General features: G+C 38.1%; 1 protein-coding gene across 1 annotated transcript; it reads left to right on the top strand.

Moving 5' to 3' along the window:
* The first annotated feature begins 49,082 nt into the window (after window positions 1-49,082).
* On the top strand, window positions 49,083-89,987 carry ZNF326 (zinc finger protein 326). Its single transcript, XM_081054999.1, has 12 exons — window positions 49,083-49,220; window positions 51,521-51,565; window positions 59,187-59,222; window positions 59,318-59,429; window positions 61,567-61,972; window positions 64,313-64,511; window positions 73,016-73,127; window positions 77,804-77,951; window positions 79,588-79,687; window positions 81,488-81,618; window positions 83,194-83,289; window positions 87,668-89,987. The coding sequence occupies exons 1-12, from the start codon at window positions 49,205-49,207 to the stop codon at window positions 88,031-88,033; spliced, it is 1,767 nt and encodes a 588-aa protein (XP_080911125.1). The 5' UTR covers window positions 49,083-49,204; the 3' UTR covers window positions 88,034-89,987.
* Window positions 89,988-144,179: the final 54,192 nt, after the last annotated feature.

The following is a 144,179-nucleotide window of genomic DNA, read 5'->3' as shown; positions in this document are numbered from 1 at the left end:
ACTAATGGGAGGTAAGGGCGAGTTTTAGCAAAGTTTGTTTTGTAGATTCTTCTGGTACTATCTCTGAGCTGGTAAGGGTCTAGTGTTGTCTCCAGTGATTAATTTCTGTCCTTCCTGGTACAGAGGATAGCCAGGACACCTTTGCCAATTTGCATCCTGCTTTTAAGCAAATAGGGATGGGCAGAGAACATTTTGTATATCTGCTTCTTCTCAGTTGCCTTCAGTTCAAAATAATCCTTATATCAAAAGGGCATATTTTGGGATCTCATATTCTGCTTCACTTGCCTGATCAGTATTTTGTATTTCCTTTTGGTTAACTTGAAACTTGTACTGAGACTGGTCATTGGGGCTGAAAGTATTCAACCTTTTCTAATCTATTCAAGAAGATGAAAAATCATCTCTATGATCGCAAATAGTTGGTCATTGCTTCCTTTAAAGAATTTGTTTCAAATATGTGCGCCCTATTTTTAAAATACCTGATTCATAAAATGCCAAGGTTATGGAACAAATGACTAAAGGGACGATCATTTGCAAAACAAAAAGAATCTTTCCTTCTGTTCATCAGGGTTAGCTACTCTTGGACTCTGAAAAAAAGTGGGTTATACACAATGTTTAAGAAATGCACTGTTGATTATAGCAAAACACATTTACACTTAAAACAGAGTGCGTATTTTAAAAGTACTCTCCACTCAGGCTTGCATGGAACATCTTTGTCTATTCACTGATCCCTTTGCAAAGCAGAAAGAAAATGTGAAGAGATTTTTTTACAAGATAACACAACTCATACAAACTTTCCATTGCACTTCTAACTCTGCCAGTCCCAAACCACGCTCAGATATACACGTAGACGATCAGATGTAAAGGGCTATCTGAGAACTTGTGAGATCTCAGCTTTACTTGAAGGTTCAGCTCAATGTATTACATTTTTTCAAATTAGAAACAGACCATGAGATATGCAGAGCTTAAATACAGCAGACTTTTACTGTTTTCTTCTGTGAAAGATCAACCCTCCACTACCCTCACTCTTTGTTTTAAAGATCCCCTTTAGAATTCAGTTATACCAACAAAGAAGGAGGGTAAGAATGGGGAGAGGGGTGCAGAATAATTTAGGGAGAATGGTCAGGGCAGTTCACTCATTTCTTCAACCAACAATCTTGTGCCTACCTTATATAAACTGGGTAATGTGCTAAGTGCTGGGGTAAATCAGATGTACTTGATTCCTATCAAGGAAGAATTCAATCCATGCTTTGTTTTCTGTTCTTGCTGCACCCTCTGCTCCCTGCCCCCATCTCTGGCCAGGCACCACTCCACAGAGGTGCAATTACCAGTGGGAGAACAGTCAAAGAACACAAGGCCTCAGAATCCAAGGGGAGTGGCATGGGGAGACCTGCACCTCTAAACAGATGCAACCTCTCCCCCCACCCTTTGTTCCTCTCTCCCTCTCCCCTCTTTCCTCTGTACCCACATGTTGGCATTAGTGGACACAGCTAGTACTTGTTGGCTTATTCTTATGTAGTCTTTTAAGTGTTCTGATGTCTTTTTTTGTTCTGATTACAGAAGTAACACGTGTTCATCGTTACAAAAAAGTCAACTATTACAGAAATGCATGTCCTTTGAAACCATGTCATTCCACCCTGCAAAACCCTTCAGAGACTTTCCTTTGAATTTAGAGTAAAACACAAGGTCTTTAAAGGGCCCCTCTGACCCCATGTCCTCCAGCTCTGCTCTCACTTACTGGAGTTTAGCATCGCTGCCTTCCAGCTAGCCTGAACTCCGGGGCCTTTGCCCAGCTGTTCCTTCTACTGGAATGCTCTCCCCAGATATCTGCATGGCTTCTGTCTTAGGCAGCTTGGGCTGCCATAACAAAATACCATAGATTGGGTGACTGAAACAGCAGAAATTTATTTTCTCATAGTTGTGGAGGACAGAAGTGCAAGTCAAGGTTCTAGCTGATTTGGTTTCTGGTGAGAGTTCTCTTCCTGGCTTGCCGACAACCGCCTTCTTGCTATGTCCTCACGTGACCTTTCCTCGGGCCAACCTCATGACCTCATGTAACCTTAGTTCCTTCTTTAAAGGCTCCATCTTCTCATACAGCCACGCTGGGGTTAAGGCTTCGACATAGGCATTTGGAGAGAACATAAACATTCACTCCATAGCAGCTTCCTTCTTCTATTCTTGTTGACATATCACCATTTCTGAGTGGCTTTCTCTGGCCTCCTCTTAAAAACACTGAGTTATTGTATCTCACAATTCTGTGGGTCAGCTGGGTTCACTGGGGGTCCATGAGCTGCAACCATCTGGTAGTTTGACTGGGACCAGAGGGCGTAAGATTGCCTCCCCCATAAGGCTTGGCCTCAGTGCTGCTGTTGGCAGGGTCTCTCTCCATGGAATATTGAATTCTTTTGCCGTCTAGTCTGGCTTCCTCACACAACAGCATGGATGTTTCAAAAAGGCCAGAGTGGATGCTTCAAGGCCTTCCCAGTCCTGGGCTACTGATGAGCATGTCAGGAACAGCAGCACCCATTGCAAGGGGGTGTGCACACAGGACCGTCTGATTTATCAGAGGCCACGATTGTCACAATCTGCCACATCATCCTATTGAAAATTGCAGCTCCACTTCTACTTGTTTCACGGTTGGTATCTTGGCTAGCAAACTACAAATTCTACACAAATAGAGATAGTTGTCTGTCTTTGCTCACTGATCCATCACTATTGCCTAGAATAGAACCTGCCTATGGAAGGTGCTTAATAAATATGTATGCAGTGGCTGAAGACATTAATTTAAAAATGTGGTCCAGAACCCTTCATCTTGAATAAGTTTATACCTTTGGGTTAAAAGGCACTTTCCCATAAAATTATCCCATGTTACTTTTCACAAGAGCCTCATGAGGCAGGCAGGATAAGTCTCGTTAGTCCCACTTTATAGACGAGGAAACTGATGCAGAGAGAGGCTGAGTGACTTACACAAGGTCACACAACTGACACGAAGAGAGCTCTGATTTTATGTTCCAGGTTTTCTACTAACCATCGTGCAAATTTCCAGGTGAAATGCACCTTCTGCCTCTTATATTTCTTCTCCCAGGGCTTTGTGCTTGGGAAGCTCTGTAAAGAGTTTTGGTTACACAGCTGGCTACCGGCCACGGGGACAAGAGGACAAGCATTATCTCTGAAATCTGCCCATGGAGGCCAAAACCGGAAGGGCACGATGATCCAGAGCTAGCAAGACACTGAAAGGTAAGGTTGTCAGGTTGTTTCTGGACTTTGCCCTGGACTGCACTGTTCTGCTTGTGTCAAGTTAAACTTTAAAGCCGCGTGTCTAACCAGTGGTGGCTTGTTCTGGTCTGGATTAAACCTTGGTTTGAGCCTGTAGGGAGCAGAAAAGAATCTCCTCTCAAGCTTTGAGCAGCGGCTCCAATCAGAGAAGATTTGGTTAATGAGCAAATCTGAATATTAAAGGGAAATGATACCAGATGGAGAAAGTACTCAACTCTGTATATTAAAATATGTTTTGAGGCTTTTAGGGGTGGAGCAGAAGTCTTGTTCCTGTAAGAGAAGCTTCTTGAGAGACAGCTTGCAGAATATAGCAAGTATAGAAGTTACTTTTAAAATAGAAAGTTTTATCCTTTCTGTTTCATTCTCTCTCTCAAATTGTCAGTGATGTTTTTAGTTTGCTATTTAATGTCATTCTAAGTAAAGGAAAATTAAAATTTTAGATTACTATAAATTTTACCATCTATCGTCATATTGTGCAACGTCCATTCTAAATGCAAATATAAGAGCATAAAATTGATCTGCAAGATTAGGGAAATTGCGCAATTTGTATTTTGTAGCTCAAACATTGATACAGATTTTGTTCTTACCAGAATAGTGGAAACGCTGCACAAAACTAACTCAACTGTTTTTATTTCACCTATTGATAGGCATACATTCTACCAAAACTCTACATTTGGTTTACTGATGAGTAAGGAGACTCGAAAGGAAGAGGAACTCTGGGTTGCCCATCTTTCCCTTTCTTGCTATCATTATTTTCAGCATAAGCGATTGACTGATACAGGGAAGTAACACAAGTAGGAAAAGATATGACAGGGTTCTTCAGTCATTTGTTAAATAGCTAACATTTGCATTTAGAGCACCATTCCATTCTGCATTCAAATCAAGTTCTGGTTCAAACAGATATCAAGGTCTCTCAGGGCTGTGAGTAACGCCACCCCCCCACCTCCATTATAGATGGAACTCACTCACCTTGTGTTTGCCGGGAGTCTTACTGAACTCCCAGGCAACACTGGGGGTCCATGGGAATTCTGTGCTCATGGGCCATCAAGAATTCTGCATATAAGTGGAGTGGCAAGAAAGATAGAGACTCATATTGTACTTAATCTCATCAACTCACACACATCATAGCAGCATGACTGGTTAAATCCAAGTTCAAAGACAAAATTATTAAAAACCTCAGGATGGCAACCACAGAGCACTAATCCAAATGTGGTGTGACTGTACAGGTCTCACGGTCTTAAAGTGGGCCTTCCTTCTCTCTATAGACACCAAGGGTAAGGACGCCTTGCTTCAGGAGCTGTGACACACATCCTTCCAACTGTACTCTCCCTTGTTCTCATCACGCAGTCTCCATCTTTGGCCAGGAGGGTGTTAATGTTTGTTTATAAAGTTATGTATATTGAAAGGGATCAGGAAAGAGAATTAATCTTTTCTTAATTCATTCAATACACAGGTATTGATTGCCTACTGTGTGCCAAGAACAAACTCCCACTCTTTAATTATCCAATTTGACTCTCAATAGAACCTTAGGTTTTATGGTTCAGGTCTCATAAAAATGGAAGCAACCTGTCCCTGGTATGCATATTGAACATTCAGATTTTCGTACAAATACATGTTCTTTGAATGCATCCTGTCTCCCTTCAAGATATGCCAGGTAGAGCTTGGCTTGAGCATAATCAATAAATTTTAATGAACATTTTTGTCTTTAACAGTTGTCATACTTCAGCAATATTTCTTTTTTGATTAACTGCTTTTATATATTAATTTGTTTTGTGTGTGTTTGTTAACTTTTTATTATGGAAAATTTCAAGAATGTACCAAAGTAGAAAGAATCTTACAATAAACCCTCATCCAACTTAAGTAAATCAACTTATGACCAATGTTTTTTAATCTGTGATATCTTCTACATATTTTCACAGATTATATTTTTAATTTTTCCAACTTTTTATTTGGAAAAATTTCAAATCTTTAGAAAAGTTGTACAAATACTATAAGAACACCTGTGTATTCTTCACCTAGGTTGCCCAATTTTTAACCTTTGCCTCACTTGCGCTCTCTCTCTCTCTCTCTCCCCACACTCTCTCTCTCTCTCTCTCTCACACACACACACACACACACACACACACACACACACACACACACAGTGTGAAATTAAATTCGCGATCTTATTGCAAAAATGTTGCTAACTTTTTTTGATATCAGAAGGATTATTCATTATGAATTTGTACCAACTGAAAAAACAGTTAACCAAGTTTACTATTTGGAAGTGCTGAAAAGGCTGCGTGAAAAGGACGAAAATGACCTGAACTTTTCACCAACAATTCATGGCTCTTGCATCACGACAATGCACCAGCTCACACAGCACTGTCTGTGAGGGAGTTTTTAGTCAGTAAACAAATAACTGTATTGGAACACCCTCCCTGCTCACCTGATCTGGCCCCAATGTCTTCTTTCTTTACCTGAGGATAGGAAAGGAGATATTGAAAGGAAGACATTTTGATGACATTCAGGACATCAAGGGTAATACGACGACAGCTCTGATGGCCATTCCAGAAAAAGAGTTCCAAAATTGCTTGGAAGAGTGAACTAGACACTGGCATTGGTGCATAGCTTCCCAACGGGAGTACTTCAAAGGTGACTGTAGTGATATTCAGCAATGAGGTATGTAGCACTTCTTCTAGGATGAGTTCACAAACTTAATTGTCCAACCTCACATATATGTATATATCCGAAAAATGTATACACATTTTAAAAAAGGAAAACTGTATTAAAATTGTAATACTCAATATATACCGATAACAAAAGATGAATACAAGTCACGTTTGACTCCTGCAGTTATAAGAAGTGCTCAAAGTGGTTACCATCAGGGTTATTTTAATAGTTTTTTCCTTTCTTAAAATGTGTATACATTTTTTGGCTATATATATATATGTATATACATATATACATATATATCTCATAAATGTGTGGGGGGGAGGTGTATACATGCACATACAGTGATATGCTGATAAAATTTTAACAACTAGTTCTTGGCCCCAGGTAGTGAGGAAGAGTCCTAGTTTTGTAGTGTTTTCTATCTTCTGTGGTATGCAAATACCTCCACCATGGCTGAGTTCAAGCTACCAACAGTTTAATCACATATGTAATAATTATATATGCATGTGTAACGATGTAAAATATACATGGTGTTTGTTTTGGTTTTGGTTATTTTTGCTCAACCATTTGAGAGTGAATTGCAGACATTGCGACATTTCACAAGAAAGTTGCTTGATGTGGAAAAAATTCCTACACATCTGGTGTCAGAAGTATTGTGGTGTGGTAGTAGTGTGAGAGTAAGTGAGAAACCCAGGAATGAGGTTTTTCATTATGCAGATGTTACCATATTTTTTCCTTCTTAATGGTTACTAATTGGTGATGAGTTCCAGGCAGTACAATAGGAAATATAAAGCTTCAATCTTCAGTATTTTTAAGCTCTAGAAGGTGAGAAACTAGCATAATTCACACCAAGTTGGGGAGCCCGATGTGATCTTCTTTTACTTGCCTCTGCAGTCATGTATTATGTAGTCTTTTGCAATGTCATTTCATGTATTACCATCTCACCTTCAAAGGCCAGCCTTCTCCTTCCTTCCTTCCTTCCTTTCTTCCTTCCTTCCTTCCTTCCTTCCTTCCTTCCTTCCTTCCTTCCTTCCTTCCTTCCTTCCTTCCTTCTTTCCTTCTTCCTTCCTTCCTCCCTTCTTTCCTTCCTTCCTCCCTTCTTTTCTTCCTTCCTCCCTTCTTTTCTTCCTTCCTTTCTTCCTTCCTTCCTTCCTCCCTCCCTCCTTCCTTCCCTCCCTCCCTCCTGTCCTTCCTTATTTTCAACTAGGATACTGCAAGTAATTTGTGCCCAAACTGATTTGACTCATAATTTTTCTGGCTGGTAATTAGGTCACAAAAAGCTAGATAAACAAAGCTTGAGAACTTGTTCTATCCTGCCATCACTTTGATCATTAAGATGTTTTTGAATTACATCTGTATTTGAATATTCATTCATCTATCAACTATCTATTGATGAGATAGTCTAGGTAATAAAAAGTGGACAATATAAATATGGCCCCTGCTTTCATAGAGCTTCCACTCTAGCGGGGGAAAAACAACGATAAAGATATTAGTTAACAATTAAAGTATTTTCATCTAAAGTTGATTGCCATGAGAAAAAATCAAATACGAGGTGTAATAGAGAGTGATTTGGGAAGCTAATTTAGATTGAGGGTCAGCTAAGCCTGAGGAAGTGACAATTGAGTTGAGACCTATAATTTGCATGTGAATCACCTGGGGACCTGTTGAAATGCAGATTATAATTTAGTAGGTGAGGGGTTGTTCCTGAGGCTGCATATTTTATAGGGTCCCAGGTGCCACCTATGCTGCTAGTATAGGGAGCACTTGTTGGGTAAAAAGAATAATGAAAACAATCTAGAGAAGAGAGTTCCAGGAAGAGGAAACAGCAATTATGTGGGTGCTGAGGTGAGAAAAAGCTTGATATTTAGTTTACAGAAGCACCATTTTATAGAGGCTGGAAGTAGTGAGTGAGGGAGGAGGGGTACCAAATTATATGGGACCTTACTGGCCTGAAGTTTTCATTTTATTTCAGTGAGATGAAAGACATGGGAAGATTTCAAGGGAGCAAGGAGTAACATGACAAAATTTTAGCTCTTGAAGATCAGTCTGGCATCTATGGAAAGAATGAATTTTGGGGGAGCAAGAGTGAAAGGAGAAGAGATGGTAGGAGCCCAGACTAGTTAGTCCTCCTCGTGGGAGACGTTGGTGGTTTGGGCCAGGACAGTAGCAATGGAGACAGAGAGAAGATTATGATTTACTGGCAGAGCCTACGGGACAAATGGATAAATGGGATATAGAGGAGGTAGGAAAGAAGTCAAGAATGTTAACTAGATTTACGTTTTGAACAATAAGATGTAAACTAAAAAAAATTGTATTTTTGGTAAATGGAAAATGGAAAATCCTCAAGAATGACTTACTTCTAAAACACCTGTTTGTGTGTGCGCTGATGCAAATTTTACGTAGAATCTGGCATTAGAACGAAGGTTGAAGGGCAAATGCATCGTGGAATTTAGAATCCTTTGGGAATGTATCATTTAAAAAAAAAAAACTACCCTGATAAATGGTGGTGGTTTTCTGGCAAAAGATGTTTTGCATTATAATGCAAGTTAAATAGAGTAATTTGCTTAAGCTTGGAATTTTCCAATAGCAGTAGGTGATTTCTTAGAACAGGGATGGATGGAAAGTTAGGGTATTTCTGAAGACCCATTAGAAAAATAGTAGTGTTTTGCTCTCAAAGATTGCTCCCTTTTGGATTCCCATGAATGATTTCTGTCATTTGAAAGAGTTTAAGAAAAAGTTACATTTTTCTTTTTTATCCAGCTGAGCCTCAACACATTTTTCTTGTATCCGTAATATGCTCATATTTCCAGTTGAAAGAATAGTTAAGATTGAATTATTGTTCAATCTTTTTTTTCCTTTTGAAGTAGTTTTTTTCCTTGAAGAACTTTCTTTGTCACTGTCAAAGTGAAGTGAAGTAACTATTGAAGGAAGGAACAGAAGGAATTTGGAACACTTTTCCGTAAACTCTGAACCTCAATGACCGATCCCATGAGAATCCCTGGTATGGCTCAGGGTGTTTAGGATAAATCATTTTGGGAAATGTTTTCTTCCTTTGCTGTTAGGTTGATGTGGCAAAATAAATAATACTCTTTGTGTCAACCTTTGTTCTAGCATGATTTCTTAAAGCAAGGTTGTAGAAACCATGGGAATTTCTCTCTGAATGATAGAAAATTGCATTTTCACTACCCGGTACTACACATAGCAGATACTCAGTAGATGTTAATTGAATTACGTTCAATTCCAGGAATCTTCTAGAAATATTAGATTGGTTCCTTTCATCTTGCAGTTAGTGAGCTGGAAGTGTAGGGGGAAGAATTGAGAGTCTAGCTCCCAGGCAAAAAGACACATGATGAGAAATCTCATTATTTCCTTTGAAATGGAAGACCTCAGTTTCTTAAGGACAGTTTATAGATCAAGACCTTGTATCCATAAACATTCCCCTTGCAATTATTTTGCTAATTCTACATGCGAAGTTCTAAGTTTCTATTTATTGCTGTGACAGGATAAGCAGAGTTCCTTCCCACCCCCCACTCCATCTGGGGAGAAATTTGGGGATCAACCAATTCTATCATAGGAAGTAAATGAACGCTCTCAACTTAGGAGGTACCTTTGCAATGAAATAGATCCAGGAAGGACACAAAAACTACTTTACCCCAGTAATGCCAGAGTATTAATAATAGGATCAGGCAAGAATACGTTATGTTAATAGGCTGAAACATACTTTGCTTCTGTGTTACTGCCTTGCATTGTTTTGGGAAAAAGAAGAATACTGGCCATGGGGAGACATTTGTCCTCAGGTAATTCAAGAGGAAGCTTGCCCCCACCAGCAGCCTTCATTGCATTGAAGGTACACCATGTGTTCCACTAAAGGATCAACCCACGTTGTCACTTCAGAGCTAGCTGAAGGCTGGGCAGAGGACATCTGCCATTAACATCCAGCTGAAGCTCAAGGCATTAATTTTCACTGTTTTCATAGTTTTGCATTTTACAAAATGTCACATGGTTGGAATCATACAGTGGGTATGGAGGTACCACAGTTGATTTATCCATTCACCTATTGAAGGTGAGAGAACAAATATGTGCACAGTTAGCTTGTTGTTTGTATAACAATCTTAGTTGCTTCCAAGTTTTGGTAATTATGAATAAAGCTGCTATAAACATGCATGTGCAGGTTTTTCTGTGGACATAAATGAGTCTTCAGCTCATTTGGGAAAAATCAAGGAGCGTGATTACTGGATCATATGGTAAGAATATGTTTAGACTGCCAAACTGACTTCCAAATGACTGGATCATTTTGCATTTCCACCAGCAATGAATGAGAATTCTTGTTGTTTCACATCCTTGCCAGTATTTCATGTTGCCAGTGTTTTGGATTTTAGCAGTTCTAGTAGATATGTAATGGTATCTCATTATTGTTTTAATTTGCAGTCCCATTACGGCCTATGGTGTTGGGCATATTTGCACATGCTTATTTTCCATCTATGCCCCTATAAGTTCTAAGGGACAAACTCTCTAAGTGCTTTCCAGAAACTTCCTCTTATATAGAGACTCCCTTTAAAGTACCTCTTTTAGAGAAACCCTTACTCTCCAGTCTCACTTTTCCTCATTCTTCAGGCTTCTTCGATGCACACTATCAGACCAATTTTTGTGTGTGTGACACTTGGAAGAAAATATTTTCTAAAGTATCTTATTAGAGCATATGTTTAAAAAAATGAAATTTTAGACCACTTATAAAGGACTGAGAGATAAAATTTCACCTACCCCATGAGACCTTTAATGTGACCATATCAAATACCCTATAACGATGACTCACATTATAAATTTTTTTCTTAGTGTTTCCACTTCTTCAAATACTTTCTATCAGTTCTTCAAAGCCATCATCCTCCTTCTGATTTTATTCCCTCCCCACCTTTTAAACTATGACTTGGCATTTTAATGCACACTTTTATAAAACATTAGAGCCCTCCATTGTAATTCCCCAACTTTCTCTGGATTCACTGCATTGATTCATCTCAACTGTTTTTCTGGCCAGAAATCATTGGAAGAATTTGTGAACTTAGGTTCACTACAAATTCATGCCTCCTAAGTTAAACCAGGTCTCATCGCTGTGTTTTGTAAGCTCTTTATCAGACTTCTTATAGCAGTTTCAAATCTTTGTCATATATATCAAGTCTCAGTTTTACTTCCAGCCCCCTCATTTTTTTCAAGATGACTGGCTCTTACTTAATGGAGGAAAAAGGGGCCATATCTTCATTTTATCTCCTCTCAACCTTAGAAATAATTTTTGTTACATTTCCTACTTCAACCTTCGTTACTTTCCCTATCTCAATCTCTTACTTCCTGTCTCAAAAGAAAAAAAAAGTCACTTTTGTTCTTTAGTCCAAAAATCTCCTTTCTCTTCAGAATATATTTCCATTCTTACTAAACCATCCTACAAAACTTTTCCAAATCAGTCTTTTTGAAAGATGACTTTTCACGTGTCCTTCCAGGTTAAAAAACTCAAAGAAGAAGCTCTCCATTGTCTATACTAAAGGACAGACATCAGGGTTTTATCCCTGACTTTCAAGGCTATCTACCACCTGGCCCCACTAATCGTCCATATAGTTTCTCTCTCTCTCTCTCTCTCTCTCTCTCTCTCTCTCTCTCTCTCTCTCTCTCTCTCTCTCTCTTTCTCTCCCTCCCTCCCTCCCATCCTCCCTTCCTCTTTCTTTTATATTTCTTTGCTAGACTGTTCATTTGATATTAGGTAGATGTTTCTTTCTATTATTACTCATCTTTTTATGTCTAGATTCTTTTCACCAGGTAGATTGCAAACTCTTATGGCAGAGAATATTTCTTTCATACTTCCTTGAAGACAAGGAGCCTACATATTACACATAATTTTTTCTAAGACAGATTTAAAATTGCTCTTGGTAGTTCTTCCCTGCTAGCCTGTTTCCTATTAGTTGTCATTGAAATTATTTTTTAAAATTTTATTTTGCTGAGTGGCAATGGAAGTGGTTCAGGTTCTAGTTTTGCCTTAGATGCCTAATACAATTTGTTGAAACAGCAAATGATGTCTAAGCATACATTTCTACCAATCATGATCCAAAAATGCAGAAAAGACCAAAAGTAAGAGACATAAGAAAATATCTATTCAGCAGGCTTAAAATAATATCTTTTCTTAGAACAGTTTCTGTTCCTGTTCAGTTCACTCAGCATTTCTATTAACATTTAAGAATACCTGTTGATTATAGATTTCTTTGGAATAGAGATATAGCTTTAAATTAAAAAGAAACTATCTCCTACAGAATGAATAAGTTGTTTAAGAGTGCAAAACTAATCTGAAAGAAAATGCCTCTTTCATACTTTTTGTACATAAAATTTAGAAGAAACAGTAACTCTTTTATTTATATAGGTATATTCTTTCTCCTGATGGACCTACCAATATGTCTACAATAGGAACTTCATTTTATTGAATAAAAATCTGTATAGTATTCAAAAGGCATGCTACATTACTAGGTGCTTGTGATGTACTGAGATAAGCAGACATGATCTGGACCTTAAAAAAAATTATGTTCTAGTTGGATAGATAAGGCATGTATGCATATAATTATAATATAAAATTTAAAGTGTGACTATAAGATTAAAAGTGTTAAATGTCATTAGAAGGTGCAGAGAAGCTATTGTGGGAATTGAGAGACTAGGAAAATTACTTTCAGCTACAAGAATCAAAAAGAGATTGTGGATAACAGGTCATTTGAATGGGATTATGAAAACTAGGTAGGTCTTGATAGGAATATAAATCAGGATAGGCTACATTATGGAGCGCACACACACACACACACACACACACACACACACACAAATCCCGACATTTTAGTGGATTAACACAAATTGATTTCTCATGCAAGTAACATGTCAATACAGGTTGTCAGAGCAACTCTGCACTTCATAGTCACTGGGGAACCAAACTGATGGTGGCTTTATTTCAACATATGTAGTCCAAAGCACTGTAGCTGGAAATATGGCAAATTGCAGAATGGCTTTTAAAGTCATATCTGGAAATTGACATATATCACTCCAATTTACATTCCACAAATTATATAGTTAAACCCAACTTTAAGAAACCAGGGCGTATAAAGCATCCATGTGTTACCATACTTCAAAGGCCTTTCTTGTATTTAAAGCAGCATAGAAAACTCCTTGGAGAGACAGAGTATGTGTATAACTTACATGGGGGAAATTGCATAAATAATTTGAAAATTAGTAATTATACTAATAGTTACTAATATGTTTTAAAATGTTTTTCCTTTTGCTTTTTAAATAGACTTTTTGGGGGAGCAGTTTTAGGTTTACAGAAAAAATTGAGTGGTAAGTACAGTTTCCATATTTGTCCTCATTCCTGCCCCCATCTATACCAATTTCCCCTATTATTAGTATCTTGAATTCTTGTGGTACATTTGTTAAATTGATGAGCCAATATTGATACATTATTATGAACTAAAGTCCAAAGTTTACATTAGGATTCACCCTTGTTTTATATGTTTCCATGGGTTTTAAAAAATGTACGATGACATCTATCCATGATTACAGTATCATACAGAATAGTTTCACTGCCCTAAAAATCTAATACACTCCACTTATTCACCTCTCTCTCCCTTCCCCCCAAACCTCTGGCAACTGTAGCTCTTGTATGAATTTAACAAGAAGAGACAGCAACACCGTGGGTCTACTTCCTCTTGTGGAGAATCGGGCAGAATAGGGCAGTTTTCTCTGGTAAAGTGATGGAAACATTACCTAGAAAACTTAGGGTGAGAACATAGAGGTGGATAGCACAAGCCTGTGGGGATAGAATTAGAGAGCAAGACAGAATCCATTTGAGATAGCTTCTGAAGACCTAAATTGTGAGTTTTTGTCCTGCCTGCTCACCTCCACCTTTCCCTACATGGTCTTAGGGAGCAGGTTACTAAGATAGGATTATAACTATTGGCCCTCTTACTACCGTGTTTCCCCAAAAATAAGACCTAGCCAGACAGTCAGCTCTAATGCATCTTTTGGAGCAAAAATTAATATAAGACCCAGTATTATATCATATTATTTTTATTATACTTATTATATTGTATTGTATTACATTATATTATATTATATTATATTAATTATAAAGACCCGATCTTATAGTAAAATAAGACTGGGTCTTACATTAATTTTCACTCCAAAAGACGCATTAGAGCTGATTGTCCAGCTAGGTCTTATTTTTGCAGAAACACGGTAGGCATGATTTTGCAATGCTTACCTAACTTTTTTGGTTACTGCTTCCTCAGTGCTCAGGGGGAGTTTGGACTCAAGGAGATAGATGTGGATCTGTTTGGGAAAGACGACAAACTTTCTGATCACTTGGTGAACACTGGTGGAGATGGGTTAACAGGGACACTGGGCAGACTCTTCCACATAACTAAGATAAAAAGAAGCACAAAGGCCAGTGGATAACTCCCTAGTCATGCCTTGATCCCCTCTTGAGTGCTGGCAAAATCCATGCACATTGAAGGACAGGAGGGGATTCCTGGAACACCTTGGTCACATGACATTTAATTATTATTACAAAGCCTTTTAAAAAGGACTTGTAGGTGCTGAGTATTCCCTCCACAGACACTAATTAAACGCCTTTAGATGGCAGACTCTATGCTAAGTTCTAGGGAAATTAATTCTGTTTGGTCTCTGACCTTAAGGACTCATAATCTACTGGGGAAGACAATCATAAAGAAATAAGTCGTTTCAATTAAATCAGATTGAAGAAAAGACAAGGGAATGGGTCCAGTTAGTTCACCTAAGAGATGATGGTAAGAATCTGAACAAATGCAGTGGCAAGAAGGATGAACTAGGAGAAGGAGGCTGAGTCTGAAAGACATTTCTGAAGTGGTTTCAAACAGATTTGATAGACAATTGGGTACAGTGGGAAAGGAGGCAGAGTGTTGGGGAAGAAGCTCTTGGGCTCCTATTAGATCATACTGACCTCACTTATTTAACAAAAATAAAGGTGAAGTCTAAACATCACTATTGTCAAAGTGAAAGGAAGAACTGAGATGCTCCTCTGATCTGCTTTTGTTATTTACTACTCCACATGACTATACTAGATTAAATTGACAGTGAACTATTTTTAAACCTGGTGGCTTTTAATATGGGTTCCAAGGCAAGACAGAGGGTAAAATTCACTTCCAAGAAGTATGAAAGCTGCCACTAGGTGTCAAACCGTAGACTATCACAACCAAAGAAACACCTCAGCAGTAGAGATCTAAGATAGTGGAGTAGGTAAACACTGTGCTTGTCTCCTCCTGTGAACACGTTGAAATTACAACTAAATAATAGAACAGTCAACCTGGATAACCATCTGAATTCTAGCTGAACAGAAGTTTTATAACTAAGGATATAAAGAAGAAACCTCGTCAAAACTGGTAGGATGGGCTGAGACGCGAAGTGGGCTGGCTCCACACCTGCATGTGATGGTTGAGAATTGGGAGGGATATCTCAGCCATGGAAGTTTCCCCAGCAGGAGTGAGGGATCCAAGCCCCACACCAGGCTCCCTAGCCAGGAGTACTGGTGCCAGGAAGAGGAGCCTTCACAAATCTGACTATGTAAATAGTGGGGATTCCAAACATCTAGGTGGGATAAGAGGCTGTTCGAAACCCAGATGTCCTCTTAAAGGGCCTGTGCACAAACTCACTTGCTCACAGGCACACATCCTGGGCTCTGGTAGAGGGACAGTGACTTGAGGGGCATTAGAGACATACGGGGAGAGACTGAGGTGTATGGCTTTGGGAAGACGACTAGAGGACAGTCAACATTTACCCTGTGTTGGGTTCTCCTCCCCTGCAGCTGGCAGATGGGAGCCATCTTTCCTGAGTTGAGGCCTTCCCCTCACGTCCATGGCCAAATCTGACTTTGAATTGGTCTGGTGAGCTCTGCTTGCTCCACCCTGGTAACTCCCTGGAATCCTAACCCACCCAATTCTCCCAATATCTAAGGCACTTTCTCTGCAAGCAGGAAGTCCTGCTAGCATTGCACTTTTTCTTGGACAACTACTGGGGAGTCCATAGACCCCAGGCAGGTGGTGGCTGGCCTCGGTGTACTCTGAGACTTTTGCTAAATAGCTCTTCTCAGCACTGGAACTAACCTGGTGAACACAACTCCTCCCATACTAGTGACTCCCTGAGATCTCACCACATCCAAGTTGCACAAGGCATTATCAGTGGCTAAGGTTTACAGGCAGCTGGCAGTGGCACTGGGCCTTGGGGTGTCTGGCTTTTTGCTGAGCTACCCCAGGCTCTGTACTGGTGGCAGCCATTCTTGGTTCTCAGCATGACTTCTCCTGCATGCCTCAGGTTTAGCACCGTGAGAGACCAACCACAGATTGCTTTGTAGCCCCTACCAGGTTCTCCCCAGCCAGTCACAGGCTGTGGGTGACATGAGCCTGTAGTGGAACCTCTCCCAAGAGGCCCCAGAACTAAAATATTTTGAGGTTGGTTTCAGACCATGGCAGAGCACCACCCAATTAGCCCCATAAGCAGCAAACACAAAGGGCAGTCTTAACAGGCACCAGAGCCCACTGGGGAGAATCCTGCTCAGTGGGGAAGCCCCCGGCACAGCAGCCGCTAATCTGTGGATGTAGCAAAGGATTGAGAACCTATTTGAAGAAATAATGACTAAAAACTTCCCTAATCTAGTGAATGAAATAAACATACAAGCTCAGGAAGCTCCGAGTCCCAAACAGAATGAACACAAACAGGTGCAAGATGCATTACAATTAAAATGGCAAAGGATAAAGACAAAGAAATAATTTTAAAAGAAGCTAGAGAAAGGCAATTAGGTACATACAAGGGAGCTCCCACAAAACTGTCAGATGATTTCTCAACAGAAACTTTGCAGGCCATTAGGAATTGGCAGGAAATATTCAGTGATGAAAAACAAGGACCTACAACCAAGATTACTCTAGCCCCCAAGGCTATCATTTAAAATCAAAGGACAGACAAAGAGTTTCCCAGGTAAGAAAAAGCTAAAGGAGTCTATCACTACCAATCCTGTATTACAAGGAATGTTAGAGGAACTTCTTTAGGATGAAAAAAAAATCAAAATTATGAATAATAAAATGGCAATAGATACATATCTATCAACATTTACTTTCAATGTACATGGGTGAAATGCTCCAATCAAAAGACATAGGAGGTATAAATGGATAAGAAAACAATACCCTTACATATGCTGCCTACAAGAGACTCACTTCAGATTGAAAGACACACACAGACAGAAAGTAAAGGGATGGAAAAAGACATTTCATGAAAAAAAAAAAAATCTGGGATAGCAATAGTTATACCAGACAAAATAGGCTTTAAAACGAACGCTATAAAAAGAGTCAATGAAGGAAGGACCCAGTAATCCTATTTCAGGGTAATTATCTGAAGAAACCCAAAATGCTATTTTGAGGGGAAATGTTTGTCCATATGTTCATTATAGCATTGTTTATAATGGCCAAGATGTGGAGGCAGCCTGGGTGTCTGTCAATGGATGAATGGATAAAGAGGAGGTGATATAGTCCACATATACAATGGAATATTGCTCGGCCATAGATGGGAATGGGTTCTTGCCATCTGCGGCAGCATGAGTGGACCTGGAGGGTATTATACTGAGTATATCAGACAGAAAAAGACAGATGCGACATGATTTTGCTTATATGTGGGATCCAAGAACCAGATTAACAAACAAAACAGAAACAAACTCATAGATACAGAAATTTTATGTTTGCCAGATGGGAGGGGATTTGGGGATGTGGGTGAAAAAATGGGATTGGATTAAGAAATACAAATTAGTTGTTACACAGTAGTCATGGGGATGTAGGGTGTAGCGTAAAGAATACAGTCAACAATATTGTAATAACTATGTATGGTGTCAGATGGGTACTAGATTTGTTGGTGTGATAGATGGGAGGGGTTTGGGGGCAGGGTGAGAAAGATGAAGGGATTAAAAAGTACAAATTAGTAGTTACAAAAATGTCATGGGGATGTTAAGTAAAGTATAGGGAATATAGTGAATAACATGGTAATAACTATGCATAGTGCCAGGTGCATACTAAGTGAGTCAGGGGAATCACTTCTTTAATTATATAAATGTCTAACCACCATGCTGCACACATGAAATTAATATAAAATAATATTGTATGTGAACTGTAATTGAAAAATTTAAAAAGAGGGGGAGAAAGGTGAAGGGGAAAAAAGAGGTCCAAATTTCCTGGTGTAAAACAAGTAAGTCATAGGGTTGTAAGATTATAGTCAATAATATTGTGATAGTGTGATACGGTGTCAGATGGTTGCTGGACTTATCATGGTAATCACTTCTTTAGGTATATAAATATTGAATAATTTGGTTTACACCTGAAACTAATATAATATTGTATGTTAGCTATATTTTTAATAAAAATCAGCCTACTTAGGGTGGGACAAGTTTCAGGGAACTGCTGCAGTTGTGGCATCAAGGCCCTAAGTATTCTGTGTCATGAACGAGGGTGTTGTTTTGCCTTTTTGGACAAGTGTGTGTGTGTATTGGACAGTTTGGAGATTCTGGCAGTCCTAGAAAGGGTGGAGCTGGGGACTCACCTCAGGGAAGGGAAGGAACAAAGAACACGGGCAGAGTAACTCATCCAACACCAACAGCAGATACACCATTTTCGTCTTGCAAAAATGAAACAAATGTCAGATGAAGAAACTACGTTCAGGAAAGTGAAGTGGTGGAGAACATGGGCTCCTGAGTCAGACTGGCTGGAATTATCGCTACTTGCCCTGCCCTGGGCTGGTTACCAAAGCTGTCTGAGTGCATAGCCAGAGTCTGGCACATAGTAAGTACTTAGTAAATATTAGCTCCTACTTTTCTAAGTAATTTGGAGCAGGAAAGGGAAATCAGAAGTATTTTTCTGAACCTGAACAGAAAGCTATGAAAAAATAGCTTTTAAAACAGCACTAGAATGTAACTCCAAAAGCATAAGCCACAAAAGAAAAAAAATAGATAAATTGGACATCATCAACATTAAAACTTTGTGCTTCTAGGACCTCATCAAGAAAGTGAAAAGACAACCCGTGGAATGGGAGAAAATTTTTGCAAAACAATGTCTAATAAGACATGTCTGAAATGTATAAAGAACACTTACAATTTAATAATAAAAAGATACATAAACTAATTTTAAAAATGGGTACAGGACCTGAATAGACATTTTTCCAAAAAGGATATACCAATGACCAATAAACACATGAAAAGATGCTCAGCATCTTTAGCAATCAGAGAAATTAATATCAAAACTACAATGAGATACCACTCATGATGGCTATCATGAAAATGACAAATAACAAGTGTTAGTGAGGATGTGGAGAAATTGAAACTGTTACACACTGCTGGTAGGAATGTGAAATGGTGTAGCCACTTTGCAAAAACAGTCTGGCAGTTCCTTAAGAGATTAAACATAGAGTTACCATATTACCCAGCAATTCTACCTACTTCTAGGCATATACCCAAGAGAAGTGAAAATATAGAGGGTGCCAAAAAATGTATACACATTTTAAAAAAGAAAAAAAAACTGTATTAAAATTACTCTGATGGTAACACTTTGAGCACCTCTTGTAATTGCAGGAGTCAAAAGTGACTTGTGTTCATCTTTTGTTTTCAGTATATATGGAGTATTACAATTTTACTACAGTTTTTTCCTTTATTAAAACGTGTATACATTTTTTAGGCACCCTCTGTATGTGTCTACACAAAAATTTATACATGGATGTTCATTAGCTGCATTATTTATAATGCCAAGAAGTCCCAAACAATCCAAATGTCTATCAACTAATAAATAAAAAAGAAAACGTGATTTATCCATACACTGAACTATCATTTGACAATAGGAGAAAATGAAGCATTGATACGTCCTGCAACATTTATGAGCTTTGAAAACATGATGCTTAGTGAAAGAAGCCAAACACACACAAAAACCTACATTTTGTATAAATCTATCTATATGGAATGTCCACAATAGGCAAACCTAGATATACTAGAGAAAGTAGTTTAGGCAGCCACTGGGGGTCTTGAAACATATCTCCAGCAAATAAGGAAGACTACTGTACTGTGGAAATGACAGTGTGTGCCTTTGAGTTTCAGTCATAGAAAAGATTGCAGTTTCTATCTTTGTCACTTAGATCACTTACTCAGGGGCAAGGACCCTCAAACAGCTTTGTGGAGAGGTCATGTATAGAGAGGAATTGAAGACTCCTGTCGACAGCCACCCAACATTCCAGCCACAAGAGTGAGTCTTGGAAGTAACTTGGAAGTGAGTTTTTGGTGCTATCTTGGAAGCAGGCCTTCCAGCCTCTGTCAAGCCTTCAGATGACATCAGCCCTGGCTGCAGCCACCTGAGAGACCTCAGTCAAAACTGCGAGCTAAGCTGCTCCAGAATTTCTGAGTCACAGAAATGATAGGAAATATGAATATTTATTGTTCCTTTATATCACTAAGTATTGGGGCAATTAGTTATGTAGCAGTAGATAACTGATACACTTCCTGAGTTTTAGGAAGACTCCTTACAGAAGAAGACTCTGGGAAACACCTGCGTATTAAAAATTTGAAAGACAACAGTATTTTCCTGCACTTCTGTGTCTCAGGAAAGAGAACCAACTCTTAGTGGGAAAGGCACATCAAAACAATGGCCATTTCAAACCCATGGTTTCTGATAGAGTATTCCATATTTTTGGTGCTGTGAGAAATTTGGTATTTCAAAATGTGATTAGGAAGCATATTATATGAGAGAAAAGAAGAGATACATGGGTGAAGAAAAAGCAATCTTCTTGACTATAATAAAGTCGATTACAGAAATTAACTTAGGGTGGTTAAACTCAGCAGTGGGCATAGCAACAGAAAATTTTGCAAAAAGTGAGACAACTCAGCAAGACTATTTGCTAATAATTTATTTTTGTCAAGAAAAGAAAAGCATATCCTTGGTAATGTGCCAATTCTCAACAAGTCTTTCTCTGGGAAAAGAGATAATTCTTTCCAAAGTCTTTGCTCCCTAACTACGGTAGTCATTAGGGCTATTCACAAATATTCTTGTTTTTGTTCCTTTCTGACCTATGTTGGGTTGTACTTTACCACCCACTTGAAGGTATCACCATGTGACTTACTTTGGCCAATGAAATATGAGTGCAAGCTTGGAAAGTCAGGATGCTTCTCCATTTTATCTTTATCCTGTCATGGCAACCAGCCATGCTTCTGCAAGTGGCTGCTCTGTTGGCCTGGGGCCTGGAATGAGGGTGACAGTGGTGTGGAATAGAGTCTCCAGCTTGAGTGTGATAGAGTCAGGTGAATAAAAGATAAATCTTCAAATTTAAGCCACTGAAATTTTAGAGTTAATTGTACCCACAGTATAATCCAGCCTCTCCTGGCTGCAATGCTAATAAAGAACTGAAGTTCATGTTTATCAGTCCCGCCTCCTACACCTCGCTACACTACCACAATAAACCTGAAAGGTGGCTATTATTAACCCTGTTTTATCTATGAGGAACCTGAGAAGGGAAGTAACCTGCCCCAGCTCACTGGAAAGCAGCAGAGCTGGGACAGGAAGCCAGGTTTTCTGAATGTAAAACACAAGTAGAGTCACTAAAGCTGTGCTGGGGCCTCCTATCACTGATTATGGACCAAGGTGACTTTATCCCACTTGATAACTCAGCTGTGACCTCTTCCTGCATTGGTAACTTTTGTATCCTCCTCGTCTCTGCTTTTCTATTTTCTCCAGAAGATGAGCTGTGGGAAGCTTTCCCTCAATCATGTTCCCCCACTTAAAGATAACTGTCACCCTCCCACTTAATGGGGAGGAAACAAATACCTTTGACCCTGAACAACATGGGGAGTTCAGGGTGCCTGTGGGGACAGAGTCCCAGAGAGCAGTTTCCAGCTTTCGGCCTCACATAGAAAGGTGCTGGCTTGGGTAGTAGATGGCCGTCAGCTGTGGCTAGTTGGCCGTCAGCTGTAACCAGTGAGCCATCTGCCACTAATATAACTGCCGTGGCTACGCTAGCAGAAAATGGGGGCTAGCAAGAAGATGGTGGCTGAGCTGGCAAGAGCAGAGTGAGAAGTGCAGAGTGTGGATTGAAGATTGCAGAGAAGCAGGCAGTCGGTTGCGGATCGTGTGGCTCCTGCTTCCTGTGTCTCCAGCCCAGCCGCCAGCAAGACTATAGTGGTATGACTCCCCTACCTATGGCTCCGTGGGTGTTCCTTTTTGGCCTCACCATGTCCTGCGTTCTTATGTGGGGAGTGGGACCAGAGACCCCGCATGACACCCTGCTTGACAGTGCCGAACCCACATAGTCAAAAATCTGAGCATAATTTTTGACTCCTCACAAACCTAACTAGAGTGTCCCTGATGTCTATGGGGGATTGCTTCCAGGACCCTCACAGGTACCAAAATTCACTGATGCTCAAGTCTCCTGTATAAAATGGTGTACAACAATGCATACCGTCGTCCCTTCGCATTTGTAGATTCCCAACCACAGATAGAAAATATTGGTTTTGATCCACGTTTGGTTGAAGCCGCAGATGTGAAACCTGGGGATATGGAGGGCTGACTGTATATTTACTGAAAAAAATTTCATGTATAAGTGAACCCACGCAATTCAAACCCTTGTTGTTCAGGGGTCATCTGTATTTGGTATGCAGCCCCTGAAAGGTGTGCTAAGCATTTTAGATGCATTTTCATTTTATTTAATCCTTACGTGAAACTTGTGGCAGAAGTATTATTAAGTTTATTTTAAAAGTGGGAAACTGAAGCACAGGTCGGTTATGTAAATTGTCTAAGAGATCTTAGTAATTATGGGTGGGAGGATTGATTTCAAACTTGTGTCCACCCGACAACAAACTTCTTCCTCTTTCCCACAAGGGTAGTCCTTGCATCTAAATCCTTAAAGGGAAAAATAAACACAGAGTAGAAGAGGATTAGGACACCCTTCAGCCCATTGGGTTGACTTTTGTCTAGGAGAAGAAGCCTTTTTGTAGCCCAGAGCCTGTGAAGATCCAGAGCCAATCATCATGAAAGAGGAGCCGCCCCCTCCCGCCCCCCCCCCCCAGGTCCTCAGGGTGAATCTGGGAGTGAGATCATCTGGAAATGGTCATTCAATTTCCATCCTTTGATTTGCATAGTGAAAGTGCCCAGTATGTATTTGTTCATAAACGTTAGCTCTCTGAGGGCTTACCAAAGTCCATGGTAGACAAAGGAGGCCTGCACAGCCTCTGGCTTCAAAGCACGCCGGACATGTGACTGGTCCTCCATACAGGCCTGTCTGGAAGCCTTCTCATACTTTTCTGCGCTGCCAAGAATGAGGTACCAACGTCTTCGCCCTTGGCTTCAGTTTTATTCCTGTTTCACTTCTCTCCAAATTAATTGCTCAGATCCCTGTAAGGAGTGAAAAGATGTAATGTTCCTGGGTATTCAGGGACTACATGAGCAGTTATTTACGCCACCTGTTATGTTCAGCTGCCTGGTGGTCGATTTGATATGGTCAGGTCTTAGCTTTTCGTGCTGTGGAAGAATGCCTTCCTTTTCCTTATCTGTAAGGGGAGACCCCAGAGGCTAGGCTGGAAGTTCTCATGACAGGCCAGCTAGTTCTAAGATCTTTTCACCTGGGTCGGTTTCAAATTTAAGCCATGTCTATGGTGGTTGAACAATCAAACTAGTTACTCGTTCAGACGGTATTATTGAAGGCCTTACTCTGTGCCTGGCCCTCCTCTTGGTGCTGCTGACAGAGCAGGGAGGGAGACAGACAAGGTCTTTGGTCTAATCAAAGTTTCATTCCAAGGGGCAGAAAGAGAAAATAAACAAGTAAACAAATGAACATGGTCAATTCAGACTGTGCCCATTGCTATGCATGAAATAAACAAGGTCATGTGATCAGGTGTGAGAAGGGATGGGATTTGTTAGTTTAGATAGGTGGTTATGAAATGCTTCTCTTATAAGAGACTGTCTGAGATTATACTTGAATGATAAGGAACCAGACTGGGAAAGAACATTCTAGTCAGAGGGAGTAGAAATTCTAAGGGTTGTCAGACTGGAGTAATTTTGGGATGTTCAAGGAAGAGAATAAATTTGGGATGATTACCATTCATTGAGTGGTTGCAATGGGCCAGGCAAGCTATGTACTGCTATATATTATTTAATTTTAATTACAATATCCTACATGGTTATTATCTCCAATCTACAGATATACCTTCAGTTCTATTATCACTTGGGGTTCCTTCACCTCCATGATAGCAACCTAGAGAAGGGGGTCTCACTCAGGGATATTTGGAAATTTATGACTGGGATTTACTAGTGTGTTGTAGACAGAGACCAGGAAGGAGAGACATGCTTCAGTAAGTGAGATGGCCCACATGACAAAGAATTGTCCTCATTAGGTGTGATTTTCAAATGTTTCAGATTGAGGTTCATGTAGATGAAAAGCCTGTTATAATCTCAAAATCTAAGATCTAATTCCATTTTGCATACACATATGAAGCTGTGAAATCATAGAAAACCTATATAAATGCCAGTTCCTGGCACAGGGCTCCTAAGCCTTGATCATTTCTTAGGTGATAAAAGCACTACATGAATCTTTCATCCTAATATTTGAACGTTGACTCTTCTTGACACAGATCCTAAATCTCCTGGGATTTCCTGAGTGATGGGAGTGCTATTTGTTCTAATAAGGCAACTCTTGGTGAGCTCCTGGATAACATTGGTATGGGGGCTGGTTTCCAGAAAGATGAAGCCATGATTAGAAGTTTGGAACTTTCAACTACATCCTCCATCCTCTGGGAAGCGAAGAGGGGCTGGAAATTGAGTTAATGATTGATCGTGCCTACATGATAGAGCCTCCATAAAATTCCCCAAAGTATGGAGTTTGGAGAGCTTCCAGGTTGGTGAACATGTGGCGATGCCATGTAAAGTGGCGTGCCATGAGAGCTGTGGGGACAAAACCCCCAAAAAAACAGTTTCCAGGCTCTCGGCCTCACATAGAAAGGTGCTGGCTCGGGTAGTAAATGGCCATCAACTGTGATCAGATGCCAGCAGCTGTGGCTAGTTGGCCGTCAGCTGTAACCCGTAAGCCATTGGCCACTAATATAACGGCTGTGGCTATGCTAGCAAGGAAGGAATGGGGGCTAGCAAGAAGATGGTGGCTGGCAAGCGTGGACTGCTGTTAGGCAGATTATGTAGCTCCTGCTTCCTGTGTCTCCAGCCCAGCCACCAGCGAGAATATATTGGTTTTACTCCCCTACTTATGGCTCCATGGGTGTTCCTTTTTGGCCTTACCGTGTCCTGCGTTCTTGGGCGGGGAGTGGGAGCTGAGACCCTGCACGACAAATGGCGCAGCGAGCAGGGTCCGCCGCGTGACACATGGCGTAGTCGGCAGGATACGGTGCTGGCCAAAGCTTTCCGAAGGGCAGTGGAGCAGTTTGTGCGTATGAAAGCTCAGTCTGAGGAAGACCAGGAGGAGCAGCTGCCGGAGAGCTCGATTCCCGTGGAGGGGTGGAAAGATGTGGATGGTTCCCCAACCAGCAGAGGCCGGAGAAAGCGGAGAAAGCGAAGGTTGTTGCTGCCCTGTGGGCTGGGAACTGCTTGCTGAGGCAGCCTGGATGCGGGACTTGTCCCAGGAGGAAATGCATGCTGAGTTCTCCTTGGGACATGAGGGTGAGGTTAAGGTCTTCCCTCACCCCCAGGACAGCCCTGGCGAATGACTATGGACTATGGGGAATTGCCTTCCATCCCTGATTTAATGGATGCTTGACTGTTTGGGAACATACCACCATGTAGTGGGACTGGCGAGGATGTTTGCTTTTGTGTCTTGACTGGCCGCCATTGATAATATGTAAGCACCTTGATGTGAGCCGCTGTTGTTCCAGCACAGTACCCCGAGAGGCCCAGAGAGAGAGTGGCAGTGCCCTGAGAGCCCTGGCTGAGTCCAGGAAGTCTGGCTGTGTCCAGAGAGAGTGGCAGTGCCCTGAGGCCCTGGCTGTGTCCAGGAAGTCTGGCTGTGCCCAGAGAGAGTGGCAGTGCCCTGTGAGCCCTGGCTGTGTCCAGGAAGTCTGGCTGTGTCCAGAGAGAGTGGCAGTGCCCTGAGAGGCCCTGGCTGTGTCCAGGAAGTCTGGCTGTGTCCAGAGAGAGTGGCAGTGCCCTGAGAAACTCTGGCTGTGCCCGGGGAGACAGGTGGTACCCTAAGAAGCCCAGGAAGTCTGGCTGTGACCAGAAGTACTGTGGTGGTGCCCTGAGAAAAGCTGGCTGTGCCCGGGGAAATAGGTGGTACCCTAAGAAGCCCAGGAAGTCTGGCTGTGCCCAGAAGTACTGTGGTGGTGCCCTGAGAAAACCTGGCTGTGCCCGGGGAGACAGGTGGTACCCTAAGAAGCCCAGGATGTCTGGCTGTGCCCAGAAGTACTGGTGGTGCCGTGAGAAACCCTGGCTGTACTCAGAGAGCCTGGCTGTGTCCAGGATATTGCATTCACCTCCAGGCTCCTTGCACAGGGCCCCTCGCAGAAGACGCTTGTCGCGTAGATTGTGAGGCAAGACCCTGTAGGGGTGGAGTGTGGGGACAAAACCCCCAAAAAAACAGTTTCCAGGCTCTCGGCCTCACATAGAAAGGTGCTGGCTCGGGTAGTAAATGGCCATCAACTGTGATCAGATGCCAGCAGCTGTGGCTAGTTGGCCGTCAGCTGTAACCCGTAAGCCATTGGCCACTAATATAACGGCTGTGGCTATGCTAGCAAGGAAGGAATGGGGGCTAGCAAGAAGATGGTGGCTGGCAAGCGTGGACTGCTGTTAGGCAGATTATGTAGCTCCTGCTTCCTGTGTCTCCAGCCCAGCCACCAGCGAGAATATATTGGTTTTACTCCCCTACTTATGGCTCCATGGGTGTTCCTTTTTGGCCTTACCGTGTCCTGCGTTCTTGGGCGGGGAGTGGGAGCTGAGACCCTGCACGACAAATGGCGCAGCGAGCAGGGTCCGCCGCGTGACAAGAGCGCATGGAAGTTCAGTGCCCCTTCCCACATACCGTGCCCTGTCTTCTCTAGGGGTTCATCTGTATCCTTTATCATACACTTTATTATGTGATACACCAGTAAACATAGGTAAGTGTTTCCCTGAGTTCTGTGAGCTGTTTCAGCAAATGTTCAAATCCAAGGAAGGGGGTCTGAGAAACTCTGATTTGTAGCAATGTCAGACAAGTATAAGGAACCTGGGGACATACTACTTGCTATTGGTATCTGAAGTGGGAGTAGGGTAATGTTGTGGAACTGAGCCCTTAAAGCTGTAGGGACTATGCTAACTTCAGTTAGTATCAGAATTGGATTGAATTGCAGGCCCCTCAGCTGATGTTGGAGAATTGGCTAGTGTAGGAGAAGCATTTAGGAATGCAATCACCTGCTAAACAGAGGGAACATCATACTCTATTTTATTTGGAACTTAAGAAATGTTCACCATTACAGAAAATCACAGTACCTCCTGCAGTGCTAAAGCAATGCTTCTCATTTGCATCACCAGAACGACATAACTGGATCAGTCTACATTTGTAGCTGTCATGTGCAAATATGTCACACAAGAGATTTGACACTCCTTTCAACAGACTTAAAATCCAACACTTTTAAGTTACAGAGATGCATAAAATGTAGTGATCTCATTGAATTTTATGAATAAAAGTTATTTCTAAAATGATTTCATATTATTACCATGCTGCATCTTAACAAATTGAGCACTTAGATAAGACATCTATAAGGTGGAAATTACAAGAGGAAAGGAATTTTATTTATTTGGGGGTTATTCTGAGACTGTCCCCAGGGCTTTCCCGTGTAACTTCTCAGTAACTTCTTTGTTACTGTTTCTTTCTCCTCTAGTTCCTGTTGCCCATCCAAGTGCCTGTCCCCAAGGTCTTTTTAAGTACTCAAGCCTAAATATATGCCTCAAAGCTCAGAGTGATTTCAAGAAAAGAAACATATCCTGTCCCATGTAATAACACATATGCACAGAGAGAAACACTATGTTATGGACAGGACCCAGCTCATCACCATGGATATCAAGAACCCTCAGGTTTTCAATTTTGACATTGTGTAATCTGTTTTACATGATAACACTACTCCAATTAAGTTCCCATTTTCTCTGATCTTACATGAGTAAATTTAGTCTATTACCTCTCTAAACACTAGATTTTATTCCAGTGTACCCCACATCATATTCTTTCATTTTCTTGTGTTGCTTGTGCAGATATTCTTATCACTCTTATTTTTTAAGTCATTCATTATGAAGAAGTGTGAGCCACTGGCTACTTCAGTGTGTCTTGTAATGTAACCTGGCCCAAGAAAAGGCCTCTAATACATGTTAATTTATATTTAAATTGTCACCTTTCACTTCTATGTATTATAATTAAGACTTAGTGCTGAAAACAGTATCCCAGAAAACCACTCGTCTCACACATACCAGGACTGTTGGTCACCCTAGATATTGGTTTTGTTTTTTCCCTCCAGAAATTAGTTGTATTTTCTAAGAATTTAATTTCGTGATGCAAAGGAAGTGTTAAAATATTTGTTGAAAGAAAGCGGTATTGGGTCTGATGGGGTGGAGAACCATTTGGTCTGATGAGGTAGAGAAAACTCTGAGTCACGTGGTGGTTTAAGAATAGGATCTGTTTCTACAGGCTGTCCAAAACGGGGAGCACTCAGGGCTGGGTCCAGCCCTCCTGCATAGATAAGATTTGTACCTGTGAAATGGGGCTGGTGTGTTGGGGTGAGAACGTAAATTACAGGGCATTTGATATCTACATTCCTAGCATTGTCATCCTCCAGCTCATACGTCCAAATTGGTTTATTTTTTATTGTGGGGTTTTTTTTGTTTGAAAAATTATAGAGCAGAAGTTTGTTTGTTTTTTTTCTGCCCTCCCACCTTTTTGGGACACTCCTATTCTCATGCTCCCTAGATCATGTTGAAAACCGTTCCCGAAGAGTCTAGAAGGTAGGAAGTGTAGGTTCCAGCTTCAGACAGACATCGATTCAGATTCCTGCTTTGATGTAACCATTCTGTGTCTAAGCTTTTTTCACTGTAAAATGAAGATGATGATAATCTATCTGCCTCATAGAAGTAATGTGGGGAATGAATAGAAGAAATGGACTAATGTTACTCCTTAGCATGACACATAGTAGATGTCTAATCAATTTTATTTATCATTATTCCTTGTCCTACCCACCTCTGCCTGTCCCAGTAGCAACTTGTAAGCCAAAATTACTTATTTCTCATTTCTTGCCCCTCGTCTTTTATTTCACATGGTTAGGAGGAACGCATTCTTCTCAATGAAGTGATTGATATTAAGGTGAGAGTGACTGATCGACCACCTTCTTAGCAGGCTTTCTACATTTTAAGACTTATTAAGCTCCACCAGAGGATTCTGTATGAGATATTTTCTGAATTAAGGGGAGAGTGGTAGCAGATTTCCCATGCCTCTGTTATGGGCTGAATTATGTTCTCTCAAAATTTATCTGTTAAAGCCCTAACCCATAGCAGCTGAGAATATGACTGCATTTGGAAGTAGGGTCTTTAAAGTGGTAACTAAGGGTATAAGGCTATTGGGGTGGGCCCTGTTCTAACGTGACTGGTGTCCTTGTAAGAAGAGGAGGTTAGGACATAGACATGCGCAGAGAGAAGACATGTGAAGACACAGAAAGCAGACTGCTATCTACAAGCCACAGAGAAAATCCTCAGAAGGAACCAATACTATGGACACCTTGATCTTAGACTTCTAGCCATCAGAACTATGAGAAAACAAATTTCTGTTGTTTACGCCACCCAGTCTGTGGTGCTTTGTTATGACAGTCCTAGAAAACTAATATATACGCTTACTCCTTCAAAGACCTTTTGCAGGTTATAATTCCTGGGACTAAGTCCCAGATAAATTCCCTGAATTCCCTGTTTCTTTTTTTCTTTTTTTTCATCCTTATGCCAAACGCCAGGGCTTCAGTCTATGGGTTCACAATGGGGAAGAAAGCAATGAATATTTATTGAGTTCTACACATGCCAGGCATTTAATCATCATGCTGATTCATAGGTGGCTATCATTACAGATAAGAAAACTGAGAGTCAGGGAGGTCACATAAATTAACTAATTGTTTTTTCAACATCTACACCCGTAGCTATATACTGCGTACTCACTCATCCACGCTTGTGACACATCAGTGAATCAAAATGACTTACTCCCTGCTTTCATAAATCTAATAATTTAGTGGGGAAAACAGATAATATGATAACTTATGAAGAAGAACAACATGTTAGTGGGAGAGCAGATCAGTTTAATTCCATGAATTTACTGAGCCCCTATTATATACCAGACATTGTGCTAACTACTCAGGAAACATCAGTGAGCATGACAGATATGGACTCTGTCCTCATAGAAATTCCATGTGTAGTGGGAAAAGAAGATGTCAAACAAGCCTTACCAATGAGAGAGAGAGATGTTATGAGAGACAACGTCAAGGTTACCTGGGGCATTTAGCCAAGACATATAATTTAGCATGTCTTTCTAGATGTCCAAGAAATCAAGATTGGCCTTCTGGAGGAATTGCTATACTTACTGAGTCTTGAAGAATCAGGTAGCAGTTAACCAAACAGATGTGTGAAAAGCTTTCTTCAGTCAGGCCATTTCCAGTTCAGATAATGCCTTCCTTCCTGGTTCTCTCATGGCTCGTGTCAAGCTGCCATGTTGGCCCTGCTTAAGGCTTGACTTAACAGTCTGAGAGGCTACTGAATCTCCTACTCTTAGGTGTTGTTTTTTTCCCTGCTATTTTTGTTTGCTACTGAATACATCCCTAACTAATTTATTCATTGCCCTACTGTCCTGGTATCAAAATAATAGGAGATTGAAAATTTATACCTTGGTTTTGAAGGATTGCAGGTGCTTCCTATTTTCTGTTTCGTGTCAGAATATACCTGGTTGGAAACTCTTGATATTACCACAAATTTAATCTGAGTCATACTTTTTTTTTAGAGTTGCAAAGCCAGCTATTCTTTGAAGTGCCCTGATTTAAACACCTGGGGCTCTTATATTCTAGTGCTTCATGTTAAAACTGGTCAGAAATATTCAGGGAGTGTCTCCTCCCAATGTCTGAACACAATAAAGATGATGGAGATTAACTTTTAAAAACACAATAGCTGAAAAAAAAAAAAGAAAAAGAGAGAGAAAAGGAAAAAGTGAAGAGAAAAAAGGCAAAATTACAAAAACTAATTTCAGGTAGTGTGTCAGAACATACTTCCTTTTATAAAATCTAGATGAGTGGAAAATATATCCACCTGAGGAAAGACTTTCCTTGAGATAAAAAGTTTCTCCCAATGTCTCCCTTTCTCCAAATATTACATCTTTTAGTCACAGAGAGGTATTTACAAAACAGATCTTCTAAAGCAATCATATTGCCCCACAGTATAATTTCAAAAGTATTTTCTTACTGAACATATCTGCCCCTTTGTTTGTAAGAATCTTTCCCCTTGGAACACAATGTCAGAATTTGTAAAATGTAAAATGAGTGATGGAGAATACAGGAATCTTCTTTTTCTATTTGTTCACCTCCTCTCCTCCCCTCTATTAATGGCCTTTTCACCACTAACCCCTTCAAATCTCTTTAAACACAAAGAGTAAAGTAGACAGGAAACTAAAACATCAGAGTTGAAAAGAGAGAGGTGTCCGTGAGTAGGCAAACATAATAAGATACTGGGTGTGATTTCCCCAGAAGGACTGGGTGTCTCAGCCCACAGAGCTAAACTGCTGGGAAATTTCAGCTCCTAGCTAAACATCCTGTGGCTGCCTGTAAATATCAAGCCCTTTTTATGAATTGTGGCCCTGACCTTGGGCAGAGCTGCATCTGGGCTCCCCTGGAATTCCCTGACTCACTGCTGAGGTAGCTGAATGAGGGTGGGACACTGGACCAAGTACAGTGATCTTACTGTTAAGCTCATCAGGTCTCTGCTTAAACACAGGAGGAAAGAGAGAGCGTGGCTCTTGAGATATGTCTGTATCAGGCCTCCTGTCCCAGATCAGAAACCTGGGCCCTGTTCGAGTAGACTCAGATTGCTCATATTTTAGGTGGTCTCATAAAATGTACTGAAACACAGTGAAAAAAAAATTATAATTTATTCATAAAAACAGTTTTCCAAAACACACTGCAAACTGGAATGTCTTGGTCCAGCAGAGACTATCTACTGAATTCTGCTGACTGAGATGGGTCCATGCAGAGCCACATGGGGTAGGAAGATTAAATAGGGGAGCAGGAAAAGTAGAAGCAAAGTTTTGATATGTTCTTTTGAGAAGAATACAGGAAGGGCAAGCAAGGGGTGATAGGGGAGCGGGGAAAGAGATGAATCATGCTTCTCTATATTTGGCTAATTCCCTCACTGACATTGGCAGATAGGACTGCTGAATCCAGGTCCTGGGGTCCTGGCTTTCCTCTTCTAGGGATTTTCATTCTCTGCTAATTAGGACACTGGGGAAACTGTCATGATAATTATAGTGTCTAGTCTTGGGGAACCATGTGAAGCAGTAAGAGAATATTTAATTGCAGCGTTGAGAAGACATATGAAGGTGACAGGATTTTGAAAGTCTTCTCTAAGAACAATGCAACACTGAGCTGTGTTTCTTGAGATTGCCCTGACGTTGTCTGTTAGCTAAGAGGAATCTTCGGTGTTTTGTCTTAACATTTTGTGTTGTCGAAATATTCACTTTCTTAGTGATAGGATGCATGCTGAAGAAAAAGGACTACTATATATATGAAACTTTCTTTTACGTAAACTTAATGGTAACCACTCAAAAAAAAAATCGAGAATGGAGACATGTAACATAAAAAAAGAGGAAAATGAGGGGAAAAAAAATCATAGAATGCCACCAACTAAAATAACAGACAGAATCACAGAGGTAAAGAAGCAATGGAGACACTGAGCTCCCAGAAAACAAAAAATAAAATGGCTAGAGAAAATCCTTATGTATAAATAATCACCCTAAATGTAAAAGGACTAAACTCACTAATAAAAAGCCACAGAGTAGCAGATTGGATTAAAAAAACAACCAAAAAAGCAAAAACAAAAAAATACCCAACCATATGCTGCCTTCAAGAGATACATCTCAGCTGCAAAGACAAATATAAACTCAAAGTGTTTATATTTTGGATATAATAAAAAGTGTTGGATATAAAAAAAAGTTTGGATATAAAAAAAAGTGTTTATATTTGGATATATATTTATATATCCACGCAAATGGCTTCCAGAGAAAAGTGGCTGTATCCATGTATCTGATGAAACAGACATTAGGATAAAAAAGATAAAAAGAGTCAAAGATGGACATTTCATAATGATAAAGGGGACAATACAATAAGAAAACATAACACATCAATATATATGCTCCCAATCAGGGAGCACCAAAATATATAAACCAACTACTAACAAAACAAAAGGGAGAAACTGAAAAAAACAAAATTATTGTAGGGGACTTAAACACACCATCATTCAAAAAGAATATGAATAAGCAGTATTAAGAGGGAAATTTATATCATTACAGGTCTATCTCAAAAAACAAGAAAAACCCCAAATAAACAAATAACATTGCATATTAAAGAACTAAAGAACTAGAAAAAGAAGAACAAATGACATCCAAAGCCAGCAGAAAGAAGGAAATAATAAAAATTGGAGCAGAAAATTAAATGAAATAGAGAACAAAAGGACAATAGATTGTATCGTAATTCTATTCTTAATTCTTTTGGGAACCTCCACACTGCCTTCCATAGCGGCTGCACCAGTCTGCATTCCCACCAACAGTGTATGAGGGTTCCTTTTTCTCCACAGCCTCTCCAACACTTGTTATTATTTGTCTTGTTGATAGTAACCATTCTAACTGGTGTGCGGTGACATCTCATTGTGGTTTTTATTTGCGTTTCTCTGGTAATTAGTGATGTTGAACATTTTTTCATATGTCTATTTGCCATTTGAATGTCCTCTTTGGAGAAATGTCTCTTCAGGTCCTCTGCCCATTTTTAAATTGGATTGTTTGTATCTACCTGAAAAATTTGAAAACATTTATCCATAAAGATATATGTGCTCTTATGTTCATTGCAGCTTTATTTGTGGTGCCCAAGACATGGAGATGACCAAAGTGTCCTTTGATAGATGATTGGATAAAGAAGATGTGGTGTATATACACAATGGAATACTACTCTGCCATAAGATGAAATACTGCCATTGGCGACAACATGGCTGGATCTTGAAATTATAATGCTAAGAGAGATAAGTCAGACAGAGAAAGTTGAGAACCATATGATTTCACTGATATGTGGTATATAAAACTGAAAGAACAAAGGAAAAAGACAAACAAATGAAGAAACAAAAACTCATAGACACAGACAATAGTTTAGTGGTTACCAAAGGGTAAGGGGGGAGAGGGGTGGTAGATGAGAGTAAAAGGGATCAAATATATGGTGATGGAAGGAGAACTGACTCTGGGTGGTGAAAACACAAGGTGAGATATAGATGATGTATCACAGAATTGTACACCTGAAACCTATGTAACTTTACTAACAATTGTTGCCCCAACAAACTTTAATTAAAATAAAAGACAATAGAAAAAAATTAATGCAACAAAGAGCTGGTTCTTTGAAAAGATTAATAAAATTGACAAACCCATGGCTAGACTCACTAAGATAAGAAAAGACCCAAATAAACAAAATCAGAAATGAAAGAAAAGTTACCACGGATGCCAAAGAAATACAAAGGATCATCCAAGAATACTATGAAGTATAGACTATACGCCACCAAATTCAATAACATAGAAGAAATAGACAAATTCTTAGAAACATATAGCCTTCCTAGGCTGTATCACGAAAAACTGGAACATCTAAGTAGACCTATCAACAGTAAGGAAATTGAAACAATCATTCAAAACCTCCCCAAAAGCAAAAGTCCAGGACGGGATGGCTTCACTGGTGAATTCTCACACATATTCAAAGATGATTTAATACCTGTCCTCCACAAACTCTTCCAAAAAATTGAAGAAGTAATACTTCCTAAATCATGAGGCCAGCATTACCCTGCTATCAAAATCTGTTAAGGATAACACAAAAAAAGAAAACTACAAACCAATATCTCTGATAAATACAGACACAAAAATCCTAAATGAAATACTAGCAAATTGAATACAACAATACATTAAAAAGATTATACATCACGATCAAGTGGGGTTCATTCCAGGGGCACAAGGACGGTTCAACATACACAAATAGGTCAATGTGATACACCACACAAACAACATAAAGGATACAAATCATATGATCCTATCAATAGATGCCCCCAAAACATGTGACAAGATACCACATCCATTTATGATTAAAACAATAAAATGGGTATAGAAGGAAAGTACCTCAACATAGTAAAAGCCATATATGACAAACCCTCAGCTAATATCATGCTTACTGGTGAAAACCTGAAAACTTTTCCTCTAAGATTAGAAACTAAAGACCTAAACATAAGAGCTGAAACTATAAATTGCATAAAAGAAAGCATAGGTATGCAGTGTGATCACAAAATATGGTGAATGTTTAAATAATAATAAAAAATGTATTACAGTAAAAAACACATTGCCTCTAATCCCCCTCAAAATACCCGCTCTCGCTTTGAACACACTTATTTCATCGTTATTGCCACTTTCTGAAGCAGTTCTGGAAGTCCTCTTTTGTGAGTGTCTTCACTTCATCCTCCATCATGACAATGCTCCATGTTACACATCACTTCTGGTACTGCAATTTCTGTCAAATAAAACATTGAGGTTTGTCCTCATCCACCTTATTCACCAGATCTGCCACCTGTGACTTCTGGTTCTTCCCTAAAGTCAAAATTACCATGAAAGGAAAACATTTCGAATTGATTCAGGGCATCCAGGCAGCCACAACAGCGCAACTAAAGACGCGAAAGAGGGCTTCCAGAACTGCTGAAAGCAAAAATAAATGAATGGGACTATATTAAACTAAAAAGCTTCTGCACAGCAAAATAAACCATTAACAAAACAAAGGCTACCAACTGAATAGGAGAAGATATTTGCAAACAACAAATATCTGATAAGGGACTAAAATCTAAAATACATAAAGAAATCATATAATTCAATAACAAAAAAACAAACGATCCAATTAAAAAATGGCAAAAGACCTGATCAGACACTTCTTCCAAGGAGACAAACAAATGGCCAACAGATACATGAAAAAATGCTCAACTTCACTAACTATTAGACAAATGCAGATCAAAACCACAATGAGAGACCACCTCATACCTGTTAGAATGTCTGTTATCAACAAGACAAATAATAGCAAGTGTTGGAGGGCTTGTGGAGAAAAAGGAACACTTCTAACTGCTGGTGGGAATATAAACTGGTACAGCTACTATAGAAACAGTATGGACGTTCCTCGAAAAATGAAGAATAGAATTACCATATGACCCAGCAATCCCTCTTCTGGGTATCCACCCCAAAAAATCTGAAAACATTTATCTGTAAAGAGATATGTACCACTATGTTCATTGAAGAATTATTCATGGTGACCAAGACATGGAAACAACCAAAGTGTCCTTCAATAGATGAATGGATAAAGAAAATGTGGTGTATATACACAGTAGAATATTACTCTGCCATAAGAAAAGATGAAATAAAAATAAACTATATTGTTGCTTCTTTATGTAATTAATTTTATTTAAATATAGTTTATATACAATAAACTGAAATCATAAAAAGTGTACAATTCCAGTTTTGACAAAAGTATCCACCCATGTAACTGATACCACAATCAAGCTATATAACCTTTCTGTCACCTCAAAAAATGTCTTCATGTCCCTTTATAATCACCCTTACCCTGGCCCCAGGCAACTAATCTGTTTTTGTATATTAGTTTACAATTTCTAGGATTTTATATAAGTGGAATTATACAGTATGTACTTTTGTGAGTCTGGCTTCTTTTGCTTAGCGTATTATTTTGAGATTCATCCCCATATTTGCCTGCATCCATAGTTCTTCTCTTTTTATTGCTGAGTAGTATTCCATTGTATAGATGTACCACAATTTGTTTTCCATTCACTTGTACCACGTGTGGATTGTTTCCAGTTTTTGGCTGTTATGAATATAGTAGCTATGAACATTTGTGTAGAAGTCTTTGTGTAGACATATGTTTTCATTTATATTGGGTATGAACTTTATAAGAAACTGCCAAACTGTTTTTCAAAGTAGTTGTGCCATTTTACATGCCCAAAAGCAGTGTGGTAGAGTTCTAGCTACTCTATATTTTTGCGAATATTTGATTTATTAGTCTTTCTAATTTTAGCTATTCTATTGGATGCATAATAGTACATCATTATGGCTTTAATTTGTATTTCCCTGATGCCTAATGGTGTTGAGCATCTTTTCATGAACCATTTGTATATCTTATTTTGTGATACATCTGTTGAAATATGTTGCCCATTAAAAAAAATAATTAGGTGTCTTCTTATTACTGCATTGTAAGAGAAACAAATCCTTTGTCAGATGTAGGCATTGCAAATATTTTCTTACAATCTGTGTCTTGCCTTTTTACTTTTTAAATGGTGTTTTCCAAAGAGCAAGTATCTTTAATTTTAATAAAGTCCATGAGTTATTTTATTGAAAAGAAAAGAGAGAGAATAAATTGTGCTTAGTGTAGTTTTTGCAGAGTCATACAATATTCAATTCCTTGGAAATTGTCAACTATGTGTTAGTTAGAATATTGGATTAAGCAAAACACCCCTTTTCCTTATTGCCTTGGGTAACAGAATTTTCTACATTTACCAGTGTCCTCGTGCAGCAACTCTGAAATTTAAATGCCATTTTAAACCCCTTTTAAAAATGTGACTTAATTGGTAAATTGATAAAATAGAAAATTGTGAATATGTTAGATCTCTGCTCACCATTTAAATCGGAATACTTTTTCCCTAAATAAGTGGTCTACAAAAGTTTGTTAAGAGTTAAAGTGAAAACATATTTTGAGTGTTTACTTTGTGTCAGGTGCTGTGCTAAATGGATTATTTTATCTAATCCTCACAGCAAGGACTCTATGAATTGGTCACCATTGTTATCCTCACTTTGTTGATGAAAAAACTGTTCAAGTTCACTCAACTTACTCCAGAGCTAGGATCCAAACCCCAGGTGTATGTGTGCCTATATGCTTTATACACCCCACTTTTCACTCATTCTGTGAGTTTCTTTTGGTGCATTAAAAGAGATCTATTATATGTCAATGATATGATTAACCTAGCAATGTTACTAAATTGTTGCACCCTAAGATTATTTACTACCCAAGCCATATTCTGATTTCCCAACATGTTCCCCAGTATTTTAACACCAGTATTTAATACCTATTAATATAATTGCCATGCTATTAAGAGGTTCACAATAACCAGCTATTGCATCTCAACCACATAGTCTTTACTTTTAAATAGCTTTTATATGGTTGTCTCGTCAACTGTATTTAGGCATTTGCTGTTTTTGAGGGTAAACTATTTTGAGATTTTCTAATATTCATTTTAGCTTCAAACACATTTTTTTTTCTGTGTAGAGACTTCATTTTTAAACTCACATCTGTCAATATTCTTAAATAAAAAATTAGAAGTTTCTAGTATTGAAACTTCTAACTCTCTGGCAAAGTGTAGCTCAAAAGACAAGAATTTGGAAAAATAGAGAGAAATTGCTAAGGGAAATGAGGGCTTTCCCTCATAAATAAGACATTTTGCTGAGTCACAGCTGTCCACCTTCATTTTCAGATAGATTAATAAGAATTAGTGAAGGCATGCAGAGTTGAGGTCTCAGGGCATCACAGAATTGGCTTCTTGGAAGGGACAGTGCATTTGGACGGTGCATTTTCAACAGGAGATTCAGAGGGGTGGTTATAGCATGATTTTTGATGATTGAATATAGCTTTGTTATTAGGGTCTTAAGCTGCATCCTCCAGAAGTACTCTAATAGTTGCCCTGGGGGACAACTTCTGAGTAGAGTTATGGAAGCCAATTGTAGGACATAGATTAGGACCTCTTCCTTATTACTTTGTGCTTTGAAAATTAATAGTCAAATATACTGTGAATATTTTACTTTCTCCTCTCTAGTTTCCTTAAGCAAAAACAACAAAGAAATGAAAGGGTATGGAAGAAAATTCCTTTTACCTCACATCAATTACTGAACTAAACATCATAAAATTATGGCCTTTCTTTAGTAATTTGTATCAGAAGGAATATTTTGGTGATAAAACTTTGGGGACAATAGTGTACTATGTAAATAGGAAAAGTTACTACCCCATGTAAGAGTGATTCCTGGGCCCAGGGTACATATTTTGTCAAAACAACTAGAGCCAGACCATTCCGTCTGTGTTCTCCCTCTCCCAGGCATGTTTGGGGTAAGTGGAGGAATGAAGGGAAAAGGGTAAGTCCCCAGAGTTAGTGAGTTTTGTTCACTGATCCCAGCCAGGGCAAGTAGATTCCTGGAAAAAGCAGGGAGAGGCCCCTTCCCAGGTACAGTCATCTTCTCTTAATCCATCCTGCCCTTCTCTCTATACCTCTTTTCAGAATTTCTGAAAAGCATGTCATTGGAAGGGAGAACAGTGTTGAAGAGCAAGAAGAAAAGCCCTGTTTAAGACTCAGGATGAGATGTGTGTCAGAAAGCTCCTTGGGTTAACCTTACTCATTTTCTAGTCTTATTGCTTCCATTTATTAGATGAGTGGTCTTGGATGAGTACCTTCACTTCATTAGGCTTTGTCCCCATGTGAAAAGTCAGAGGTTTGGATTAGAGCTGGAGGATCTGGGAATGCCTTTTGAGACTTGACGAAGGTGACTCACTTGTGATTCTTTCAGTTCCACTTGCCTCATCCAAGACAAGCAAATCAGTGTGTGCATTTTGGCGGGGGAAAGGGGTCAGTTAGAAAAGATCCAAGGACCTTTCTTTTAAAACAGCTCATTTTCCTACAATCAAGTGTTTCTTTAAAAACAAGTATAAGAGGATTGAATCGATCAGAATAAGGTGCTTCTAGAAATACCTAGTGGCAGTAAGGCCACTGATTGATCAAATGCAGTACGTATTTCTCCTTAAGGACTGACTATATATCGGCCAGAGTACAACTCCATAGGCATTTCCTTCCTTTGAGCCAGATCTCAGCTTGTCGGTTCTTAGTAAGGACTGAGATGAAACTGTATGAAAGGTGAAGAAAGCTTATCTTTCAAGAAGGAGAGTGAGGCTTGCCTCCCCGCCTATGAATCCACTGAAATAAAAGTAAACAAGTGCAAACAAAAGTGTGTGATGGGAAGGGGTAGAAACCCATGGACTGGAGATTTCAACAAACTTCTAAAAGAGAAAAAGTAAAAGGGGAGAATTAATGATTGAATGGGGCAGAAAATGCCACAGGTTAGACTCACAGGGTAAAATGCCAATTAAGAACTTGAGAAACAACAAATTCTGAACAATAAAGTCACAGACCACACATGAAAAAAAACGACAACCCCGCATGAATACAAGCAGTTAATAGAGTGTAAGAAAAGGCAATCCGTTTGACCTTGATGCTCTAAATAGCCTCATTTGAGAGACCCTGACGTTGTAACATTGGATCTGTGGAAAATATCACCCTCGCATATTAACATTGGACAATGTGTATATTGATCATAATAAAGTATATGCAATATATTGACTTATTTCCATTTTTAATATTTTGATAAATTTTATTTTTTAGAACAGTTATAGATTTACAGAAAAGTTATAAAGGCAGTACAAAAAGTTCCCCTATTATTAACATCTTACATAAATATCATCCATTTGGTACGATCCATGGAGGAGTATTGATATGTTATCATTAACTGAAGTCCATGCTTTATGCAGATTTCTTTAGTTTATACCTAATGTCTTCCTCTATTCCAAGATCTCGTTCAGGATACCACATTACATTTAGTCATCCTGTCTCCTTAGGTTCCTCTTGACTGGAACAGTTTCTCAGGTTTTCTTTGCGTTTGATGACTTTGACAGGTTTGAGGAGTACTGGTGGGGTGTTTTGTAGAATGTCTCTCATTTGGGATTTCTATGATGTTTTTCTTATGATTTGACTGGGGTTATAGATTTTGTAGGGAAGACCACATAGGGAAAGTACCATTTTTGTCACATGAACTCAACGTTACATGCTGTCAACACGACTTAACATTCTAGTTGAACTTGATAACCTGACTGAGGCAATGTTTTGCCAGTTTTCTTTAGGGTAAAGTCTCCCCCCCCTCTTCTTCTCCCCTTGCCTTTTCATACTTTACTGTTTGGAAGGGAATATAAAGTCAGCATTTTTGTTGGTGGTTGCAATTTTGATAATGGTAAAATGTTGCTGACAAAAATGAAAAGGACAGGAAAAGTGGAGGGATGTAAAGAAGGGCCAACACCTTCACTTTATAGAGTAGGAAATCCACAGATACTCTCTTAAAAAGAAATAGCAATTTGAGTCCTCATTTAAAAATATAATAGTTTAGTTCCAATAGAAGAAATGAAAAACTATTCTTGCTTTTAAACATTGGGAAGAGAAGAGTAGTATGAAATGCATGCTCATTTTCATAGGGTGGAATGAATTGATATAGATTACAGTTGGTGATCCAAGAAGAGAGATATAGAGTGCAGGGTAAGTCAACACCAAATGGCTTCACCCCAGATAAAACCAGAGTTTTCCTCTGCAGAGGGAACTAAAACTGAGCAAAAAGAAGGGGAAAGGCTGACGTTTTTCATTGGAAGTTCTTTTATACTGTTTGATTTGTTAACACATGCACAAATCATTTGCTTTAAAACCAAGATGATGTATAGGGTGGTGCCAGACTCATGTTAAACCATCTACTATGACCCACTTGGTGTAGCACCTGCCATCAGTGACCCAAGCAAACCAGCCAACTTCCCAAACTTCATTAACACAAACCACACTACCATGTGGTGTTTTGTTGAGGTAGTAACCTCACTTCTGATAGAGTAAAGGGGTAATCTTCTTAGGTCTTTGGTTTGTAGGAAAAGCATCTAGTAAAAAAAGAACTCTTTTGGTTTCCTTGAAATAAATATTAGGAAGATTTCATTTGCAAAAGAGAAATTGGCTGAAAGATGCATCAACTGTGTCTGGTTAAAAAGTATTGGCAGTCAGTGGAAATCCTCTGTGTTTCCTGTTTAGCATTTGTACAACATGTTTTAGTTTAAAAGCCCTTTGCTGTCATTAGCTAATTATCTCCCAAGGGCTGCAGGATAGTTAGAGGCAGTATTGGAACCAAGCCAACTGTTAGGCCTGTGAGATGTGCATGTGTCTGGACCAGCTCTGATTCAGGGTGTGGTTGTTACATCATTTCCCGCACATGGATTGATCGATTAATCTGTGGTTATTCAATCTCTAAAGTTTTTTTCCTAGACTCCACATCTTCTCAAGTAATACAATTTACTGAAACAGAAGAGAATTTATTCCAACAGCATATTTTGTAAGTATCTTGAAAATAGTTAAACATTGGTAGCAATTTTAGGTTCTTCATTAAATCAGAATCCCCAAAGTGAGGCCTGAGTGTTGTCACTTATTAAAAGTGCCCTTGATGATTCTAGATGATTCTAAAGTAGAGCAAGGCTTGAGAACCCCTGGCTTAAATAGCCAATAGAGGCTCCTTCCCTTCCTCCAACAAGATCTACAAAGAGAATGAAATATAATATTTGGCTTAAAGAGTACTTTTTATAAACACTAATTGTTAATAAATATTGCACCTTATTTTGTATCATATTATATATATATATATATATATATATATATATACATATATATACACACACACATATTTACATTATAAAAGTACTCAAGAAATTTGGAGAATATAGAAGAGGAAATATGCATGCCTATGTGTATATAAAATGTCATCACAAATAGAATCACTGTTCATGTTTTGGAATTTTTCTATTTTATTTTTATGCTTTGTCTCTTTAAAAAAATATTGATATAGCTGTTATCAGATTCCATACACAATTTTGTATCTTGTTTTTCAAATTCACCATTATGATAAGCATTTTCTATTGTTTCATGCTTTGAAAGTCATCTCTCAAAATGAAATCTAGTGAAATGAGGCAAACAGGAAAATTTATGCTCACCACTGAAAATAGAAATTGCAGGTATCTGCAGAGTACACGCCCACAGGAATATTCTTCACCCGGTGTTCATTTAGAACACTCAAACCAGCAGGAGCTAGAATTCATGGTCAATTTCTGTCGGCAACTGTCTATATTTGGTGTGTGGTGCCCTCTACTGGTTATCCTAGGACTGTGCCTTTTTCTGTTTGTAAACTACACACATGTGGTGGGTAAGGTCTCTAGATTGCATGTTATGTTTGAATATTGTATGTCTGTATTTTTATTTATATGTGTTGCCGTAATGTAGAATTGAAGCTATATAAATACAGGAGAGGACTCTGAGTCTGTTTCCTTTTTAATCATTCAACAAACATTTTAAAGAAGCTACCGTGCACCAGGTATGATGCTAGGGGGCTGGAGACCCAGAGATGAAATCTCCATCGAGAGACACAGCTAGGTGGGGTAACCTACTAAACAAGCCTTGATATTCCAGTAGAGGAATTCGATTTCTTGTAGATCCTTGTCCTCCTTTATCTAGGAAAATCACCCTCTTCAATGAAGCATGCAGCTTTGGGAGAAACACACAGGGCAGAGCCAGGAAGAAAGGAGACACCTTCCCAGCAGGGCAGATCCACCAAATTGATTCTGGCCATCCATGGGCCTGACAGATGTCACAGACAGCTTGCTCTCAATTTACTTAGTAAATTAAAATTTCTGATGGGCTATAACACATTAATAAGATAAAATTAGTGGCAGTAATTCAGAGGTTTAATTGAACCTCTATAAGGGAATAAATTTAATTTTCTAGAAACGTATACTACTTTATACAACATGTACCCAAGGGAGGAAGGTAACTATTACCTTTGAAAGCACCTTTGCATGGGAATTTTACCTTGCTCTTTTGGGAAGGAAATGCATATAAAACTAATCGAATTTTTCTAATTTCGGGAAGGCCTAAAGCACAGGACAAAGTGGGTAATCTATAAAGCATTCCTGACCACTTCTTTTGGCATGTAGTCTCTTCGACTACATTATACACAATTATGCAAGATGATCTGTAGATTAGCTAAGTCAGTTTCCTTTTACCCTGAGACCCTGATGATAATATTGGGTTTTCAAGGTTGGTTCCATACACCGAAAAACAAGCATAACTACATAATGTTTATCATGCATATGGATCCAGCAATTACTGATTGTGGGGTCTTGGATGAGTAACTTAACTTCCTCTTTAATTTTCCTCATTTGGAAAAGCGTGGAACCTACCTTTTTTGTCAGGATTGGAAATGAGGTATATAAAGTATGTGTCAAAAATTCCTGGCCCACAATACCATGTTTTCCTGAAAATAAGACCAGGTTGTATAGTAAGTTGTGCTCCAAGAGACGCATTAGGGCTTATGTTCAGGGGATGTCCTCCTGAAAAATCACGCTAGGGCTTATTTTCTGGTTAGCTCTTATTTTCGGGGAACCATGGTAGCTAGCTGCTCAGGAGAGCACAGTAGGCACGTTAGAATGATAGAAATACAAGCTTGAGCTCTGGAGCCAGGCTGCCTGGGTTTGAATCTTGACTCTACTTTTTCTTCAGCTGTGTGACCTTGGGCTAGTAACTTTACCTCTCTGGGTCTCAATTTCCTTATCATGGAAATGTGTGTGTGGCGGGGTGGATGGCAGTACTACATCATAGGTTTATTGGGCAGGAAAAATAAGTTAATATGTGTAAAGAGCTTTGGAACATTTATTAATATGTAGGGCTTAATAAAGGTTCATTATTATTTTAATTGCTATTCCTTTAAGCTTTTAGAGACACCTGCATCCTTTTGAAGTTGTATCTTAAAATCAGGGAGAGACAGTTTCCCATATGTAGAACACATCCGTCAGCGCTGTCACATCAGCTGTTTTCAGCAGGTGTCCATTGTCCTGGCTTTGTAACCAACTCTCGCGATACGTCCTCAGAGCCCTCAAAAGGAATTACTTTGTTTATATTATTAAGTTTGGCTGCTTTGCTATAAAATAGGAATTCTTAGTGCTTGAGTTCCCTAAGTAGTATTTATGAATTCCCTAAGGAACATGAGGAGGAAGAATTATTTGGAGCAAATTGGGAAAGCATGGAGAAATTAGAACTCACCTTTGTAACCCCACTTACCACTTCTCTACAGAATAATTGCAGGAGGCTGTGGTTTTGTGCAGATGAAGCTCTGGGCACCAATATTTCAATCTGATTACTTCTTTTCTTCATTGGCAATTTGGTTAATGCTCTCCCCCCTTAATATATAGTGATAATGTGCTACATGCAGGCCATACAAAGGGGTACAAAGAAGGGTCCCCACACCCAAGGAGTATGAACAAGAAGCTTGACAAAGATTTAACTCATTCACTAATTACAACAAGAATCCAAACGTGATGACTACTATTAGGGTAACATGAAGGAAACAGGATTCTGACTAAGCTTAGGAGGAGGTTAAAAAAGAGGTAACTGGTAATAAACCTTTAAGAATGGCAAAGGAGGAGGTGAAACAATAGAAGCAGAGAGAACAAGGATGAGTAAAAGCATAGAAATGTCAAAATACATGGCTTGTGTGTGGAACAGCAGATGGTTCTGTGTGGTTGGAGCAGAAGGTATGTAGGTGGAGGGTTAGGAGAGGAGGAACAAAGGTTTCTGGGTCCTCAGGGAGTCCACTCCGGGAGTCTTCTCAGGTTATAGGGAATGGGATGGGGGCACTTCTCTGACCACGCCCCCAGGGTCAGGTCCTAGGTGTCAGCTCTCATTTCTTCCTTCTCCCTGAAGTCTTCTCTTGGCTTTAGCCCATTCATCCTTTTGACCTGTGCACTTCAAAAGCCCTATTCTCTTCTTTTTTCCAAAGGACCTTGCTAGTCTTGCATTTACTAACCTGCTACCTATTATGAAATATATGGAAGACAAAATGGCATAAGAATTTGTACAAAACATTGGCTTCTCAGGGTAAAACAAACTGGGAACAGGCAGGGTCACCTGGCTAGACTCTGGGGGAGGAGGTGGGTAGGAAAGAGATAACAGTGAATTAAGAAAATTATGTTTGGCACAGAGTGGGTGCTCAATCAGTATCTGTTTAATAAATGAATTAGGGGACAGCTTGATTGACTCGTAGGTATTATGAGGTGTCTCTGGAGAATGGCCACCTGCCTCTGTAAAAAACACTTTCTATTTGGGAAACAGGAAGGAAGAGGAAAAGTGACCTGTGTATTTTGGCTCTCCGTGCATTTGTGCCAAGGCCAGATTTCTTCTGGAGTTAGAAATTCTTTGTCTGGCAGCTCTCTCTTTTAGGGTAGAAAGGGTTTTGTGTGTGTGTGTGTGTGTGTGTGTACATGACACACAAATACAAACAGTGACCCAATGTTTATTTCCTTCCAGTCATGTCAAGACTGAAAGACTTCAGGTTACAAATTCATTCCTTTGCCAGAGGTAAATTAGGGGAGAGGGCAGAAAATAATATGAAAAAAAAAGTTAAAGATGTCAGGAAGAGCTCAGTTTTCCTTGTACACATATGCACTTGGCACTCAGGAAAAAAAGAAGACTTGATTCAAACCTCAAAGAGCGTTTAGTGTGGAGAGACATAAAGCCAAGCAAGTATGTAGTACAGTGGAGATAATGTCGTTAGATTGGTGCAAAAGTAATTGCGGTTCTTGCAATTATTTTTCACCTTTTCAACTGCAATTACTTTTGCACCAACCTAATATAATAGCGGTTAGTCCAGGGAACTCAGAGGAAGGGCTTTTAATAGACCCCAGGGCCTTGCTACTCCAAGTGTGGTTCAACCACCACCAGCAGCCTCTCCTGGAAACTTGTGACAAATGCAGACTCTCTGGCTCCAGCCCAGCCTGACTGTGAAGCTGTGTTTTAATGAGATTTCTAGTTGAATCATATGCACATTAATACTTGAGAAATACTGGCCTGGGGACAGGGATGGGATCTGAGAACATTTCTTAGAGGAAGTAAATCCTGGGTTGTGTTTTGAGGATGAGTAGGGTTAGACAGATAATGGTCCAAACAGAGGGAACAACATAAGCGAAAGTTCAGTGGCATGAAAAAGCATAGGAGTGATTTGGAAAATGCAAGTAGCTTAAATTGCAGATCAAAAGGGAGAATATGGGAGTGAGGATGAGGGCGAAATGTACGGAGATGGCTGATCAGGCAGTGCAATGCCCAGATTGTGCTGGGTGAGCTCTAGATAAGAAGCTTTGCTTCGATGTAATCCATGATAGAGACACATGATGACATGTTCAGATTTGCGTTTCGATCACTATAGCCCCGAGGAGCCTAAGAACGTTAAAGTCAAAGGGCAGAGAAATTAATCAGGCTGCTATGGTAATAGTTCTGGAAAGAAATGAGTCTAACTCAGGTAGTGGCAGTGGGGATGCAGAAAAAGGGGCAAGTTTAAGAAATTTTAGGAGGTAATAAACAGATGAAAGACTTTAATATGGATTGGAGGTGGGAGGGTAGAGGACAGCTGAGTCCTGACTGGATGAGTTGCAGGCTTCTCGCTGGGATTAGTGGGTGATTACTCATGATGAAAGAGAAAAGGAGGATGAGCAGGTTTGAGGAGGGGAATTATGAGTTCAGTTTTCAACACGTTCAGCTCAGGTGAACAGAAAACAAGACAGAAATAGACTCATACATAGAAAACAAACTGATGGTTGCCAGAGAGGAGGGAGGTTGGGGAACTGGGTGGAAAAGGTGAAGGGATTGAGCAGTACAAATAGGTAGTTACAAAATAGTCACCGGGATATAAAGTACAGCATAGAGAATATAGTCAACAATGTTGCAACAACTATGTATAATGACAATTAGACTAATAGGGGGATCACTGAATAAATTCTTGTAACCACTATGCTGCACACCTGAAACAAATATAAAATGATACTGAATGTCAACTGTAACTGAAAAAAACATGAATAATTTTTAAAAAGAAAGAAAACAGGTGTAGGAGAAAAAAAGAAAACAAGAAAAGGATGGAGAACTCAGTGAGTCAATCAGGGTGCAGGAGGAAAGTGATCAGGAGGAAACAATGCCCTGCCCAGATTTCAGGCTACAGTAATACACATAGTATATACATCTGTGAGTTTTTCTCCGGTGGTATTTCCAGAGGCTGCCTTCTTGGAACTTGGTTCCAGCATTTGGTTGAACTCCAAACCCTGTAGAAGAGCAAATGATTTGATTTATTGGTTCCTATCCTGTAATCAATTCATTGTTGACACCATTTGCTTTATGGAAAAAAAAAAGAAAAAAATTTTTTTGACTTGGAGTTCAGGCTGCTCCGGGGTCAGAATGTCCAAATAGCTGGTTTTTTTCCATATTGCCCTGTGGGGAACTTTGCCTGCTGTCCCTGACACTATTTCCAGTGGCAATTATACCATGCCAATATGTGTGTGTTTGCATGTGGTCTTCCTTCAAGTTCTGGTTACGGCCACAAATCTTCCCTGTTTGTGCACTTTTACGCTTTTATTTTGCACCTTAAAATTCAGAGCTTGTCATAGTCTCTCTCGAATCATTCCCATAATTGTTTCCTATTTTATCAACCTCTTCTCCTCTGCTCACAGAGTTCCATAAAACTTCACGGACTTCTGCGTCTCCACGCCAGAAACTCCGAGTATTTTAACATTTTCTGATTAGCCAATAAAAAGCTGACGGTCGGCACGTGGTTTATTAGTCCGGGCAGGAGTGAGGTATTCCATCCAGATCCCTTCGCTCTTGCCAGGATCAAACATGGCGGGCTGCAGCCTGCTCTTCCAGAACACCTAGCTCGCTCTCCTGCGACTCCAGTCACGTTTGGGCGCTCCTTCTTTTCCCTTCCTTCCCCATCGCGGCTACTAGACGGTAGGCACCTGGGAGCGTGACCGCGGACCTGCTTCCCGCCCCCACTCGAGGGCCCGCCCTCTCGTCCGCGTCAGCCAATCGCAGGCTGCGCTACGGCGGCTGGCAGCTCGGGCCGGCCCCACCCCCCAATCTCGCTGTGACCTGCGGCTCCCCGGCCGGTAAGCGCCGCTCTCGGTGGTGCGCGTTGGTCGTGTGGAAACGCGGTTCGCGGACGCTCGCCGCCGGCCACTTCGCAGCCCAGCGCCGCGGAGGCCTCCGCCATGGACTTCGAGGACGGTAAGCGCTGCCCCTGGCTGGTTGCCGCAGTGGGCGGGCGGCGGGGTGGCCTGCGCTGGGGGTCTGTTTACCGTCTCAAGATGGCCGTGTGGGCTTTGTTCTGCGGGCCCAGCAGCCGCCCGCCGCGGGCCCAGGGCCGGGAGTCCGCCTCCTTGCGGACCCGCGCGCCGCGATCCCGCCCGCCCGGCGCCCGCTGTCCCCGGGACCTGGGAGTTCCGGGCGGGCCTCGGGGGTGGGGGAAGGACGCGCCCGCGGCGCCACGGCCTCGGGCTCGGGCTCGGGCTCGGGCTCCGGACTCGCCCCGGCCCCGGTGCGTGGAACCTGCCCCGGCGCCTCCAACTTCGCGGTCTCGGGCCGAGGGGCGAGTGGGGCCTCCTCCGGCGCGGCTCGCCTTCGCCCCACCGGGCAGCGACCCAGGTCGGCGTTCAGGAAATCCTCGACCTCGGGCACGGTTTTCAGAGGCTTGTTCTCGGGGATGTGATAGTTCCCGGTGACTTAGCTGAAGACGAGTTTAAAGGGCGACGTAAGGGATAAGGGTAGGTGGATATCTATCCAGAAGGGAGAGTCAGACATTTCTGGGATGGTCACCCACCACGATGCCTGTCCGTTCATCCCTAGTCCGAAATCCCTCTGAGTCAAAGCATTGTTCTCTGGGTTGTGTACGGATGGGACTACACGTCCCATTAGTTAGTCCGAATTCTGGCACGGCCTCCCGTGCGTGCCCTTCCAGTTCAGACCTGGCCACAGCCGCTTGGGTTGCATTTACTGATGGAACACATGGTATTTCAGCAACCGGTGTCTTCCCGCCGTCTCTCGTACCGGTTCTTCAAACCATTTCACTGCGCTCACCAAGTAAACTGAATTTGGCCTTTTTACCTTGTCTTCAGATCTTGCCCAAGTTTGATAGAAATTGGTATCAGGATCAAATGAGTGTATAATGAGAGCATGTAGGGAACCGGGAAAGGGGTTCGTCCTGGGGAACCGGGCATTTCCAGATAAAAACAGTGCGCTAACTAGTTGTAAGCCTCGAACCCAACAAATGCATTTTAGCATTGAATGTGCTGTGGTCTCAGCATGTGAGTGATAGATACTACGTGATCCTTGGGTCTTTATTGGATTTCATGCCGCCAAGTTAAAGCTGCCAAATTTAAGTTTATGAAAGTAGACTTGGAATAACGCCTTTGTGGATCCTTTAATAAGTTACTTTGAAATAGGAAGGTCAGCTCTTAACAGTAGCACACTCTGGTTGTTTCAGTTGGACTTGGACTTATTTTGATATATAGATGCTTTTAAACTATGAATATTTGAAGTGCCAGGGTTGGGAGCTAAATTTAAAAATACGGTGTTTTTATGTCAAAGTTTGATGACAGTACCAACACCCAAAGAACAGCAGAAGCTACCAAGGTGGGGGTTGGGGAACAATGAGAGTGGTCCCCTCCCCCCACAAGGGAGTCCATTTTCTGTATAGAATTAAAAAACAGTAAAAAAAACTTTGTATATTTGCTTTTTATTATCACCATATACCTACAATTCTAAAGAGTGTCAGTGATAAAATTCTAAACAACGTCAATGGTAAAATACTCCCTCATGCCGGTTCCTCACCCCATCACTATATTTGGTGGATGGAATTTACTAACAATATATCTGAATCTAATCTTGTGTAGTGTAGCTGGATTCTGTAGTATCCAAATGACCGTTCTATTAAATTCCTTTCACTATTTATTAGTAAAATTAACTAAAGGATTTAACAATTGCTAAGTTAGCTTTGACAGGGAAATTGCCAATAAAGTTTTCAGTTATGCTGCCTCATCCTGGATAGATACAGCGGCACACACACATACATATATGCATTTCTCTCATAAGATTCTGAAATCTTTAGAGAGCAAATTAAGTGGTAAAAGAAATATTGACTGAAAAAATTATATTACATGGAATGAATTCTCAGATGTCCTTGCATTTACGTTATTTGATACATAATTTAATCTGTCTGTCTTCCCTTTTGTTACTTTGTATAAATCAGTACTGGATCCTCTCTTTTGGCTGTTTTTATGTGTCAGGTGTTATAAACTAATTTTTACATTACCATAATTTTGATGATAAACCTGCCATTTGGGTAGAGAGTAAGGAGGAAGAGATATGTTTTCCCATATGAAATATTTGTAATTATTTATACCCTATTTTTACAGATAATTGAGTTAATGACATTTAAAAAATTGTATTTGTTTTAAATAGATGGGTGCATAGTTTCAGATTGTTGCTGGTATTGCACTAATTCTTTTCTGTTAAATATGTCTTCATAGATTACACACACTCTGCTTGCCGGAATACTTATCAGGGTTTTAATGGTGAGTATCCGTTTTCATTTGCTCTTAAATATATGAAAGGAATGCATTTCATTTTTCTTCATTCACATAAACTACCAATGTAAAGAGCCAGTTCTGCCTTGTTTCAGTCGTTATTTTGTCTCTTGATGTATCACTTGTTGGGATTAATGTTTTCATACCATATATAGTATTTGAATTAGGGAATTTGGGATCAGAAAAAGTTATGGCTATTCATATTAGCTTGACTCTTTGTTTTATTTGAATTATGATTCCTTTAATTTATTCCAAAAGGCCCTGACTACATTCTGAGTGATGAGTTACAAGAAACTGGATGAGGTATTTTTGTTGAATTAGAAGCTTTGGTATTGAGTAATGTAGATCAAGTGGATTATTGGTTTGGTTCTGTATTGCTTCTGTTGGAATGCATTGACCTTGTTGAGGTCGTTTGTTCAATGTGTTAGTATATAAAGAGCTGCCTAGAGGAGCACACAAGAAGCCTGATTATTTATTAACATAAGCATGACATTAGAATTGTGACTACAAAGCTAGATAAAATCTTGAGAGATATGCAGAATACAGTTGGATGTCATTTTGATAGCTATTAAACTTAAGGCTCTGCCAGACAGGATGATAACACAAAAAAGAACATGGAACAATTTAAAGAGATTAAAAAAGCATTATATGAAGGCCTCCAGGGAGTAGAATTAAAATTCTGATTGTCAGAGAAATAGAAAAATTCAGTTGTACAGAATATAATATATTCACAAAATAAAACTGAAGCAAATGTACAGCTGAATAAAGAAGATTATACCATTTAATGGGAATAATTACTATCCAGTTAATTTCTATTTATCAGCTCTAAGAATTTAGAGAACCTTTGAGTTTGATGTGGGCTAGAAAAGTCTCAACATACAGGGAGTAGTCAGTATGTATTGAGTACTGAAGAATATATTTTTGAGCTGGAGAGTGACATAATAAAATTACCAAAAAAAGTTTAATTGGCATCCACATGTAGGTTAGATAGAAAACTGAAGAATTATATAGAAAGCCATTTCATAAATGTAGGTATAAGGATTTTAAGACACTTAACTTGGGAGATAACAGTAGTGATTTAAAAAATATTAAGACATTTCTAGAGGAAATTAGCAGATCTTGAAGGCTGACTAGTAGTAGAAAATTGAGAGAGATGAATAAAAATAAATCCAGGATCCTAAACTAGAGGACTAGTGCTTTTACCAGACAGAGAGATTGGGAAGGGTAGAAGGCCATGATCTCTAGTAGGATTTACTAGAGAGTTGGATTTAATGTCTAAATACAGGACTCCAAAATGCAGAATCATATGGGCCAGAAATTGTTTTCTTAATGTACAGTATTGCAAAAAAAAACTTCAGACATTTCTATCACTAATGCTAGGATTTTTATTTTTTCTTTTAACTTGAGGTCCAACAGGGATTCTCATCTGAGGGTGATTATTAGAATTCCTGGGGAGCTCTTTCAGAGTATATCTGTTCAGGTCATGCTCTAGTCCTTTTGAATCTTAATTGTAAGGCAAGTGGTCCCTGACGGTGTATGAGAAAATCCTCTGAATGGTTTTGGAATGCACCTTTGATTAAAGCCCACTGCTTGACTACACTTTGAGATCAAACACTTTGTTGTCTACATTTTATAAGTGAGGAACTTAATTTCAGGAATATAATTTAACTTCATTCATCAAATTTTTTTTGAATGATTGCTTTGTATCAGCTATTGTTCTAGGAGGTGGCAACATAGCAGTGACAAACTGGACAGATATTCCTGCCCTTGTGGAGCTTGCAGTCTAGTGGGGTGAAATAGACAATAAACAAGGTAAAGAAGGAACGTACATTGTATATAAGGTGGTAGTTGCTAGGGAGAAAAATAATGCAGGGGAGAGTGACCTGTGTGTGTCGGGGGCGGGGGTGAGAGAGAGAGAGAGAATTTTAAAGAGAGTAGCTGGTGAAAGACTCGCTGAGAAGGTGACATTTGAGTGTAGATTTAAGGGAGGTGAGAATGCAAGTCATGAGACTATCTAGAGGAACAACGCTATAGACTTGAGGAAATAAAAGTTGTGTAGTTATCAAGTGAAGCCAACAATACAATTAATCATGAGCATTATATTTTCCAGTGACTAAAATGAAGTACAAGGCATTGGAAAACATGATACAGATTTCCTCCAAAGCATTTCTTGGAAGAAAGTTGTATTTCCAGTGTCTCCATGTTTCCTTCTTGCTTCATAATACGTATCTCTTGTATCAGCAGACACACAGTAAAAGCAGAGAGAGCATTTCAGATAGAGAGGAAGCAGGAACAAAGGTAGGGCTTAATGAATTGTCCTTCAGAGAGACATAAGAAGACTGGCTTGACCAAAACAGATGATTTTTGACTAGCAGCCTTAAGACAAGGTCAGAGTGGTGAGGTGTAGCCAGAAGGCATTGAAAATCAAAGACAATTTGCTTATCTCTATGAAGCAATAGAAAGTGAAGACATGAAAGGAGGGAGTGAGCAATGCAGATACAGGGGAAGAGCATTCCAGGCGGGGGAGCAGCAAGTGCAAAAATGGTGTATGCCTGTTGTATTCTAGAAACAACAAGAGGCCTAGTATAGCTGGAGTCAGTGAAGTAAACAAGGGGGATAGTGGATGAAGTTAAGAGGTGATGGGGCGGATCGTATCGGACAGGGTTTCTCAACTTCGGCATTGTTGACATTTTGGACTAGATAATTCTTTGTTGTGGGTGTTGTCTTGTACCTTACAGGGTATAATTAGCATCCTTTGCCTCTCTGTGCTAGATGGGAGTGGCACCTGCCCTTTAGTTGTGACAACCAAAAATGTTCTTAGATGCTGCCAAATGTACCCTAGGGGGCAAAATTGCTCCTGGTTAAGAACCACTAGTATAGGGCCTTGTAGATTATTTTAAGGATTTGGCTTTATTTGGAATAAGATGGGAAAACGTTGGAAAGTACTGAGTATTGAACATGTTTTGAACAACTGACATTTTATCATAATTATTCTGGCTGTTTTCCTCAGAATAAACACTAGGGGGGCAAAAGTGGAAGCAGAAAAACCAGTTAGGTGGCTGTTGCAATGATCTGGGTGAGAGATGCTGGTGGCCTGCTCCAGGCTGCTAGTAGTATGGAGGTGGTGACAGGTAGTCTCATTCAAGACTTAGTATCACACAACTTATTAGTTATTTTCATCATAAGTCAGTTGTTTTTTTCGTGCTACTTTACAGCTACTTCTTTGTGATTTAATTGTAAATGAATTTGAATATTTTTTGAGTTTATAGTTTATAAGACAGGGTGATCGAAGTGAACAGATTTGATTTAAATATTAGGTCAGATTTATTTTTGAGTCAATTGGTTTCTCATTTAATATTAATACTAAAGACATAATGTGACATTCTTAGTTTTATTTTTAAAGTTAATTTTAAATTCATTTGATAACCTGGAAGAATATTTTTATATAAAAACAATCATCTTACAGACTCTTTAGCCCTGCAGTCACGCTGATTATATACAATACAAAGACATTGCCTCTTTTTCTTTTTAATTAACTGAATAATAACAGTGTTATGAACAATAAACCAAATCATTGCTATGTAAGAGTAGCTTTGTTAATTTTTGAGTACTCCACAGTAGGTACAAAGTGAGTATTCAATAAATACTAGTAATTTATAACTCCTTATGAAATAAAAAAAGAAAAAAAATTAAAGGATTTAGTATCTAAAGGCCACCTCTGTTAACTCAATAGAAACAAGCAGAAATAACAAAATAAAAGATTTTTGATTTGTATACCTGACGGAATCTATGAACCTAACTCTAAGATTATTTTAAACATGAGGCCTTAGAGGAAAGATTTTTATTTTGAAAACTTAATTTTAATCTTATAATTGTCCTCTATATGAGAGATATGAGCATAAATTACACTTAATACTTAATTCTAAAGAAAAATATGAGGTGTGATTAAAAAATACAGTGAATGTTTAAATAAAAAAAAGTTGCTACAGTAAAAGACACATTGCCATTAATCCCTCTCAAAATATTGCCCCTTGCTTTGAACACTTACCCCATAGTTCTTGTCACTTTCTGAAACAGTTCTGGAAGTCCTGTGTCATGAGTGTCTTTAGTTGTGCTGTTGTGGCTGCCTTGATGTCCTGAATCAGTTAAAAACATTTACCTTTCATGGTCATTTTGACTTTGGGAAAGAGCCAGAAGTCTCACAGTGCCAGATCTGGCGAATAAGGTCGATGAGGACACACCGTAATGTTTTTATTTGACGGAAATTGTTGTACCAGAAGCGATGTGTGATATGGAGCCTTTGGGTTGTGATCACAAAATACGGTGACTACTGCTGCTGCTCAGTGCCATCCAGTGGAAAGGCAGGGGTCTTCAATATGGGAAGTGGCATGTCGAACCTTAGTAACAGTGTGTGACAAGTTTCATCTTGTACAGTGCAGTCAGTTGGGTGTGAGCTACGGTTGAGAGAAGGTGAGTTTTAAAGCGTGCCGTAAATCATCCATCATGACAACGCTCCAAGTCACACATCACTTCTGATATACAGAAATTTCTGTCAAATAAAAACATTATGGTGTGTCCTCATCCACCTTATTCACTGGATCTGGCCCATGCGACTTCTGGCTCTTTCCCAAAGTCAAAATGATTCAGGACATTGAGGCAGCCACGACAGCGCAACTAAAGACACTCAGGAAAGAGGACTTTCAGAACTGCTTCACAAAGTGGCAAGAATGATGGGATAAGTGTGTTTGAAGTGAGGGGGAATATTTTGAGGGGGATTAATGGCAATGTATCTTCTACTGTAATAAATATTTTTTATTTAAACATTCACCGTATTGTTTGATCACACCTCATAATTGACTATTTCATTAGTCTAGAATTGTGTTGTCTAATATGGTAGCTATTAGCCATATGTGACTATTGAGCCCTTGCAATGTGGATAGGCTGAATTGTATTGTGCTGTAAATATAAATTACACACCCAATTTGATGTCTTAGTATAAAAAAAATGTAAAATATGTCAATACATTTTGTATATTGATAAGCTTTTTGTACTCTATCATATTGAAATCCATTAGTATGTCTTGTGCTTTTAATTTATAGTTTTACCATGTATGATTCTGTAATATCAGGCATTAGTTATTTGGAAAATATTGATTTACTGAGTTATTCAGATTTTCCAAATGCATACTGACAAATTTCATTGTACAATATTTAAAAAATTATTCATTAATACTGCTATCAATTTTATCAGAAAAACCTTTAAGTATTGAGAAGCTGTCAAACTCAAGGTGGTAGATGCAAGTTTTATAAAATTTTAATTTTTTGTGCGAAAGTTTGAATTTTATCATTGCCAATAAATACTTTCACTTATTTTCCTTGAAGTGACAGTTTTACTTTGTTCATTTGTGAGAAAATGTCTTCCAAATGCCCTAGTCTGAAAGCCATAGTTTTTTAATGCCAGTCTTTCTTTCTAGTAAATATAGAAAGTGGCTAATTCAGTTCACACACCAAACACTTACACAATGGCTTTTCCTGGAGTGAACTATACTTCGATATGCAGCAAAATTGCTTTTTGTGTGCTTCCCATTTCACTACACAAATGTCTGAAAGGAAGTGTACTCAAAGGTGGTGATTTAATAAAATTAATTATTTTGACTGCTTCATCAAGTACATTCTTAAGTGAAGGTGGCATTTTTATTTTACTATTTTTTACTACAAGTGTGCAGTGTTGAATACGACTGCTAGTATAGTCTGGTTGCTACTGCCTTGATTTGTGCTATAACACCAGCAGTTTTACCCACCAGTGCTTTTGCATCTTCAGTGCAAATGTCAATACTACAGAAGGCTAATAACGTCTTAGTGTTATTTATGAAAACAGTTTGACCTTGTGGACCCTGTGAAAGAGTCTTGGCAACTTCCAGTGGTCAACAGATTATTCCTTGAGAACTGCTGCTCAAGGGTATATGAAAAATTACTAAAAGTCAGACCTGACCACAAGAATAGTGTACATTTAAGATAGGGCCACAAATAGCAGATTATAAGGCAGAGAGTATCATAAGCACCAGGTAACAGGCACAGACTTCGATAGATATTCAGAAGAAAGATGATAATCAGCTGAGACAATATCGATAAAAAGTGTTCTTGAAAGGATTAGTATTTGAAATGGACTGTAAAAGATTAGAAGAGTTCAATAAGTACTGTATTTCCCCGAAAATAAGATCTAGCCAGACAATCAGCTGTAATGCGTCTTTTGGAGCACAAATTAATATAAGACCCATCTTTTTTCCTTATATTTTTCTGTAATATAAGACCCGATCTAATTTTTCAATAATGTAAGACCCGGTCTTACTTTACTATGAGGACCAGGTCTTATATTAATTTTTTTCCAAAAGACGCATTAGAGCTGATTGTCCGCCTAGGTCTTATTTTCCGGGAAATGGTAGGTATTTGGGGTGGTGGAGGAGAGTATTTCATGTAGAAGCAACAACATGTGGATAAAGAGGTAGATACTAATGGGACTTTGGGAAAATCATTTTATCTCTTTGGATTTTAGTTCTAATATATACAACAAGAAGATTGAATTTGATCATTTAAGTCACTTCCAGGTTTAAAGTTGCAAGATACCATGCAGTGGTTTTGTAAAGTTGCTATTGTCATTATTGTTATTGTTAGACACAGAAATATTTAAATGTAATTAAAATTTATTTAATGTTTTTAAAAATATAAATTAAGGTATTTGTTCTGTGTATATGATTGTATTTATTAGTGCATAAAATTTGGGGGTGGGTTGTAATGAAGACTTTTAAAGGACTTTATAGGAAATACATTCTAAATGGTTTAAAATTTTTTTCATTTTTATAATCATAGTAAATTCATTTTATTACCTCATATTTATTTTTCATGTCAGAGGTTAGGATAGAGGTAGACTTGCAGTGCGCTAAAATATACTTAGGACTCTTATTGTATTAGAATTTTTTAGTGTTTGCATTGCTAGAATTCACATTCCTTCCCTTTATTCAAAGTATTTGAGAATTTAAATATTTTTTGAGTCATTATTTATAGACACAGTCCCACAGATTGGCCCCACTCTGTGATTTTTACTTTTTAAAAATAACTATTTCAATTACTGTACGAAGTAATTAAAATTCAGTTACTTGAAATTGGGCTGCTTCTGGTTTTTTAGACGTTTTGAGAACAGATGCAGTGAACTATACTTGTAACAAAAATTTTCCCTTTTGACATTATTAAATGCTGATTTTTCTTGAGGATAGTAATTATTTATTATTAATTATGTACTCTAGTATCTAACACCAGGCCTTATAGTAAGTAGTACCCTAGTTAAATAAATATTAGTTATATTGAAAATAATTCTGATATAGAACTTTTTAGTTGCTCAAGTTTTTCTTTGAAACGTTAGGTTTCCATAGCAAATCTGATTTTTCAGATTATCATCTGTGTGTTTTTTCCTTCAGTGTCTCGTGTGACTTTAGCTTAAATGTGAATGGTGAATTATTATTTCAGGTGGTTGATGTGAATATCTGGTGTTTTATGCAAAGATTCCAGAAGGAAATGCTGTATTTTACTGACCTTTTGTTATGACTCTCTTTTAGGAATGGATCGTGATTATGGCCCTGGATCTTATGGAGGTCTGGCATTCAAGGATATTTATCTAAAAATTCTTCTTTTGAGTGCCAGTAAAGGTGAGAGTCACTTAATTTTTTTCTTTTTAAACTCTTTATAGGGATGGACCGTGACTATGGCCATGGATCCTATGGGGGTCAGAGATCCATGGACTCCTACCTAAACCAGTCATATGGCATGGACAGTCACAGTGGTGGTGGTGGGGGTAGCAGGTAAATTGCTTAATCACTTGGCCGAATAATTAGAAGACTATAAGATTCTGGATATTTTAATTAAGTAGTACTCCTTTGGCATGTTATGATACTTGAACTTACTATGTGGTGTTGAATAATCACCTTAAATGTTTAAAGGTGTTAACTAATGGTTATAAAAATTATCTCAGAATCACTGGCAGACATTGTTTTAGGAAAACCTCAGATAACGTATCAGTTCAATATAAGAGAGTAAGATTTTATGTCTTGAGCAGTGAATATTTCTTTTCCTTCTTTTACTTCTAACTCCTTATCAATCAGAATGTCCCAAACAAATTATATAAAAATGTTATTGGAAATATTTGTGAAGCTTTTTCTTAATGATTTAAAAAAAAAATCTTTCCTAATGTGTGGTGCTGTATAAAGCAGCAAAGCAGTCTTTGACTAGAACAGGTTTAACTGAACCAGCCTAGCCACATTGTCTCTAAGAAACATTTAAGATAGTTATTTTTTTTAATTTTAGTTTTCAAGTAGGTTGCAAGAGCATATTGTAATAATAAAAATGTTTTTTAAATCATGTCTAGGTTATTTATTGGCAGGTACTACTTACATCAAAAACACTTGTGTTCTAGATAGGAACATTGTATTAAAGCCATGAATACTATACTTTTTGCTTATTTTAACGCACTAGAGTTTAGAATGTATTTATATTTGCTGTTGATACTGTGGAAAGCTTAAACCTAGTTGAACTTCTACAGGCTGTAGGGTTGACCATATTTCAGGCAAAGTGGTTGGGGGGTCTGCTTTTTGAGATACAAGGATTCCTACTAAATAGAAGCAAAACTAGTTAGGAAACATTTTTCATAAATTGAAGGATCTGGATTCCTTAAGGATGGATTGAATGATGCTTACTTTCCTTCTTTCTGCTTCAAGTGTGCCACTATGGTTTATAGTAGAGAAAAATGAACAAAACGAGCAGTTACAACAATTTTGCTAATATAATAGATATTTTGAAAAAATGTAGTTGGAAAGAGGAATCATTTTTGTATGGTCACTAGGATAGGATTCAGAAGTAAATAGTACCTTCTATTTAGTGATCTGTAAATAATTGAAGTAATGTAACACATCTCAATGTTTTAATATATCAGTTATTGCCCTGTTACATTGTAAATATAATGTGCATAAATTATGTAGATGTTTATCGTTTATCTCATGTGTAATTGTGGACCTTTATAAAACTGTGTTGTAAGGTATGAGGCAACTTTTGTAATCCATACTTTGGATTTGTGAGAAGATGATTTGTTTTCCCGTTGACTCTATTAAAACCTTGAGGAGACTGTGTGCTCCCTTTTTAGAGTAGTTTTATAATTTCCTGCCAGGAAATAATTTTTCAAAGAATTGAAGACGTTATAAAATATATTCTTCCTCATCTGCTTTGAAAATTCATATGCAGAGGGTATATGTTGGTGGTCCTTTACTTTTATGTTCTATTTTATGTGCTTAGCCTTCTAGATTTGTTAGATTTACTAGTCTATAAGTGAAAGTGACTGAGGATTGATTATTGATTGACCTTAGCCAAAGTTTGGCAGATTGTCAAATTTTATAACCAGAGATAATTCTCCAAATTTTGACTACTGCAGACATAATGAAGCAGTTTTGTGATATAGATTATTGGGGGTACAAAAGGATCTCTTCTGTGTCACAAGTGGCCTACCTCTGTATAGTCTTCAATTTGTGTCCTATTGAAAGCCAAAATACTGTATATATTTTGTATTTTCCAATATTAGGGATGGATTCAAAGAAAGTTTGAGTAGTTTGTGAATTTTAGCAAATGACTTTTTCCAAGACTAGGGCTGGGCTTAAATAATGACAGACAAATCTTATTTTTAATAAAATAGAAAAGCTGCTAAAAAGCAGATTTTTAAGCTAAGCTTTACTTAACTCAAATCACATTAAAAAACTGACTCAGATAGCTTTCTATCTGGTCTCATGTTAAACTGCCCAGCCCTAATCAAGCGTGAATAAAAGTAGAACTGTGCAAACCAGTATGGTATAAATGAATTTTAGTTGATAAATGTCATCTGATAATTTGTCTTTTGAATTGTCTAACATTAGTAAGCTTACTTTTGTTTTTTCCCTCATTGTGCAACTTTTCCAGGTTTGGACCTTATGAGTCTTACGACTCCAGGTCTTCTCTGGGTGGGCGAGATCTGTACAGATCTGGCTATGGTTTTAATGAACCCGAACAAAGCCGCTTCGGAGGTAGTTATGGTGGTCGATTTGAGAGCTCCTACCGGAATAGCCTTGACTCTTTCGGAGGTAGAAACCAGGGCGGGTCTAGCTGGGAAGCACCTTACTCCCGTTCAAAATTGAGGCCTGGGTTTATGGAGGACAGAGGAAGAGAGAATTACTCTTCCTACAGCAGTTTTTCTTCACCCCATATGAAGCCTGCTCCTGTAGGCTCTCGGGGGAGAGGAACGCCTGCTTATCCTGAAAGTACGTTTGGAAGCAGAAACTATGATGCTTTTGGAGGACCATCAACAGGCAGAGGCCGAGGCCGAGGAGTAAGTACAACAGAATCTTTTCAGATTCTTTTCACTAGTCACTCTTTTAAACCCTTTCAAGACCATGGTTTTCAACTAGAGTAAACACTGTTCATCCCAGTGTATTTTGAAGCAAAAGCTGAGTCATAAGCATAATTTTTAGGTTGCCTGTAAAAGTTTTTCCAGCACCTCAGAAAATAAGTGGCAGTTTGAGATGATTGTTCATAAAGTTTTGCCAAATCTCCCTTTATTAAAAAGGTGAGGATGTTAGGTTTGGTCTAAAAGGGGTTAAAAGGAGTTGCATTTTTCCTTGTAAACACTAGCAATTTTGCTGGTGGGACAGTTCTTGGATTATTGTAAAAGGTAACTGAACCTTTTGGAGTTTTTGAGTAGGTTAAAGGTGCAATGTATGATAAAATGTTTATACTTTGCTGCTAAACTAGCTCCATATCTCTCATTAAACACAGGAGACTGAAAGTTGGTGATAGATGAGGGTAGCTTAGCCATGTTTACATGGTGAAGAAGTTGATATGTATAATAGGTTGTAAAATGATTTGTGGTCAGTATAATTTTGCTAACTCACTCTCTTACAGTATGTCCTATTACTGGGTGTTCTGTTTTCCCTGTGTCAGTAGTTTTATTATAGAGAGATAATTTCCCACCTATACATGTGTATGGCTCCTTCCTAGGAAGTAATATTTTGTAAATTGCTTAAATGAATAGATACACTAGTCTTCAAGTGTTTAATTTCAGGATATGTAGTGTAAAGATAATGCCTATGTTCTTAGGTAACTTGACTAACATGAAATTTTATCTAGTAAGTGTATGTAGAGTGTGGGGTTATTATGTAGTTTGATCATATACAGATTACTGTATTTTTGCTATATGTAAGAAATGTTTTTTTTTCTTTTTTTTTTGAGTCAGTTGCTCTTAATATTCTCTTTGCAGAGGAAAGTACTTCCGATAAAAAAATGTAGTAGAGTACACATTTCTGACTATTCATTAGCTTTTGGTACATCAGTGTAGTTTGTAATACTTGTGTAGAAATTTTGCATTTATAACAGCTAACTCTTATGTAAAATGCATTGCACCTTTAATAGATATTAATGAAGATTTTTCTGATGTGTTTATATAAATTACCTGGAAACACTAATTTATTCAAATCTAGTAGGTTAGATAGATATTCTAAGCATAATAAAGTGTGAGCAACTGGTATGTGGCTGTTCCACCATACTTAACGATTGTAGGTTGATTGAAAATAGTTGGGGTAATAGGCTTTGGGTTTTGAAATTGAAAATCTATTCCAGTTTGAAAATTTGGAAAATATTTAACATTTTCCATGTTGTATATTTATAGGCAAATGATTTTTTTTCTTAATGAGATTTCAAATATTGATTTGTTTCCATAATAGAAAAACAGGTATTCCTTTACTTTGTATTCACCATTCTAGTCTGAATGGACTTTTCTTTCTTTCTTCCTGTTAATGAAGTAGATGAACCAATAGGACTTTCTTTTTTAATCTTCACTTGTACAATTCCCATTGGATCCTTCTCTTCAGATTACTCCTCAATCTTTATCTTCTAAAAGTAAGGTTAGCGGAACAAATTTCTATGGACATGTGGCCTCTTGGTGTAGTGGATTTTGTTAATGACGAGAAGAAGAAGGGACACAAAGAGTCGTTTGGTTGCATGACTCTTCATCTTTAGAGTTTTGCTTCTCAGTCTTCTGGGTCAGCATATGTTTCTCTAGGTAAGAATGTGAATGGAACGTCAGATGCAATTCTTTATCTGAAGTGTGTCTTGGAAGTTGATGCATGGTTATGCTTTAACTCTCCTATTTCATGCTAATGTTCCATCTCGCCTTCTCATTCCCTTTTCCAACAGGGAGAAATCCTAAATGATTTCTGGATCTTTTTTACTTCAAACTTCAAATATGGTCTTCTTTGTGTTTGTTAGTTTTAAGCCAGGCTTTAGTAAAGTAAAGATTTCTTTTAAGGTCTTTTCATGGGAAAACATCAATTAGGAACTCTGAAGAGGAGTTGTCAGAGAGTTGTACAAGTGGTAATATTTTGACAGGCGCCTATGTTGTTTATGATCTCAACAACTTTGAATTGTAAAAATAAAAAATAGGAAATATCCACATTTGTTCTACTGGAAATAAAAATACTAATTCACTGGAATTGAGTTCATGTAATAATTTACAAAGTTTTTCAATGTGTTTATTCAGAGTGGACATGTAAAACTTAGTTACATTCTGGGGAGTTTTCAGGTGAAAATTATTAGGTAGATAACATGTAAATTGTGTATGAATTCATTATCTTTGGATATTATGCTAATATTTCTTGATTTCACAAATTTTCAGCATATGAGTGATTTTGGAAGCATTCATAGACCCGGAATTGTTGTTGACTATCAAAACAAATCCACCAATGTGACAGTTGCTGCTGCAAGAGGAATAAAGAGAAAAATGATGCAACCATTTAATAAGCCCGGTGGAACCTTTATCAAGAAACCCAAGCTAGCAAAACCCGTGGAGAAGATGATTCTCAGCAAATCACCTAGTAAGTAAGAAACCATAATTGCTGTCATTCAGGATACTTTGAATTTTTAAAAAATTCAGTGCTTTTAGATAATTTTTCATGTTTATATAGTCAAACTACATAATAATTATAATTGTAGAAATTAGGCTAGTGAATCCCCTAAGTGTAGTTATTAGTCAGTCATGAATATCAAAATTACCCAAAGTTACTTTTTAAATTTATGTGTCCGGGTCTACCCCTCTTCCCTAAATCCTGATTTAGGGCAGAGCCAGAACATCTGTATTTTTTAAATTGGCCTCACACATGATTTTTGAATCAAATTCCTTTTCTGGGTGTTATATTTATTGTTGGAGGTATTGTTGAGGAAATGTTATGTCGTATTACATAAAATCCCCTTTATAAGGAAAAAGGGAAGAAATGTTTTGTGGATCTTCGTACCAGGAAAAGCTATATTTCTTTTAGAAAAATTAATCTGCTTTTAATCTTCTAGACAAGGTGACTCTTAGAGATAATAATATTTCCATTTGTACATTGTTAAAAAATGGAGAGAGAACTAATTTAAAAATGAAATTAAGAAAACAATTTCATTCATGTTAGCATCATGGAGAATAAAATATTCTGTAAGGACAACCAAGATGGCACAGTAGTTAAACGCTGTGTTCACAACCACTTCAAAATTACAACTAATCTACAAAACAACCATTATTGAGAATCGCCTAAAATCAAGCTGAATTGAAGCCTTTCAACTAAGGACATGCAGAAGAAACTATCTCCAGACTGGTAGGAAGGTCAGAGACTTGGAACGTGCTGGTCCCACACCCATGTGTAACCATTAAAGATTGGGAAGGCTAATTCAGCTGTGGGGGATCCCGCCATCCCCTAAAGGAGAGAGAGATCCCAGCCCCACTCCAGCCCAGTGTTCCAGTGCCAGGGAGAGAAGTCCCCATAATTTTTGGTTGTGAAAAACAGCGTAGATTGTGACTAAGTGAGATAGTGCTGCTGCACTCACAGGTGCTCCTCTTAAAGGGACTGTGCGTGGACTTTCCCACCAACGGAATCACTCGCTCTGAGCTGCAAAGGTGGCAGGAATTGAGTTGTCTGGCTTGGGACGGGGGCTGGAGAGGCAACTTTCTCCTGGATGGAGGAGCTGGCAGAGTCCATTATTTCTTTGTTGAGCCCTCTCCCTTCCTGGCGCACTTACACAGGCGGCCGCCATTTCTGAGTTTTCACTGTTCGGTTGCCCCTCCCTAGCGATTTGAGACCTGGTCCTGCCCTACTTTTGGGCACACTCAGACTGCTTTCAGTGGCTTTTTTGTGTAGACTGCCTGCCTTGGCTCAAGCTGCACTTTCCTAGGGTCTCTCAAAGGTTCGTGGAACCCAGACAAGCAGCATCTGGCTTGAGCTTGCCCTGTACCTCTGGCTGAGCAGCCCTAAGCCAGCACTAGCGACGGTCAACCTTGGTTCCTGGCTTGGCCTCTCAAAGTCTCTTCTAAGCACAGCACGAGAGGCAGCCATCTGCGGATTTCTTTCTGGCTTCCGCTGGGTGGCCCCGGGTGGGACACAGGCTGTGGCTGAAGTAGACCTACAGTGGATCCCCTTCAAGATGGTCCTAGAGCTGGCGTCCCCAGTAGCCAGCTTCAAAACAGCTGGAGCATCACCTAGCTGTCTCCAAGTACGACACAACCAAGGGGAGGATTGGACAGACATCAGAGTCCTGCTGAGGCAGATCCTGCTTTATAGGATCAGCCCCTGCACAGCAACCCTTCCACTGTAGTCAAGGCCAGTCCTCACAACCATTGAGCCTAAGGGTGAGTCCCTCACATTGATGTACAGTTATCAACCAAGGCTCAACTACAAGAGGAGGGCACACACAACCCACACAAGGGACACACCTGGAGCGCACGACTCAGGTGACCAGAAAGACTGCACCACTGAAACCCACAGCACACCTACTACATAAGGCCACTCTACTAAGACCTGAAGACATAGAAGCCCTACCTAATACATAGAAACAAACACAAGGAGGCAGCCAAATTGGTGAGACAAAGAAACATGTCTCAAATGAAAGAACAGAACAAAACTCCAGAAAAAGAACTAAGTGAAATAGAGATAAGCAATCTATCAGACACAGAGTTCCCAACACTGGTCATAGGAATGCTCAGTGATCTCAGGGAGAACTTCATCAGATAGACAGGAAGCATAAAAATGGAGATGGAAACTGAAAAAGAACCAGTCAGAAATAAAGAACACAGTAATGGAAATGGAGAATATATTACAGGGAATCAACAGCAGATTAGATGAAGCAGAGGATCTAACCAGCGATGTAGAAGATAAGGTAGCAGCAAACACCCAACCAGAACAACAAAAAGAAAAAAGAATCTAAAAAATTAAGAGTTTAAGGACAATATCAGGTGTACCAATATTCACATTATAGGGGTATCAAGGAGAAGAGACAGAGCAAGGAATTAAAAACCTACTTGAAGAAATAATGACAGGAAACTTCCCTAACCTGGTGAACAAAATAGACATACATGCTCAGAAAACACAGAGTCCCAAATAAGATAAACCCAAAGAGGTCAACACCAAGACACATCATAATTAAGATGTCAAAGGTTAAATACAAAGAGAGAATCTTAAAAGCAGCAAGAGAAAAGCAGTTAGTTACCTACAAGGCAGCCCCCATACGACTGTCAGATGATTTCTTAACAGAAACTTTGCAGGTACGAAGGGAGTGGCAGGAAATATTCCAAGTGATGAAAAGCAATGACATACAACCAAGATTACTCTACCTAGCAAAGCTATCATTTAGAATTGAAGGACAGATAAGGAGTTTCCCAGACAAGAAAAAGCTGAAAGAGTTTACCACCAAACTAGTATTACAAGGAATCTTCGAGAGACTTTTTTAAGTTGTGAGTGGAGGGTTAAGTATGGGTGAAAAGGGCAGGTATTAAGAAGTACAAATTGGTTGTCACACAGTAGTCATATGGATATAAGGTACAGCATAAGGAATTTAGTCAATAATATTGTAATAACTAGGTATGGTGCCAGATAGGTACTAGATCTATCAGGGTTATAGATGGGAATGGGGTTGGGGACAGGGTGACAAAGGTGAAGGCATTAAGAAATACAAATTGGTAGTTAATACAGTATGGGGAATATGATCAACTGTTGTAAAGATCATGTAACGTGCCAGATGGGCACTGGACTTATCAGGGATCACGTCATAGACTGTGTAGATACCTGACCAATGCGCTATACACCTGAAGAGCTGAAGTAGAATAATATTGAATGTCAACTATAACTAAATATCTAGGTATATGTAGTCATGGGATGTGGAGTACAACGTAGAGAAGATAGTTGATGCTATTGTAACAGCTACATAAGATGTCAGAGGGGTAGTAGCTTGGGGGGTGGGTTATCATTTTATGAGGGGTTTAAATGTCTGTTATGTTGTTTCATACACCTGAAAACATGAAAAAAATATTCTGTAATAAATTGAACAAAAGAAGTGCAGAACTAATACTTTGAAAACTACAAAACATTGTTGAAAGAAATTAAAGAAGACCTAAATAAATGATAAAAAGAAGTTTATAGGTCAGAAGACTTAACATTTGTTAAGATGGTAATACTTCCCAAACTGATCTACACATTCAGCACAATCCTTATCAGCGTTCCATCTGACTTCTTTGCAGAGATTAACAAGTTTATTCTAAAATTCATTAGGAATTGCAAGGGATCTGAAATACTCAAAGCAGTCCTGAAAAAGGACAAAATAGAAAGACTCATTTCAAAACTTAATACAAAGCGACAGTAATCAAGACAACGTGGTACTGGCCCAAGAACAGACATATAGATCAATAGAATCGAATTGAGAGTCCAGAAACAAACTTATAAATCTGTGATCACTGGTTTTTAACAAGAATGCTGAAATTATTTAGTGGAGAGAGAATAGACTTCAACAAATGGTTCTGGACAACTGGATGGCCACATGCAAAAGCCAAAATGCAAGACCTAAATGTAAAAACTAAAACTATAATACTCTTAGAAGCAAACATAGGACTAAAGCTTCATGACTGGATTTGGTAAGGAATTCTTAGTTATGATACGAAAAGCATGAGTAACAAAAGAAAAACATAAATTGGACTTCATGAAAATTAGAAACTTTTGTGCTTCAAAAGACACCATCAAGACAGTGAAGACATCCCACAGAGTGGTAGGAAATATTTGCAAATCATAGATCTGGTTGGGAACTTACATCTAAAATGTGTAAAGAATTTTTGTAACTCAATAAAAAAGACAACTAACCCAATTGAAAAGTGAGTAAAACATGTGAGTACCATTTTTCCAAAAAAGATATACAAATAATCAATAAGCACATGAAAAAAATGCCCACCGATTACCAGGGAAATTTAAATCAAAATCACAATGAGATACCACTTCACATCCACCTGGATGGCTAGAATGAAAAAGACAGATAAGTCTCAGTGAGGATGCGGAGAAATCAGAACCCTTATACATTGCTGGTGGCAATGTAAAATGGTGCAGTTGCTTTTTAAAACAAGTAGTTCCTCAAAAAATTACCATGTGATCCAGCAATTCCACTCCTGGTTATATGTCCAAAGGAAATGAAAACATACGTCCACACAAACAATTATATACAGATGTTTATAGAAGCATTATTCATAGTAGCCAAAAGGTAGAAACGACACAAATATCCATCAATGGATAAATGAATAAACAAATGGGCTATGTCCATATAGTGGACTATTTCTCAGCCATAAAATGGGATGAAGTATTGGTACATGGTACAATTTGGATGAACCTTGAAAAGATAATGCTAAGTGAAAAAAGCCAGTTAACAGAAGTCCACGTTATGATTCTTTTCATATTAAAATCTAGAGTATGGAAATTTGTAGAGACAGACGTAGATTAGTGATTGCTTTGGGATGTGGGGTGTGTAGGGAGTAATACCTAAAGGGTACCAGGTTTCTTTGTGAGGTGATGAAAACTTGTTAAAATTGATCATGGTGATGTTTGCTTCTGTCTGCAAATATACTAAAAACCATTTGATTACACACTTTAAATGGATGAATTGTATGATATGTGAATTATATCTCAATCGAGACTTTGTTAAAAAAAAGTTCAGAGCCAAATTACTCTGTTATTTTATTGTATTTTGTTTTTTTAACTTTGTATTGTAGCTCTAAATGAAATCAAGTACATTTGACCAAATTAGGTTGTCAGGATTCTACATAAATAAAAGCTAAAGAAATGTCTTTTCAGCATTCTCTGTGATAATAGTAAAATAATATCCAACAAATATTTTGCTTGTACACTGAATTATTTTTTGTTATTTATATTTATTTTTGCCTAGATGACTGAGAAGTGTTTTGTCTTTCCAAGTTAGGTGATGTTGCAAAGGTTCAAAAACTGTTCTCTTCTTTAGAATTAAATTTTGATTACCTAATCTAGTAGTTGGGTTGGAGAAGGTTTACATAATTGTAATGAATGAATATTCCAAAAGTTTTCTGGTCAAATTTTTAAAATATTTTGCATACATTTTAAAAACTAAGATCTGTTGAGCATTACAATGAATTTAGTAGAGTGTATTTCTTTGATGTGGGAAGTACTAAACAAGTGGTGCTAGCCTTCAAATAATTATTTAAAAAAAGAGGGAGAAGGAAAAGAAGCAAGGAGGCCTCGATAAGTCCTAGTTCAAAATGGTATTATATATTTTTAGATACTGACAGTATGTTTTGTTTTTTGAGTTTTATCTCCATTTAAATAGCTCAAGGATTAATACATGTATCCATTTTGATAAAAGTGGGATTGTAGTTATTAATCCAGTAAGCTAGTACTTACTGAATGTTTACTGCACATTAGGCTCTGTGTGAAAAGGGTATAATGTGAATTATTTATGTAATTCTCACATCAGCCTGCTCAGGTGTAGGTATGCCTATCAAACTGTTCTCAGCTGAGAAAATAAGCACAGGGTAGATAAATAACTTCTGCCCAGGTCAAACAACAGGTAAATGGCACAGCCAGGAATTTTTCCAGGACAAGTGTTGCTCTAGAAACCCTTCACTTAAACCTCTATGTGATTGTAACAGAAAATTGCTTTGTACTGTTATAGATGCATTAAGATAGCTATAATGTTATAATTAGAAAAAAGTTGTTTTTCTAATTATAACTTTCTAAAAACCAACTTTTTTCTAATTATAACATTATGATATCTTAATATATCATATTTGAAAAATTGAAATTAAAAATGTCTGATTCTTTCCTCAAAATGTATGAACTAGAATATAAAACTCTGGACAGATTTAAATACTGTTCTTAAATCTACTTTTCTGCCATGTTTTGCAAATTGATATCTATATTGTATAACAAAAAATAATAACAATATTCTGGAATTCTGGACACCTGATACTAAGTCAGTGGAATGTATGTTGTGGGGATACCTTTTATACTTGTATTAATCGGTAGGTTGTTGTTTACCAAATTTTGTAATCTAGACATTACTAGAATAGGCAATTCAGTTGATTCTTTTGGGACAGAGTCCAAAGATATATTTTGCAGGTATAGTTAAGTAAATATTGCAAAGTTTGATACAGAAGTTGATTTTCAATTAAAGCAGATATATGTTATCTAACTTTGTTTTTTTCTTTTTAACAATACTTGAGAATAGTGTAGTGTAGTTAAAATTAAAGCCAAAATTTTGTAGTCAATTCAGGCTTCACTGTCAAGTGTGACATGGACATTTTGAAAGGTATCTGCTGAATATTCAGAAACAAGAGGTCTTATTATCCTGTAGTAGAGACTATATGGTTTGTTGAAAAACAGTAGAAAGGAATCATATTCTGTTATTTGGCTGGAGGTACGACATATATCACAGCTTTGGCATATGGAAGGGAAATGAAATGCTAGTTCGAAGACATATACAAGTAGATTTTCCATAGAGTGAGGGTTTTAGGTAAACTGAATGAGGATATTGAAAATGGTTAATAAGAATATGCATTTAAACTCTTATAAAATGATGAAAAATAATCTAGATACTAAATTTTAAGTTACTGATTTTATATAATTTTGAAACATCCCACTGTATATATAGCAAGTGCTGCTTAAAAATTTGTTTACTATTAAGTTTACAAATCCCCAAGTATTCATGATTTTGTGTTAGGTATTTGTCCAAACGTAATCTTAAAGGAGAAACAATGTATAAAAGGAAAAGTTTCAGGGCAGATGAGTTTTGTTGTTGCTGTCTAAAGTTAACTGTATTATAATAAAGAACCTGCTCACAATGAGATACCACTTCACACCGTGTGAACTGGATGGGCATAATAAAATAAAGGAAAATAGCAAGTGTTCACTGGGATGTGGAGAAATTGAAACCCTCACACATTACTATTGGGAATGTAAAATGGTGCAGCTGTTGTGGGAAAGAGTTGGATGGTTCTTCAAATGATTAAACGTAGACCATATGACCCAGCAATCTACCCCTGAGTATATACCTCAAAGAATTGAAAAGAAGTATTAAACAAAAGCTGTACACAAAAGTTCATAGCAGCATTATTCACATTTGCCAAAAGGTTGGAAATGATCCAAGTGTTTATTAACAAATGAATGGATAAAAGAAAATGTGATATCCACACAATGGGATGTTATTCAGCCATAAAAAGGAATGAAGTACTGATACATGGTACAACATATGGATGAACCTTGATTTGAGACCATTATGTTAAATAAAAGTAGCCAGACAAAAAAGGTCACATGTTGTATGATTCCATTTGTGGTGAAATATCCAAAACAGGGAAATCTGTAGAGACAAAAAGCTGATTAGTAGTTGCCAGGGGCTTGGGGAAAGGGTAAGTGGGGAACGACTGCTTAATGGGTATGGGGTTTCGGTTTGGGGTGATGAAAATGTTCTGAAACTAAGTAGTGATGATAGTAGTTGCATAACATTGTGATGTACTTAATTCCACTGAATTGTACACTTGGAAATGGTTAAAATGGTAAATTTTGTACCAGGCATTTTATTACTTTATATTAAAAATAATATTTTAACAGAGAGGGAACTGCTTTTGTTTTAGAATTTATACATTTAAAGAAATTTTGGGAAATCTGCTATAACATATATGAGTTTTTGCATCCAGGACTCTCCAGTGTTCATTTGATTTCCATTTTCAGACAGGGTTAGGTTACTTCATTGTTTCCTAAAGTGGTATTCAAGATGACTTTATGGATATTATTGCTTAAAATGAAAATAAGAAAAAAGTTAGTAAATTTAAAGAAAAATATGTTGCACGTATCACATAGATGAAAAGTAAATATGGCAAAATTTATGATTTTATTCAAATGATGTTTCAGAAATACAGGGTAATCTTGAAATTTGATTTTTTTGATGAGTTCAGTTTAGACTGTCACCAAATAAACCTTATCTTGTCTGTACTTTATGAATTGGGGACTGGAAAGGGAGAATGAAAAATGGTCTGTAGTCTTGACGTTTTTTTTTTCTGATATCATAGCAAAAATTGATCCTAAAAATGAAGAAGAAGAAAAGCGGCGAATTGAAGCCCGACGAGAGAAACAAAGGCGCAGAAGAGAAAAAAACAGTGAGAAATATGGAGATGGATACAGGTTTGTACTTAATAGTCAGAAAGTTGAGCTCATTAAAAAACAATGTCCTAAAAAAGGCAAATGCATTAATTGGAATGTGAAAAAATTCCTGAATGTCAAATGAAAAGGTTTAATAAAAAATACATAAGAATGCTTTTGATTTTTGATATTTATATGCAATCACCACTTAGAAAATATAAGAAAATATGAGGTCCCCTTCAATAATGATAATCTAAAGAAAAAAACACCTAGAAACACAGTATTCTTAAAAAGAAATACATGTCATAACATGAAGAAAACCACAGTCTTTGATATTTTACTACAGTACGGAGACAGTGATATTCTTGGATAGGAAAACTAAGTATTACAAATATATCAGGTTTTTCCAATCCTGATTCCAAAAAAAATTCTGAAAAAGAAGAATAAATGAGTAGATACTAGCTTTTCTAGATATTGAAACATTAGAAAGCTGTAATAGTTAAAAATATGTGGTACTAGAAAAAAGTAATCAGTGCAACATAATTAACCTGTAAACAAATGTATTATTTATAAGAATAATATGTAATAAAGAACAAAATGCAAATGAAAGGGGAATTGCTTGAACAACTGAACAGTAGCAAGAAAAATGGTTTAGATCCTTTTCTCAAACCAGCAAGGATGAATCCAGATTAATTAAAAAACGTAAAAAGTAGCAAATAACAGGAAAATAAAATGGCATATTTTAATCTCTGCAAGATTTTTTTTTTAAGGCTTAAAAGTTCTAGAATAAGTTACAAAGGAATTGATGACCAGATTTGTTTAAATAAAAATTAAAAACTTGAAAGCAAACAGACTTGGAAAATATTATAAACATGAGATTAATGTCTAAGTTAGATAAATATCACCTGACCAGAATTTTTTGAAAAGTAGGGAAATAAGATGCTTGATACATAATTTGGTGAAAGAACAACAGCTACTGTGTTTCCCCAAAAATAAGACCTAGCTGGACCATCAGCTCTAATGCATCTTTTGGAGCAAAAATTAATATAAGACCCGGTCTTATATAATAGTAAAATGAGACCGGGTCTTATATAATATGAGACTGGGTATAATATAACATAGTATAATATAATATATAATATAATGTAAAGTAATATAATATAATATAATATAATAATAAATACCGGGTCTTATATTCATGTTTGCTGCAAAAGACGCATTAGAGCTGATGGTCCGGCTAGGTCTCATTTTCAGGGAAACGTAATAATTTAGGGAAAATGCTAAAACTCACTGTCAGTTAAATAAACTGAAAATTTAAATAATGAGATAACATTTTATTAACAAGGAGAAAACAAATAATTGGTTTACTAACTAGGAAACAGTCAAAGGGCACATAATTTGCCAATGACTGTAATACAACGAGTGATAATTACTAGCAGACAATTTAGCAGTTTTAAATGTCTTGAGTTTTTTTAAACTCATTGATATCTCCAAGAAAATAACCTAAAAATACAGAGTTTACAAAGATGCCCATTACAACATTATTTATAATACCTCCAAACATGAAACAAATACCAGCAATAGCATGTGATCAAGTGTATGTAAGCGCATCTCATAATGGGGTCTTATACCATTGTTAAAAATGAAAGTTATAAAGCCTGTAATAACATGGAACAAATGGAGGCAAAATAGAAAATATATACAAAATGTAAAGTTATGCACAGGAAAAAAAGATTACTAGAAAAGTTTTTTCTTTTTTTAAAAAAATTTTTATTGGGAAACGGTGTGTTTTTCCAGAACCCATCAGTTGTCCTTCAGTCTAGTTGTGGAGGGTGCAGCTCAGCTCCAAGTCTAGTCACCATTTTCAGTCTTAGTTGCAGCCCACCATCCCATGCAGGAATTGAACCGCCAAATTTGTTGTTGAGAGCTCCCTCTTTAACCGACTGAGCCACCTGGTCGCCCCTCAGGAGGCTCAGCGGCAGCTCTTGTTGTGGAGGGCGGGGCTCACTGGCTCATGTGGGAATTGAACTGGCAGCCCTGTTGTTCAGAGCTCGGGCTCTAACCAACAGCCATCTGGCCGCCCGGAAAGTTTTTTAAAAAGACAATTTGTTTCATCTTTTTTTCTCTGAAATCTGAGCTGGTACTGCTTATGCTAGGGAAATAAAGAATATAAAATTTAAAAAGTAAAATCATTGTTTTTCCCATTCAAAACGTATTTTTGCTCTATAAAAGTTAACTTATTTGTATAGCTTGAAACATTTCACATAAGTGCATTTTCTAGTTGTTTAAAACTTTACCTTAGTTCAAAAGATAACATTTTAAGGAGGAATCTGCAAACCTTTTTATGGAGGTATTTTTAAAATGAATGAGTTCCATATAAAACAGGATACTTTGTTATTACTTGGTTTTAACGTATATATTGGTTTTATGTATGTAAAATGTAGTAAAAGAAAATTGAGTTGCATCTTATTTCCAGATTTTTTTGTTTGTTTAAAGAGTGAGTATCTTTGATTTTAGTCTGCTTAGGCATTTTGTAATCTTTGTGTCCAGCTTTAATAACCTTTAGCTAGCTTTTTCTGGTTTGTTACTCCTGATTTGTTGGGACCTGAGAAACAATAGGATTAAGCTTACTAAGAACTAACTCAAAAAGTTTTAGTTTTAAGAGGTAGCTACTTTTTGGTCCTTGTGAGTATCTCTCACTCTGATATCATTCCTTCTTTTGGCAAGGGTTAGTGACTTTGGTGTGGAAATAAATGGAAATGAACACTGTATCAGATGTATAGGGGTCCAAAGATAATTTTACATTATAAGATTAATTTCTCTATTTGATTACCCTATGAATATTTTACCCATTTAAATTACAGATTTGGATATGTTATATGCATGTTAATATAGTATATATTGTGACTTGGAGAAAATAAAAATCAAAAAGTTTCATTTAGCTGCTTTCTCCATAATTCGAAATATAAACCTGATGACAACCGAAAGAATCAGTTCAATTAAATTGTCATTTTAGGATAAGAATCCTTTAAAATAGTCTCAAATTATTTTATCAAAGTAGTTTTACTTTGAGTTAGGATAAGAGATTGACAGTAAATATTCTTATGATATATATTTTTTGAATATTTGAATACTATCAATATAATAAAGAGGATGGAAATGTAAGGGATCCTGGGGAGACAGGGATGGTTTGAGAGAGGTGTAGACAAGCAATACATGGGGAATAGTGCCAAGAGAAGTATGAAGTCCTGCAGGAGACGACTTCTACACAGGAATGCAGGGAAATCAGGGAAACAGATCATTGGATCGGAACAGATTTAAAAATGGTAGGTAGGGTTGCAGTAGGAATTGTTAGGCAGCTCAGGTAGAGGTCATGGCTTGAGGTAAGAAAATAAAGAAATAGGAATGTTTCACTGATATTTAGGAAATGGAAACCTATGTAAATTGAAAATGACTGTAGTGGGGTGAAAGGTGTAATCTAATTAAAACATTTAATGAAGACATGCTGAAAATCCCTGAAAACAAGACCCAGCCAGACCATGAGCCCTAATGTGTCTTTTGGAGCAAAAATTAATATAACATAAGACGCATTAGAGCTGATGGTCCTGCTAGGTCTTATTTTCGGGGACACACGGTACTATGTGCCAAATACTGTTAAAGGTATTACAGGGTAAAACCAGAAAGATAGGAGAGATTAAGAACTTTCCTAAATGGCAACTGAAAGTATTTTGACTTTATTTTATTTTTGTTTTTGAGTCTTAAGGAGCCAGTGAAGCCTTTTGAGCAGTATATGTGCTATTGTTGCCTCCTTTAGGAAGTAACAGTAATTAATTGAATAATTACTGTGTGCCAGGAACTGTTGTAAGGGCTTTATATGTATTTTTAAAATCTCACAGTACACCTGTGAGGGTTCTTATCTCATTAAGGTAATAAAACCAAGGCCCAGAGAAGTTAAGTAACTTGTCCAAGTTCACATAAGGGGGCTAGGATGTAAACCCAGCAGTTAATTCCAGATCCTATACTCTTAACCAGGAAAATAAATCCAATAGTATAAGGAATTAACTGGAAAATGAAGACTGGAGACACAGAAATCAGTTAGGAAACTGTTGTCACAATTCAAGGAAAGGAAATAATACTTAAGGTAGGAACAATTAAATGAGAGGAGTGGAGGATTCATTCTGGGATGGCTCCTGAACTTGTAAATGCGTGCATTTGTTCAGGCCTATTAGTCATCCTGAAGTAGTCTTTAGGGAACAGGATGTTTGATCACCCAGGAGCTCCAACGGAGTGAATTATGGTTGTCTGGTGTTACACTTGGCTGCGTTGATACCTTAGTAGTTTGGAAGCTTGAGAATGGAACAGAGTGTAAAACAAGTAGTGAAACTTTGGAAATTGATATTTCTTGGGGTTTGCTTTGAGTTCCTAACTGGTCTAGGCTGAAGTGGAGAGTTTAGGACTAGATAAAGTAGCTACACTGATTCCATCTTTCATGCCCAGAAGCTCCAGAGAGGGCCAGAAATGCAAAGTAGTATAATGACAGTATTGTCCAACTACTTAAAAAGAAATACTATTTTTTCTGACTTAAGCTAAATTAAAATCAACCATAAAATGGGAGAAAGGAAATCATTGATGCTGGTAAAATTAATTTCATTGTTACATTTTTATGAACTCTTTGTAAGTAAATGAGGTAATAATTAAAAACTTTTTTTTCCTTATAGAATGGCATTCACATGTTCATTTTGTAAATTTCGAACGTTTGAAGAAAAAGATATTGAACTGCATCTGGAAAGTTCTTCACACCAGGAAACATTAGATCATATTCAGAAACAAACTAAGTTTGATAAAGTAGTTATGGAGTTTTTGCATGTAAGTAGCTGTTTTTGAAGTGAAAAACACTTTATCTGATTTCAATTTCTTATTTTTTTATAGTTCTCCATCTCCTATTTTATGTTTTCTAAAATTTTGATTCTCTCTACTTAAAGAGAGTTGTTTTAAAATTAGCCCAGAATTAGATGTGAATTCCTCCTCTGTAATTGAATTTAGATTTGTTATTTGAGAGGACATTTTTTTTTTTTTTTTAAAGATTTTATTGGAGGGAAGGGGAACAGGACTTTATTGGGGAACAGTGTGTACTTCCAGGACTTTTTTTCCAAGTCAAGTTCTTGTCCTTTCAATGTTAGTTGTGGAGGGTGCCGTTCAGCTTCAAGTTGTTGTCCTTTCAGTCTTAGTTGTGAAGGGCGCAGCTCAGCTCCAGGTCCAGTTGCCATTTTTCTAGTTGCAGGGGGCACAGCCCACCATCCCTTGAGGGAGTCGAACTGGCATTGTGGTTGAGAGGACGTGCTCCAACCAACTGGGCCATCTGAGAGCTCAGCGGCAGCTCAGCTCAAGGTGCCGTGTTCAATTTTAGTTGCAGGGGAAGCTGCCCACCATCCCTTGCGGGACTCGAGGAATTGAACTGGCAACCTTGTGGTTGAGAGCCCACTGGCCCATATGGGACTCGAACCAGCAGCCTTCGGAGTTAGGAGCACGGAGCTCTAACCGCCTGAGCCACCAGGCCGGCCCCTGAGAGAACATTTTAAGTTTTTCACAGTAATTTCTGGTAGAGATGTCAGGAAAAAAAATTCCTTTAACTGTTTATTGGTGTAGAATCAGCTATCATCTATGGATGTGGTGTTGTGCTGGGTACTTTAATATTTCATTTGAGCCTCTTAACAGCTCCTTTATATCATGAAGGATTACGCTCAGAGCAGTTGTGACATAGTAAGTAACAGAAGGTGAATTCAGAACCAGAGAGCAGATGTCTGTTTGGTGTCCTTTGTATAATGAGTGTGTGGTCATCAATGCAACAGTTTTTCTCGAATACTTATGAAATACTTCAATGTTCTGTGCAGGCATTGAAGACACAGGCACTACCGTCAGTGAACTGACAATAATTGAAAACAGAACATACACACACATGCACAGATGACATAGTTAAGTGGAAGAGCCAAGAATGATAGTACAGACAGAAGGGTGTTGAAGTAAGGGACAATAGTTGGGGCCAGAGATGCTTGAGGAAGGTACGAGAGCTGGACTGCTAATTGTATATACAATTAATATGGGCAGAAGAGATGGAATTGTTAGAAAGTTAGAAGACATACAATAGTCGTTCACTCCTCTATATCCTTGCAGAATTATGTCCCTTAATTATAGTTTTCTGTAATTTCATTCCTTAATTGGTTCCTGTCGTTTAGGATTTAAGTCCTCACCTGCCCAGAGAAGACTTCTTGACTAGTCAGCTCTCTTTACTCTGTATGCCTAAAATAGATTTTTAAAAAAGTGAATATTTTTTGTAGTTTCCTTATACTTTATGATAGTCTTTCAATTAAATTGTAGGCTCCTGAGAACAGATATTAGTTCTTATAAAACAGATATCGTTACCTTCCATAGGCTGAGCTTGGTGGTAAGCGCATACTAAGTGCTCACTGATAACTTTTTGGATTCTTCCTATTTTGTTTTCTAGGAATGTATGGTGAATAAATTCAAGAAAACATCTATTCGTAAGCAACAGACAAATAATCAAACGGAAGTAGTCAAAATAATTGAAAAAGATGTTATGGAAGGTAAGTACAAATGGTTTTAGAAATTTACATGTATATTTTACATACCATAACCTATTTCAATGTAAGTGATGCCCTCTAGAATGATACAGTACGTAGTTATATGTGGTAGCCCTGAGTGGCTTTCACAAATGAACTCCTTTGACTTCCTGTTCTCATGCTTTCAAATTTATCACTACTTTACCCGTCTGTCTTTCATTTCAATTTTAGAGGAAAAATTAGCGTTACTTCTCTACCAGTCTGTCCTCTGTCTCTCTTACCCTTCTCATTTCCTTAAGGATTTTTGCTCCTGTTTTTCAGTCTTTCCTTTGTTTTGGATCTCCTCTCTGAAGCCTGTATTCTTAATAACAAACAAACAAACCCAAACAACCCCTCCACCAAAGAAAAACACACTAATTCACCTAAAATCTACTTTTCTCTTTAAACAACCACGCTTCTTTAAGCATAGTCCACAGTGGTCTCTGTTTCTTCACTTCCCATTTATTACTTTACCCACAGTGGACAACCGGGAGTTTACTGCAACTGCTCTGACAGGGTACCAGTACCAACTTCAGTAGATTCTTTTGAATCATTCTTACTTCTGCAACGTTTTGCCCTGATAACTTTATTCTTCATGATTCCGTTTCTTCCCTAGGGTTTTGTGGTATCTCATTGCCCTGATGTTCTCTGATTCCTTTGTCATTTTTTACTTTTTGTGCTTTTCTTTCTCTACCAGGCTTTTAGAAATTGGTATTTCCCAGTATTCTGTCATTAGTCCCATTATCATCTCTTTATGTTCCATCCTTATGAATTCATTTACTTACAGAGCTTAAATTGACATTTTTGTTAATTACTTATACATCTGTAGCATAGATTTCTCTTCTGGACTCAAATATATATCCAACTGCCTATTGACATCTTTCTTCAACAGTCCCACAAAATCACCATGTCCAAAAAGTTTATCCTTTCTTTGAGCATCCTCCATCTCTTAAATAAAACAAAACAAAACAAAAATTCAACAAATATCTCTTTTATTTATCTTGGAAAGTGGCCCCACCATCAAAGTCAGAAATACGAAGTTAATCTAAACACTTAAAACTTTTAACTTACTCATATCTGTAGGATTGTGTGCTTTGGGTTCTAGCTTTAAATATCTACCAAATCTATTTCTTTACATCCTCTTTAACTATTACATTTGTTCAAATCTTTATATGTTCTTTTGATAATATGGTATTTCCCTATTGAGTTTTCTTACTTCCAGTCTTTCTTATCCCAAATTCTACTACAAGTTTTCATTGCTTCAGGAATTTTCAATGGCTTCCCCATTCTCTACAGGGTGAAGTTCAAATTCCTAGGCATGGCACAAAAAGCTCTCCATGACCTAGGCCTCTCTCTTTCTCTCTTTTCTCATTTTTCTCTGTTCTCACCTTTTTTGTACTGTGTGCCCCAGATATACTGATTTTTGTTCCTTATGAATCCAACTTTGACATCTTTTCCCCATCCCTACCCACTCACATTCATAATCATAGAAATCCTTATTTTAGTACAAAATCACATTTGTTTTATATTACACTTTGGGGATTGACTTACAGGCTTCAGAGAGTGATTATATAACATGATTAGGAAATATAATGTAATTTTATAATTTTAACCTGTTATCCGTAATCTGTAGGTATATAATCTGTAAACCTGCATATTCCAGTCCTTTTTTTGGGAAGGAGTGGTATACATAATTCTGGAAATGAAAGAGTAAAATTTGATTTGTCAGAAATAAGAATATGTGAATCATTTCTTTTCTTACTAATAATGGGATTTCTCTTGTAGGTGTTACTGCAGATGATCACATGATGAAAGTGGAGACTGTTCACTGCAGTGCCTGTAGTGTGTATATCCCTGCTTTACATAGTTCAGTTCAGCAGCACTTAAAGTCTCCTGATCATATCAAAGGGAAGCAGGTAAGTTTTGATCTGTCTTAATGAAATCATTTAATTATTCATCAACCCCTTATTGCCCTTTAAAGGCTATTGTTTCACACCTGCCTACTTGTGTACAATCCTATTAATCTCTTGTGTAAATAATTAAAGATACCTAGAGAGGCAGTGTAACATAGTTAAGGTTGTGGGCTCTGGAGCAAGACTTTCTGGGTTTGAGTTATGGTTCGGTACATAACATGTTAAATAAGTAAATTAACTTTTGTCTGAGTTTCTCGTATCTGTAAAGTGGGGATGGATGATCATTCTTCTCTTATGTGACTGTTTAAGGATTAGGTTAATTAAAGTATAAAAAACACTTAAAATAGTGCCTGGCACGTAGTAGGCATTCAGGAAATCATAGCTGTTGTTGCACTGTTCTTTTTATTAACATTTTTTTTTAAGTTGGTACACAGTGGTTTTATGAGAGGGAGAGAGAGAGAGAGAGAGAGAGAGTGTGTGTGTGTGTGTGTGTGTGTGTGTGTGTGTGTGTGTGAAAAGAAAGAAAATATTTGATTATAACATTTTTCTGATGGCTGGGAAAAATAAATTTAAAAAGTATGATTATCAGTTATATATTATTACATTTTTGAATAGAATTTACTCAAAAATACTAGAAGAATTTACTATTTTATTTTTGGTTAGCATTTTCTGCTTCTATATGGGTTGCTTTTATTTAGTCAAATTTATTTCAAATAAAAATATATATTGTGCAATATAAGTTTGAGAAGCAAATTTTAAAATTCTAATATTAAAGACTATAAGTTTTAAGTAGAACATACCTGGGTCTTAAATTCATATTTTGTGTTGAAGTGAACCTCATTTAACTCAGACCTTTTAAGACTTTTTAAAGCTACTTTGAGCACATAGTCTTTTTAAAATCTTTGTCTTCACTTTCGATATTCCCTTGACACCTTTTAACAACTAGACATTCGATGTTATTACCATCTCTCCTTTGTATAGTAGTCTTGTGATAGCTACAGCCCAGAGGTAGATTAATTACTCTAACTGTATGAAAAACCATTCTTTTTGATCGCATAAAAATTAGTACTGTGTTTTCCCAAAAATAAGACCTAGCCAGGCCATCAGCTCTAATGCGTCTTTTGGAGTAAAAATTAATATAAGATCTGGTCTTATGTTATATTAAAATAAGACCAGGTTATAATATACTATACTATACTATACTATAATATAATATAATATAATATAATATAATACCCAGTCTTGTTTTAATATAAGACCTTCGGAGAAGTTGACACAGGGGGAAGTGGCTGTAGAGTAGACAGGAGAGAAAACAACTGCCTACTAGAACTACTAGACTTACACTATCTGGTGACTGGGTGTGTTTTGTTGAAGGTGATCTGCTCATTGAGTCTCCATTGTTTTAATCCATAGATGATTTACATTGTGGTCACAGTAGCTATTGTTGCTTTATAGCTTAATTTGCCAGAAAATAAATCATTTAAATCTAAGGATTTGAGCATACAGTGTCATTTTAATTATGGAAATATTTCTCATGGTATGTTTTTCAAGTACCTCAGTGTGTTCTATTTTTCGTAGGCTTATAAGGAACAAATAAAAAGAGAAAGTGTCTTGACTGCTACAAGCATTTTAAATAATCCAATAGTGAAGGCACGATATGAACGTTTTGTTAAGGTAAGATGTTGGGGCATGAACTTTTTTCAGTTACATATATTATAGTATTATAATAGTTAAATGGTGAACGTAGTAAGTCTTTGTCATATTTAAATATAGTAAAACATTAGGCAGAACATTTTACTTGGTATCTTGTATATAGGTAAAACATCTTTTTTCTAAATTGTTGGGATTTGTGGGGGGAGGGAGCAAAAAGCCATTCCTCTCAACCCCTTTCTAGCTCTGAATCATTTGAGAGATACAAAGGAGTTTGATAGAAGATCAAAATGTTGACTTTATTTTTGATTTTTAGAAAAAGGATGTCTTGAAGGATATGTGTTAGATGTACAATTACTGTGGACCTTCTAAGATTTCACTCCTAACTTAGATAGGCTTATGTCCACCCAACCTCTGTTACTGGTTCAGCTGGACAGCAACAGGTTTCCCCTAGTTTACCACATGACATAGACTAGAAGGTACCCTTTTTATTGCTAGGAAGATTCCAAAGAAGGGACCCAGAAGGGATTGAGTTGTGCATGCTCGATATCTTCTTCCAAGCATACTAGTTGGATAAGTCATTCTTCTTCCTTGGATAAAGTTGGAAGGGAAGCAAGAGGTTAGATTTGTTGCTTCAGAAAAAGCTCCCTCATGGAATCAGGAGGCCTAACCGTAGGAAACTCAGATGTGATCAGTTAGGTATACCTGGCCCACTGCTTCTCACAATTTTTGCCATGTACCACTGAGGTAATTCTTCTTTACATGTTATGGAAACTTACTGTACAAATAAGAAATTATTAATCAGGAACTAATAGAAATAAATTTTAGAGGTTAGTTTTTGAGTCTTTATAATACCTCTTTTAAATCATTTTATACTGAAGAGCTCCTATGTGGAAAATTTGCAAAAATTTCTTATATCTATTAGTAACTAAATGTTTTATACATGAGAGAAGTTTTGTTTATTTTGGCTGTTGTGGCGATTAACAGATGCTCTGTGAAGAAACCTGATACATACTTAATGAGCACAAAATTATCCCTCAACCAAGTGACTTCCAGCTGAATAAATCTCAGTTCTTTTGGTTTGTCCGTAATTACGGGGCCTATTTTCTGATTTGTTAATCATATTTGTCACTGTATATATATTCTTGACAGCACTTTTAAAAAGCGAGGCAGCCCCATTTGAGATCCAGTTTTGTGGGAGATACAGCATCAAAAAGATAAAAGCATCATAGCTACATGAGGAAAAGTTACTAGTTTTATTAAAATTTTTATTTTTGCTATGCCACAAACTTTTGAGAAGTTAATGGTTTCTATTGACGTATGAAAGTAATCGTTAATGAGAGAAGAATACAAATTAGAATTTCTACAGAGGGTTTTTAGGCTACACTTCAGTGTCACTTCATTGAAAGAGAGACATCACTGGTGGGAGTGTCTTGCTCATGGACCTGTTGGGGAAATAGTACCTGAACTGAGGAGAACTCCTCTAGAACCTTGTTACTCTGAATGTGACCGACCCATGAACCAGGAGTTGATTCACGTGCATTAAAGTTCAAAAAGCACCAGTGTCACATTGCTCAGTAATTTCCCTTTGGTCAGCATTTGGTCTGCTCTGTTCCCTGCTGTCATTCCCCAGAATATTTAATGTTCGTCGTCAGCTCTGACCACAGCTTAAAACTCTTTCACTTTCAAGTTCTCTCAGTCTGACAAAATACTTTTTTTAATTTTTGTCCAAGATAATCAGTTTGTCAATTTCTCCCAATTCTCCAGCTGTATCATCTTGTTCTGCCTTCCCTCTCTGGACTGGACCCTCGGGTCAGCCCTTACAACAATGCAGTGCTGCCATTCCAAAATTCCTTACTTACCTGTTCTTCTGCCATGTACCAGTTCCCACCACTGTGCCATCTACGGTGACTTTACTGTCTATCTTGTGGAGAGTAACATGGAATTGTGCGACTATTGTGTTTGCCATGTTTACACTGCATTCATAATAATTTTACTTATTACCAGTCAATGTAATATGCTTTCTATAGTGACTGTTTCAAACCTTTTCCACTCTTCACATTTCCATATTTCATCTTTACCATCCTCACTTACCATATTCTTTTCTCTTAGGGAGATTGAGACCTTTAGATGTGAACTTCATAGTTCTCTCCTTTCTGCTGTAGATTTATGTGTCTTTCCCTCACCTTTATTGTTGTCTGTGAAGGGAAAGACCCTTTTTTGCCCTTCATCTGTATGGTGATTTTTGTTTCATCAATTATCTTTTTTTTCACTTGCATCTGATTTTGTTTTTCGTTGTTTTACTATCATCCCCAGACATGCTTATGAGTTGCCTAAACTAAAAGTGACTTAACTTTTCCTAGTCTCTCGCCTTCCCCATCTATTTTCTCTTATCACCATACTTAAAAAGGTAGTTTACCCTGCGTTTGGCCTTTTTGCTTCTTGTATATTATTCACTCTTTAACCTAGTAGTTCTCAGCTGGAAATACATAATTAGAATCACCTGTGAGGCGAAAATCAAAAAACTGCCAAAAGACCTTCTCAATTAGGGTTTTTCTAAACTTCTCTGATAAATATCTCCTGAAATGCTTTTCAGTATGCATGTTACCAGACTGCTTTCCCGGAAATTTTGATTCAGGAGGTCTGAAATTGATTCAGGAATTTGTGGGTTTTTTTTTTTTTTTTTTAGCAAGAACTCCATTACTTGACAAAATTAAAATCTCAGAATGTGGGACCTGGGCCTTTGTTTTTTGAGAGCTTCACAGGAAATTGTGACAGTTAATTTTTGGACAATCATTGCTGTATTTCACTTATATTATCCTTTTGAAATTGCTCTAAGATTACCAGAGACCTAATTTTCAAATAAAAAATGTTTTATTCTTTATTATTTTAAACTTATGAAAGTAAAGGGAATAGTTTAATAAATCCCTCAAATACCCTCACTCAGCTTTAATAATTATCAACTGTAGTGACCTTTTTTCAATTCTTTTCTGTTTGTGTTACCTGACATTGTTGATCTATCACTTATTCTTGAAACTTTGTTTTGCCAGATAATATTTTACTATCCTGGGTTTCCTCCTGCACTGAGTGTTCCTTTTCTAACTTCTGTCCCCTGTGTGAGCATTTTCATAGTGTTTTGTTCTAGGCCCATTTTTTCTATTTACTCCCCCAGCCTCACCCCTGGCTGTCCCATTTATGCCCTTGGCTTCACTATTCGCTCTGTGCAAGCAATTCACAAATGTAAATGTCTTACTCTGAACTGTCTTCTCTTTTGAGCTGTAAATTTATAGCTGCCTATTAGGCATTTAGACATCTGAAATTCTGATTACATATAGCATGTACCTGCTGCTTCACCTTCATCATCCTCTTTTACCTATTTTGTTAATGGTGTCACTACTTGACAAAATTAAAATCTCAGAATGTGGGACCTGGGCCTGTTATACTTCCATTTTGGGAGCAATCGGGGCTATTGCAACCCCCTCGCTAGTGTTTCTTCTCTTGCTATTCTAATTCATCCTGCACATTCCTATCTGATTTACCTTAAAGTGTAGCACAAGTCTTATACTTTCCTGTTTAATAACCTTCATTGCCTCTTCATTTCCTGCTACATTAATACAGCCTTTTGATATGGTCCCATTTTTGAGACTTAATCAGATACATAATTCAAGTATTTAAATTAAAATATTAAAATGAAATTGTGTCTGAATGTTTAGTGAATTAAAGATTTGTCTACTTTTTAAAAGAAAAAGTAAGGCATGATATCTAATAGGTACATGATTTTCATTTGAGGTTTTTAAAGATATTCTACACCAATAGTACAATGACTACTAGTATAATTAAGTAGAATATAAATCTTTGCTTTATATACTTAGTTTCTGTGAAAACCCATATATTTACCTTTGTCATGTATCGAGGGTACTAAAAAAATGTATACACATTTTAAGAAAGGAAAACTGTTAAAATTGTAGTACTCAATATGTACTGATGACAAAAGATGAATACAAGTCATGTTTGACTTCTGCAATTACAAGAGGTGCTCAAAGTGGTTACCATCAGCGTCCAGACACTTCTGATTATGGCGAACTACTGCTTGAGCAACATTGACCAAAGTGTCCACTTGTGTACGTTTTTATGGCACCCCTGGTATATGTATATAATTTTGGAAATTCAGTTAAGAAAATATGGCCTTTGATGCTTTCCAGTTTATGGAGTAAAAATAACAACTTTAGTAATGTATATACTTACATTGGTAGGAATAGGTACTCAACAGATCTTCAGTGGATTTGTCATAAGTTAAAGTAAAAAGCTTCAAATAGTATTATTTTGATGATACAGAAAATAAAAATTTCACTGACACAAAAATGAATGGACTGATTTTAAAAGCTATTTCTCATGTTTTTAGGGTGAGAATCCTTTTGAAATTCAAGATCATTCTCAAGATCAGCAAATAGAAGGAGATGAAGAGGAGGAAGAAAAGATTGATGAACCTATTGAAGAGGAGGAGGAAGAGGAAGAAGAAGAGGAAGTGGGAGGAGAGGAAGTGGAAGAAGTGGAGGAAGTGGGAGAAGGTGGAGGAATAGAGGGAGTGGGCAATGTAGAAGAAGGGGGGGACATAGAGGGAGTGGGGGAAGAAGGGGCAGTGGGGGAAGAAGGGGCAGTGGGGGAAGGAGAGGGAGCGGGGGAAGGAGAGGGAGCGGGGCAAGGAGAGGAAGAAGCAGCAAAGGAAGAGTCTGTCAACTTCCCTGTTGATCAACATGAAGCAAATTAAATATAAGGTATTAGATTTAAAAGAAGCTTTAAATTTGTCTTAATGTGGGAAAGGGTAAGAATTTTAATAGTTTAAAATATGAGAGTTAACACCCATGTTGCATGCATTCTACACATTAAAAGTTGTTTTATATAATTTCTAAATGTTTGGCATTTGTTTAATAAAATAAAAGTAAGACTATTTTAGTTTAGTTTTTATAGCTACCAAACTTAGATTCGATAAATTGTTTGTATAATTTTTAAGCTTAGTTTTTATTACTTTATCGGTGTTAGGATAACAGATATGTATTGTTAGTATATCTATTCTGATCATTTGAACTTAAATGCTGCTCTTGGGAGTATATATTCAAGTGTGCGTTAATGTTTTGAATACTTACCCTGGAAGAGATAAATGGGGCAAGTATTTTGTGCTCTGTGTATTTTTTTACTGCATTGAACATTGAATAGTAATTTGCGTTAAGATACGCTTAAAAGGCTTTTTGTGACCATGTTTCCCTTTGTAGCAATAAAATGATTTTTACAAAAACTCCCTGGATTAGCAATTTTAAATGAAACAGTTCATCAATTAAATTAGTACTTAAAATCAGGTTTGCCTTAATGCATGAGGTCAGCTCACAAGTATTTCAAGATGATTGAGAAGACTTGAATTAAAGAAAAAATTTACCTCAGTCATCATATTTTTAAAAAATATTGCTAAATTATTTTGTAAACATTTCAAATAGATGTCAGTCTACAACTGACCTTGTTTATATTTGTTTTAATTCATTTCTTTTCGCTGTTCCTGTGTCAAATCTTGAAATCTTTTTGAAAATACATTTGAATACAAATAATTTTTCATAGTTGTGTTCTTTTGTCATGTCAGTTTTTGGCTGAAGAACCTAGAAGTAAACTCACTTTTTTAAAAAAGAATTATTTATCTCTTGAATATTTCTCCTTTTATAATTTTTTATAGTTCATATGCTTACGTACTCAAAAAGAGAAGATGAGATTGATACATGACCCATTTTCAGATGACCATATATGTCACTGAAAATCAGTGATCTGAATCTTTACTCTGGCCTCTTTTAAGAGGGAGACTCTTTCAGTGAAATTAGCGTGTCAAAATTTTGAAGCACCAAATGAATCAATATATGGGTATATTAAGTAATTTTAAGATGTTTAGTGGATGATAGCATGAGCATTTGTAGAATTTTACAGATAATTTCTCTTTTTTGCATACATCAAAGCTTTTAAAGATAGATTTTTTTTTTTCAGGCCAATATGAGTTTACTATTGTGGGCTAGATTTGCTTATCTTGCAGCTGGGAAAATCTAGTAGGCATTTATATCCATCCATTTGTAAGGATTTGGAGCCAAATAAGTTTAGTTGAAGACTAGAGCAGTTTGGATCCTTTCTCGGAGTCTGTATTTACCTAAAAAGGCTTCAGAAAGTAAGTCATTTTTGCTCAGGAGTTCAGATTTTAGGGCTGTTAGGATTTGATCAACTCTCTTGTTTCTCCTTTAAAAAAATATTTGTGGAAGGGCTAATGTAAAAGGAGAATATATCCCTTTGGGTTAAAATTAGTGGGTTCATTTGGCACTATGTAGGGTGTTTTTTTTTTGTTGTTTTTTGTTTTTAAGAGACTTTTGGAAAGAACCCTGTATGAAAAGAATCTTGCATAACAACTTCTAAATAAATGTTTTAGAATGAGAGATAGGAAAGAACATCTAAGTAGTAATTTTGTGGGAAACATCTAAAAACCTTTATTCAAACTAGCTTATTTGCAAGGTATTACTGAAGTGCATTTTGTTACTGTGCTTAATTCCGAAATTCAAATTTATGTATATCCTATTGGATAATTTGTAGATAGACAATTTAGTTTGCAGGCAGATTAATTGTTGTGACTGTTAGTGTTTATATTTCCAATTCTTTTGTGATAAGGATTTATATAATATCTTTAATAACCTTTCAACTTCTGTTATCAAAGTATTATTTGTCTTTTTTATTTAAAAGCTAAATATTCATTCTAATAGCCAAAAAAATTACTTACAACCTACACAGTTGTTTCAGCCAAATGCCTTGAGATTGTCCTATATTCTTCCCTTTTTATCCCCTCCTTCCTCTAATGTATCAGAAGGTCCGTGTTTTCTGCTTCCAAAATTCGTCTGCCCTCACTTCCATCTCTGCTGTTACCAACCCAGCTCGAGTCAACATCTCTTTCCTGGACTACTGAAATAGCTGTTAACTAATCTCGCTTCCATTCTGACCCTGCTAGACTGTTTTCCACACAGAAGTATAATCTGTTAAAAATGTAATTCAGATTATGCTAGCCTCCTGCTGCTTCTTGTACCTACACAATTCAAAGTCCTTATCATGGCAGTCAGGCCTGGCCTAGCTTTCCAACTTTACATCATACTGTTCTTACCACCAGCCATAATGGCCTTTTGTTATTATTATGTTTTTAATGAAACCTTTCCCTACCTCCAGACCTTTGCACTTTCTGTAACCTATGCCTGTCAGGTTTCCTTGGTGAACTATTCATCCTTCAGGTCACCTTAAATATTAGAAGAGGCTTTTCTGAGGAGACATAAGGGCAGTAGTTCTTAAATTTTTGTGAAAGTGAGGATTTAGGGCCACCTATATTCCAGATTTACTAGATCATATTCTTTGGAGATGGTATATTTTTAATAACTATCAGGTTGTTTTGATGGTCGTGGTCAGCATTTATAGGGCTCTCGAACAAATTCCTAGTGCCTACACCTCTCCCACATAAAGCAGGAGATTCTGCCCTTCAGTGAGCAGGCATAGGCTTGGCGGATTCTCCATAATACTTTATGAAAGAAAGAATTGGAATGACCTTTGTTAATAGATTCTGGGAGTCAGAAAACTGGGCCTTGTTCTTGTTCTTTTTCCCCCCATTAGATTATTTATTTCTTAAACCATATTGTGGAGTTTTAATAACAGGAATAGTACTTGACCCATTTAACTGGCCATTTCTTGTGTTGTTCCCCTACTTGAAATATATTGTTGGCTTTCCATACCAGTCAGTATTACATCCACATACTTCTAGAGCGGCATCTGTCGCTCTGTGTTTTGTTCCTTGCCTGCTTCCCTAGTTTTATATCTTAGTCTTAACATATTTGTATTAACTGCCTATCTCCATAAACATCTGCATTTATGATCTTGCTTCAAGAGACAGTGGTTCCTAGAGTTGCCAATATTTGACTATAACCTGACTACATTATAACATTTAGATATATTTTATAATATCACATTATAAAATATTTTACAACATGTCTATTATAATTTATAATAGAACAATATAATCCTTTCTAATAATGAGATGAAACAACTCAAAATATCTACAGAAATTTGTATACCAAAAGTCATGGACATACAGAAAAAAGAACTACAAAGGCAAATATTAGTAGTGCATGTTAAAACATTTGAGAATTCTGTTTTTATGGGCAAGTTTACTATTGTAGAGGTAGATATTAGGTTGGTGCGAAAGTACTTATGGTTTAAAAGGTTAAAATACTTGCAAAAACTGCAATTACTTTTGCACCAACCTAATAGTATCAGGTGATAGTATTGTCAGACTTACATTATTTAGCATTTGCTATTTTGAATACAAACTTTTTTATGTATGTGTAAAATATATATAGCATAAAATTGATCACTTTAACCATTTTTTGAGTGTACATTCAGAGGCATTAATGGCAAGAAAACTTTTGATTATGGTTTGACATCCACTGTAGTTCTGCTTAAGGACAGAAAATGGAATAGTTATTCTGGCAGAAGTGTTTTAGTCCATGTGACAGTTATACAGTTCATATTATAAATCAACAATTTGACATTTGATAGTTATGGTCCCTACCCTGATAGCTGGATCTCTGTTAGGTTTGCAAACACAAGCAGAGAGCCTGCAAGGCTGGGGGGCTGATCTTTGGCAGTGGTAAATTCAGTCAGCACTGCCACCATTCGAGGCTGCTTTGGAAACGTCTTTTCCTGCTTTTCTCTTCCCCTTCTCCTGATTTTTGTTTGTTTTTGTTTAAATTTAATAATTATTATTTTTAAAAATTATTTGTGGTAGGTGTGAGGTGATGTTGATGGTGACAGGAGATGGCATCCTGGTGGTGACTGGGAGTGTGGAAAGGAACTACAGCAGCTTGGTTATTGATGAATATTAAGTATGATTTGTGGAGAGTTCTAGATCAAAAAGGCATACTGGATTCAAGTCATTATCTTCTAAAGTTCTGTTAAAATTGCAGAAGATATACAATGATAGAAAATTACACTAATAACATTAGATACATTCATAACCACACTAGAAAGAACAAAGGTGTTGTGAGGCATTTCCAGAAGATATAAAACAAGGAACCAGATCTTAGTGAAACAAAGAACCATCGCCACATATGGATGAAAATTAAGTAATTATTTCTATTTTTAGAAGCAGCTGTGAATGGGTGGCTGTAATATAAGCCATGTCTTTAAAGGACTGAAGAGTTACGCCAGTTCTTGACTCAGAGTTGTTGGTCCATAGAATTCCTCCAAGCTAAAGCCATGACAGACTTTGCTGTTTGCCATATAGAGTAAGATTTGATATAGAAGATTCCCAAAGCATCTAGAGGGGCCATCGAAGTGTGGCAGTGCCCACGTTGTTTTATGGATACCACAAGAAGTTTTGATTCCTCATATGTAGAAAACAGGCAAAGAAATACCTGTTGGTTCTTCAGTTCCCATTTTTCCTACTGACGGCTCCTCCTTCCTCACAGAGTTAAAATGCTAGATTTCTTGTAATCAACATGTCCAAGGGAATTTCACTCAAACAGAAAATAAATTTCAGGTAACAATATTGAAAAATTGAGCAGTTGGCAGACTACCATCTGTAAGCCTCCCATTGTCAGTTTTTGTGTGGATTTTATATTTTAAAGTGTTGTGGAAAACAAAAAGAACATGTAACAGACCAATGTGCCCCTCAAAGCCTAAAGTACTAACTGGCCCTTTACAGAAAGTGTGCTGACCCTTCGGTTCTCATTTACCAATAGTGACAGACAACCCAGAAGCAACAAAAATATAAGGAAAAGAACTACATGAAAGATAGGCAGTGAAGTTAAAAAGCAGAAATAATTCTGGGGGAAAAATTCAGGAAAAAAAACTTTAGAGTGAGGATAATTAGTATTATATGTACTACTAATAATTAGTAATATATGTAAAATAGTAATTATCATTTTATATGTAATCCTCAGATATATATCATAATTTTCAAAGAAATTTTAGGGACTGTTGTTTTAATTTTAAAAATACCGACTGCTGTGAAAAAGAAGTATCTTAGAAATAAAAAATAGTTGCTAGAATAAAAATCTCTAGGCCAAGTAGTTGACTAAAACACCGCTGAAAATCAAATTACTGAGCTAGAATGATACTGAGTGAGCTGAGTGATACTTCCAGAATCTTACAAGAAAAGGTTAAATAGATAGAAATTAGGAGAAAATTTAAAAGACACAGAAGATCCAGGTAACTACCATCCATTTAAAATTAAACTTCATGAGGTTAGGAGCCATATGTATATAGACTTCACCGTGGAATATCATATATATATATATCACAGTGCTGGGTGCATGGTAAGTGCTCAGTAAATATTTTTGAGTGAATGAATGTATTGTGTATGTATGTATATATGATTTCCAGAAGATGAGAACATAAAAAAAGGAAAGAAGTAAATATTAGGGAAAAAAATTCTGATGAAAGACTGACCTCATTGAAAGGCCCAAATACTGAGAAAAAATAATGAAAAATAAGACATACACTTAAGAAACATCCTGATGAAAATTCTGTAATACCAGTATGAAGAGAAAAATCTCAAATGTTTAAAGAGAAACAACTTGCTTATTAAGGGGAAAAGAATCATATTGGTCTCAGACTTGTCATCGGTACATTGGGATACTAGAAGATATTTTTAAAGTTATAAGAAAAATTTTGAATTTGGAATTCTATCTTGAGTCAAACTATAATTTTAAGAATGAGGGCACAATAAAGGACATTTGAATAATTCTGAAAAGTGGAAGGACTCAGAAATTAACTGTCAAAATTATACAACATGATATCACTTATGTAATGAAAAACTGTTGACAGAAAAATAGACAAATTTGCAGTCATAGCTTAAGTATTTGAACATGGCCCTTTCAGAAATTATCAGATAAAGAGTTCAAAATTGAGGACACAGGTTTTGAATCACACAATTCACAAACTTTAATAGAGTCTTTCAAGTATGAAAAATGACTATGACACAGGCCACAAGGAAATCATACTGGCTTCATCCTGTTTTCACAATGCAATAAACTGGAAATTAAGTGGCTAGCAATAAGTCAATCAATAAAAATCTAATTAGATCTATAAAACACTGTTCTTGTAAATGCTTACATTTAAAAAAGTAAAAATGCATAAACTGTTAAGAAAAGTGTATTCCTATTTAAGCTGTTCCAGATTGTACAGAAACCTGAAACACCTCTCAGTTTGGTTTCTGAGGCTGGCATACCCCTTATTCCAAAATATGATTCATCAAAGACAACTATAGAACAGTCTTACTTAGGAACAAATGAAATCATTTACAAAACAGCAAATGAAATCCAAAAGAATATGTGTCATGGCAAAGTAGGATTTATCCAAAGAATACAACAATCTATTAATGTAACTCAATACATTCGGAAATGTATTACTGTAACTTTTTAAAACATTAAATGAGAGAAAAATTTTTTTTTTCTAAAATTTAATGCTCCAGATTTAAATTTTGTCAGGATAGGAATAGAAATCCTTTTAAACTTGGCTAAGTACGTCTGCCAAAAACCTTTAGCAAATGTCCACGTTCTAGTCAGGATCAGTCTTGTTGGCTATACAACAATCACTTATTCAAAAGAAACAGAAGTAGTAGGCAGAGACAACACAGGCACTATTTCAGGCAGTGTGATTACAGAGACAGTCCATCCAAGAGAATTGAAAAACAGAAGTAGCTTTGTTTACTAGTTCAACATAAGTTTGTAGCTTTCTATAGACTAGTTTCAGCCAATTGAAAATGTGATTTAAAAATTCCCATTTGCAATAAAAATCTGAACTACATCCTATCTAGGAATTAATGGGCAAAGTACTGGTCCATATGAGGAAAACGATATTTTTATGAAAGGTATAAAACACCAGATAAACATTCTGTATTCCTATTTGTTAAAAATATTGTCCAGACATCAATAACCTTCAAATGAAAAAGGGGATTTTGTTACTAAGAATTAGTGTTGGCTGTGAGAGCAAGTTAAAAATAACAGTGGCTTAAGCAAGATGGAAGCCTCTTTCTCATAAAAGTTCAGGTGTGTAATGCAGGGCTCGTGGCGCCTTTCCAGGTGTCAGACATGCTCCCTGCATATTGTTCTGCCTTCTTCAAAACCTCTGATCTCCAGTCATCCTGTCTGTATTCCAGTCAGTGGAGAGGAAGAAGAGAACAAAGCCACACACCACTTTAAAAACAGGTCCCAGAAATAGCACCTATGTTTCTACATTAATCCCATTGCTTAACACAGGCACATGAACACACCTGCCAAAAAGGCTAGGAATTGTATTTACATGGCCATGTGTTCAGCTAAAAAGCAGGGGTTCTATTCAAGGAAAAGGGAAAAATGGATATTAGGGTATTATTAGCAGTATATGCCATTTAAGCTGATTCGAAATTCACATGCAAAGTAACCAAGAAAAAAAGAATAATTTGGCTTATATGTCTTACTAGAGGAGAATTTGGTTTATTTTATGTCTTACTAGAAACATACTACAAAAAAACTACAGTACATCAACGATCAATTAATGATTAATCAATGAAACATTAAGGAACAGACTCATGTAATATGTAGATATATAGTATATGATAAAGATATAATTTTGAATCATGGATAAAAGATAAAGTAAACTGAGTGATTTGGAGACAGTAGAATAGTCACAATGGGGAAAGAATAGATGCCTATCCACAAAAATGTATGTTGAATGAATTAAAGAGAAAGGTTATAAAAAAGTTCTAATAAAATGTAAGAAAATCATAATTTTGGGGTGGAGGTCTTCCTAAGCAAGATAGAAACCCCAGAAAACAAGTAAAGATACGGACAAATTGGTACATAAAAGAAACTAATGCAGGGTGAAAGACACGCTAAACAAAGTTGAGAGAAGAGTAACAGAAGGGGAGAAAATATTTGCAGTATGTATACATAAGAGACAAAAGATTAAGTCAATAAAGAGCTCCAATTGAGCAATTATTACATTGATAAATATTCAAAGATTTTTACCAGCCACTTTTGATGAGGAAACCTCCTCTCGCAGATGGTTGACAGCTGAATAAATTAGTTCATATTTATTAGAGGGCAATTTGGAAGTAACTAGCAAAATTTTAAATGAACATGCTATTTGATCTCACCTATAAATAGCTACTCATTTTTCCTGAAGTCACAAATTCCTGAAATACACATGAATGCAAAGATAACTTATTTCATCTAATCTAAAATGTGTTGGGGCTAATGCTTTTTTCACCATTACCAGAAGGTGTTAAAAAAAGATTTTTGCACAAGTGCCAGCTGGCTGACAGTGATGGTGAGATGCCATCAATTGTAAGGTGCTTTCCAGCCCGAGATAATAAAATACGGGGGAAAAGTTTGTCTTAAGAATTGCTGAACCAGGGTATATTTAAAAGAATGGTCTTTGCAGCACTATTTGAAGTAGTGAGAAATTGGAAACAAGCTAAATAGTAATAAGGGGAATAATTATGTACAGTCATAACAATTGAATATTCTATAGCCATTAGAAAGAATGAGAGAGATTTGCATTCTTTGACATGGAAAAATCTCCAAGATATATTGTGAAAAGGAAAAAAAACAAGTTACAGTATAATGTATGTACTAGAGTTTTACTTAGGAAAACTACATATATGCATATATGTAAATATATAAACTCCAAACTATATATTTGTATTGAAATGCATAAAAATAATATATACAACAAAACAAAACAAAACAAAAAACACCTGAAAGGATACTCAAATAGTGTCTACATGTGAGGAGGGAATTTGCATTGGGTAAGCAGTGACTTTTTTTTTAAACCTTTATTTCTGTTTTTTAAACAATAAAGATATAATCATGTGTCTTGTTTATAATGTAAATGTTTAAAAGAAATCTGGAAAATACAGAGAAGTATTAAGCATGAAATAAAAAACACGTAAAATCCAACCACGCAGATCACAGCACCGCTAATAGTGGTTGTGTGTTTCCTTCTAATCTGTTTTTCTTTGCAACTAGGTAGATGTTGATACTGTTCCTTGGGGTAGGAGAGCAGGAAGAGGAGCCGGTTTAGGTGAGGAGGATGATAAATCAGACTGGGGGCATGTCAAGTTGGCATTGCCTGTGGGACACTGAAGTGGTGATATCTAGCAAGCAACTGGATATGTGGGCATGGAGCTCAGGGGAGCTCCTGATCAACTTCCAGTATTAATGCTTTCTCTTTCAAGTGATGAATTTTAATATTCATGTGTCTGACGCAAATAAAAATGTAATTTCTTGTGGCTGCATAGTGTCACACAGCTTTTAGTCTTGGAATTCAACAGATCTCGCTTTCCGGCTGTATCCCACCCCCTACCCCAGCTGTACCATTCTGTGGTTTTGTCCATCTTGGAAAAAACATCTAAATTACGAAAAACATGTTTTCTCATCTGCAAAATGAAGATGTTACTTTCCTGGCACGGTGTTAAAAGTATTAAATGAGTGCAAGTAAATACCTAACACTATCTGGGGTGCTTAGTTGGTGCTCATAATTTACGTTTTAGTTTTTATACTTTCACCTAAATATCAGAGCTAATTTGTTTATTTAGTTTTAATTAGTGATGAAAGAGAAGAGGAAATATTGTCTTGGTAAATCCTTATCTAAAATTAATACAGAAATTTAGGTGTTTTTTCAAATTCATCTTAACCTATTTTTGATCTTTCATAACTTGTTTTGAAGATTACATTACATCTACTCATTTCTCCATAAGGTTTGCGCAGGACTTTGGTCAAAATGAAAATCACAACCCGATAATTCGATATATTTGAAGGAAAATAATTCATGACTGTCTCATTCCCAGTGACTTTTTCCTTCGGTATCAGAGGACCTCAACAGAGCAGGACATTAACATCTTGCTGATAATGTTAGAGCTCCAAACTGAGCCACCCACAAAGAGTTAAATAGCTCTCCTCAACTGGGATTTGAATTGCTTGTCAGGTTACTCTCACTGTTAAATGACAGATGTTTTCCTGAAAATCCCTTGTATCTCTTTCTGTGATATAAAGTGCAGTGCTGGCAACAACAGGGTGGTATGCTTTAATAACTGTTACATTTATTCTTTAGAGAGTTTACCAAGATGTCCTATTGCTCCTGGAGGACTCCCTCGACACCCGTCTGCATTTTCTCTTTGCATAATGGCTACAGTGTAGAGCCACCAAGCTCCCTGTAGTCCTTGGTTCAATATAACCAAAATACTCATAAATCTCTTTACTGCCAGTAGCTTTCTGCAGCAGCTGGGATATGTCCCTGATCTATAATCCGGACAGCCCTCGGGTGAACAGGTAGACCAATCCAAAGCTGCTACGTCAGATAAAGTGATGGTGTTTGCCCATCTCAGTGTCCTCAGGAGGAAGTCATGTAATACTCCCAATTTGTATTCTGCATAAAACTCCTTTTACAACTTATAAACTTCCTATAGGGAACAAACGTATCCAGCTAAAGGATGCTGAACATAGGACTATGTAATATAATTTTAAACTCAGAAGGAATTGGCTAAGCTGTTTCCATCCTGGAAGCTGAAAGTTCTGTAAGAACCCACGATTTCTGTTTAAGTATATAACATTATTGACTTTGGAATTCTAATTAGGCCATGTTTTCCTGAGAACCTGGGTTTGATATGCAATGCTAAGGTCATGACTGATTAAGATAAATATTTTAATTGAATATATCACGAGATTTAAGTACTTTATTCATATTCATCACAACATTGAATTGATTTATTATTTGTATCTTATTGACTTACAGTTGAGGTAGCTAATTAAATCATTCCTATTATCACATTAATTGCATTAGAAAAACCTCGACTAAATGAGGTATTTGTGTTTTTATTTGCATCGTACTTTCCAATTCTTCTCTCTAGATCAGGGATTCTCAATCCTGGCACTGCTAATATTTTGAACTGGATAATTCTTTGTTGCATGTGGCTGTCCTGTGCATTGTATGATGTTTAGCAACATCCCTGGCGTCTACTTAATGGGTCCCAGTAACACACCCCAGTCATGATAATCAAAAATGTTTACATTGACAAATGTCCCCTGGGAGGCAAAATCTCCCCCAGTTGAGAATCACTGGCCTAGATACATTAAAAGTAGTTGGGTGTGGAATTTGAACTCTAAATGTTCTGTGTGAGGATACTTGGATTGAAAAAAAAAGCTACCTGAGATTCAGCTGTTCTAGGAAGCATTGCTGGGTTTTCTTGAGCTTTTCTTCCTCTACTCACAAATAAACCATGCTATAGATGTTTCTTTCTTCATTCTATGCTGTAGGCCTCTGCTTTCCAGAAAGGATTTTTTCTTTTTTCCTGTCTTAGCAAGTACAGTGCATGGCCCATGAAAGGTGCTCAAAAAATGAGCTGGTTGGAAGAATGAATATTATTTTTCTCTCAGAAGTATATGAGTATGTCTATAAATATACAGACCTTTTCTTAAAAAAAGTAGATGTGTCGAGCTATTTTATTTTGCTTTGTGTTATGTCTTTAATTTTTATAAGCCTGCGAGACTTAATTTTCATGATTTCATTATTTATTCACCTAATAAATGTTACTATGTGCCAGACACTCATGCTTGGCACTAAAGATACAATTTTGAACAAAATGGACATCATCTTGTCCTTAGGAGTCTTACAGATTAAAAGGCAATTCCAATTCAGGAATAGCCTACTTACTTAGGTCTGTCTGACAATACTTGTTTCCAAACAAATCAAAATCATGTAGGGCCTAGAAATCATCTCTAGATACACAGCACGTAACACACATGTGCTATAGACTTTAGGTGTTTCCCTCTGCTTTAGAGATCCCAAATTATCTCTTATAGCTTGTCCTACAGTCCAAAACACCAGAGAAGGAAAACTGGAGTCAACGGTGGTGGGATTATCTTTAGGGAGTAATGAAGGAGGAAACAGTGCTCTGTTTTTCATCTGGCCTCTTCCCAACAGGGAAGAACCAGGAGCCTAAAGAGGCAACATTCCAAGGAAGCACAAGATTCTGGGACGTAAAAAAGGTGTTGTCTAGCTTGCTTTCTCGTCTAGTCACAAAAGTATCTGTAAGTTTCATTAGGATTAATCCGCTGTCTGTGGGTACTGACGGTATATGATTACAAAAGTAACTCAAATTCTCCTGCTCTCACCTCCACCTGCTCCCGAACTTACTCTTGTTGTTTCCCCTGTAAAGTCCCCCTCCCAACCCCCAGCTCCAGTTTTCCACATCCACCAGGGAGTGTCCCACATATGCTCATGAATTACTGCTCACATTACAAGCAGTCACTGCCAGGGTCTGAGGTCTCTCTCTGCGTGACATCTCTAAAAACGCCATTTGAATCTACATGTGGTACCATGCCAGCAATACCAGATGTGATCCTGCCACTGTCTTTCTGACCTCCTCTGCTACCTGACTCTTACTTATTATGCCACAGGTACACTGGCCTTCACTCTGCTCCTCTGAGATATCACACTTGCTCCTGTCTCACAGTCACTGCATTCACTGTTTTCTCTGCCCAGAACGCTCTCTTCCCAAACAAACTGTTGCGTGACTGGTTCTTTTTCATCATTCAGCTAGGTTAAACTTGCTCAGAGAGGACATCCCACGGAGTCATTCTCTACCCCATTACCCTTTCACCACTCACTGTATCTAAAGTCATTTCATTTATTTGCTTATCACCTGTCTCCTTCACTAAAATGCAAGCCCCATGAGAACAGGAAGATTTTCTTACTTGTATCATACTGTATTAGGATAAGGTTTCTCAACGTGGGTACCATTGACATTTTGGACCAGATAAATTCTTTGTTTTGGGGTCCTGTGCATTGTAGGGTGCTTAGCAGCATGCCTGGTCTCGGCTTACTAAATGCCAGTAACACCCCTCCCTAATTTAAGACAACCTAAGGTGTCTCCAGACATTGCCAAATGTTGGCCTGGGACCACCCTCCGGGTTGTTAGCTACTTTATTAGAGAGATCCAAAAGCAGGGAACCTTGTGCACCTATGCCTTACGGAGTTTTTGGAGACAAAGTTTATTTTGGTCATTTTTATAATAATTCTGCATCATCTACCCCAAACTCAATGGCATGCAACTTTACGAGTATACCATTTTTTTCTTGTTTGTTTTTTCTTACTCATGTGCCTGCAGTGTAGCTGGGGTTGGGCTGATCTTGGTTGGGCTCACCTAGGTTTGGCTTCAAGCTGCAGATTTGATCGAGGTCTGATCCAAATCTCTCATTGTCCTTGGATCAGCGGCTACCTGAGTCATGGTGAAAAAAAAGATGTGCAAAAAGGCAAGCCCAATCGTGCTTACGTTTTTCAAGCTTCTGCTTTTGTTATATTCTCAAATGTATCATTGACTAAAGCAAGACACATGGGCAAGATGAAAGTCAAAGGGCAGGGAGATACACCATCTCCAGTGGGAGGTAGAGGGGATTGAATATTTGCTGACTGGTAATCTGAACTATTACACAGATCTTTCAATTTTACCTCTGTTTTCTATTTAGACATAAAACCAATAGAGGCCAGAGCAGGAGACATATCTGGGTGATAATCACACTGAAATCTTCCTTGACAATTAAGGTTTTCTTAATGGGTCTTTTTAGCTTTTCCCCGGACCCCTCACACCCCAGTTCACCCAGCTGGTAAATAGCAGAGCTGGAATTCATACCTAGTTTTACCTGATTCCAAAGCTTGTGCACTTAACCCTGTTATGAGTACAGTTTAAGTGATGAAGAATTTTTAAAATCAAGGAATCCACAGAGCTTCTTAGACTCTCAAACTTAAGAGTTAATCAGTTACTGGAGCTTGGGAAGTAAGTAATGACCCTGAAATCCAGCTATTTGGTAACATTTACTATTTTTATTAATTTATTCAAATACTTATTGAATAACTCACATATACAATACTCTCTGCTAGGTATTGTGTGAGAGAGACATAAAACATGAGGGAAGCATTGAAACATTGATACTGCACTATGACATTTTCAGTCTAGAAGGGAAAGTAAATATATATTTACAGAAAGAGAATACAAGTTGGAAAGTGGTGAATATGACACTACGAGAGGCAAGGATAGAGATCACGTCTGTTTTTTGTATTCCCCAGTGTGCCCAGACCTATAATATATTCCTGTACACAGTAGGAACTCAGTAAACATTTGCTCATTTGAACTGGAGAAAGAAACAGAATGTGATTGGACTTCAGAGAAAGAAAGATTTGTTCCAGTTGCAACGATTAGGGAAGGCTTTGTGGAAGAAGTGGCATTTGACCTGGGACTTGAAAGATGGAAATTACTTGGACATGAACTGGATAGTGCAGGTGGGGGAGGCAAAGCATTCAAGGAAGGAGTGTGAGCAGGAGCAGGGCGCGGAGATCAAGCAGGGCTCCAGGGCACGCAGCGTCCTTCCGCGTGGCGGGGTAGGGCGTGGGACCTCGGGAGTGGAATCGGCTGGGGCCTTGAATGCCAGAGTAAAGGGTGTGAGGCGAGGGGACAGTGGAGCGACTCGAGCAGAGTTCTACTTCGGGAGGAGAAATCTGTTAGCAATTTTACGATGTACTGGAGGGAAGAAGAGCTGGTATGAGGTGGAGCCTGCCGTGAGGAGGTTAGTGTTACATTCCAGATAGAGATACTGGCAAGGGCCCAATAAAGGCCTGACCCCGGGGGAGGGGGCAGGGGGGACAAAAGACTTAAAAGATGTTAACCGGAGAAGGCAGTACCTGAAGTTCATTTGATGCAGGGGCCAGTGAAAGGGAAAAAAAATAATCAAAGATGGTGATTTTGATAGCTTTTTTTTTTTTTTTTTTTTTTTTAAATCTTGAGTGACTGGAGAATTGTAGTGCCATGAAAAGAAATCAAGCTCCCTGAAGGAAATCCTCATTTCGGCTGGTCTGTGAGGAAAAATGCGGTTGGGTTTCGGCCATTTTGAGTGTGAAGATCTTGTTCGATGTCCAGATGAGCAAGGCCTGGTGGTAAGGGGTGGAGAGTTTCCATCAGCATGGAAGTGACAGGGTAATGCCAGGCAGGGCCAATTCTGGGCGCCCCGGTCACAGTGCCCTGCAGCTGCTCACGGTGCTCAGCACTGCGCTGCGGTACCCCGTGTTTTACCTGTTCATGGGGTTGAGATGCTAGATGATGTTTTCAAAACCCCTAAGTTTGGGAGGGGTGTGTGTGTAAGAAGTATCGTCCGGCAATGATTTCGTGATTTTCAGTTCTGTCTCAGGCAGTTTTTATAGTGGAAGGCAGAGGGCAGCAGACTCCCACTTTTCAAAGGAGATTCAGGCCCTAACTTCAGAAGAAAGGTTTTTGGGCCCCGCGCCCCCCGCCCCGCAGTTATTTTGGTTAATGAAACCATGCCCCCTCCGTTTAACGTTGGAGAACTTAATTTGTTACCTAAGCTGCTGTCTTGGGGTACAGCATGAGGACCTGAAGCTTTACTTGGGGGGAGCTTGTCTCCAAGCTGATGATGTCAACCTCTTTTAAAGAAAGGAGTTAAGAACTTCCTTCTGATGGGCTGTTGTTATTTCAGTGGAGGGCGTGGGGTTAGACTTGCAATAGGGAAATTTTAGCCGGAGGGCTAACTCCATCCTGAAGACTGTGTTTTATTTAAAGAAGAAACAAGTAGGTCCGTCCCAGTAACCCGTAAGACACATTTGGTACCACAGCTGGGCTAAGTACAGCCCACAGTCCTAGTCGCTGCTCCTGGCTGGGTTCGCGCAGGTCCAGCTGACCTGGGATATGGGTGGACAATAAAGCTGCGTTCACAGATATAACCTACATTTCTATGGGTTTTAACTTAACTCACGGTACTGTGGTATCTATCCCCCGTCCTTTCCAACCTGTCATTTTACCTCTTGGCCTTCATCTACTGTCAGGACTGCCTGTGAAGCAGGTGGCACTGAGGCTTCTCATTTCTGTTCCTAGTGCGGGCCTATGCCGTCTTCCACCGGGTGATGTCACCGCTGAGCCCTGAGCACGGGGTCCTGCTGTGGCCCTTCAGGGTGCCCGGCATGCTGGCCCCGTGCAGAGCTGCAGGGCGTGCCTCTCCGCCCCGTTACCTGGACAAGGACCTTATCCACCCTGCACAGTACCGTACCCAGCACCAGCGTCATGCCTGCAGTGGAACAGCTATTTGATCTTTTCTTTTTGCGTTCTTATTGAATAGGCACCAAAGCCTTTGTACCCCAATGCCTTAAGGAATTGTAACTTTCTCTTTTTTTAATAAAAACAGGTTTTGTTTTCAGTGCTTTTACTTGTACTTCTTCCCTGTCTCGGTATTAGACATGCTGTCCCTGGGGATGAGTACAAAAGGCCAACTTTCCTGGGCACCGGGAAGAAGGTGGGGGCAGCGTGCAGGTAACTGGGGGCTCAGTGCTAGTGGCTGAGGTGGGATGAGTGTGTGGCAGGACTGGCATCTGATATTGCCCTGTACTCTGGTCACACTGTTATTCTGTCATTCTTTGATTATGTGCTTCCCCTGAAACCTCCCGGCTTTGTTCATACTGTTTGCTCCCTTGGGATGTCCTTCCTCTTTTCTGTTTCGTGAACTTCTTTTTCTGCCCTACGTTTTCCTTTTTCCCTGGTAACACTTCTCTCTTTCTACTAAGTTATGCGGTTTATCTATTATGTCTGTTGCCCGTCCTCCCTTCCTTCTATTAGAATGCCAGCTCCATGAGAGCAGGGATCTTTGTTTTGTTCACTGTTGAGAACATAACAGGTATTCAATAAATATTTGTTAAACCCAACGAATGGATCCTTGAAGTTTCCACTCCAATGTCATCTCCTCCGTGAAGCCTTCCGTGTCCGATTTCTCCTCGTAATCCTGGATAAAATTTGTTTGTCTGTTTATATTCCATAGTAGCTTGTTTCTGTTTGCATTATAGCACCTGTCCCACTGTATGACAGTTGCTTTATATTTCAATAAAAATGACAATAATAATAATAATATAACAGAATATTAAATGGGAGGTTTCGGTCAAAGCAACAGGATGCAGTAAGTATGAAATTTCAGGTAGGTAACATCCAAAGATAGAAATTTTCATGAGTTTCTTGACTCAATTAAAAAAACCCCACCCACATTGTGGATATTAAAAGATCAAGAGAGTGGATTTGAGGAGAGTTCTGAGGAAGAGGACTTCTTTTGAAGGAACTCTCTACCCCCACCAGAAGGAGCGGAGAAGGTGCTGTACCTTCAGCTGGAGTCAGGAGAGGGGCCTCAGAGGGACGACATGGAAATATGGAAATATAAGTCTCTGACAGTTAGGGAGACACACCCCTGCTGTGTGAGTCCTGCCTAGAAATCCTAAAAGGCAGAGACTGGCTAGCCAGCAGCTGTGCCGCAGAGGATGGGGGACGCTCCCAGAGCTTGTGGGGTATGTGAAGAGTTTCCTTGAGAGCAAATGTGAGCTGTGTGGGAGTCTGAGCCAGTCTGGACTCATTTTAAATCCTTCCCAAGATCGCTGCCTGGAGGCTCCCCTCCAGGAGAGCCATATGAGAAAAGAGGTGGCCAGCCAGAGAAAATACATTACCTTGGTAAGAGGAAGGGTAGTCAAATATTTCTGAAAAAAATTGTTTGAGGAGGGGGCTTTGAAGAAATTGTTAGGCAGAAAGGGTCCATCTTTAAACATTCAAGACAAAGAAGGCCCACATGCAAGAAACTTGCCCCAAAGAGAATCAATCAAAATAAGAACAACTTTCTGTTCCTCTTCACCTCTCTTCCCTCCCACTTTCTTTTCTTCTGACAGCCTGAGAAACCTAGTGACAAGCAGGGGGAGAGGAGATGCCAAGGGCTTGGTCCTGTGGGGAAGAGGGAAGGTCCGTCTTCATTACTGAACAGTCAGCCATCAGCAAAACCCTCCCCAGAAATGATTCCACATTAAACCAGGTTAGAAGTTGCACCTCTCACATGGGACTGGACATTCTGGTTTCCGAATTAAGATGGTTTTCATGATTTAAAGTGACTTGAATGTTCTTTATTACCTAAGAACCTTCAGCAATGTTGGGGTGATAACTGAGATTTCGTCCCGGGCATGCGGAAGTACTTCCACCTTTGCATACACTTTAAAGGAACAGTGGAATCAGCTTTGTGATGACCTCCCAGGAATCCTGCTCATTCAGTGCCAGTGACAATAATCATATTAGCTAATGTTCATTGTGTGTCTCATGTCCTCCAGGCACTATGCTAACTATTCATACTTATCTCATGATTCCGCCCAACACACCTGTATGGTAGGTACTCTAATCCAATTTTACATGCAGGAAAACTGAAGTTGAAAGACATTAACTAATTTCGCTGAGGTTTACGTACCAATTAGAAATAGAGTAAGCATTTAAACCCAGGTGCTCTGACTATGCTTTATTCCTTATTAGACTCAAATGTCCTCAGGAAGAGGGCCGTGTGCACGTCCATGTTCCCCGCGCACAGCATGAAGCCTGACATTTAGTGCTCCACGAAAGTTTTAGTGAATGGTCCATAGATGATGTTGGCAATAGTTCACAGTAACACGTATGAAATTCAGCAAAGTAGAGTAATGAGATGCTTAGGCCTTGGAGTTAGTGGACTTGGATTTGAATCCTGATTTCACTTCTTCATGGCTGTTCTGTCTTTGGGAAGATTACTTACCCTATCTATGCCTCTTGTTTCCTCATTTGTGGAATGGAATAATAATGCCTACATCATAGTGTTGTGCTGAAGACCAAAGAAGATAATGAAGCACCTTTATAAAGCACCCAACTGCACCGAGCATTTAGCACACAATAAGCACGCCTGCCGTCGCAGGTGACTCAACAGCAAGATGATGTTTACTGATTTGAGTTTTGTGTTGTATTGGGTTTCTCAATGAGTAGAGGTAGAGTTTGATAATGGTGGATAGTTAGACCCAACCCCAAGCAAGATTGTGAAGCTCAGCTGAAGCTCTGGACCAACGCACATGCTCTCTGTTGCCACTGACTGACCAGGCGCTCCTGTTGGTTGGCTGCTCTCCAGCGTTCCCACGTGGACGTGCTCCCCATGGAAGGTGTGTGATTATAGGGGCTCCCTGTGCTTGTTCCTAAATCTGCTTATTTGTAATTATAACTACATAATTTAATTAAATGTTATTTAAATGAATGTGAAAAGATTAGAGCACTTTTAGTAGCCCCCCTGCCTTTCTTTTCCTAATTAGAGGGGAAATTCTGTCCTGATGCTTTCTTCTCGCTCTCTCTCTCTCTCTCTCTCTCTCTCTCTCTCCCTCTCCCTCTCGCTCTCGCTCTCACTCTCACTCTCTCTTTCAGGAGATAGAGCTGACTAAACTCATTGGTACCAAGACATAAATGACTGCTGCCCTTCTCAGGGTCAATTGCAATTTAATAGGAGTTTAATGCTCCAGCTAAAGGAAGAAAGCCCTAATTGTGGAAGTTGGGTATGAAGGACAGGGTGACTGTTTCACCCTGTCTAAAAACATGTCATAAGTTCTCCTTGGTCCCTACTTACTCTGCCTGCTTGGAAGTAGGGTGCTATTTCTGATACAATTGTTCATTGTGTCTATATGCCCATTCATGCTTTGGGCCAGAGTAAATGTAGGTTAATTGTCTCATTGGCATTTGTCTTACTCCACTGAGAGTGGTACCGTATACATTACAATTAAATTTGAAAGCAGAACTTATGTTAGAGCTTCTCTAGCCCAGAGGATAGTCTCCCAACTTTTATTCTTCGTGGCAAACCCCATGTCCAGAGTTACTTTGTCTAGGGTCTTGTGAATTTCCCTAGGGTGAAATGTGTCTTTGCACTCTGCCTTGATAAATGCTTCTGGAACAAAAGACTTGATTCCCACTTACTGTACGACCATTCTAACTTCCCTTTAATGCAGAAGTAAGAACGTAGTACGGCGGGGGATCATGCAATTAGAAAGGACCTAGAGACACTGTAGTCCAGCCATCTCATTTTATACATGAGGAAATTCAGCCAAAGAGAGGTGAAATGACTTGCTTAAGATCATACAGTGAGGTAATTCCAGACTTGGATTTAGAACCCAGGTCTTCTGACTCCTAATCTGGGGCTCTTTTGCTGTTCTAGTTGTTATATTTGAAAATGTATTAATGCTATCCAACATTTATTGAGTGATTACTATAGTCCAGATGTAATTAATAGGCCTTTACATATATTAACTCATTTCATCCTCACAACAATCCTTTGAAATGGGTACAATTACTATCTGTTTTTACAAATAAAGAAACTAAAGCATAGATAAAGTAAGTTGTGCAAGGTCAAATCTGATCTTAAAAAAAGGAATTTTGGCAGAATGCGCTATGTTTAGATGGATGTTTCTTTGATTCTTCTTTTTTTTAAATTGAGATATAATGGGCATATAAAATTATATTAGTTTCAAGCATGAAACATGATTATATATATATAATATATATGTATGAAATGATCCCCATAATAAGTTTAGTTAACTTCCATCACCACACAGTTACAATTTTTTTCTTATAATGAGAACTTTTAAGATTTAGTCTCAGCAACTTTCAAATATACAATAGAGTATTATTAACTATTAGTCGCCATGCTGCACATAATAGCCACAGGACTTACTTATTTTACAACTGGAAGTTTGTATCTTCGGATCCCCTTCCCCCATTTTGGCTCCCCTCCCTCACCTCTGGCGACCACCAATCTGTTCTCTTTATCTATGAGCTTGGTTTTTTGTTTTTAGATTTCACATATAAGTAAGATCATACAATATTTGTCTTTCTCTGTATGACTTATTTCACTTAGTATCATGCCCTGAAAGTCCATCCTGGTTGTTGCAAATGCCAGGATTTTCTTCTTTTTATGGTTGAATAACATTCCATTGTATATATATTTTACATTTTCTTTTTCCATTCATCTATCATTGGACACTTAGGTTGTTTTCATACTTTGGCTATTGTAAATAATGCTGCAATAAACATGGAGGTGCAGGTATCTTTTCAAGTTAGTGTTTCCGATGGATAGATAACCACAAGTAGAATTGCTGGGTCATGCGGCGTTCTATTTTTAATTTTCTGAGGAACCTTCATAGTGTTTCCATAGTGGCTGCACCAATTTACAATCCCACCAACAGTGCAAAAAGATTCCCTTTTCTCCACACCTTTGTGAGCACTTATTTCTTCTCTTTTTTTATGATAGCCATTTTAACAGGTGTGAGGTGAGAGCTCATTGTGGTTTAGATTTGTGTTTCCCTGGTGATTAATGATGTTAAGCACTGTCTCGTGTGTCTGCTGACCATCTCTGTGTCTTCTTTGCAGAAACGTTTATTCAGATCCTCTGCCAGTTTCTTTTTATTAAAGTTTATTGGGGTGACAATTGTTAGTAAAGTTACATCGGTTTCAGGTATACAATTCTGTAATGCATCATCTATATGTCACATTGTGTGTTCTCCACCAGAGTCAGTTCTTTTTCCATCACCATACATTTGATACCTTTTACCCTTATTTCCCACCCCTCGCCCCCATTACCCTCTGGTAACCACTAAACTATTGTCTGTGTCTATGAGTTTTTGTTTCCTCATTTGTTTGTGTTGTTCCTTTGTTATTTTCAGTTTTATATACCACATATCAGTGAAATCATATGGTTCTCGACTTTTTCTGTCTGACTTATTTCTCTTAGCAAAATAATCTCAAGATCCATCCATGTTGTTGCAAATGGTAGTATTTCATCTTTTCTTATGGCCAAGTAGTAATTCCATTGTGTATATATACCACAACTTCTTTATCCAATCATCTATCAAAGGACACTTTGGTTGTTTCCATGTCTTGGCCACTGTAAATAAAGCTGTAATGAACATTGGAGCAAATGTATCTTTACAGATAAATGTTTTCAGATTTTTTGGGTAGATACCCAGGAAAGGGATTGCTGGGTCATATGGTAATTCTAGTCTTTTTTTTCCCCTTCCTATTCTTAATATTTTGAGGAACTTCCATATTTTTTAATTGGATTTTTTTTCTGTTGAGTTGTATGTGTTCTTTTTATATTTTAGATATTAACTCCTCATCAGGTATATGATTTTCAAATACTTTCTCCCATTCAGTAGGCTGCTTTTTCATTTTGTTGATGGTTCCCTTTCCTGTGCAGAAGCTTTTGAATTTGATGTAGTCCTACTTGTTTATTTTCGCTTTTGTTGCTTTTGCTTTTGGTGTCAAAGCCAAAAAATTTTAATTAAAACTGATGTTCAGCTTACCACCCGTGGTTTCTTCTAGAAGATTTATGTCTTTTATGTTCATATTTTTAATCCATTTTGAAAGTAATTTTAGTGTATGGTGTAAGACAGTGGTTTCTTTCTTTCCTTCTTTCCTTCTTTCCTTTTTTCCTTCCTTCTTTCTTTCCTTCCTTCCTTCCTTCCTTCCTTCCTTCCTTCCTTCCTTCCTTCCTTCCTTCCTTCCTTCCTTCCTTCCTTCCTTCCTTCCATTTCTCTGCAAAAAGCTTTATCATTTTCATTGTCATTCCACGGCTTGAGAGAGGGCTCCAGGATTAAAAAGCTGACGAGTGGCTGCAGTGAGAGGCTAAGGCAGAAGCCTGACACCAGAGGACGCAGAGGGGTCCCTCAAAGACTGCTGGGCTCCTAGGCCCTTAATTTTGCTGAGGTTGAGCCTTTGGAAGAGACAGTTGCTCCGCCCAGTCTGCAGCAGGCCAGCCTGTAGAGATTAGTTAGGTGGTTGCCAATCTTCTTGATGAGTTTCATCTGCTCATCTAGGAAGTAGCTTTCCCGGAAGAGATGGGGGTGTGTGCCGGCAGAACCTAGGGCATGGAGATCCAAAAGGGCCTGGTTCAGGTTCTTCTCCAGGACCATGGCAGCTTCCATGGGGTCTAGGGTTTTACCATATTCATCTTGGGAAGCCTTCTGTGTGTCCTAGAAGAGGGCACTGCATTGGTTTTCCGTCTTCAAGAGACACTGGGCACCCTGGCACTTCTTGACCAGCTCACGGAAGAAGTGGCCTCTAGAAGCCCAGAAAAAGAGGTAGGTGTAGGAGGCTCACAGATGCAGGATGACCAGATACTACAGACCTCCACCTTGGGGAATAATTCTGATAAACCTGGGAGCTCATGATTGGTTGGCAATAAGAAGGTAGAGCCAAAAAAATGGTGTTGTCTAGTCCCAGAGGTAGGGAATGGCTGAGAAGGAGGTTGGAAGTTGTTTGGAGGCCAGAAGAAGGGGAGTCCCTAGTTCTGTTGCATGGGAATACTGTTGAAGAAAGAGACAAGACCATGGGTGGCAAAGCACATTGCTCAGTTTCAGTCTTTTGCATGTGGCTGTCCAGTTTTCTCAACACCATTATTGAAAAGACTGTTCTTTCCCCATTGTATATTCTTGGCTCATTTGTCATATCTTTGACTCTTCTTAATTTTCCCCATCTACATCTTTTTGTTATTTAGGAATTGACTGAACAGTTTCCTTGAATTTCAAAGAGTGATTGTCTTCGCCACTGTATGCAGCGTGAATTGCTCTGAGTGAAAGTTACCTTGGGCTGGTGTTCAGTTATACAATGAGCCTCGGATGTGTATCTGAGCATTCTAGTTAAGACTGTCCAAATAATCCTTACTTTTCTGTAGATGACCCCCTCCTTTTTCCCTCCAGAGATGATTATACTTTACAATTAAGAAAAAGTAGTGGTGAGGTATCATGTGTAATTGCTCCCTCTCCTGAACTCAACATGGAAGCTGTGATAGAGCATGGAGAGAGTTGTTGAATCTGAGAGACAAACATAAAAATTGTGACAAATATCTGGGGAGAAAGTGATTGGACCTCTTTATGGGAAAACAATGGTGGCCCAGAGCAAAAGAGGGTTGTGTGCTAAGGATGGGGAATAGGACAGGGAAAATTTTTTTATTGCGTCATTTTTCTTTTCTCCTCCCCATTGCACTGAGTCGGTTATGACCTTTTCTGTCATCAAAGAAAAATTGCAGCACCAGCCCATCAGCTGGTAAAGAGTTGGGAAGTAATATCAGAGTTGTACTTGAGCCAGCTTAGGGAGGGGAGTAGATAAGAAAAGCCCTAAATCTCTACACTGCTCCATACTCACCCAAACCACAAGGGCTTGGTAATAAGAACCAGGGTGATTCCCTGTGAGACTTGGTTCTCTGGTGCACAAAAGGCCAGTGGGAAGTGGTCAAACCTAGATTTTAATGCCAGACACTCTCCTGTGGCAGACAATTTCCCTGCTGACTCACCTCCTTATTTAATGCTTTAGTAAAGCAGTATACATATTACTAGGTCTCAAATGAAAAAAATATTTTTATACCTTTATTTCAATAAATTGGTTTCCTTTGTAATTCCAAGCATTTTATTTCATGTATTTAAGGGCAATATTCTGAGTATTGCCTTAGGCTTCATCAGACTGTCAAAGGCGTCTATGGCACCAAAATAAGGTTTAGAAATTCTGAGAAAGGAGGAATGATCTCTGGGTCAGATGCTAAAGAAAGTTCAAGTGAGATGAGGACAGCAGAGGAAACATCAGGTTTGGCTGCCCTTACAGCAGTGATCTTAGAGTCCCTGTGTTAGAGGCGAAGGTGGAGGCAGAAGCTGGGTTGGAATGAACTGAGAAGTGAATCCAACTGAGGACATGAAAATAGCAGAGTAGACTATTTGGCAGTCAAGGGAAAGACATGACTAAGAAGAAAACCAAAAGTGTCTAAGCGGAGGTGAAGGATCTGGTGGAAAGAGCAAGGCTGAGAGAAGAAGAGAGAGGGTGATTAAGGTCATGAGGTTCTAGACAAAGTAGGATGGAATAAAAGGGAGAACATGTAGGGATCAGCCTCAGGGATGATGACAGGTTTGAATTTATAAGGGAGAGGGGAAACAAGGACTTTTGATATCTGAAGGCTCTCCGCCCCCCATCCCCCCAATAATGTTGGGGCAGGGGTCATTTACAGGCTGTATTTAAGAGTATAAAGGTGTGGAGAATGGGAAGGTTGTTGACTAGAAATTAGAAAAAGAATTCAGAGCAGATCTTGGGGATGAGGTGGTCAGAAATCATTTGGTTATAATGGAGTCCACACACCCAATGTAAGAAAAGAGACAAACAGCTCAGAGCAACTGTGAATGGAACTCAGGAGACTGACCTGGAACTTTTGTTTTTTGTAAGCTATGCACTTCATTTCCTGAGGTGAAAATAATTTGCTTTAATCAATGATAACATTATTATTCTACATCATGTTTAAAAGCTTTCATTTTAAAAAACCTTCAAGATTTTAATGTCTGATGCTCTCCTTATTTATGTTCTGCATGTGTTCTTTTTATTTTGTTATGTCGAATGTTTAAGAGAGTTTAGGAAATGTGACTGAAGCCTGACATACGTTATTTTTTTCTTCAAGGGAATAACGTTACCATTAACATATAGCACAATCTATTGTATTTTATGTGTCATTTTGCAGTTAAAAATATTTTTCTTATTTGTCAATGCTCTTGTTTTTGGACTAACAGTAATAAAACACAAAAGGCAGTAATACTTAATTATTTTAGAGTTTTAATTTTGGAATATAAATTTAGCAATGACATCAGAGTTAAAATCAATTTATTTGTTAATATCCTGATGAAAGTTGTTCTGTAAGAATCATAATACAATTTTGCTGCTTTCTAGTTTGCTTATAAAGAAGATTGAACATATTAAAATGTTTGCTTAATATATTTATTGTGTCTTAACTCTTTAAAAAGCACTTTAAATAATGTAAAAGTTAATTGAAATGGGAAAAGAAGAATGAGTCAAACTGGAGTCAACCATCTATAATAAAACCTTTTGTAAAAAAGAAAACGAAGGTTTTAAGAATCCAATTGGTGACTCTAAGGAAAAGAAACTGATTTTTAAGCAGCTGTAAAAGAATCTTCATTACATAAAAGTCCCTTCAAAATGGTCACCATGGAAATGTAGACACCTGTTCTATCATGTTATCCTTACATTATTTAGAACACCTCTTTTAGAATTTTTCTAGATCCTATGCACTTTGTGTTGTTGGTAATTATATTAGTGAAGTTAACACATAAGATTAACCATCACAGTAATGTTTTCACTAATGGAAAAATCTTCCTCTTTAAGGGGGATAAATTTAATTTTTAGAAAAGGCAAAGAAAGAGGTCTGGTGAAACAGCAACCAAACTATTCGTGGTCAAACACAAAAAGCATGACCACAGTGTAAGGGGATTGGTTTTCTCATGATGGAAAAAAAATCTGGAACTCACTCTTAGGGTGACATTGGTCACGTATGTGAGATAAATTAGAAAGGCAGGTAGGATCCAAAGTACAGAGGCTAGGATTGTAAAGATAATGAGCTTGAACATAATTTTGAATTCAGTGGGTGATCTATGAAAAGTTTTTGAGCAGTGGAATGACATGTATAGTAGTAGAGAATGGATGGAGTGGAAGCGAATAATGTTTGGAAAACTAAATCAAGTATCTTTTTCTGTCTGACTTATTTTACTTAGGATAATATTCTCCAGGTCCCTCCATGTTGTTGCAAATGGTAAGATTTTATTTTTTTAATGGCTGAGTAATATTCCGTCATATATATATATGTCATAGATTATATGTCATAGATTATGTCATATGTGTGTCATAGAGTAAATGACCATAGAGACGTGGGTTTATTTCTGGGCTCTCTATTCTGTTCCATTGATCTGTGTGTCTGGTTTTATGTCAGTACCATGCTGTTTTGATTTCTCTGGCCTCGTAGTATACTTTGATGTCAGGTAACGTGATATCTCCAACATTGCTCTTCTTTCTTTCATTTGTATGTGGAATCTAAAGAACAAAATAAACAAAAAACAAAACAAAATAGAAACTGACCTCACAGATACAGAGAACAAACTGATTGGTAGTTACAAAATAGTCATGGGGATGTAAAGTAAAGCGCAGGGAATATAGTCAATAACATGGTAATAACTATGCATAGTGCCAGGTGCGTACTAGACCAGTCAGGGGGATCACTTCTTAAATTATATAAATGTCTAACACTACACTGTACACCTGAAACTAATATAATGTTAAATGTCAACTCTAATTGAAAAATTAAAAAAATAAAATAAAGAAATAAAATAAAATATAATGTAAAAAATAGTATCTTTCTGAGATCAAGGGCATTATGATATTCCACAATTGTACTGACATACTTACCCTTTTCCGGAACAGGAAATGATTTGACAAGTTTATTAGTGAACTGATATTGTATCTTTTCAGGTTAAAAATAATTTTTCTTGATGGAGAGGATGGAAGTGGGAGAGGGAAAAGGGGAAGGATTAATTGTCAGTGTGATATTGAATCATTAATTAATTAAATGGATTCAATTACTGATTAAATCAAGTTATTTATACTTTAAAAATTCTGTTAAAATAATGTAAAAAATACCTTTTTTCCCCCATAGTGTTTAAAGTCTTTATTGTGGTGATAGCAGGATCCTGGGCTAAATTATTCTCAGGATCTAACGTTTTTCCTGTGGTGCTACCAGGATCACCATCGGCTAACTTTTTCTTAGTGTCTACAGTCTTAATTGTGGTGATATCTACACCATGGGGCCAGATTTTGTTAGTAAGCTTTGCAGTTTTTTAATGTGTTGGGTAAGGAGGATCTCTGTCTTCAGGTTCTATAACCTCTGCACTTAAGATGTTTATATATTTGCACATGTCTTGGTTCTTTCTTTTTCTGACTAACATTTTGTTGTTTATATTTCTTAGAAAAGGATCAAAACTGTCCTTGATGTTGAACTTCTGGAACTGATATTTTGGTTTGAATTCTATACCTTCTGATCTGAAAAATGGTACGATGTATTCTTTTTTGTGAAAATGCCACTGACTTTCGTTTTTTATTTGTATTTAGCTGTCCATAGGCCTTTTATCTTGCATTAACCCATCTACACAATCAGGGATTTTTACAATTTTATTCATTATGCTAAAGGAACAATGCGAATGCTCTGATGCAGATGAGTCTGTTTTTAAAATGCTTGGATATCTATCTTTTAATTTTACTTCTGATTGAAAGGGTACATTATTTATTGTTCTGTCTGGCACAGCTTCTGATTGGCATTTCTCTAAAGGTGGTGTTTGGTTCTCTTCTGTTATTATCAGGTGAGGAATAGTAGTGGGCAATGGAGTATCTGCTTGTTTTGTTGATTCATCACTTTTAGGAGCAACAGCATTTGTATTGTCTTGATTCGACTGATTCAAAGTTGGTAGAATCAGGCCTTTCTTATCATCATTTTCCAGTGACTCACTTGGAAGAGTTTCAACTTCTTCCTTTATAAGGTATCTGATGTTATAGTATCTTTAGACTTTTCAAATTGGCTTTCAAGTACCTCATTGGTATTACTTCCCTTAGGTTGATTATGTTCTCGTTTTGGATTAAGAGTTCCTTCTAAATATGTGGCTTTTTCTCTCCATGTACTCAGATCTCTATATTCTTTTTTCACTCTTATCAGCCTTTCTCAAGGTTGTGGCCGAAGTGTTGTAAGTCGCACGACAGGAGGCTGGTTGGACTGGGGTCCTGAAGTGGGCATCCCCACAGTGACATTCAGGTCTGGGGATAAGAATGGTGGATATTCTATTGGCTGTGGTGTAATAACATTTGTCACAGGGTCTGCTCTTTCTGGAGGTGGTGCAACATTCATAAATGTGGACGGCTCAATGATTTTCTGGAGAGGTTTTAACTGATGTGAAAATCCATAACCAAAGTTTCCATAGGAAAACGTAAATTCCACCAACACTCTGCCGATACACTGAATTACTTCATAAAGGTGTACCTGAACACTCCCTAACAAGAGAGGATATTTTTCTTTATTGTCATTTTGCATTAGTTCCAAGTAAATATGATTCCTCTCTTCGTCTTGATGTCTGGGAACCCACCAACGGAATCACTGGCTCTGAGCTCCAGTCCCGGGGCAGCAGCTAGAAAGGCGGCAGAGACATAGGGTGGGGAATAGAGTTGTCTGGCTTGGGACGGGGGCTGGAGAGGCCCCCTCTCCTGGATGGAGGAGCTGGCAGAGGCCATTGTTTCTTTGTTGAGCCCTTCCCCTTCCCAGACATGTGCAATAAATGCCTTTTTTTATGGGGTTACATGCTATATACTATTTGTATCCTCTGAATCTTCTATAATGCCTAAAATTTTAAAATAACATTGCTTCAAGGCATAGCTGAAGAGTGGTCATTTACCCTTAAATATTTCTCTTTCTATTTGAGAGTATCAATATTCACTAGGCCAAATGAGAAACGTCTGAATTATTCTAGACACTTTTCTTTCCTATGCCATCTACATTAAATATATAATCAAGTCCTATTTTGCCACCATGTCATTGCCTTATTTTAGGGCCCCATGAGCTTTCTATAAACATGAACAATTTTATTGGTCTTTTTAAATACAGTATCAACCCCCTGAAATGAATTTATTTGTTTATTTATATTTTAATCCTGCAAATAAACACCAAATGGCTTCTAAACCTAGCACTGTATTGGGCTCTGGATATGTAATAACTAACAAAGTAAACATGATCACTGAGGTGCATGGATTCATAATTTAGTGGGAAGGTGGGTATAAACCTACATATGATTATGAATTATAATCAGTGCTATGAAGAAAAAGAACAGAGAGGTATGAGAGAGAATTACACTGTAGCCAAATTGACCTTTCTAAAGATCCAATCGGATCAGACCTAAAATCTTTTGTTTACTTCCAGTTGCCTACAGGATTACATCTAGGCTCCTGATAGGGGTCCACAAGGGACGAGTTCATACCTTAATGTCCACCACAATGCCAAACTCATTGAGGCTCATTTAGTTGAATGAATGAATGAACGAATGATGAAACTTAAACATGGTTTTAAGACAACCCTACATTTACTTGTATTAATAAAGTTTGCTAGTTTGGAAACAGATTGACAAATACTTCATTAAGAGAAAAAATGCTTTAATCAGTTTTTGCATTTAGAACTATTTTTTTTTTGTCCTTGAAAACACTGCTAGAATTTTAACTGAAATATCAGAAATGTGCTATTACTATAATGTGTAAAACATTGCTTTTTTGTGTGTGGCAGGAGAAGTCTATACTAAGGGTAGTGAAAAACAGATTGACATTTGGTCATTATTTCTTATCAAGGGTGTTTTACTTGTAATGCTATTTGACAGCTATATTCTAGGTCTGACAGCATTGAACCAGCGTAATTCCCACTGAACTGCTCTAAATAGGCAGTATTGCAATCAGTTTAACAACCCCTGGAGGCAATAAAATCTCTCCTTTGAACAAATACTCAAGGGAAAGAAATCTAAGATTTATAAAGGGCAGCAAGTATTCAAGAAAGGGGCAAAGTTTATGTGTGAGCCTGTAATTGATGTTTCCTTTGTTGGAAAAGAAAGCTTGAGGATGCTTTAAGAATTAATCTTTAACAAGTTCTAATCTGCACTAACAAGTGTGTTCAGATGAGTGAAAGAGATTCGTGGTTCTGAGAGTTAAGTTGTTCTAGCCAACTAAGAAAATTTGGAGGAGTTCTAAAAGTAGGAGAACACCTTAAAATTAAACCGGAAGTCTTTAGCCATGTTGCTCTGATGTCTATGCCAGAGGGTCACCATGACTACAGAGAGTGTTGCTTAGCCTTTATCATTGGCTCAAGTTTGTACGTGCTTAATACATATGCACCTATAGGAAGAAAATTTAGTGAACTATAGTATCATCCTCATTCCAAATGAACTTGGCAGTTCTGCTTCTGTTGGTAGTAATTTAGTGAAAGACACATTTTAAGCAGGGTTTAAGTTAAGCCAGCCCTAGCTTTAATTCTCTGTTCCTATCACTGTTAACTGTGTATCCCTGGTGGGTATATACCCTTATTCGGAGTTTTCTCATCTGTACAATAGAGCTGATAGTTCTTACTAAATGGGGGTGAGGAGGGTTGAAAGTGTGTAGATTAAGAAGAGAGCCAAATTCAGTGTGGGCCCTGAGTAAGAGCTGACTTAATTGAAGTCTTACTATTTTCTAAGCAACTATGAGCTTCAAGCTGCTTGATCTCTTGGTAATCAAATGAGGTCGGTACAACAGTTTTGTAGAGAGGGTGCTCGGTGGGTGGGGCACATTAGGAGAAACAGGTCTGGCTATATAATCAATTTGTTACTTCTCTACGTTGGACCCAGCTGCTGGGGAAGTAACTTTCTCCCTGTCTGTAGACTCCAAGGAACTTGGTCCTGAAACTTTGGAATTCCTCAGTCCATGAGCGAGTTCTTGCCCCTAGAGTGGAGTGGGGGGGACAGGCATCAAAACTGCAGTGACACCTATCTTCACCTGTTCATTTTGTATATATGATTGTGTATATGTGTGTGTCTAGGCTTATTACTGATTGCTCCAGCCCTGATTCTTCTTACCTCACCAATTAAGTCCTTGTTGTTGGCGGCAACTTCTGTCGCACTAGCAGGACTAGGCAAAGGGGTAAACTTCTCATGTTTTCTTTCTATAAACTGTTCCTTCTGCCTAGGACTCTTGTCCTTCACCATCTATTTAACTTATTGAATTCTCTTCATCTTTGTATATCAGCTTAAATATTACGTCTCCATCAAGCCTTCTCTGATCCCCTCAAGACTTGAGAGGTTCTCATGCACTCTTAATACCCTTATGCCCCTTCTTAGCCTATTTCTGCTCTGTCATTGTGATGGACTTTTCCTCTCTTCAACAGTATGTGTTTCTTCTGAGTATAGGAGAGGATTGCACCTTCTCACCTTCTTGAAATTGGTGTGGCCATGTGGTTTGATTTGGCTGATGATTTGTAAGCAGATTGACATAGGTTACTCTGTGCTCTAGTCCTTCCCTCTTTTCCTCTGCCAATTCTGAAAGCATGTGTTGATAATGGAGGTGCAATGGTGAATCATCATGTGGAGGGCAGCTGTCATGGAGAGTTGCCAAGACACACAACAGGCATTGCTGTGTGGAATAAATACATTTGTTGCCTTTCAGCCACTGAGATTTTTGGGGTTGCTCGTTATTGCAATGTATCTTGACTGATACAGTCATTGCTAGGCCATCATTCTGCTTCCTTGCCCGTCTATAGGTCTTACTGAGGGAAGTAATTGTCTTGTTCATCATCCTATCCCCAGAGCCTTATTACAGGACTCCCTGACATATGGTGGGCAACTAATAAATCATTCATGGAATGAAATAGTGATTCTATATCCAGGGAGGGCCTATCTGAAGATTTAATTTCCACAGTAGCCAAACCCTTGGCATGATTGTGATATGAGAAAAAGTGATAAAATAATATTATTTGAGAGGAAAAATGATGATCATAGTTCTATATCTTAAGCTTTATAAAATATTTTTTTTAGAAAAAAAGAAAATGTTTTATTTAAGAGAGCTATGTATAGAAAAGAAATAAAATGAATACTTCTCTAATATTTTAGATACTAACCTCTTATCAGAAATATCATTTTCAAATATCTTCTCCTATTTGGTTGGTTGCCAGATACTTCTCTTTATTTATGGATAAATAACAACAGTGAAATATGTCAGGAATTTGAGAAAGAGGCCTATCACATGGGGTCACATTGAAATAATTTTTACCAGGTATTCATTCATTCATTCATTCATTCATCGACATTGTGTGCTGACTGACCTTGTGTGTACTGTAGGGTGGAAAAATGCGATCTGACACCTCTCCTGATAGAGCTCACAGTCAAGTAGAGGATAAACAGAGACCAAGCTAAGTAGAACACAATGGAATAAGTGCAATAATAGAAATGCTTTTGGAAAGAGCATAGAAGTCCAGATTCTTTCTGAGTTGGAGGATGATGAACTTACAGAAGCAATAATTTAATTTTAATTTAAATATGTAATTTTAATTTAAAATTACGTATTTTAATTTTAAAAGGTGAGTATAAACTCACCTTTCATCTCCAGTGATCATCCTCTGTGTTGGTCTTTAGCCACGACCATTGCCATATTCTGGGCTTAGTAAGCATCCAGAACTGAGCAACTCGGATACAATAAAATCCCACTCTCTGACCAAACCCACCAGTCTTCCCACCTTGCTTATTCAGTGCTGACCAGTTACAGCTGTTCCTTCAAACTTATCAAGACTTTCACGCTCAGATTCCTCTTATTTAAACTTCTCTTTTTTCGCAATGTAGACCTCCATGGACTAACAATTTGGCCACTCTCTTGCTGTTATCCCTAACTCCTTTACTCCTGTATTGTTCTTTCCTGGGTTCTATAAAGCCCATGTGGAAAATTCCACCGTGGACCAAACCACTTGTGGACTTCTCCATGTTTATATTTACTGTTAGAGAAAATCATAGGCAGATTGGGGACATTTAAAAAGCATCTTTTCCAACTTTAACCAGGACTTCAACATTTCTCAGTTATCCATTTATTTCCCTACTTAATCTTTCCAATTCTCCATAATGACTCTTTCAAGCTCTTTCCTCTATCCTAACATTTCGTACCTACAAGCTTCTACCACCTGTTCAGCAGATGGCCTTGCCTATTACTTTTCAGAGAAAATATAAGCCATCACATAGGTACTTCTTTAACTTCCTGCAACCAAACATAAAAAAACTACTGATCATTTCAGCCTTCCTTTTCTCCTTCTATTTTGTAAAAACGAAAGAGTTGGGCTTCTGTCTATCCTAAGCTAATAACTTGGGTGTGCATTAAAATACCAGTTTGTGGCAGGAGAGAGAATATGTTTGTACTCTAAGAAAAGGGCCTAGGAAAGAATCCTGAGGAATAATCGCATTATTAAGAGAGAGGTGGAGGAGGAAGAGCCCACCAAAGGGACTTAGAATGAGCAGTCAGGGAGGGGAGAGGAACAACAATTAAGTGTGAAGTTAAGGGAACCAAAGGAAGAGTACATTACAAACAAGAGGGAGAATTGATATCCAACCTCTAAAACCTTGTATCTTTTGAATTTAGAAATAAATAGGCTTTTGGGGACCTTGAGAAGAGTGCTTCAATGGAGAGACAGGGCAGCAGCCAGACTGGAGTGGGTTGAGAAGTGAATAGCAAGTGTAGAACTGGAGATTCCAATTGTAGACTTCTATTCAAAGAAGTTCACCTCTGAAGGAGAGGGGTAAACAGGATGCCAGTGAGATTTATGGGGTAGACAAAAACCAATTCTCTTTTTGATAATAGAGACTTAACATATTTAAATGTCCTTGGAAAGAATAAGTAGAAGAGGAGAGGTTTAAAACCAAGTAAAAGAGGATAGGACACTTGATGGAATAAGGTCCATGTGAAAATAGGAAACAACAGAATCCGAAGCGCTTTGTAGGATCCTCTTTTTCTTTCCTTATTAGGCTATCTCGTTTCTTTTTACTCTGTATAATTCTTCCATACTTTTAAGTATGATTCTCATAATAATGGCTGCATCCAAATCTATATTCATGCAAAATCAATCTCTTGAGTTCCAGATCCTTTTATCCAGTTGCCTAATGGAAGCTCTCCCTGGATATCCAGAGGCACCTTAGGCTCATTACATTTAAAACAGAATTTATTTTCTTTTCTCCCAAATATGCTTTCTTTTTAATGTTTCTTATACCAAGAGAAGGCACCACTATCCAATCAAACTTCTAGTAGACATCTGACTCTCCTTTATGTTCCTGTCATCTTCTCCCACTTTCTTTTCCTGGTGAATTCCACATCTTGACTTAGATCTCCCCTTCTCCGAGAAGGTGTAGGTATTCTTCCTGTATGTTTTCGTTGTGTCATGTACATCCTTTATTTTAGCACTTACCACTTTATTTTGTCATTACATTTTTACTAAACTCTAAAGTCTCTGTCGATAATCAACGGACTGTTTCTACTTCACAGTTACGTCTCCAGGGCTTGGAACATAGTGAGTGTTGAAACAATATTAATACAATGTATGGATAATTATAACTGCTAATTTTGGTATACCACTTGAAGGCATTTCTACATTTATTATCTAATATAATCTTCATATACAGCCATGAGAAGTAGGTATTAGAGTCTCTATTTTATTGATGAAGAAAAATGGGGCTCATGGCTTTTAAGTGCCTTTACCCAAGATCATCTACCAATAAGTGGCAGAGTAAGACTCTCACCTTTCTGGTGTTTATCTCATAGCCCATTGTCTCTCAAGGTGATTGGACTTGGGCTAACACTGGCTTGAGAAGCAAGGTCCCCATGTAGAATGCCAGATGCTTTCTGATTTTAATCATACTGGTTTTGTATCATTCCAAGCTCTCTAGGAGATTCTTAGTATAATGGTTTAGGGGGAAAAAAAGGAATGCTGGAATAAGGCTACATATATTAGAACCCTGGCTGCTACTTCTTGTGAGCTTGGGAAAGTTTTTCATAACCTCCTATCCTCAGTTTGCTCAAAGGCAAAATGGGACAGTAGTACAGTAAGTCCTCACTTAACATTGTCAATAGGTTCTGCATCTTTAAGCAAGATGATGTATCACAAAACCAATTTTACCATAGACTAATTGATATAAACAAGATGTAAGTTCCTATGGCATCTCATCAATGTGATAACAAAATGACTTTGAACAAAACAATGTTGTTCGAGGACCTGTTGTAAATATGTCACAGGTGCTTTCAAATGACACCCTTAACATAGGGCCTGGCCCAGATTTGCTAATCAGTTGTTGGTGGTTATTATTATTATCATGGTCATCACCTCTGTATTATCAGTCAGTACACTGCTCTGCAGGCAACATGGCAAACGCAGAGGTTCCTGTTTTCTGGGGGAAAGTACAGAATGTCACCCTGGCAGCTCCTGTTGTCAGTTAACTTGTGCAGATTGGTCTTGAATTCCAGAGAACTCAGTCTCCCTCATGCATGGTGACACTCAGAGGAAGAATCCCATGTTAGAGAAAGAATTCATTTTTACAGGCATCAGACAGTGGGGCTGCGGCTCTAAGGAGGCCAGCCTGGGTAGCATGGGGGCCTGTGGGCAAGTTTTAGTTCAGAATCTGGAGATTTGCCAGTTTGGGGGAGGGTTGGAGGAAGGTGTATTGAGCGTAAAGGAAAAACCAAAGATAAGGTTATCCAGTAAGAAAGGAGAAGTGAGACCCGAATAAAGCCAGAAAAAGAAACATAAAATAGTTAATAATTATTGATGGCTTAGTATGTGTCAGGGACTGGTAAGTATTAACTCACTTAATTCTTATCACAACCCAGTGGATTGTGATTTTATCCCTGTTTTAGAGTTGAGGAAGCCGAGGCTCAGAAAGGTTAAGTAACTTGCCCAGGGTCTCACAGATGGAACCAACAAGAGAGCACACCTGGAGTTCAGGGCCAGAGGTGGAACAGGTAATAAAGGGTGCTTGAACATGGTGTTCTGATGAACGGGATGCTTTTGTGTCCTTGGATTATACTGACGGGCTTTATATACGTGGTCCAACTCTGGTGGTCCCTTAAAGGAGCTGACAAACTTGGTTACATATCACATTCCACATATCACATTCCCCTGGGGGCTTATTAAATGTACAGATTCCCAGGTGGCACTCCCAGAGGTTCTGACTCAGGAGATCTCAGGTAGGTCCAACAAATCCGTGTTTTTAAGAATCACCTCAGAAAATTCTGTAGTACCTGGTCCCCTGACAGGTATTGAGAAGCCACCAGCAGCTGGAGGCAGTACGTGGGCTTCACGCAGGCATTTACTCCCACAGTTCCCCATGGGGCCCTAGCTACAGAATCTATTGATTACCGAGTTCTGGCTGGAAAAGTGTTGGGACCATGCCAAGAAATTCCCTTGGCTTCCCAAATCCCAAGCTTCAAAATAAAACCTGGATTAATAGCCTGCACAGGTAGAATGCAACGTGGCAGTGACTTGGGAGGTGAAAGGTATTGCTGTTAACCTACCTTTATTCTCCATAGAATGCTGCTGGTTTGTTAGGTTAGCTTAAAATCCTGACTATTTGGTTTGAGTTTCTCAGCAATCATTTGTGTTCCACGAGAGTAAAGAAGTCATAAGCATTTTGTCTGCAGCGAGCTAAATCATCCTGAGGGAGCACTTTACATTATTAGAATGTAATGAAATAAGTTGTCACCAGCAGCTGCCAACAATATTTCTGGTAACTTAGAAGAAGGTTATGTTTAGCAGACCTTTTCTGAGTTCTATTTACTTTTATACATGGAAAGAGGCTGAGTGTGCAGGCAGGCTGATTTTCTTTCTGATTTCATGTAGTTTTAATAATGGTTTGTCTGGGTAAGTATGGACAAATCTAGTAAAGTACTTGATGAAATGCTCGATGTCAAAGCAATAATTTAATGCTTCACTACGAGGCTTGAAGAGTCAGCTCTCCTCAGAGATGAAGTGTGTAGCATGCTAAGTGCTATTCATCACCAAACTTTCTTATCCTATTCTTGGGCACACAGTAAAAACTCTTGGCTAGCAGAGCCAATGCCTCTCAGTGTTTTTGTTTTCTGCACCTACACTGTCAACACCTTGGCCCAAGCTGCTACTACAGTGTTTCCCTGAAAATAAGACCCAGTCTTGTATTAATTTTTGCTCCAAAAGACGCATTAGGGCTTACATTCAGGGGATGTCATCCTGAAAAATCATGCGAGGGTTCATTTTCTGGTTAGGTCTTATTTTTGGAGAAACACGGTAGTTCTCTTTTAATAAACAGCAATAACTCCTAACTTGTCTCCCTGTCTCTCTTCTTGCCCTTCTATACAGTTTTCCATTCAGCAGTCAGAATAATTGTCCTATACATAAATCTGTCATGTTTCACTGTTAGTTTCCCAGCATTTAGAACAGTTTTTTGCACATGGTAGATGACCAATAATTATTTGTTAAATGAATGAATAACTGTTACTCTCCTGCTAAAAAGACCTTCCCCATTGCCTTCAGGGGACAGACCAAACTTCTCAACATGGTTATAAGGCTCCTGCCTACTCACTTCTCCCTTTCATACTCTGTTATAAACAAACAGCCTTTGGCTTTTCCCATTGGCCATCTCTCTATCTCATCTCGGAGCCTTCACTCCTGCTGCTCTGTCTGCCCAGAGATCTTCCCTTCCTCCTCCCAGCCCACTTTGCTTAAATGACATTCCATTTCATTTTCATTTTTTAGATTTCAGCCTACATGTCACCTCCTCTTGCTAGTCTTCTCTGACTGTCCCAGGATTAAGTTGCTTGGACCTTACCGTGACCCTGTAGCCCCGGAACTCCCCCCTCTCCCCCCCACCACAGCTCTTACTCTACTGCACTGTAATTACTGATTGCTTGTCTCTGTATTCAACTAGGCTATAAGCTCCTTGGGTGCAGAGACAATAGCTGTCTTGTTTACCGCTGTACAGGTCCTATCTGCTAGCACAGGTCTTGGCACTTAGTATTCAATAGATACTATTGTCTGATGTTGAGTAAATGAATCAGATTGATATGAGCAGCCTGGAGAGCTGAAAACATAACCTTGATTTCCCCCCTTGGCTTTAGTTGGGAAGAAGGTCTTACAGATATGTTCATAGACTGTGAGAACAGGAGGTGAACTTTGGCTCAACTCCCTCACTTGACAACTGTGCTGTCACCCTCTGGCCCAAGTTACTATAAATCCTCGTCTGGATAACAACAATAGACTCCTAACTGATCTCCTGTCTCAATTCTTGTCCTTCTATACATAGTTCTCCTTTCAATGGTCAGAGAAGTTGAAGCCTAGAATGTTGAAATGACTCGTTTAAGGCCTTACAATGGTTTAGTAGCAAAACCAGAACACATACCATTCTCAAGGGACTATTTTTTTTCCTTCTAGCAGTTCAATAGCCCCAAACCTCCCTTGATTAAATCCAATTTGATTTTAATTTATATTTAAGTTTCTTAACAAAGCAATGTTCTCTTAATTTCAGCTGTAGTTTTCCTTGAAGTCTTTGTACAAATCCTAGAGCTTGTACCATTACTTTTAATTCTGGGGACATCTGCTTTTCTTAAGCAACATCCTGCCCCTTACCCAGTAACTATTTTTGCTTAGAGAAAGAGATTTCACTGACAGGAAAATGCATAATAAACCTGAAATCTGCAGAATACTTAGGCTGAATGCCTCAAAAAACTCTGTATTCTCAATGAGTGTATCTTTTTTTATGAACTCAGTCTACAAGTATGAAAACACAGTGGGGAGGGAAGGGAACTGAAGATTGTTCAATCCCAGAAGTCTGTGCTATCTCCATGATTTGTTCTTAGCAGATGTGTTCATTATTAATTCCCTGATATTGTTAGCTTGTTCTGCTGAACACTCAAGGATCCCAGCGGCAAAATTTTTCCACTTCTTTCTTTTTTCCTTTCTTTCCCTTTTCTTTCTTTCTCGCTGTCTTTTCCTTTCTCTTTCTCTCTCTCAGGGGGCGCGTTTGCTTAGTTATTCAATGCAACTGCCATCTTGTTTCTTTCATAGCAGGTCCCCCCCCCACACACACACAACCTGTTGTAGCTCTCTGACAAGGCACATTATAACATTATAAAACACAGCAGGTAGTTTGTAGTTTTACACCTCCTTTACCCCCATTTTCCTTCTCCCAGAGGTAGCAGCTCGCAGGGGCTTGCCACGTGGCCCTGGGTGCACACCCCCATAATAAGTATTCTTTGAAGAAAGTGAAGAATTATTTTTAGGGTTGAGGTCCTGCAAGCAGTCACCTGGACCTGGATTCTGGCAGGGCTGACGTGGGGAGGACAGAGAGGAAGAAGGCTTTAGAGGCCAAGCAGCTGGGACTATCTTAGCGTAGTAGGAGACACATCCCTGGAGAATCTAACTGAAAAGCATTGTGTCTAGCTGACTAAGCATACAAGTCTCAGGGCTTCTGCCCTAGCACACTCCCTCCTCGGGACCATAGCCTTTTGTTTCTTTTATCTCAAATTTTGAAATAATTTCAGATTTATAGAAAATTGTAAAAACAGTACATTCTTATATATCCTTCACCTGGATTCCCTAAATGTTAACATTTTTACCGTACATGTTTTATCCTTCTCTGTCTCTAGGCACTACACACACACACACACACACACACACACACACACACACACTCACACACTGTTTTCTCTGAATCATTTGAGAGTAAGTCACAGACATGGAACTTTACTCCTATGTATTTCAGTGTGTATTTCCTAAAAACAATGATGCTATCTTACTTAACTACAGTATAATTATAAAAATCAGGAAACTAACGTGGATACAGTATTATTATCTAATCTATAAATGCTATAGAAATTTTGTCAATTATCCTATTAATGTTCTTTATGGCAAAAGTAAAAATAACCTGGTTCAAGATCCAATCCAGGATTACTCTTTGAATTTAGCTGTCCTGTCTTTTCAGTTTTCCTTAATATGGAACAGTTTTTCTTTGTGTGTCATGACCTTGATATTTTTGAAGAATACATGCTATTCATTTTTTATAAAGTCCCTCAATTTGAGTTTGTTTGGTATTTCCTCATGATTAGATTCCAGTTGTACATTTTGGGCAGGAAAACCACAGAAGTGGTATTGTGTCCCTCTCAGTGCTTCACATCCGGAGGTTCATGATGGCAGTATGTGTCATTAGTGGTGACGACAATGCTGATCATGTGGCCAGTGTGCTATCGGCCAGTTTTCTCCATTATAAGATTACTATTTGTCCTGTGGTAATGAATAAATATCTCTTGGGGAGATACTTTGAGACTGTACAAATATCTTATTTCTCATTAAGGCATGACCCACTAATTTTAGCTCCATTAATGACTCTTGCCTGAGACAATTATTACTATGGTAGTTGTCAAATTAACTTGTTGAATTCAATTATTCCTTTTATTTTTATTAGTTGACATTTCACTTTAAGGAAGTGATGTATCGCTTTCATTGATTGATTTGTTTATATTTATATGGTCTCACAGACTCTTATATTCTACAAGTTGTAATTTGTTACTGTAATTATTTATTTTGATGCTCAAATTGACCCAGATATAGCCAGTAGGAAGCCTGTTGAAGCTGGCTTCTGTAGCTTTCTGACATGTCTCCAACAGTCTTTGAATATTTTGTTACTCTGGGATATAGCAAGATGTTCTAGGCTCATTTTGTATATATCCTAGTTCAACCCTGGAACTAACTACTTATCCACTAAGTTCTAATTCCTTCTGGTGAGGAGTGGCATTTAGAAACCAAGATTTGGGTGCAAGGTGCATTCATCAATACTGAGATATCATTGCTTCTGACCTCTCTTAGCAGATACAGCTAGAGAACACACTAACTCACATACATCTATATAATTCCTATATCTATTAACAGGCCTTAGGTTTTGCTTATTCAGGTCATAGGGCAATGAGAAAGGAATTATTATTTTGTCCTTTGATAGCACTTCAAAAGATTCCTAGGATTCATACTTTCACCCAGTTGAGGACTAGCTTTCTCCTCCGAATTCCTGGATGCATTTCACACATCTATTTTATTTTATTTTATTTTATTTTATTTTATTTTATTTTATTTTATTTTATTTTATTTTATTTTATTTTATTTTGTTTTGTTTTGTTTTGTTTTGTTTTGTTTTGTTTTGTTTTATTATTTTCATTTTTATTTTTTAACCATTTTTAAAAATTATTTTCTTTAAAATTTTTTTTTTATTAGTTTCAGGTGTACAAAATGATGTAATAGTTAGACATTTATACCCCTCACAAAGTGATAAACCCCCCTCCCCCAATCTACCATCCCTCTGACATCATGCGCAGCCATTACATTTGCGCTGTCTGTTCCTTATGCTGTACTCCACTTCTTCATACATCTATTTTAAATTTATGAACTCTAGCACAGGTGCTATATAGAATAACAAAAGCAGATCAATACAAGTCGCCAGGAACAATAAAAGAATGAAAGCCTTCCTCTCTCCAATGTTTGTTTATGGAGGACTATGCCTTGATGTATGAGCTTGTTCCCCCATTGAGGTAAGAGGGATGGGAAATGTTCATTAATGTAAACATACGTGATCACTGTTGATCTGGGAAAAACAAGCACAGGCAATCTATTTAGAAACATATTATTATACTACTGTGGTCTGAGAATGTTGGCTAATATTAATTGGTATTCAATGAAAAAAATGTTTTGTGATAAAATATGTAGAGCATTTAATATGCTAATTGGTGTTGTGACTTTTTAAGAGAAGGGTATAGTACAAGATTTCCCAAACTTACTTGTCTGTGGAATCCCTCTTTATGGTATATCTAGACGTATTTGTGTTCCATGAAACCCTCTTTGGGAGCCGCTGTTAAACACACATTCACTCATAAATTAACTGACTCATAGTATTATAAAAGTCCCAGAAAACACGATTTACTCTGAGTCTCCGGGCTCTTCTGAATGAAGTCCTGATGAAGAGGTTTGTATTTTTTGTAGATAAAAGAAGCTATACATGTGTAAGCTCCATTTTTCTCTCTGCCCCAGAATTCTGTGTTCTTGATCACACGGAAGGCTTTGAGTTTTCATATTCCTGTATCAGTGAGGTACTGGAGACATTTAAAATTTAGCAAATGTGCTAATCACGCTGAATCTTTATCTCTGATAGATAACATCTCTAATATTTCCTGATTCCCTAATGGTTCTTGCCCCAACCCCAACCCAAGCCTGTTGTGATTCCACTCCTGAACTTAATTTAGAACACTTTGGAGAATGCCTGTGTGAGATAGAAGGAGAACTCATAGAAGTATTAGAGGTTAGAGGTATAGGTAAACTATGCCACTGCATATTACATTTTCATCTATATTCCTTTAAAAAAAAACTTAGTTATCAGAGAAATTGACTTGAATACCTTAAGGAATCCACACTTTTTACATCAATTTTATTTTTTCAGAGAGCCACAGGAAATGCAAGTTAAAGTAAACATTTTTTGCAAGTAGATTACATTTTACAAATATTTTAGTATTTTATACATCTAGAATAATTCAGTTGACTATCAAATCTTTTTACACTGGTGTTTTTCACTGATTGGTGCATGTTTACTAATAGTAGTAAATACATTCCTCTGCCGTTTTTAAGAATCATGAACAAAACATCTGGGGGTCCCTGAATGGGTTTTAGATCTGTAAATCAATTCCAGGGATCATTTCAAATTACTAATCATAAGCAAATAGATAAGCAAGAATGACTATAAATTGGGTTAATTACTGTAGCTCAAGTTTTAGCTCATAATTTTGACTTTCAAAGGCTACACCAACCAATTTTGTACTTTTAGATTATAATGAGCAGTCTTTATTCTTTAATCAGTTCGCCCCATATCTAGCTGTCTAATGTAACATTCCTTTGAAGTCTAGAAAGATCTAACATAATTGAAGAAATGTCGAACTACTTGACTCTTTTTTTTAATATAAAGGAATTAAACATTAATCAGGCTTGCGCATCTCAATTAAGCCAATTAAAATTATCACAGAATGCGGTGCATACTGCAATAGGTAGCTTTAGTGCTTGAATACATTATCAACTTTTACCTAACGTTCCTATCTCCATTATGTTTGTCCCTCAGAAAGTGAATACAAAAGTGAAGTCCATACTAAAGTCACCAGTTACTACATGCGAGCAAAGCCCTGGCGAAAGAAACACTTAAAATGGTGTTTATTCAACTACTGCTGACAGTGCTGGAACTTACCTTCAATCTTCTGCTAAAAAGGGGGTCTCTAATTATGCTGATGACTGGTGCCTTCATCCAAATAGCCCGTTAACTATTCAATTTGCTTCCCTAACAACTGGGAACCAGTTTTGGTTTTGCAGGCTATGGTATATACACAAAGTCCATATAATTACTAATAATTTGTAACAAGTGTTAATTGATAAACAGCTCCCTCTGGTAGCTTAATTAAAGCTGTAGGAGAGCTAGGCGATTTACAACTGGGATTGATCTCAATTAGTCAACAAAATCTGTGTAGTCTGTTCAAAGGAGAGTAAGGAAATTTAGTCTAGTGAGGCTTTGGGGATTTTGTCTTGTCTCCTTTACTTCTTTTTCCTTCAAGAAGAGAAATACAATCAGAAGATTTGTCAGTAGCGATCTACCGAACTTACGCGGTACATTACTTGTAGGCTCTTCAGCATTTGTTCTTCCATTTGTTTATTCTCTGTCAGGTTCCTGAAAAATATTCAAGCATTTGCTTTTATTGCACCCAGCGGTACACACTGCTGTATACCAACCCTGAGGGACCTAAAAGTAGAAGGAAAAAACAATCTTTTAAAATGTCAAGGTTTGATCTTGCAGATCTGTTTGCAAACTGGCATTTGGGGGCCATAATTAAAAGGAAGCCCAGGAGAGGTAGCATGGGGGACTCACCAGAGACTTAGAGGCCTGGGGATCTTATAAAGCCAGCTTGGTTGCTTTAGGACTCACCTTATTTTATCATGTGGGCTGATACAGTAAAAACCTCATCTAAGCATTGCTGAAATTGCCCCGATGGAATAGAAGAGGAAAAAAGTGTCATCTGTGCTCAGTGAGATCACAGACTGGCTGCAAACAGCTGCTGAAACATTAATTAATCTGTTTGCAAATAAATTGTGGATCTGTACTAGCTGAAATGGCTGTTATAAACAAGCTGGGATGCTGTACTTTCCAGATTTGCCTGTATTTTAAGATTTTTTTTTTTCATGTGCTATAAAATCACGAGGGCCCAGATATTGTGTGTTTACTTCTGGAAACTCTGAGCAAATGTACTGACATTATCTCACAGATAGGCAGCTTGGAGGCAGTTCATACCAGTTGTGGTACTTTTGAAGGCTGCACAATACTGTGTGAAATGGTCTGTACCTCATTTAAGTCAGATTTGTTAATCAAAGAGAATGAAATATTCTACAGAGCAAATGGATGTGGATTTAGTAATTTTGTAATTTTAAAGCATTTCGTGTCACAGTTGCTTAATTTGTTCTAACTAGGCTCTGGCAAATTCTAGTTGCCTTGACACAGAAGATTAATGTTGGTTCCCAGTGTTTACTCATTTTTTCAAAAGTGATAGAATATGTAGCTGGAACAGAGAATCTCAGTTTGTTTTGTCAGAATTTGAAGTTCTGAGGCTTCCTGTTCCTTTTTTCTTTTTCTGTCCTTTGTTCATGAAGATGATTTTAATTCAGTGAGCACTCATGTACCTACTCTTCATTTATTCAACCAATATTTATTGAATGCCTAGTATGAGCCAATGACTCTGATAGGTACTGGAATGCAATGGGTACTAAAACTACCGTGTTTCCCCGAAAATAAGACCTTGCTGGTTCTCGCTGGACCGTTATATTATTTAAGACCCGGTCTTACATTATAGTAAAATAAGACCAGATCTTATACTAATTTTTGCTCCAAAAGACGCATTAGAGCTGATGGTCTGGCGAGGTCTTATTTTTGGGGAAACACAGTATAACCCTTGCTCTCAAAAGGCTTGTGGTCTACACAGGAGTTTACAAACTTTTTCTGAAAGGGCCAGATAGTAAGTACTTTAGGCTTTGGGGGCCTGATGGTCTCTGTTACAATGCCAGACTCTGCTGTGTGGGAAAAGCAGTCACATGCAGCAGTCATAGCCACTATGTAGATGAAAGGGCATGATAGTGTTTCAACAAAACTTTACTTACAAAAACCAGTGATAGGCTGGATTTACTGTAGATTTGCTGTAGATTGCCAATCCCTGGTCTAGGGTCAAGTATTAATAAAAAGCCAAAGTATAATGCAGTCTGACCATGACCACTTGAAATTATAGGGTGCTCTTGGGACACATTGGGAGGACATTATATCCAGGTTTAGTGGTTGTAAGTTAGAGTTAGGGTCAGCAAAGTGTTTAAAGGAACTCTGTGAAAACATCTGGATGAGAAGACACTATTTAGAAGAAAGGACAAACAATGTGAGTAGAGTATCCCAAGCACAGGAGACAAGATGGGTTAATGTCAAGGTTGAGGTATAGCATGGTGTGTGGTGGTGTCATTAAGATTGTTCTTCCATATTCTGATTTTCTTCCTCCTTCCAAACACACTGAGCGGTCACACTTCTGCATTCTGACCTAAGTGTAAGTATGGTCATGTAACTTGCTTTGGTCAATGAAATGTGAGAAGAAATGGCATGGGTTACCCCTGGGTGGAAGATTTAAGAGTCAAGGCTCAATTGAGTCTCCACATTCATGTCCCTTGCTGTAGGGGTCATAGAAGCTCCTGTTGAGATAGAACCTCCATCTGCCTTGGTTCCTGAGAGATGATGATGACAAAACCCCCCTTTGCAATTTGCAATGGATATTTAGTGTGAGACTCTCATAAACCTGTATTGAGTGAAACCACTGAAATGTGGAGGTTTGTTTTTTATTCCAGCAGAGCCTAGTCTATCCTTGCTATTGCAGTGTGTTCCTCGGACTGAAATTGTTTGTGGAAGGCTTTGTCCTGGGTACTGGGGTAGATTCAGGGACTTCAAGGAGTGTACAACCTACTGGTACTCAATTATGTCACAAAGCGAGATGTGGGAAGTGCTTTGACAGAAATAAAAAGAGCTAGGAGACAACAGAAGGGAGAGAGTGCATCCTCAGAGTGGTCCTTTAAAGCGCTGTCATTTGGGTTGAGCTATAAAGAATAATTAAGGTTTCATCAGGTAATCACATGCAACAAGGTAGAAAAAGCATGAGTGGTAACAAGAGGATGAGACAAGGTACGGAGGCCAAAAAGTGTAACGTAAAATTATGCACATTGGCTGGCAGCAAGACAAAGTCCATCCATGGGGATCCCTATGTGCCACACTAAGGGGTTTGAAATTTGAGGTACAGTGACTAGAGCATTAGGTATAGGCTCAGAAGAGCTGATTTCTAGTGCTTTTTCTACAAGTTACCAGCTGGAAGGAAAAGGGTGTTTCTCTCCATGGGGCTATGGACCAGGTCTGTGTTAAAGTGCTGCTCTCAGGCTGGCACAGTCCTGGTCAGATTCTGATTCTGGCCCTGAAGATGTCAATGAGACAACATAGTGGCTGGATTTTGTGAAACCTTATGGTAAAGCTTAGTCTGGGCTTATTTATTCAGTTTTAAAGATGGTGAAACCGTGGTCCAGAAAATTTACATCATCACGGCTAGTTCAAGGCTGAGATTGCACTGGAATCAAAGTTTCCTGACTTCCAAGCCAGAGGCCCCTCACATCACAACTGCCTCTGGAAGCAAAGATCCTAGTAAGCCAGGATCATATTCCTCAAATGTACACTAAGGGATACAGGAAGTCAGAGGGCAGAAACGGGATCTGGGGTCGTTGGAGGAACAACTCCAAGACAGCAAGGAATTGCCATAGTGCACCTGAACTTGATTCATGAAGCTGGGAATCAGCCTAGAAATAAAGGCCTGAAGTGGTTGCCAGGGGCTGGGGGGCAGGGAGGTAGGTGGCTGGGGAAATAGGGAGAGGTTGATAAAAGGGTAGAAACTTTCAGCCATTTGATGAATAAGGTCTAAGGAGCTAATGTATAACCTGGTGACTCTAGCTGATAATACTTTATTATATAACTGAAATTTTCTAAGATTGTAAAACTTAAGTGTTCTCACCACACAACAACAACAATGGGTGTATTAATTAAATAGATGAGATCAATCCTTTCACAATGTACATATGTGTCAAATCATCATGATGTATGATATACATTTGAAATATATTTGTCAATTATACTTCAATAAAACTGGAAAAAAAGACCTGAAATTTCCATACATGACGATTTTCTCGTCATCAGGTTTATGCTTCTACTAGGATTCATTTATGGGCTTGAATTTTTGCAAATTCCTTGAAAAAAACCCCTGTATATAGTGATGTCAATATCCAATCATAGCTACTATAAATACAATATTATTCCAGGAGTAAAGTGTTTTAAATAATTGTATTAATCTGTACTTCAGAGGCAGTGAGGTGTCAGGAGTCAGCCTGGATCTAGTCTGGTTTTCCAAACTTGCCAACTTTAATACTTCTGTGTATGAAATTCAAACTCTTTTGGAATTTTTTCATCCGACCCGCTGAAAGGGCTGGAGAAACTACTGTCAAATTTTTGTAAACAAAAGTTATCAATTTTTGCTGCTATCAACTTTTAAGAACTAGTTTTCCTCATTCGGCCAAGAAAGAAGAGACTGCTGCTTTGGGATGTCGGCACTACCTGGTCAGCGTGGGCTGGGCCGGACCATGGTACTTTTCTGGGGAAGTCTCTGCCTTCCTTAAAGTGAAGAGCAGATGTGTCCCTTGTATCTCCACTAGATCTTAAGCTTCCTTTTACTGGAGAACCTATTTCATATCTGTTTACATAGTTCTCTCTCCCACTTAATCTTGGAACTCATTGAGAAGTATGTCTTACTAAAGTTTGGGTCTCCACAGATTGAGGTAAAGTGGAGTTGCATGATATGAGTCATACCTATCCAGATGCGTCTAACTCTCCATATTTGGGAAGGTGCTCATGGTGGGGGGGAGTGAGAGAAAGAGAGAGAGACAGAGAGAGAGAGAGAAAGAGAGAGAGAGAGAGAGAGAGAGAGAGAGAGAGAGAGAGAGAGAGAGAGAGAGAGAGAAGGGAGGAAGGGAGGGAGGAAGATTTAATTATTTTATTAGGGCAAGTAAATGATGCCACTTGCCATTGCATTTAATTAGCCTGTGGTCCCGAATAAGCAGTATTTGGGAGCCCATCATCTACCTTCCATTCTCTCACACAGACGCAGCATCCCTATGCCTCTTGTAGTGTGAGAATGTCGCTATGCTGGGTGTGATCCTGTGCTTAAAGGTACATATTTTCCCTACAACATGGCTGCTAAACTCAGCCAACTACTTCATTTGTGCTCAACTGAAATAGCTACAATCTGTTCTAGTGCTGGAAGAAAAACTTGCTCTGTTGGAATTAATGAACGGAGGGGTGTCAGTCTGTGATGTAAACCCTTCCTGAGAGATTTTTCGGTAATTTGGACTATGTCATGTGCTTTCAGATAAGGAATGCTGGGTCTCCCTCACACCTTGGGAATACCCTGGGCATATCCCGTAGCCTTCTCAGTCAGTCACCTTTGGCTGGAGAGTTATCTCCTCTTAAGGCATGAAAATGGCCAGTCCAGATCAAACGACAACTTCAGTTTTAAACTTCTCCTTCCCTCCACTCCCGACCAAACTTCAGCCACCCCCCCCCAAAAAAAATGTAGATTACCTGGGGAAGATGTGAGATGTTTTATTCTTTCACTATTACTCTGACTTATTTGTCTACTCTTGCCTTTTGCTTGATGCCCTTAGCTCCTCCTGTACTAGGGCAAGGAGGACTAAATGAGAATTAAAAGAGCAATGCTACACTAGACAGGTGGGGATGCAATCTGGCCATGGTGTCTTCCACGTAACAGATAGCTGAAAGTTGGCTCTCTCATTCTGGGAAGTTATTTTCTTTTTGAGATTCCTATGGGGAACTCTGGCACTGCACTGGCTCTCAGTGTTGGAGATCCTTTCTCCAGCTGAGCTTTTACAGCTCTTCTCTTAGCTCCTGCTTAGGATGGTAGACTGCCAGCCTCATTCTTGCCCTGGCAGGTAGCCTCCTTCAGTGGAGACTTTTCAAGATAGTAGCTAATGAGATGACCCCTTAGTTCCCAGGAAAACTCAACATCCTTGCCCTACCAAATTCTGGAAGGATAAATCACTCATACTGCTGTCTTTTCTTGTCACTATGGTCTACACAAGGTTTTATCTTCACCCTGGGGACACTGTCAGCATCTCCCAAGAATTGCCCCAGGCTCAGCTCTGATCCAGGGACACTGGTGAGTCCCTGTAGCTCAGCATCTCTGTTGGAGGCTAACGTGTCAGTCATCTCTTCTGGAAGACAATACTAATTTCTACAAGAGATTTTCTCGAAGCTTGTTTCTTACTTGGCTTAGGAGGGGTCACCTATGAGGAGAGCTGGGGAAATGCCACAGTACAGATGACACAACTGACAGCTTCTTCAGTGGCTCTCTCAATCTTCATTTGAATATCTTGAGTTCTCTTATAAAGCTAGATTTGGGTCACAGCACTAGTTTTTCTATCCTGTAGTAAGCCTTTCAAGGATGTATATTGTTTTTGTGTCAGATGAGTGGATATTTGTTATTCTCTGTTTTGGGATGCAGTTTAAATTTCAAGACAAGTGGAAAGTCCCTTTCAAAATTTTGGTACAGTAAGGTGTGAGACTTTTTTTTTTTACCTTGCATAGTAATTTTAAGAGCCAAATTCCCACTTACATAATTTCACCATATACATAGATGCTTAATATATATTTTTGAATTGAACTGTGCCCGTATCCATACTTGAAGTCATGCCAAGAGAAATCATGTGGCCTCCAGAGAATCCTCCTTCACTGGTCTAAAGTCAGCTCTTAAAATAAGAACTATTTCTTCTGCTAGTTTTCAGAAAGGCCTGCTAGCATAACACTGATCATAAAATCTGTCAATGATGGCACAAAAAAGGAAAAAACATCCATAAACTTCACTGGTGAATTAGAAACACTCTCCTAAATAAAATATAGCAAATGAATCTAGTGCAACAGGACAAGAACATGATTAAATTGATTTAACTGGAATGCAATGATAATTTATTATTAGGAAATCTGTTAATACAATTTGCCATATAAGTAGGTCAAACAAGAAACACTCTTCAATAGATAGTAAAGAGGCATTTGAAAAATTAACATCTTTGCCTGAATTGAACTCTTTTTATGGTAGAAGTAGATTCTCCCTTAACATAATAAAATATATGTTTTAGTTTAAAATCCAGCAGCATTCTTAGTAATAAAATACTAGAAGAATTCTTATTAAAGTCAGGAACAAGACAAATTGCCAAGAATCATCATTATTCTTTAACATTATTTTGAAAGTACTAGCCAATGATATTAGAAAAGAGAAATAATTAATGTATAAATATAAGAACATATTTTTAAAATTATTTCTACTTTATATAATTATAGATTTGGGAAATCTAAGATAATCAACTGGGAAAAAAATCTTTAGAGACAATAAGAAAATCCAGTAGGTAGCTGGGAATGTAGTTACTATAAAAATAAATAGCAAACATAAAAACAATTAGAAGTCAGTTAATGTAATGGACTAAAACATCCCATTTGCCAAAGCTATGGATATTATTAACAACTTAGAAATAAATTTAACAAGGGAGGTTGAGGAATTATATGAAAAAAAACTTTAACTTTCCTTGAGGGAGAACATGATAATAGTTTGCTATAATTGAGAATAATTGTTATCTCTTAACTCTCTGCCTCTGAGGTACAAGATCACAATTCAACAATACAAACTTTGCAGAGGGACATAGAAGAAGACTAATAAGTGGAAAAATGCACTTTGTTATTATATAGGGAGACGGAATATTATAGATATGACAATGCTCCCTAAATTAATCTAGAGAGTCAAGAAATTTCCATAAAAATATCAACATTTTTGTGATCTTGACAAAATGTTACTATAATTTATGGGAAAATCTTAGGGAGGAAAGAGGGAGGACAACCCTTATTAGATAATAAACTGCATTAAAAATCTATAACATTTAAGACAAAATAGATAGTCCAGGAAGAGAATTAAATCCATGTGGGAATTGATTATTAATAAAAGAGATATTTCAAATCAATGCTGAAAAAAATATTTAATAAAAGACTTGGTTGGAGACAAACTGGGAGGCAATTGGAAAAAATGTTTTGAATCAAATTTCTACCTTTAGGACTAAGTGGCTGGGAGGAAGGAGGTCTTTAAAAAATAGTTGTGCTTTTCTGTACTGTTAAATATCTTGTTGTTTCACATGAGCCATTTTGCTTTCATAACTTCAAAACAAATTAGAAAAGCTTCAAAAGTTAATAAAAGGCCAGGGTTTTTAGCAGAGCTACTGTGCCCTCCCACATCCCCCTCCCTTTTCACTTCAGTACACAGTGCCTGACTTCAAGCTTCCAGCATCTGCATTTTTTCCTGAGGGCTTTTTCTGGCCCCTGAACCCTTCTGCATACCCAGACAGTAGACTGGAAATGCCAAGGAATGACTGCATCTCCGAAACAGCCTCAACCAAAGCCTGACAGGGGAGTTGGTGTGTAAATACTTTGATGCGCACACTATTTCAGAGTGTTTCCAGCCGGACTAAGTTCCAGTTATCCCAGGTGTAACTGGCTTGATAATGTATCCTTTCTGTACATTATATAGCCTGTGCTTCCCTGTCTTACTCCCTTACTAATGTTTTCTTCACCTTCCAAATAAACTGCTGGCCCCCACCTCCTCGTCTTATGGTCAGCTTCTGAGGGAACTCAGATTAGGACAAAATTGCTCTGTAGTTGCAGGGCAGAGAGAGATATGCTCAACCACTGAGTTCGATGGTTGGGCAGATCTGTTCAGGACCATATGATGCAGATATTACCCACGTGTGAGTGTCTATAAGCCACAAAAGGGTGTTTGAGTTTGTGGAAATCAAGACATCCTTTATACATAAGACAACAAGCTCCTTGGAGTTCCAGGCCGGTGGCCTGCAAGAGTGCGCTCCTTTGGTTTCTCCTTCTGAGTCTTCTGGGAAGCTGATGTGCGCCGAGGAGCTAAAGAATCAGACTTGAAACATTCAGAGAGCTCACCTGGATGGTTTCATGGCATCTTCCATTTCTCTGAGCAGACATGTTTACTCCATACAAGACAGTTGGAAGTGTATGTATGTGTGTTGTGGAGGTGGGGTGGGGTTAGTTGCAGAATTTGGGGAACTTTTCCACAGTCTATAGTGGAGGTGTTTGTCCCAGGTCCTCTCTGTTCCAATCACAATTCAGTTTTACCCACACTTTTGTTCCACCAGGATTTAGAGCTATCAGCTTATAATTGCTTGTAATTGAAGTGCTGAGTTCAGTTATGGAAACAGAATTTTATCCGGTTATTGTGTTTTGAATAGTTGAGCATTTTACAGCTAGCTTGGTGAAAGGTTTTTATGCTATTGGTGTCATGAAACATTTTATAGTGAGGGATAATTGAGGTTTTATTTTTATTAGAAAATAACGCCATTAGCTTGGCTTTGGGGACCAAAACAGGGAAGAGCTACATTAATGACTGGAATTTAGGGGGCCTCAGTAATTATGAAAATTACATAGAGACAAATGCAGGAAAACAAAAAGACCAGAGAAAGCAAAAACTAATTTTGATTCTTCTGTAATGCCAAAATTCTGATTGGAACAATGAAACAGTCAAGGACATGATAAATCCATTCATTTATTTCAAAATTTGCAAAACAAATCCCTTCTTACACATAGTATTTGTACAACATGAAATTATTATTCAATAAGTTGACATTTTAAACCTATTACTGCCTAAAGCCATCTATTATTGAGCTATTCAGAGCACTAAGTTAACATTTACCAGAACATTCATCCTCACATCATGGGGAGATCAAGCTGAAATCCTTTATTTCATATTCAGATCTTGCCAGGTCAGGATTGAAATCGGCTACCTTTCTGATACTTTACTGAAAAGCCACTGTGAAATCCACAAAAGAATTATTATCAAGTTACTGCAGTTATTCAGCAAGATGTTGACTTTGATATGTCAAATCTCTGATCTTTAATAGAAAATTGATGGTCGTGCCCTGAGGGTCAGTCATATGCACGACCAGGATAGGCCAAGGTTTGCATTAAATTACAGCCAGTCTTGTGTTCTCATTCCCTGGCAGCCAAAGTCAAACAAAGCAAATGGATCCCTTGCTAGTTGGGTCTCTTCATTGTTTCGTGTTGGCATATGGATTTAATTCTGTAATGGGGGACTGCTGGGCACAATCTGCCTTATTGATTTTCTGGAGAGAGTTTTTTCTTAGAGCACCCGGAAGTGCAATGAAAGAAAAGCAACTGGCGCAATTTTTCTTCTTCTCTGCCTGGGATGGTTGCACTAGCAGCAGATTGATTCTGCCACTAGAAATTATATGAAGATATTAAATTATACCATCAATCAATTTGTTTTTAGAGGATTGGTGTTTCTCTGTGTTAGTGAGCTAGAGAAAGAAAACGGTAATTCCCTGATGTCTCAATCATGGAGCAGGTTATTTGGCCATAATACTTCCTAGATTTGAGCTCTGCTAAAATGGACTCTTTCCGTAATGGTAATGGCTGACATGCTCCCATTTCCGGTATTGGAGGCAGGAAGGCCTGGGGAAATTGGAGAGAAAAGTCATGATATAAGGCTTGTGGTTTTCATGCAGATTCCAGTGACAACAGAGGAGCTCAGCCTTCCGAATCATAGACTATGGAACTAGAATGGATCACCACATCCATCTTGCATCCCTCAGTGATGCAGAGAGGACACGGAGATCCAGAAAGGTGGAGGGATTCCTACAGAGTGTCAGAGGTTGCTAAGTAGGTTGCTAAGCAAAATGTTAAAAGAAATAAAACAAAAATGGCAGTAAGTGTCATTTCTTGATGCCATCATTATTCACTTCAGTTTTCTCATCTGTAAACTATAACTTCCTTATGTGGTGGTTGTGAGGATTACACGCAAGGGCCTGGTTTACAAGAAATGTGGTGGTTCAGTAGCTTCTTCTGGGACAGGACTCACTGGGGATGGGCTCTTGGCTCAGGTGGGCTATGGCCAGCATGGAACAGAGTTAGGCTTTGGGCCTCATCTCCTTTCAGCCTGCTCAGAAGCAGTGATCTCTATGTTGTACTGAACAGAAATCTGTGAGGAAATGGGTACAGCACTGTACATGATGTTTTGATTTATTACTTTCTAGGTTCAAACAAGCAGTACCCATTTTGTTTTCCTGATGTTTGCTCAGCCAGACCCGCTTCTAGTTCCATTGCTGATATCTAAGTGAAGAGAGTCTTACCTCTATTTAGAGGACATTTATATGAAGTGGGAACAAGAGCACATTGTCAGACCAGGGGAGGCCAGCAGGTTGTAACACATTCTATTCACGGGACTATAGAGATAAGTGTGAAAACAGCCCCTCAATAGGGTATGTGATTATAACTTCCTCCCTTTAAACTGTGTTGATAACCGTATATTTCTAAAATCTCCTTCTGATGCCATCATGTCCGAAATATTTCGGAGAGCAATACTACTAATAGCAATCATATTAATAACAATAGTTACATTTTTGGAAAGTTTTACCATTTACCAAACATTGTAGTAGGCAATTTGCTCCATCTCACTCCAAAGATTGAGTTCTTTTTAATATTCCTATTCTGCAGATGAGAAAATAAACCTTAGGAATGTGAAATAATTTTCCCGAAGTCTTATGACAAACAGCTTTCAATTACAGGTGTGTCTAATTCTAAATCCCAGTTCTCAAGTGCCATGCCTGGCCACGTTGTTCACTGGTGCCTGGATGCAAGAGGGAAAAAACAACAGCTTTTTGCTGACTTTATGCAGCAATTTTCTGAAACCTTACATGGAGACCTAGAAAATAAATTGGTATCTATCCTGTCATTTCCTAGGGTCATTCATTCATTCATCCAGCACATGTTAACTTTGGTATATGAGAAAACCCTGTTAGGGGCTAGAAAGATAAAGATGGTGAAATCTTGGTTCTTTCCTAATTAATACAACCAAAGTGCATGCTTGGTTAACATGGCATGATACAGCTGTGAGCAGAGTTAAAAAGCTGGTGTTTTGCCAAAGAAAAGGATATGAAGAAATTGGGTTGGGTTCTGTAGGGGGCACTTTTCCCCCTTTCATTCCTGATCTTTATGTTCTTCAAGACAAATATTGAGGTTTTACCTCTGGGGGAAGAAAACATTGTGAGGATCCCAAAAATGTACTTTTAGGAAGGTCTTCTTCCAGGTCTGCAGGAGTGAGTACTAGAAATGACATTCATCTGACTCAAAATAAATACTCATTAAATAATTTCGAAAAAAGCCATAGGGAGGCTCTTTTAAATCCGGGGTCAACTGAAGCCATCCAAATTTGCAGCTGGCACTCTCTCCTCGCCCCCAAACATGAATGTGTCTTAATGAAAGAGGAAGACTAAATGTTTTCCCTGCATTTTAAGGCATCGAACTCTCATAGAGCGAGTTCTGCC

Source organism: Rhinolophus hipposideros (genome assembly GCF_964194185.1).
Source record: "Rhinolophus hipposideros genome assembly, chromosome: 8".
NCBI classification, from domain to species: Eukaryota; Metazoa; Chordata; class Mammalia; order Chiroptera; family Rhinolophidae; genus Rhinolophus; species Rhinolophus hipposideros.
Note: the sequence above shows the minus strand (reverse complement) of the source record. Positions and strands in the feature narration are given on the sequence as shown.

Excerpts from the sequence above, each read along its gene's own strand:
- ZNF326 (XM_081054999.1), top strand. Across the intron at positions 51,566-59,186 it reads TACTTATCAGGGTTTTAATG|GAATGGATCGTGATTATGGC; the intron begins GTGAGTATCCGT and ends ACTCTCTTTTAG. Across the intron at positions 59,430-61,566 it reads GGTGGTGGTGGGGGTAGCAG|GTTTGGACCTTATGAGTCTT; the intron begins GTAAATTGCTTA and ends CAACTTTTCCAG.